At 38.2% G+C, this 144,179-nt stretch overlaps 1 long non-coding RNA gene across 4 annotated transcripts; it reads left to right on the top strand.

Annotated features, from left to right (window-relative positions):
• The first annotated feature begins 78,530 nt into the window (after window positions 1-78,530).
• LOC141623763 (uncharacterized) lies at window positions 78,531-79,746 on the top strand. 4 transcript variants are annotated; one of them, XR_012533621.1, is made up of 2 exons: window positions 78,531-78,959; window positions 79,554-79,746. It is a non-coding gene; the product is annotated as an uncharacterized LOC141623763 (long non-coding RNA). The 4 variants fall into 4 exon arrangements; XR_012533622.1 differs by having other exon boundaries at window positions 79,542-79,746; XR_012533620.1 differs by having other exon boundaries at window positions 79,190-79,746.
• Window positions 79,747-144,179: the final 64,433 nt, after the last annotated feature.

Below are 144,179 nucleotides of genomic sequence, written 5' to 3'. Positions count from 1 at the left end.
TCTTTTTCAAGTCATTCATGTAGTAGTTCGCCCTGAAAAGGGCAAAACCATCATGAAGAGAATGAAGCATTCGGTCAATGACAATACTCTCACTGATTTTGCAATTAAGTGCCTCCAATTTCTCGACATTGTCAATCATGTTAAGAATGTGTGGGCTAACCGGTTGGCCCTTTGGAGTTTCGCATCAAAGAAGCGACAGGTATGCTCATAAGTAACGATTCTCGGTGCTTAATTGTTTGCATTTTGGCCAGGGATTGGCGGGATGAACGGGAGCGTCGGAGGATTGATCATGAGCATGCGTTGCATTTGCATTTAATATTGTTCTTGTATCCATTTATTTTGGTTGTTTGGCTATTCCTACTCAACCTCGTGGTTGACAGTGTGTTCGTGAACACCTGTGGTGAACCTGAATGGGGAGCAGATTTGACAGGTACTAAAGATTAGTTGACTTGGGAGCTTATGGGAATGCGTGAGGACTTGGCCAATCTACCTAGAAGTCTAGGCCACATAGAATATTTAATCACTTTATTTATTTCCGCTGTGAGTTGTATTGTATTTTATACTATGTTTTTGTTGGTTAAGTTGTAATAAACATGTATTCACTAAAGTTTTAATTTAAAGTACTTTGGTTTGTTGTACTTTGTTATTCACTACCTCGGGAAACCGAGATGGTAACAGTCCTATTTATTTGGAAATGTCTTGCTAAAGGCTCCCGAATAAATGGGGGTGTTACAAAGTGGTATCAGATCAAAACGATCCTCCGGCCTAACCAATGAATAATAATGAACTTAGGTTGTGTCTAAATAAAATGAACCCCGGGTAGGAACTTTTAGGAGCCCCTTTTAGTGCGGTTAAGGAGACGTCCTTAATTCGTACCAAGGCCCTCTCAATTTTGAACCGGGAACCCTGAGAGAATACTTGAGGTGTGGGGTTTATTTAAAATGAATATTGCTTGTTTTGTGTTGAAAGTTCTTGTTGCCTTGTTTACATGTTGTTTTCATTGATGATTGCGGTTACGGGGGCGTAACCTTGTTTTACGGAGGTGGGATGTGATATGATTTCTTTTAAGAATTATTATAAGCATGTTTATATGAGGAAGTATGTTGGCATGTATGTGGAAGGTGTGAATATGATTAAACATGTAAAGTATTAGTTATTGTGTGGAATTGTGAAGAATGTGATTTTGGTTGAGTTCACAAGATTTTTACCCTTGATGGTTTTGGCTGCCGTTTACTGTCGGTTTAAAATTCATATACGAGATTTTTATGTGTGATACCCTTGTGAGTTAGATTTCATATTCCACTTGTCTCATATTCAAATAATATAGGGTTTAGGAGTAATAAATATTTTAGTGGACAGTGGTCGAAATATTCCTGTACAGTGATGTATCCGCGCCAAGTTATTGTAAAATTTGCCATTTAAAAACTACTTATTGATTAGGCATGATTCCAACTCCACTGTTTAAAATATTCGTATATGTTTCTAAATTGATAAGCCACATTACAAGGAAATATTTTGAGAATTAAAGTAATTTTTACAAGTTGACCTAAGTTTCCGACAAGTTGCTGTAAAATTTCTGTTTCGACCAAGTAGTTTGTAAAATGCATTATAAATTGATCTTATGAGTTTTTGACTTGATTCTTTTTCTCTTGCTTTAATAACTCTCTGTATTTTCTATAAACTATAAGTTCTCAAGAAGTAATTATGTTCTTATTTATTAATGATTTTTAGAATTTATAACATGTTTTCTTAGCCTTGAAAAATGTAAGTTTTTGTTTTTTGTCTTTTGCACATTGACAATTTGATGTTGTAAATTTTGTGAATTAGAATAACATGTCTTGTGATATGCGGAATGTGTTGCCCTAAGCCTATATATGTTTACATTAATTGCATCCATGTTTAAATTAGACCTCGTTAGTAAGAAATAAACGCGCACGTAATAAAAAGATAATTCAAAGATTGTTGTTAATCATTTATTCATCAATTGATGTTGTGTTAAAAATAGTAGATGTCTTATGTCACAATGTGTATTACATGTCTTGCGAGGTTACGATAAATGGGTTATTGTTTCTGTTGTTTGATATTCCGAACTTCGAGGACGAAGTTTATTTTTTTAGGGGGAAGGAATGTGATACTACAAATGTTTTGAGTTATTATTGTGACATCTTGTGATAAGATTGATGTAGTTAATAATGATAAAGGGATAGTTGTGTATACAGAAGTTGGATTGTGTGGATGTTTATAGATGTTGTTATAGTAGTTATGGGCGAACTTTGGGACGAAGTTCATTTTAAGGGGGGTAGACTGTAATACCCCATATTTTGATAATAATTTATGAGAATAATTTATGTAATTTAAATAATTAATTAATGACATTTTAATAATAGTTGCAAATAAGACATTAATTAAATAATAAAATAAGTATGCAATTCGGGAAATTGACTTAGCTGGCAATAAGACCTTGGGCCGTGTGCTATGGTTGTATGGACATATTTTATTGGCCTAGTATGACTAGTGGTCGGAAATTTTATCGGGATTTAATAATAATAAAAATAATTACAATAATACTAATAATAATCGTATTTGTATAATAGAAATAATATGGTAATTATATAGTTTCCTAATTGCTTCCTTATAGCTATGACCTACCTATATAAATAAACTTTATTGATCATAAAACACAAATAATTCACATAAGAGAAAAGAGAAGTAACAACTAGCTAGGAGATCGTCACAAGGTAATTTTCTAATCGTCTCATAACATACTTACCTTTGCTTTGTTATAACTCGTAAACTAGACTGCTGTTTGACGAACTAAGACCGTCACCATGACCATGGATCACCAGTGTCTGACCAGGACCCGTCGTTGGTCGTCGTTGACCGTTGACCGTCAAATCGAATAACAAAAGGGGGGTGTCGGGTCATTATTAGGGTTAGGGTTAGGGTTTGTTTTGCATTATTTGACCCACTTAGCATGACCTATCTGACCTAGGGTTATGGGTGATGGTTTATGGGTGTTAGTAGGTCCTAATTATGATGGTAGGGTGGCGTGTGGTGGTCAAAGGTGGCGAATTTGACCGGTTTTAATTGGTTATGCGAAACAGGGGTACTTTAGGGGATTTCGACCCGAATTGGGATCCGTCAGGGTCGTGTCGTGGTCTGGGGTTGGTAGGGTTAGAACCTATTGGTCGTGTAGACTGTCGTGGGGATGGTTTAGTGGTCGTAGGTGGTGGTTTGTAGTGGTGGCAGGTCGAAAACGCGAAACAGGGGAGGACATGGGTGTTGCTGTGACCATGTTTAGACGGCTGCCTTGGCCGGTATGGTGGCGATGAAGAGAAGAGAGACCCACCACTGGAACCAACGTGAGTCATAGGTGATAGTGGTGGTGGCCATAGGTGGTTTCGTGCGCTATGGTGGTCGTGGTTATGGGTAGTTGTGGACTGGTCGTGTAATGTGTGTTTGGGTTTGTTGTTGTTGTTGTTGTTGTTGTTGTTGTTGTTGTTGTTGTTGTTGTTGTTGTTGTTGTTGTAGGTCGTGGGTGTTAGGGCGTGGTGGTGACGCTAGTATGGTGGTTGGGTTGTTGGCAGAGGGGTCTCACGGTGGGGCAGGTGGCAGATGTGGTTGTGTCAGGTTTGGGTGTGTTACACGGTATGTTTGGGGTGTATGTGTGGGTGTTTGTGACGGGTTTTACACGGGTTAAAGGATGGTTGTTTGTGGGTTTTACATGGGGGGTAAATTGAGTTGTTGTGACGGGTTTGATTTGGGTTATTCGGGTTTACAATTTAATTGGGTTATAACTGAATCGGGTTTTAAGCATCATGAACCTTTAATAATTATGATAAGTAATTAATTTGAAGAATGAATATAATTTATAAATTGTAATGGAAGTAATGAATAATAATTGATAGAAGAAATATAATATTTTGATTAGGTGACGATTGTGAAGAAATTATAATCGGGTCGGATTGCTTTAATTATTGGATCGCTTTGAGCCGCTTAAATTGGATATTGCTTGCCAGGTAGGATAGCTACTCAATCACTTTAGTGTTTACTTGAATGATATTATCTAATTTTATTGGTTGAATTATTTGGAATTGTGATGGATGATATATGATTGCTGGTTGGTTGTATTGAGATATATTGTTTAATGACTACCTCAGCTTGTGATTGGGATGATTTGATTATTGACTACCTCAGCCCGTGACTAAGATGATTATATTGATTATTGGATTCCTCAGCTTCGTGTCTGAGATTGTAAGAAATTGTGTTGCTCAATTGTTTGCATTTTCATATCATGAGCACTTGCATTGGATACCTCAGAACAGGTTCTGCAGGACTTTTTTCTGGGATGATGAGACTACCACAACTTCGGTTGGGATGATGAGACTACCCCGACCAGGGATTGGCGGGATGAACGGGAGCGTCGGAGGATTGATCATGAGCATGCATTGCATTTGCATTTAATATTGTTCTTGTATCCATTTATTGTTGTTGTTTGGCTATTCCTACTAAAGTTCGTGGTTGACAATGTATTCATGAACACCTGTGGTGAACCTTAATGGGGAGCAGATTTGCCAGGTACTAAAGATTAGCTGACTTGGGAGCTTATGGGAATGTGTGAGGACTTGGCCAATCTACCTAGAAGTCTAGACCACATAGAATATTTAATCACTTTATTTATTTCAGCTGCGAGTTGTATTGTATTTTATACTAAGTTTTAGTTGGTTAAGTTGTAATAAACATGTATTCACTAAAGTTTTAATTTAAAGTACTTTGGTTTGTTGTACTTTGTTATTCACTACCTCGGGAAACCGAGATGGTAACAGTCATATTTATTTGGGAATGTCTTGCTAAAGGCTCCCGAATAAATGGGGGTGTTACAGGATCCTTGGGACATGCCTTGTTGAGGTCAGTGAAGTCCACGCACACTCTCGATTTTCCATTCTTCTTAGGTACCACTACTACGTTTGACAGCCACTCTTGGTATTTCACCTCTCTTATTTTGTTTGCTGCCAGCAGGCTGTCTACCTCCTGGTTGATCACCTTATTTCTCTCAGCTGCGAACTTCCTTCGTCTCTGCTGGATGGGTTTGCATTTTGGGTCCACACTAATTTTATGTGTTATGATGGACGGATCTATCCCTATCATGTCGTCATGTGACCATGCAAAGCAGTCCATATTAGCCTGCAAAAATTCGATTAGGTGTTGTCTGAGGTCTCCTGTGCACCCGACTCCAATTAGCACTGTCCTCTCAGGGTGCAGCATGTCCAGGTTGATCTTATCTAGCTCCTCACCTGGAGGCTCAATGTATTCGTCCTGGACATGCTGCTTCTGTAAGTGCTATGCTGGGGGGCTTGCAGTGCACTTTAGTGCTTTTTTATAGCAACCTCTAACTTCCTCCTGGTCTCCTCGTATTGTTTCTACTCCCCATGGTGTGGGAAATTTTATGCACTGATGGTATGTTGAGGGAACTACCTTCATCAGGTGCAGCCACGGTCTTCCTAAAATGAAGTTGTAGGTAGAGGGTCCATTTATGACTAAGTACCTAACCTGCTTGTTGACCCCTCCCACGTAGCTTAGGATTACTATCTCACCCAACGAGCTGGCTATTTCCCCCACTGAACCCTACCAGCGGAATAGTCTTCTTCTGCTAATCCTTCTCGCTGAATCCCATGTTTTCTATGGTCTTCAACATGATCAGGTTGACCAAGCTACCGGTGTCTATAGGACCTTTCTGACTGTGCATTTGGCCATTGACAGGGTTATGATGAGTGCGTCGTGGTGCTCCTGCTCGTCACGCACATCTCCTTCATCAAAAGCAACCGCAGGAAGATCACTTTGAGAAATTCTGCAAGAGGTCTTTGGCCTATCTCCTTTGGTCTCAGTAGCGCGCCTTTTGGCTGCTGAATATGTTAACCCACTTATGTCTGAGCCTCCTGTTATCACGTTTATTATTTTGGTGCATTTGGGTGGAGTTGCAGGTTTTATGGAACCCACCTTATCCTGCTGTTTTCCCCCACGTGTTAATAGGTGGCTCAGATCTCCCTGTTCAATCAGGCGTCTGATCTCCCTGCGTAATGTGTAGCAGTCTTCTGTGTTATGCCCGATGTCACGATGGAACTCGCACTTCCTCTTGCTGTCCTTTCGCCACGCTTGTTCTTCTACTGGTGGTCTGGGCCATCTTACCCGGTCTCCCATCTCTCTGAGTGCTTTTAGGATTCCTCCGATGCCAGTTGTGATTCCATACTCTGCCAGTGTGGGGAGTTGCTGATTCTCCTCTCCGTTGACGACCCTGTTAAATCCCCTCCCATATGGCCTGTATCTCTCATCCTTTTTTCCAGTCGACTGCTTCCTGCTTGATTTCTCCATGGTTGATGTGCTTGATACGCTAGGCGTACTTGGTATGCTGGCTCTGGCTAGGGTGTCCTCTTCCAACCTGATTGCAGCTGCTGCTTTTTCTTATACTGCCTCGAAACTATGACAAGGATGCATAGTTAGCTGCTTGTATAGGTCAGATTCATGATGTAGGCCTCTTCTGAAGGCTTCTACTACTGTTGACATGTCACACTCGCGTACTGCCACCTTCTTATTATTGAACGTGCTGTTGTACTCTTCAATGGTTTTGCCAGCTCCCTAGACGATTATGTACAAGTCTCCTGCATGCTTCTGCGGCTTCCGACTGCTTGCAAATTGCTGTGCGAATGCGTTTACCAGGTCGGCAAACATGGATATCGACTTGTTAGGCAAGCCTACGAACCAAGGGAGTGCTGGCCCCGTCAACGTGGATCCAAACCCTTTACACATACAGGCTTCTTTTACTTGTCCTACTGCCGTCACTGTCATCATTTTCTGCTTGTACTGGCTCATATGGTCAAAGGGATCTGTAGTGCCATATAAGAGAGGCATGTTTGGATTTGTGAATCCTTTTGGCATGGCAATAACGGATATGGAATCCACGAACAGTGAGTCAGCATAATTGTCGGGTGCCGCCTTTTCAAGTGGAGGTGGCAATCCTGGGACCCTGCTCAGCATCTCTCTCAACTCCAGGTACTGGTGGTTGGTTAGACTCCCGGAGTCTTGGTTTTGTTTCTCTACTAACTGCTGACTTGGGGTATTTCTTCTTGGCCTGATCTCTTGAAGGTCCCGGTGTGGCCTGGAGGCTAATGGTGTTGAGGTTATGAGCGTTCCTTGATGCCAGCTCACCTGCGGGCTACCTGCAGATCCTGCACCAGGTGTCTGGTCAGTTACCACGAAATAATCAACTGGGAGGTTACCTGGTTCTGCTTCCACGCGGCTGGCTGGCTGCCAGCTGTCTGGTGTGAGATATCCTAACCCTTGTAGGGTTATTCTTTTTCCTGTTGATACTGCTGTCAGATCTAGTCTCGTTACCAGCTTAGCTGGTATTGGTCGAAGCTGGCTCCTGCTGCCCGATGCCCCTGTGTGAGATCTACTACTGGGGCCTGACCGCTATTCCCCGTGCTGGCTGGAGTGCTGGTCTGCTGCTTCAATAAGTCTATTTGTGCCCAGAGTTCCCTGTCCCTCCTCTTTGCTTCGGCTTCTGCCTTCCTCTTGTTTTCTCGCATATCTTCCATTACTTTCTGGAGATTTTCCATGCCACTAAGCAGGGTTTGCGTCGGACTAGGTGGTGGAGTGAGTCCTGAAGTTACTGTGCTCTTGTCCGATCTGGGTTGAGCTATGGCAGCAGGGGATTTGGGAGGTAAAGAGGTTTTTGCCACGGGTGTGGTTCTTGAGGTGTGCCCAGGAGTCTGAGTTGGTGTCGTCGATGCCGGATTCTGAATAGGGTTTGGTGGTATCGACGGCTGAACGCTCCCTGACACGGCTGTTGATGTTTGTTTGTCCATTACACGATTAAGTAATCAACGATTGACGACCACAAGGCCCCACGGTAGGCGCCAAACTGTTTATGTAATTTTTACCGTATTTAGGTTTTATTAGGTCAATGTGGTCTTACTCGTTGCGTGTTGGTTCGATGTTTATGTCAATGTTAAATAAGGAAATAAAGAACATAATTAAAGGTGACACGTAAGATTTGGTGACGCGGAAAACCCAATGTGGGAACAACCGCAGGAGGGACGGTACCCTACCAAGTATTGCACTAGCTTATTAATGAGGGATCGAGTACAATGGAGACGGTATGTTAATCTAGCTAGCACAATGTATTTCGTGTATGTGTGAGATCTTGAATGTCCTTTGTTGATTGCTTCTTCTTCTATTTATAGGGTAAGAACCCTAGATATGCCCTACTCCCTTTATGGAAAGAAATATTACATCCATAACAAGTCTTTCCATATCCAGCCGTCTCCCTCCATTCTCCCTGATCTCCCTGAGTTCTCCCTAGAATCTCCCTGAAGTCTTTCCAAAACGCGGAACTCTTCCATTAATGGACTTCTTCACCTTTACAGGTCTCCTGGCCCAACTCCTTAGGCGGATCCTACTTCGCATCTGGGCTCCTCTTGCTTATTCTTCCTCCAAGGCCCAATTTTTCAATAGGAATTAAGTGGACTTGCCCAATTTGGCCAATATGCAGATTTTGGCCCAAACAGTTGGCTTGGCCATAAGATAAGAATTGATATTGTTTAATGGATGAAATAAGGATTTGATGTTCAATTATTTTGATCATGAGCATAAATGTAATGGTGAATTGATATTGATTATGTGGTTGGATGTTTTGTGATAGTAGTATCATGTCTAGTGATATGCAGTTATGTGAATCCCGAAACCATGTTATTTACAATATTATGAAATGATTAAACTTGTGATAAGAATGCTTTAGAGTAGATGCTAGTCGGGTGTGATGTATGATGACCAAGTTGTGTTGATACATGTATAGGAGGGTGTTAATAAGGGCTTATGACCTAGTAAAAAAAAAAAAAAGAGGAACCTAGAGCTTGTCCTTTTTATTTTGGTGAAATGTGAGTATGTATATTTAAATATCAAAAAATGAACTTCCCCAATTACAGCTGACTTAAAAAGCAAAGAAGACAACATAAAAACAAGGCTACATCAAACTCATAATCAAAAGAAACCCAAACAATTCCTGATCTCCAGCTCCGTCATATCCTTCCTAATCACACACTTGCTTCGAATTTGCGTCTGAATCATCGTCTTCAACCCAGCAGCAATTTTTTCCGACCTCGTCACGCTAAGCTCAATTCGAGCTCGATTTCTTTGTGCCCATACCAGGTATCTGTAAGCTGTGATAATCATTGCTAATATTTTCCATTTCATATTGTTTCGATTAGCACTCAGTAGATCATTAATGGTAGGAATCGGACGACCAATCCAATCTTCCACGCATTTCTGAACTTTACAGCTGAATTAACATTCATTGAAAATATGGTCAATAGTTTCAGAGTGTGACTCACAAAGGATGCATCTGTCATCTAGACAGAAACCATAGGCATGCAGTTTCACTTTAGTATTGATACCTTCCTGCATGATTAGCCATGTAATGAATGAGTGTTTAGGAACATTCCATTCATTCCAAGCTATTGTCGCCCAATTTTGTCTAGGACAAGGTCCCATCAACCATTCATATCCATTACTGATTGTATACCCTTTCGGATGAGGAGTCCAACAATTGTCAGTGAACCCAAGTTTCAGCTTCTCCTTCACCTTGCAAATACTCTTCCAAGTCCAAGAAGAGTCATTTTAAGGTGTGTAGTCATGCCAGTCGCCCCCTTTAAGATATATACTGTCAACCCATTTGATCCAAAGTCTATCAGACTTCGTATAAATCCAATTAACCAATTTCCCAACAGAACCAATATTCCAGATACCTGCTCTCTTACTTCCTAGTCCTCCTGCAGCTTTAGCCAAAGTGACTCTGTCCCAGCCCACCAAAGGGACTCTATGATACTCAGCACTACTATCCCACAGGAAGTTCCTGCATATGGCCTCAACCCTCTTAATGACAGCCTTTGGAATGACAAACATGGCAGCCCAGTAGTTATACAAAGTATTAAGCACATAGTTGATAAGGATAACCCTACCATCATAAGAGAGCTTTTTTGCCCCATGACTTCTAATTCTTGTCACCATTTTTTCTACAAGGCTACTACATTCTTTTTTAGAAATGTTTCCAGGCTGAATGGGGACTCCCAGATATCTAAATGGCATTTGTCCTTCCTGAAAACCTGTGAATGAAAGAATATCATGTTTAAGTTCCTCCTTCATGCCATTAAAGAAAATTTCTGACTTGGTATTGTTCATTTGTAGGCCTGAGGCATTAGAGAATGAGATGAAGGCTTTCATTAAGAGCAGAATTGAGGGAGCATCCCCTTTGCAGAACATCAACAAATCATCAGCAAACATGAGGTGAGTGAGCTTAATAGCTTTGCATAATGGATGATAGTGAAAAGGCCATCTAGTAGTAGCAAAGGCAATAAGCCTTGTCAAGTAATCCATACATATAATAAAAATAAGAGGAGACACTGGATCTCCCTGTCTGAGCCCTCTCTTACCCTGGAAGTACCCAAAATTATTGCCATTTAAAACCAATGTATAGGAAGTGGTTGTTATGCATGTCATAAGGAGTTCAACAAATTTGATAGGAAACCTCAAAACAATCAATAATTGTTCCACAAAGTCCCATTCTACAGTATCATAAGCCTTCTGCAAGTCAATCTTAAATAAACATCTAGGAGAAACACCCTTTCTAGAATATTGGTGCACAATGTCCTGACAGATCAGCACATTCTCAATTATAGATCTCCCTTGTACAAAAGCACCTTGACTTTCATGAATAATCTCAGGTAAGACTAGTGCTAGTCTATTGCACAGAAGTTTTGAGATAATCTTGTAAAGCACATTACAACAAGCAATAGGTCTGAATTGCTTAACTGATTTTGGTCTCTCACATTTTGGGATCAGACTTATATTAGTGGCATTCAACTGAGTCAACAACTGACCAGTAGAAAAGAACTCCTGCACAGCCTTAACAACATCATTCCCAATCAAATCCCAAGTCCCTATAAAAACCACTTGTGTAACCATCTAGGCCCGGAGCTTTATCAATAGGAATAGAAAATACAACCTGTTTTACCTCCTCAAAAAGCACAGGCTTATTTAGGATAGCAATGTGCTCGTATGTGCAGTAATTGCCAAACCCCAGTACAGCATGTCTCACATTATCAGTATCTCTTCTACTGCCTAAGAGGTCAGTATAATACTCCAGGAAAGCAGACTGTATGCTAAGAGTTGTGTTGCATTCTTTCCCATGTGCATCTTCAATTTGAATAATAGTATTTCTCATACATCTTTTTCTGATAATGCCATGAAAATAGGCTGTGTTAGCATCTCCCTCCTCTAGACACTTAGACTTAGCTTTTTGCTGGAGAAAACTATCTCTAGCTTGAGTCAGTTCTCTGAGTTTCCCCATAGCTTCCCTCTCTTGAGTAATAGCAGCTTGGTTCATAGAGTCATCAATAAGTTGGGCTTGTATAGCATCCAACACCTGCTGTGCTTCTCCAGTTTGGATTTCAATATTAGAGTAGCATTCTTTATTAAGCTCCTTTAAGACAGCCTTTAATCCTTTGAGCTTCTTGACAATACAGAACATTCTGGTACCATTAATTGGCCTATCCCATACTTCCTTAACCCTAGAAAGAAAATCTGCTGCATGTCCCCACATATTGAAGTACTTGAAGCTTCTATTGCTTATGACAGCTAGATTCTTGTTTGACACAACACAAGGGTTATGATCAAACAACCCTTCAGGGTGAAAATGTCCAATCATTTCTGGATAAACATTCAACCATGCACCGTTAACTAAGAACCTATCCAGCCTACTGTACTTCCTGTGCTCAGCATCCTGCTTATTTGTCCAAGTAAAGAAGGCACCAGTGGCCTGAATATCAATCATCCCACAAGTAGTCACACAATCCAGAAAATCATCCATGTCTGCATCCCTAGTCTGCCCTCCTAGCCTCTCATCAGGATTTAGAACAGTATTAAAATCCCCAGCTAGAGCCCATGGGCCATTGCATGTCTGGGCAAAACCTTTCAAACATCTCCACAATTCTAGTTTGTCTTTGCCATCATTAAATGCATAAATCAGAGTATAGAAGAAGCTCTTCCATGTTACTATAACAGTAATTTTTGCATGAATAAACTGAGGGTTGTAGCTCTGAATTTGCACATCAAACAATTTGGGTTGCCACAACATCCACACCCTACCACCTTTATGAGTATGGCTATTGGTGGTCACACACCAGCCATCAAACAGATTGAGGGTTAAATTATTCACATTTCCACCACTTATTTTAGTCTCAAGCAAACCAAATAAACCTATTCTTTGATTATTCATAAAATTTTTAACTACTTTCTGTTTATTTACACTATTGAAACCTCTTACATTCCAAAAGCCAATGTTATTCATGGGAAACAGATTGGATAGGAGGGTCACCAGTTTGTATTGCACTACTCTGTTGCTTTTCAATTTCATCCAAGTCAATTGTTTCCTCAATATCACTCTCATCCCGCTCCTTAATTGGCTTATGTGTAGGACCAAGTGTAATGGAACTTGGCAATACAGGAAACTCAGTCACAGACAATGTTGATTGGACTTTGGGAACTGGTCTCCATTCTTTCCTAACAACAGGTTTGGTAATTTTCTTAGGCTGAGACTTCCTACAATCTTTAGTGTCATGTCCCAGACCTTTGCATTTCAAACATATACTAGGTTTCCAATCATACTCTACCTTAACCTGCACCAGACAGCCATTCTCATCTTTAAACTGGACACTAGTGGGGAATTTGTGCCCTACTTGTAGTTTTACCATCACTCGAGCAAAACCCAACCTGGTTTTGGCCTCAGTTGCTTGATCAGACCTAACATAAGGATCCACCAAGGCAGCTATTTTGGACAGACACTTACCCCAAAACTTTAAAGGTACTCCATAAAGTTTTATCCACGCTGGTACCACTTTTACCTCCTCTTTAAGGAGATCCACATTACTTTGCCAAGCTTTAACCACTAAGGGTTTATTGTCAAACATGTGGTATCCAGCCTTAAGGACTTCTTCTTTACTTTGCAAGGTGTTAAATCTAACAAGAAAAATTCCATTGGGAAGGAAGGAAATTTTATCAATTCCATATTTATTCCATATTCGATAAATAAATCCCTCCAACACCTCCCATGGTGGGTTTGCCCCCAGTACAAAACACACCACAGCCTGATTCCAATAGTCTACTTCCTCCTGTACATCCTCTGCAGAAAACTGTAGGATATCTATATTTGCATTATTGTTATTGACAGAAGAAGAGTCCACCAAAACTGATGCTGTCTCAATTACATTTTGATTAACATTCTGTGTTTTTGCAACAAATTTCTTACCACGCTGTGTGACCCATTGGATATTCTCAGCCGGCTCCTCTTCATCCTCAAAGGAAAGCCCTGAAATGCCATTGACCTCATGCATAGGTTTTGTACGCAGCACATCCTCCTCAGATGGTCCCTTCGATCCTCCACCATTATGGCTGATACTAGCCTTCTTTTTAGAACTAGTACGATTAGCAGATTGTTTTTTCTTAGATTTTGTAGCAGAATTACGAGCCATAATGAAGAGAAATTTTGCCCTAGTGATGGGGATTGATCGTCTTTTTTTTCTCTTGTAAATCGCCTATCATTAGGGTTTTTTCACAATGTTAATGTAAGGAAATTGTTTACCTAGAGCTTGTCCTTATTTTGTCATATTTTACCCCTATTTGATCTAGTTGCCGTTTGATCACGGTTTATCGTCTAAGTTTGAAATTTTTATGAGTGAAAACACAGTGAGTTAGCTTTCCAATGTCGTTGGTCTGATGTTTAAAAGTTTTACGGTTTGGGGGAAATAAATATTTTAGTGGACTGTGGTCAGAATGTTCCTGTACAGTTATGTTTTCGATAAACGATTTTGTAAAATTTCTCATTTAATTTGTATTTATGATTTTTGCCTAATTACAACTCCATTGTTTAAAAGATTCATATATGTTTTCAAATTAATAAGCCATCTTGCAAGATAGTATTTTGACATTTAATAGTGATTTTTACAAATTGACTCAAGTTTTTGACAAATTGCTGATCGGATTCTGTTTGGACCAACTGAATTGTAAAAATCTTTATAAAATGGTTATTCGAGATTTGGACTTGATTCTTTTTCTCATATTTCAAAAACTCCCTATATGTTCTGGAAAGTATAAAAACTCTAAAGATTAATGTATAGGTTGTTTAATGGTGATTTTTGAAAGTTACAGCTTGACTTTGATTTCTGAAAACGCGAGTTTTACCAAAAGTTCAAAATAATTGCTTTGTCAATTCTTAAACTATGATAGTTGAGATGTGGGAGTACGATAGGGAAACCAAAGGAGAGGTAAGATAGAATACAGCTGACTACACCTTGTTTTGATTGTAGGGTTAATTTTATACGCGTAACTCGAAGTTGGTATATGTGGGGTTGTGAAGTGAGCTATGTTTTATGTCAAAATAAGTAATTGTTGTTCTATAATAGTGCTAATAGAGGCTTGTGATGAATTTTGTTATAATCATTAAACTTTGTTATCATTATTTGATTGGTATTTATACAGTGTAGTACCTTTGTTATGGTCATGGTTCCGAGGACGTAACCTTAATTTTAAGGAGGGTAGGATTGTAAAATCTCGGTGGTTGTGGCGTTTTGAAAGTTTATGATGTTATATTATGGTGTTGGTGTTCTCAATCTTAATGTTTTTGTTTGACTTATCTGTTTTAGTTGTTGTCCTTACTTGAGCAATGTAATGCATTGTATAAGTGAGTAGAGCTTTAATTGTGTTATTAAACTTCGGGACGAAGTTTATTTTTAGGAGGGTAGAATGTGACACTTCATGTTTTAAGTTTATTTTGTGATAGATTTTGATAAGTACGATATGGTTTGATAATGATTAAGTGAGTTAATTGTGTTGCAATGATAATGAGGTGAAATGGCATTCAGATGTGTTGATGGTTTCATGAGGCTTTTGTAGCATTTTTGGGTGAACTTCGGGACGAAGTTCATTTTAAGGGGGGAAGATTGTAATACCCGTAATTTGATAAGTATTTATAAGAATAAATTATGTAATTCAAATAATTAATTAAAAGGCATTTATACTAATAATTGCAAATAAGACGATAATTAATAATAAAATAATGAATGAGTCGCAAAAGGGAGTTGGGCCGTGTTCTGGACCGTGTGTAGTAGCTCATGCAACATATGATAATAATAGTATAATAATAATAATAATAATAATAATAATAATAATAATAATAATAATAATAATAATAATAATAATAATAATAATAATAATAATAATAATAATAATAATAATAATAATAATAATAATAATAATAATAATAATAATAATAATAATAATAATAATAATAATAATAATAATAATAATAATAATAATAATAATAATAATAATAATAATAATAATAATAATAATAATAATAATAATAATAATAATAATAATAATAATAATAATGATGATGATAATAATAATAATAATAATAATAATAATAATAATAATAATAATAATAATAATAATAATAATAATAATAATAATAATAATAATAATAATAATAATAATAATAATAATAATAATAATAATAATAATAATAATAATAATAATAATAATAATAATAATAATAATAATAATAATAATAATAATAATAATAATAATAATAATAATAATAATAATAATAATAATAATAATAATAATAATAATAATAATAATAGGAATTAGGAAATTTCCTAGTACCTTCCTTATACCTACCTTCTACTAGTATAAATACAAGACTAGCCCTATTCATAAATCACTTTACACTTTTACAAATATCACACATAAGTTAGAGAGGGAGAGGGAGAGGGAGAATAGGAAGTAAGAAAAAAGGGAAAAGAGATATTGGCAATCAATTTGAGGATTTTGCATCTACTTTTATTGGATTCAATCTTTTATTTCGTAAGTTCATCTTTAATCTTTCAAAGTTTTAATCTTTAATCCTTATAAGCATGTTTTAAGTTTTAGTTCATCACCTAATCGTGTCTAGATTAAATATAATCATCTTTAGTTAAAGTTGTGACGATTTTGTTATTTTTACAGCAATTTTGTAAATCTGTAAGTTGTCTTAAACGAATTATCAGACCGTCTTAAATTCGTTATATTCGAAAAAGTAAAGAATATACTTACATTATTTTCAAGCCTAGTTGATGTCTGTAAAATTTCGTAGCAATTGGTCGTTTAGATTTTCCAGAATAAATTCGTTATGAACATGTCGACTGAGAATCTGCGAATGCACTAGTAGTCTAAAGTTTATTTCGTAAACCTAATTTATAAATTGAAATTGAGTTGGGTCTTTTTCAACAATAACTTTGAAGAGTTTAGATGATTCTAGGAAAAGGAATTCCTCAAAAATCATATGTTAAACTTGTTTTATGAATCAATACTTTTTATGTGATGGAATTCGTCAGTATTTATAAATCTTTGAAGAAAACCTTGATAAGTCTGGAATTTGAGAAACGTCTATTTTACAAGAACTGTAGATATGTGTCTTAAGGTTCCAACCCCACTGGTCTTGCATCGATTGGATTTTTATTGAATTAATTATGAATTTTATAGTGAGACTGAATTGTGCTCTAAAACGGTAGAGTTAGAGATTTAGTTTTGAAGTTGGCAAAAGGATTAGGACGTGATGGGTATAGGGTAAGTGCATGATTAGTTGGTTGGTTATGTAGTAATTGTACATAATTATGCTATGTAGGTTATGGATTTGTAAAGGATCGATTTGATTGTTTGTGTGACTCGTGTGACTCGAGGATTTGCTTGCCAGGTAGGATAACGATTCTACTAGACTTATTATTTGTGTATCTTGTCATTTAATTGGATGTTGTGGATTGAATTGTTTGGATTATTGGACTATTGCATGTCTTGCATATTGTGATTAAAAGCGGTTGTAATTTTTATTCCTGAGATAGTGTGGTAGTTAGCCATTGTTGTTGCTATAATTGGTTTGATAATGGGTTGGATATCAGATTTTGCATGGCAGACATCATGGTAAGAGCCTTCGGGTGATGTGATATAAACTTACTGGCTGAGGTAGACATCATGGTAAGAGCCTTCGGGTGATGTATTATAAACTTACTGGCAGACACTGTTTAATACCTTCGTGGTGGTGTAAGGCCCCAGGCTGGTTTTGTAGACCTGTCTCTAGTGTGTCTACTCAACTGGAGGTTGAGGGCTGAATTGTGAATTAACGGGAGGTTGAGGGCTGAATTATGAAAACAGTTGGTTTGGCATTTGTGTTTAAATCTTTATACTATTTATATTATCTGTCTTGAGATTGTTATCCTACTCAACTTCGTGGTTGATAGTGTATTCGTGAACACCTGTGATGAACCATAAATGGGGAGGAGATTTGACAGGTACTTGATGTTGGAGCTTGTGTCCTCCACAAATTAGTGTGATAACATTTGTAAATCTCTTACAGGTTCACAAGGGTATACTTCGTATTTTAATCAGTTGATTAACGATTAACTAAATAACGGTTGGCTTGCTAAAAAGTTTGACGTTATTATCATACAGATGGCGGTGATCAACTGGTCCCTAAAGGTCACACCTATAGGATGTGTTTGAGAGATGTGGTTATAGAAATATAATCACATTGATGCCTTATATGACTAAACAGTTAGTCAATGTATTGATGAGACAATTATTTAATGAAGATTAAATAATATTAGTTGAGACGAATTAACTGTCAATTCGTAAATTGAATATAATAAGTTATATTTAATTAAATGTATGTAATGTTAGCTTGGACGAATTAATATGTTAATTCGTAATTAAATGTAATCGGTTATATTTAATATCAACAAGATGAATGTGTCATAGTGGTAATAGTGAGGGTACTCAAACCAAGAGGTCATGGGTTCGATCCTCACTAGATGACAATTTATATTTAACACATTTATACATTTTTGCCATAACCGAAAATAAGGAAATTATACTCCTTATTATTTCGGTATGTGGGCCGAAAATAAGAAGAAAAAAAAACCTATTCCTCTTCTCTTGTTTTCACGGTTTAAGAGGGAGAGTTAGGTTAATTTTCTAACCTAATTTTTCATCTCACTCTTGCCTCTCATCAAAAACACAAAAAAACGAAAAACCCTAATTTAATTTACTGAAATTTGGGGATCGATTCTAGCATAATCAAAGGGCATTTCTCATATCGTCGTGGGTGCAACTGATAGGCGAATATCAACTTTGATATTGTTCTTATGCCGTTTTTGCTAGGACCGAAGGTTATTTCTTAATCCTTTACAATTTTGTTTATGCAATTTTATTTTATAACTAGTTTCATCATGTTATAATTCGTTATAGTCCCTAAAATTAAAGGGATGCATACAGATAAATCCCACAAGTGGTATCAGAGCCAAGGCCACGAATTTTAATTTTTATGATTTTCATAAAATTGTTTGTAAACAACATAAAGGTTTCGAACAAAAAAATTAGGGTTTCGATATAAAAAAAAAATTTTTTTTTTGCCGATTTGTTTTTTTTTTTTTCTGCCGAGTTTATGCCTTTGTTGTTGATGATTATTTCCATTTTGATTTTTCATATTGTTGTTTAATCAGTTAACATAAACATATAATAAAATGGTAGTTTTTGATTTAATGAAGATTAAGTTAAAATTCAAATGGAATCGTCATGTTGATGATATAAAAATTGTTTTTGATATATAGTTTTTGGCATATAAGATTAATCATATTTTATTAATTCATATGCTAATCATGTTCTAATAGCAACTATAAACGATTTTCTTCATCGAATTTATGTTTTAGGGCATTTTTGCCGCAAAAGAGACATAAAAGAGGCATTAGGGTTCTTGTTTTAATTTGAGCCGTGAAATTTTTTTTTTTTCTTCATTCACGTCTCGGTTCATTCACGATTCACAAAAAAAAAAAAAAAATTTGTTGTTTTTTTTCGGTTTTTACAGAAAAACCGTGAGGAAGAAAAAAAACGGGTTGTTTTTGTTTCTTTTCAGTTTTACCGAGAAAAAATAAAAAAAAAAAAAAAAAAATTTCTGTTTTTTTTTTGTTGTTTTTGCCGATACAATTAAAAAAAAGGGGGTTTTTAATTTTTGTTTTGTTTAGGCAAATTAATTATTGTGAAGCGGTTCATAATTAATAGATACCTAATTATTTTAAAGCAATTGAAAATATTGATGGATTAAATTCATATTACAAGTTTAATATGAATTAAGATTAAAATTAATGTGATTAATTGAGGAATTATCACTTAATTTGTTAATTTAAATAGGTGGTTTGGATAAATTAATCAACATAATTAAAGAATTGTGTCATGTATGTTTAATTTATTTTTAGTTGATGCATTTTATTTTTGTTGAACGAATCGTTGAATGAATTTATTTACGTATTTTTTTTGCAATCGGTTGTAATTTGTAATACTTAGTGTGGCCTTAGTCAAATTATGTTTTCGTAATGAAGGAAACATAATTTTTTATGTAATTATGATATCTCGAATCTCCTTTATTTTTCCTTTAGTTTTGGGTTTTGAAATTAGAATGTAATAAATAGGTTTATTATGTAAATTTATTTACTGTAATTTTCGAAGAAAACTAAAGATGGAGATTGGAGCTCACTCCCGCTACATGGATCAAGATGGAACATCGAGACAAGCTTCTCGGGTCCAAGGATGGATTCCAAACTTGTATTTAATGTTCATTTTGATAGGATAGGCCACACTAGGACTTTATTATTGCTTTTACGTTTTTCATTCCTATTGCTTTACATTCACATGATAGCTTATGCATCATATTCCGCCTAAAACCAAACCACCTACTACTAAAATGCATGAAAATTGACACATATAGGTTGTATGTTAGTTTTCATAGACATACAGATGTCACATGTTTATTAAACCATCATCTTAGTTTAATCATTCACGCATGCTAGATATTAGTTCTCTTAAAATGAGTTAAAATAAAGTTGATGGGATCTTCCTCTAAAACGGAAATTGAGATTAGTCTTTATAAGGGCAAACAACTATGAATCCCTTCTCCGTCGGTAGGCATAATATGACCCCTTCTACGTTGGGTAAGTAGTTTGTATTGACTTAGTTTATCTCAACATTATAGTCCGAAAGAGTTTCTCGTGATTATGATGGACTAAAGATAGAATTTACAGAAATTTATCGACCAAGAATTCTAATAGTAGAATTAGCCCAAAGGTTGGCTTATCAATTTACAGATAATTGAGTCTTGAGATCATTTATATAATTCTTGAGGAAGGTCAATTGTATAAATGTTTTCAGTCTTCGCGTTATGACATTAGATCATTAGACTTAAATTAAAATCGATGCACATGCTTATTATTTATTCTTCTTTTCGCAGTGTAGAACACGTTTATTTTACTGTTACAACAAAATGTTTGGAAATAACGCAATCCAAATGCCTAGTGCCACACTTGGACGCGAGTCCTGGCTGAAAATATTCATGGACCAAATGAATCAGTTCACACGTCTGAAAAACGACGGGTCCAACTTTGCGGATTGGGAGGCAGCACTACGGAATGCTGCCATTGCTGACGGTAAGCTCAGGTACTTAACTGAGCCAATACCGGTAAACCCAGGCCCCAATGCAGGAGTCAACGAGTCACTCGCTTATAATGACTTCGTTATGGAAGCGGGTGCGATAAAGAACGTACTCATCTTTGCAATGGAAACCAATTTGCAGAGACGCTTCATTGCCCAAGGTGCGAACAAGATTTTCACCACGCTCACTAACGAGTTCTCAAAAGCACCGAGAATCGTTACATATGAGCATACCTGTCGCTTCTTTGATGCGAAACTCCAGAAGGGCCAACCGGTTAGCCCACACATTCTTCACATGATTGAGAATGTCGAGAAGCTGGAGGCTCTTGATTGCAAAATCAGTGAGAGCATTGTCATTGACTGAATGCTCCATTCTCTTCATGATGGTTTTGCCCTTTTCAGGGTGAACTACTACATGAATGACTTGAAAAAGAGTACTCATGAGCTACACTCCCTTCTCGTATGCACTCGAGAAGGATATGAAATTGAGTGGGAGCATGAAGCAGGATGTTCTCACGATTTCCAACAATGGTAAAGGTAAGGGCAAGGCTTATGGCGACCTAGCTGTAGGTAAGCCAAAGTTTAAAAAGCCAAGAAACGGTAAGAGTGGGCCCGGTGAGACTAGTGGCTCACAGTGCAAGGCAAAGAGCAAGGGCGGTGACATTGAGTGCCACCATTGTCACAAGACTGGACATTGGAGGAGGAACTGTCCCGTCTACCGTGAGGACATCAAAGCAGCCGCGTCGTTCTGTTGGTATGTCATCTTATATTCATATGATTGAGATTAACCATGCAAGTTTCGAAACTTGGGTACTTGATATTGGTTGTGGTTCTCATCTGTGTAATCATTTGTAGGGCCTAAAGAACATCATACCTCTCGAAAAAGGTGATGTGGACCTGCGAGTCGGGAATGGAGCACGAGTTGCTGCTGTCTCGAAGGGAACATATGTAATCCAACTCCCTAGTGGTTTTGAGTTATTTTTAAATAACTATTACTATGTACCCAGTTTGTCTAAGAACATTATTTCTGTTTTCGTACTTGCTAAAGACGGTTTTGCATTTTCAATAAAGGATAATAGCTGTATTTTCTCTTTCAATGAAATGATTTATGACAAAGCAGTTTCCATGAATGGAATTTACATCTTAGATCAAACCACGGAAGTATTACACATGAATAATAAGAAATTAAAGGTTGGTGACAAAGATCAAACCTATCTATGGCATTGTCGAATGGGACACATAAATGAGAAACGCGTAATGAAACTCGTCGATAATGGAACTATTCCCGCATTCGATTTTTCTACATATGGCACGTGTGAATCATGTCTCATTGGAAAAATGACTCGAATTTCCTTCAAAGGTGTTGGAATACGTGCTAGTGACCTATTAGGACTCATACATACTGATGTTTGTGGACCTATGTCAATTACCGCTAGAGATGGCTATAGATATTTTATCACTTTCACGGACGATTTGAGTAGATACGGATATGTCTACTTAATGAAGCATAAAAGTGAGTCCTTTGAGAAATTCAAGGAAAACCAGAACAGGGTTGAGAACCAACTAGGTAGAAAGGTTAAAGCACTCCGTTCAGATCGGGGTGGCGAATATCTTTCAAATGAGTTTGATCAACACCTTAAAGACTGTGGAATCATTCTACAGTTAACTCCACCTGGAACACCTCAATTAAATGGTGTGTCCGAACAGAGAAATCGAACCTTACTTGATATGGTTCGATCCATGATGAGTCACACGGTAGTGCCTGATTCATTATGGGGTTTTGTTCTTTTGTCAGCTGCGCTTATACTTAACCGAAGTCCGACTAAAGCAGTCGACAAGACTGCATATGAAATGTGGAAGGGAACGGTCCCTAACTTGTCCTTTATTCGGGTTTGGGGCTGCGAGGCTTATGTCAAGTGGAGACACGAGGATAAGCTCGGCCCGCGATCGGTCAAGACATACTTTATAGGTTATCCAAAAGAAAAATTTGGTCCTTACTTCTATTCGCCTACCGAACATCGAGTTTTTGTTGCGGCAAGTGCGACGTTATTAGAGAAAGAATTTCTCGAGAACAAGACGAGTAATATTACCTTCGAGCTGTCGGAGATTCCAGAACTAACAACCGAGGAACGGATGGAGGAAGTTGTTCCTCCAACTGATGACACAGTTCATATTCCTGAGGAACCTAGGAGGTCGGGTAGAGTCTCTAATCCTCCGGACAGATACATTGGTATGGTCGAGGAGAATGACGTTTTACTCCTTCAGAGTAATGAACCCGCTACCTATAAAGGTGCTATGGCCTGTTCCGACTCAAAGCTATGGCTCGAAGCCATGCAATCCGAGATGGACTCCATGTATGAGAATGACCTACGGAGGACTAAGGATAGGGTATTGACTTATGGAGGCGATACTAAGCTATGCGCAATCGGTTACGCAGATGCTAGCTTCCAAACAGATCGAGATGATTCAAAATCTCAGTCCGGGTTCGTCTTCACTCTTAATGGTGCTGCGGTCAGCTGGAAGAGTTCCAAACAGAGTGTCGTAGCAGATTCTACTACTGAATCCGAGTACTATGCCGCTTCGGAAGCAGCTAAGGAAGCGATATGGATGCGTCAATTCTTCCAAGGACTTACGATAGTTCCTAGTTCGAATGACCCGATCACCATCTATTGTGACAATAGAGGTGCCATCTTCCAGGCTAAGGAGCCTAAGTCTAGCAACAAATCTAGACATGTGCATCGGAAAGCTCACCTGATCCATGATTACGTGGAGCAAGAAGAGATAGTGATTGACAAGATTGCGACGGATGATAACATCGCGGACCCTCTCACTAAACCGTTGAATTTTGATAAGCATAAAGGGCACGTTATTTCCATGGGAATTAAACGTGTTACTGAGTTGTAGTAGTTGATTATGAATTTGATACATTATCTTTTTCATATACTATTTATAACTTCATCGTTTTATTATAATATTTTGTTTTTCATGTGGATTGTACTGGCAACTCTGAACACCACAAAGTGAACTGAATTACATTCTATTTTGTTTGGTCTGTAATCGCCTCCAAGAGCTGATAACTCTGGCTATTATATTGTGCAGTCGATTGATGGTGGGTTCAACGAGCCATAACTCAAACGGTTGACTGATCGTTCACAAATACGAGATTATAACGATACCTCGTAGGACAAATTTTTTTTTTGTGACAACGTAATGGAGTCCTAAATGTTTAAAAACATTCGGTGCCAGGTCATGGATAGGACATCCATTGTGTTCCTAGACTCGATTCTTTTGACTATCGACTGTCTCTTGAGATTAAGGCAGTTTTTGGGTGACTTTGGTTTCTTTCTCATGGTCTGCCGTAACTGGAGGCTAAGTAGATTTTTTCTTGGTCATTTCATACTGCCCTTACATCGGCAGGATTCGAGTTGAGGAAAATATCCAACCCTTATCAGGTATAGTTATTTCTCAGGGCCACTCGAGGAGTTGTAACTGAAATGCATGGCCATGCTCGAATGATGATTCGTTTATCAGTTAAGTTACTCTCTAGTCGGGGAAACCACTCTTGATGATGATCGCTTGTAAAATACGACCTTTGCGAATACGGATTTTGCAAATTGTTTTACATTGAGTGGGAGAAATTTTAGGATATGAGAATCGGTTATCGCACATACACTTGTGAGGACAAGTGGGAGTTTGTTGGAGCTTGTGTCCTCCACAAATTAGTGTGATAACATTTGTAAATCTCTTACATGTTCACAAGGGTATACTTCGTATTTTAATCAGTTGATTAACGATTACCTAATAACGGTTGGCTTGCTAGAAAGTTTGACGTTATTATCATACAGATGGTGGTGATCAACTGGTCCCTAAAGGTCACACCGATAGGATGTGTTTGAGAGATGTGGTTATAGAAATATAATCACATTGATGCCTTATATGACTAAACAGTTAGTCAATATGTTGATAAGACAATTATTTAATGAAGATTAAATAATATTAGTTGAGACGAATTAACTGTCTATTCGTAAATTGAATATAATAAGTTATATTTAATTAAATGTATGTAATGTTAGCTTGGACGAATTAATATGTTAATTCGTAATTAAATGTAATCGGTTATATTTAATATCAACAAGATGAATGTGTCATAGTGGTAATAGTGAGGGTACTCAAACCAAGAGGTCATGGGTTCGATCCTCACTAGATGACAATTTATATTTAACACATTTATACATTTTTGCCATAACCGAAAATAAGGAAATTATACTCCTTATTATTTCGGTATGTGGGCTGAAAATAAGAAGAAAAAAAAACCTATTCCTCTTCTCTTGTTTCCACGGTTTAAGAGGGAGAGTTAGGTTAATTTTCTAACCTAAGTTTTCATCTCACTCTTGCCTCTCATCAAAAACACAAAAAAACGAAAAACCCTAATTTAATTTACTGAAATTTGGGGATCGATTCTAGCATAATCAAAGGGCATTTCTCATATCGTCTTGGGTGCAACTGATAGGCGAATATCAACTTTGATATTGTTCTTAGGCCGTTTTTGCTAGGACCGAAGGATATATTTCTTAATCCTTTACAATTTTGTTTATGCAATTTTATTTTATGACTAGTTTCATCATGTTATAATTCGTTATAGTCCTTAAAATTAAAGGGATGCATACAGATAAATCCCACACTTGAGTTAGCTGACTTGGGAGCTTAAGGGGATGCGTGAGGACTCGACCAATCTACCTAGAAGTCTAGACCATTTAGTTTTATTAATCACTTTAATTATTTCTGCTGCGAGTTGTATTTTATTTTATATTAAGTTTTAGTTTGGTTAAGTTGCAATAAACATGAAATCGCTAAATTTTAGCTAAAGTATTTTGGTTTCTTTTACTTTATTATTCAGTGCCTCGAGAAACCAAGATGTTAACGCTCTCATTTATCTAGGAAGGCCTAGTTAGGCTCTTGGATAAATGGGGGTGTTACAGCTGATTTGCGTGTGATTTATATAATAGTCTTTTAAAGCACCAGACGACAAACAATGCGCCTTTTACGTTTGTCAGCCCATGTGGAAGGTTATCAACAGAAAACTTTCTACGATTCCGATACTGGTTAGTGTGATTTAAAAACTATTTCAGACGTAAATTGAGTTTAATTCTTTATACTTCCATGTATTAGATCTATTTTAATTATGTATATTTTGAATTGTAGTTTCCACTAATACTCCACAAAGCTCCAAAATATTTGCCAGAGGACATCAACCTGATGAGAAATATGTGGGCCAGTTATGTTATTTCATTAGCGGAGTCTCAATAGTTTGCTCATTCTTTATATACGTGTGTGTGTATATATAGAGCCATTGTGTATTGGCTTCTTTTGTTTTTTTGCGAAAGTTGTGTTTTGGCTTTTGATCATCCTGTTTGTACTGTTTTGAAACTGGGTTTAATTGATCATGGGGTATAATATTTTGATGCTGGATTGAATTTTTGCGATTAGCACAATTTCTTTGAATGCTATTTTCAAAGAAAACGAAATTTTCAGCAATTGTAAAATAGCATTCCAAAGAAATACTACAAACGTTCTTTGAAAAAATAGCATTTCAAAGAACTTAGAACAAGCTAAAATCATTTTTTTTAAAAACTGTGGACAAGGCCCTCGGGAACTGCGTCCGCGGGATCCACACTAGGCATAATCGACTCGAGGTTCTTTCGAATCGAATTAAGACAAATTAGAGTCGCCACCAAGTTTTTTGGGAACTTGGAACCGTTCAAGTCAACTTTACACCTTTCATCGAAAAGCATAAAGCCAATCGACTACGAGTGATTAAAGATAAAGACTTGTACCCTATATCACTCGATTTGAATGACTCTCGTAATCCAATGGTATTTAGACGGATCCACAAACCATAGATCTTGAGTAAGGGGTGAGGGTACGTGTTGGGAAGCCCATAAGGACACCCAACCCCGCCCGTCAATAACGGCCTCTACTAAGTCAAGTGTCGGATTTCAAACAAGGTCATAGCTACGTACGATGTATGATATGCAAACGTTGTTTTAACCCTATCATGTGACAACAATTTCTATGTCGTTTTAGATGCAACTAAACTAACTTTGTCAAAGTTGTAATTTAGCATGTGGGTTGATTGATCTAGCAACATTCAAACGAAAGCAAACAAGGCTTGATGGGGAATGGGGGAGCCGTTGGGATCTACCTATTACAAACCAGGCATTTCATGCCGACGCAACAACAAATTAAAGATACAACTCGATCTAAATACAAAGCTATACACACGACGCAATACATGGCCGTTTGGCCTAGAAAACCGTGCACAAGGGGGGTGACTCACGGCCTACATGACACACGGCCTTGGGTCACTCCTCGTAATGCGTGCTTTCACTTAATCCCATCGAATTAGACATAGGGCTACGCACCAAAGCATGCATTAGCATAAACCGGGCCATGTTGCTTTAAACAACATGCGGTTTACTACGCTCCTACAAGCATTGGGGAACAACCGTCTAACCAAATAAGACTAAATTGACCCGTAAAAAAGAAAACTAACTCGAAAGATTACAACTCGATAAATAAACTATAAATTATAAGCTACAAAACAACAAAGAACAAATGATAAACAAGGAAAGAGAAACGAAATAAGAAAGACAAAACACACGGCCAACTCACGGCCCAAACCAACGGCCACCCTCACGGCCAAGACAAGGCCAACCTAGTTCCTAAGTTAGGTTCATTAGTTAGATCGAATGATTGCAAAACGGATTAGAAAACGAGTTAGAAAACAAGTTATAAAACAAACTGATCGATTGAGAAGAAACGCGCAAGTGTGTTATTCTACACGGCCTAAGGGTCCAATTAGGTTACGATATCATAAGATTAATGCTTACTCGTCGAGTGTTAATAGGAAGGTGCTAATCACGCACTCCTATGCTAGCGAGAAATCAAGTGATGAGAAAGATGCGTTCAATTATTTACAGAATTGTTAGTTGATTTTTAAAGCTATGTCAATGTACCCTAATGTGTCTAATTAGGTTATTAAATTAATTTAATGTCATCTAAATACGTCATAGGTTAACAATCAGAGGTTAAACTAACATACAACGGGTCCTAGGGTATGTCGAATTGGCCGAAACAACAAGGGGGTCAAAAGCGAAGAGCGAAGTTAGAAACTCGTTTTATTTATGCCCTACCTTGAACACGAGGATATGTAAATGAGACGGGGGTGTACGACCGACTGATGTAGCGGTTTCTTTCCCATCTCAAGTCAACGCGGGTGTTCATGGTGGTACTTTAACTCATACTCGGACTAACTAGTTTCATAGTTAATTTAAAACAATCGATAAACAAACGAAAAAAACAAACAAAAACAAGACAATAAAAAACGAGCATAAAACAAACGAAACAAAAGGGAGAAGAGGAGGATTTGATGCACCCTCAACCTACATGTATCGTTGACACCGTCTTGGGTCGTAATCGATGGTAGATTTTATCTCGAGAGGCCGTCGTCGACGAAGAATAAAGCAAACACGCGTTTTGGAAACTTTCTGGACAGCGATTTTCAAACGATGATATCTCCCTCGTTTCACGACGAAAATTCGATTTAAAAGATGTTTTGAAAACTAGAAAGAGAGGAGAACAGGGATCTTAAAGCAACCCCTGCTCGTTTTGGGTTATTGGGCACGAAAAACGAGCACAAACAGAACTGGACAGACAAGAATAAACCGCGAAAACAGAGTGTTATTTCACTCTGTTTTTCGAGGGATTTCGTGCACTCTCAAGGGCAATTTGGCTCGTAAATCTTTATCTAATGTGTAGATGGATGTTATGTGGTTAATTAGGAACAAGAAACTCGAGTTTTTATGAAGGTTTGATGGAGGAACGAAAGGGTTTTCGAAGAGGACACACAAACAGTTCAGTTTGTGTGTCGGTTTTGTTTAGGGTTTTTGAAGAATGTTTAGGGTTTGTTTCTGAGGTTTAAAGCTTGTGGGTGATGGTTGGATATATGGAGAACTTTGAGGAATGAATGTATGGTGAAGGGGTGGTATTTATAAGGAGTTAAAATAGGTTAAAAGAGAGGGAGGGGCAATCGGGCTTCATCCCGTATGGCTGCTGTCCAGCCGTTTTTGTGAGGGTTTGAGGGGGGTTTTCTTGGTGATTAAGCTAGGATAATATGGGTAGGATACTAGGGTATGGGTTAGGGTTAATGGATACGGGTCTTGGTAGTGTTTGGAGCGGGTTTGGGCTCGGGAATGAGCTGCCAAAACAGGGGGCTGCTCGTTTGTTGCGGGCTGTTTGGGACGATTTGGGGATGGAAATTGGGCCGTGGATAGGGGTTCGAACAAGGGTGGATGGGTAGAGGCTTGGGTTGGTTAATGTACTCGAGATTCGTGCCAATTCGTAAAGGAAACGGGCTCAAAAACCGAGCTAAAATCGAGCTCAAAAACAAGTGTTCAAAACGAGTTCTTTTCGATTTTCAAATCGATTTTTCAAATCAATTAACCCATTAAAATAAATGACTTTTCAAATCAAATATACTCATAAAATGATTTTTCAAATCAATTATTTATTTTATTTTCAATAAAATAAACTTGGGAAAATAAATTCAAAATAAAATAAAATAAATTGAATTTACCTAAAAAACCATAATTTAAATATCATTTAAATTAACAAAATGAACTCACTAAAAAACATTAATTTAAATATCATTTAAAATAATAAAAATGAATTCACTTAAAAAAACATTAATTTAAATATCATTTAAATTAATAGAATACTTCATCGACGACGCCCATTCTACCTCGTAAACGAGCTCCAAATAATGACAATGACAACTAAAGAATACATGTGTCCTATCATCATCGGGTGTTTGTCGGGTTCTCTATAAATTCCAATATCGACGGATACGGGTATCTACAGAGCCCCCACTTTGACCGAGGCTTGACAAGGCGAAAGTCAAAGTATACCCCAGTCCCTTTCGACCGAGGATTCTTCGGTCGTTTATAGTCCATTGGACTTGCGTATATAAGCTCTTGACCATAAGAAGAGACCGTACAAAACTTCGTTGGGGATTGACTCTTGCTTCGTTGTGTCAAATTATCGTTGGTCGTCGACCCATAAAATTGCATATATGGTGGATTGAGCCTTATCCTTAGGCGCCTACGTATCCGTTTCGACGGAATCAAACCCGCGTCGTAGTTCGGAATCGCCGACACATGCCCAAAGTTTATCATCTGCTGGCGTTTGTCCAAAATTCGTCATCTCTGCGACATTTGCCCAAAATTTATCATCTGCTGGCACTTGTCCGAATGGGACGGGACTTTCCAAGGAGGTTGCCGCCGCTTTCATCATTTGCTTTCAGCTGCGGAGTTCTTCCATTTCATACTCTTGTATCGAATTGAATTCTTGGTGGATGTCATCCTTTACATCTTGATAATGGTCTCTGGAGCCGACGGCTTCAGAGCCCCCAGTTTGCAATGGCTCTAAAGTCGAAGACTTTAGAGCCCCCAGTTGAAGCATATCCTGCTAAAATTGGAACACAAAAACGTACTAGCAATAATCATCACCTAAGCACATTAAAATTGGATTATTTGAAAGATCAATCATCGACCTTTGAAAATTTTGAATTATTGGGCCATCGACCCGAATTTTGAATTTGGCATCACTTGGAATGTTGTGTCATCAACCCGAAATTTGAGTTTGAAAGACTGGGTCATCGACCCGAAATTTGAACATGTTGAAAATTTTGAGTAATTGGGCTATCGACCCAAAAGATTGAATTTGAAACGACTCATAAAAAGTTTTTGAAATTTTGAATTTTGAAAGATTGGATCATCGACCCTTGATGGGTGAGCATGAAATGCGACTCAGACATTCTATATGACTCGTGAACAACGTGGGCGTAGCCCGCTACCGCAAAACAAAAAGGAAAATAAAACCGTAAGTGTGCACGGGCTTTAATTCAAATATGGACTTGTCGAGGGTAGAAATGTAAATCGGCCGTTCTGGCGCTCCCCAAAATGCGATAGATGTGCGAAAACCCGATGCATCGTGCCAAAGACGGTGTGGATCAAGGCGGGCCTAAGAGGCGCGCGACCCAAGGCCCACACGGCTCGGAAAACGGTACCCTAGGGGTGTCCTCCTAGGTGTTTCCTTCCCTTATACTTTCTATATATAAGGAAGAGTCAGATTGCCAAATTTATTCTCGCTTTCTTCCAAACTCGGTGCAAATAACATAAATCATTATGAATAATCTAGCGAGTGCTATGCGAGCGTGGGAGACGGACTTCATCAAGGCGCAGGGAGACAAGAATTAAAGACCGCTCAACCGGCGCAATTACTTCCCTTACGCCGGATCCCCCTTCAACTGCGTTGTTGGAACACCGCCTTAGCTATTGGGATCCTCCGAACCATGTCTTTGCTTTTCCCGAGGGGAGATCCGCCTCTACCCGAAGACTTTTCTCGCCCGGGAGGATGGGATGCCGAGGCCATACCGGCTATACCTAAATTTCATTCAGGGTGGCGTGGAACATATCTAGACTGCCTTGGCCTTTCCAGGACGGAGTCTGAGGGGATAGTTACTGGTGACGAAGTCAACCTTTTTGCTATCCATCGGAAATTTTGTATCTTGCGAAACAAGATTTTTCTCGCAACAGATTGCGCGCAGGGGCCTTTGGATTGATCATGCTTCACCTCTATGTCTTCGAAGGTAGAATGAACAAGACAACTTGTGTAGGACAAGCGAAGCTTTTGTCCATTGTGTCTCGGATGGAGACGGACATAACCCTTCCCGGATTATTCTTCTTTGAAACTCTCCGGGGTTTAGATGCTAAGAAAATGAACCCTGGTACTGATTGGTCGGGATGCTCCCGTCTATTGCAGGTAACAAAATCTATTCTCCTGATTTCGCATCCTTGATTAATTTTCCTTTATCACAATTCTTGCCACGTTTTTGTTGCATTACTCGCCACGATTTTGTCATGATTTTGCTTTGCATTCGCCACAATTTTGTCAGTATTCTCCACGATTTTGTCTGTATTCGCCACGATTCCCGCCACAATTCCGTTTTTTTTTTCCTTCTTTTTTTTTTTTTTTTCTTTCGTTTTTTTTGTCACGTTTTTTCCTTTTTTTTTTTTTCTTTTTCGTCTTTTTTTTTCGTCTTTTTCTTCTCTTTTTTTTTCGTCTTTTTCATGTTTTCTTTTTTTCTCTTTTTTTCAGGTGTGGCTTTGCGAGAGATTTTGGCTCTTTGCCCCGCCGCGTGAGCCCAGCTCGTATCTCGCTCGTATGCTGACTATGCGTGCCAAGCGATATGAAGACGAGCATCAAAATGACCTTGCCTATTGGCGAAAAACAAATGACGAAGGGAAGGTCGCCCTCTTTCTTTGGTTCATGCCTTGGCTTCGCCTCAAATCCTTTACTATCCTTCCGGAAGATGACAAGACCGTACGCTTGCAACTCACGGGTTTAGAGAGGTCTATTCACATTTACCCCGACCGCGTCCCCGCGTCGGATGGGCCGCAGACAAATAATTCCCAAGTGTGAGGGTGTTCTCGGGACGAGCAAGAGAGCCAATTCCTCTATATGTGACGATTGGCTCAAGAGGTGGCACCAAAGGCGTCTTTGGTACGTATCTGCGCGCCCTCAGACTACCTGGGTATCCCCGTCTTATACTAAGTGGCTTAAAGAGAAGACCGAATCAGGTAAGGACTTGTGTCGGAAGGATGAGCTTGTCGACATCAAATATTATGACAAAAGCGAGCGATCGCGACTTCTTTGTTAACGATCTTTCGTCCGCATCCGGACTGAAACTAAAACCGAGGAGACTCCTAAGACCGACTCACAAAGCGGCGACAGAGTGTGAAACGGTTGGGTTCAAAGGCACCCTCGGGCTCGGCCCTTAGAAGGGAGGCTGGGTCCTCGCTTGAGTGTAAAAGATAGGCTGGGCCCTCGGGAGGAAATGATGATCCCTCCTAAGAAGCGCTAGACGAACAACACAACTACCCCTCCCGCACAGAGCCTCGGTCACGTGACCCAAAAGGCAAAGGGAAAAAGAAGATGTAGGAGCCTTCGACTCCAAATATATTATTTGATACTACTACTTATTATTTGTTGCTAGTTGTTTTCTTTTTTCTTTTTTTTTTTTTTTTTGAAGGATGTAACGGGCATCGCCCGATCTTTAATAAGACTTTCTATCTATTAAAAATTCCAGTTTCTGCATAAAATTTCATTTTATTCAAAGAAGGGTCGGTTGTACTCTTTTAAAGAGCTGCCTACGTATCTGTTATCAACAGAATCAAACCGAGCTCGTAGTTCCACAAAACAAATGCGCTACAATCATCGATTTATAACGCACAAAAAGCAGCGAAGCAAAAGTGCCGCGGCCTAGACTCGCTCACGAGCACTGCAATTCAAAATTTTTATTTTACGACATTGAGAATGAGTTCTACGGATAGTATTTCTTCAGTTGATCCAAATTCGTCGGATTCGCAAAGTCATTTCCATCTAGATCTGTCAGTCTGACTGCGCCTCCCGATAATATCTTCTTTACCAGGTAAGGACCGGCCCAGTTCGGCTTGAATTTTCCCTCGGGTCAATTGGTAGTAAAGCGCGGACGGACTTTAGGACTAAATCCCCATCCTTTATCCCTCGAGGTTTCACCTTTTTGTTAAATGCCCTTTGTATCCTTTTCTGATAGAGTTGAACATGATGTAGTGCATTTAACCGTCGCTCGTCGAGCATGACCAAGGAATCGTACTGGCTTGTAGCCGCCGCCTTCAGGGACCTGACTTTCTAACAAGATCCTTAAAGAAGGTACCTCTAATTCGATAGGCTGAACTGCGTCCATCCCATATGTTAAATAGAACGGAGTTGCTCCGATGGCCGTGCGAATAGACGTTCAGTATCCCCACAAAGGCAACGGTATCTTTTCCGCCACTCGCGATAATTGTCGGTCATCTTTCTAAGAATCACAGTGATTGTCTTGTTAGCGGCTTCTCTTTTGCACCATTTGTTTGAGGTCGATACGGTGACGACTTGTGGTGTTTGATTTTATACTTTTCAAGTATTACGGCGCCACTGAAGTGAGTGCCATGATCGCTAATGAGCTCATGCGGCACCCCATATCTGCAAATGATTTCATTCTGAATGAACTTTGCTACCTGCTTTGCTTGTAGAACCTTGTACGATTTCACTTCTACCCACTTCGTGAAGTAATCGATGGCGACTAACATGAAGCAATGCCCACCTGTTCCAGATGGGTTGACCTTTCCAATAATGTCGATTCCCCATGTTGAGAAAGGCCATGGTGATGTCAAAGTATATAACAGTGAAGGCGGCACGTGCTGTATGTTTGCGAAGATTTGGCAATTATGGCAGTGTTTGACATATTGGCGACAATCTGTCTCCATCGTGGTCCAATAATACCCTAATCTCATGATTTTACGAACCAGCATATGGGCATTCATGTGTGGGCCACACTCTCCGTCATGGACTTCTTCCATGACTCTTTTCGCAGTTGGTGAGTCTATGCATCGCAGAAGGATATTTTGCGCAGTCTTCTTGTACAATTGTCCGTCATTGGTTCTAACGAACTGAGCGGCTAGCATTCGAATAGCGCGCTTTCCGCGGTTATCCATGTCGGGTGGATACTCTCCTGATTCTTTAAATTTCAGAATAGCGTGATACCAAGGTTCGCCTCGCTTTCTTCTCGTGTCTCCGATTGCATTAACATAAGCGGGTGATGATCTTCGTTCGACACATATCGGCATAGTATCCATATGATCAGGTATGTTGATCGGAGCACTAGCTTTGATAGTGCATCGAAAACCGGTTTTCGTCTCTAGGGAGGTGCACGTATTTGACCTCGGTGAACAACTTTTCTAGTTCTTCGATTTTTGCTTGGTACGGAGCCAAGCTATCACTTCGGGTTTTCCACGTCCCGGCCACTTGATTGATCACTAGTGACGAGTCCCCATGTACTACAAGCTTTTTGATGCCTAACTCGAGAGCACTGTGCAAACCGAGTAGGCATGCTTCATATTCAGCCGCGTTATTAGTGACGTTAAAGTCCAACTTGATCGAAATAGGAACATGTTCACCTTCCGGTGAAATGAGTAGAACTCCTATCCCGTATCCCCTATAGTTCGATGCTCCATCGAAATAGAGGTCCCACGTATCATGGTCTATGTGAACGATATCTTCGTCGGAAAACGACCATGTATCCACAACCTCGCTTTCTTCTATCGGATTATCCGCCGAAGTCCGCAACCGCCCTTCCCTTTATCACTTTCAGCGGTACATATTTCAGGTCGAACTCGGAAAGCACTAGAGTCCATCTTGACACCCTGCCGTTCGAACCTGGTTTTTCAAACAAGTATTTGATTGGGTCCATCTTCGAGTGGATGCGGACACTATGACTGAGCATGTAGTGCCGTAACTTCTTTGTCGCCCACACTAAAGCCAAACATGTCTTATCGAGCCGAGTATACTTGATTTCATACTCCAAGAACTTTTTACTAATGTAGTAAATTGCTCTTTCCTCTTTATCGACTATCTCATGCGCCAAAGATTGCCCCCATTGCGATCCGAATCGTAAGATACAACAAAAGTGGTAACCCAACCGTTGGTGGGCTAAGCACGGGAGGGGAAGATAGTATTTCTTTGATCTTATCGAACGCACTTGACAAAGTGATCATCCCATACGACGTGTTCCCCGACCTTCAATTTCTTGAAAATTGGCTCGCATATCATCGTTAGCCTTGCCACGAACTGACTTATATATTGGATTCTTCCCAGGAAACCTCGAATTTCCTTCTCGGTTTTCGGGTGAGGCATTTCCATTATGGCCTTTATTTTCGATGGGTCCACCTCGATGCCACGGTGGCTGACGATGTGGCCCAACAATTTGCCGGATGTGACTCCGAATGCGCATTTTTGTGGATTCAACCTCATGTTATACTTGCGCAATCGTGCGAAGAATTTGCGTAGTGTACCAAGGTGGCGATCACGCTCCTTTGACTTGACAATCATGTCGTCGACATAAACCTCGACCTCCTTGTGCATCAAATCATGTAACAATGTTGTCGCGGTCCTCCGATATGTGGCCCTGCGTTTATCAACCCAAAAGGCATTACCGTGTAGCAATAGGTTCCCCATTGCGTTCTGAACGCAGTCTTATGCATATCTTCTTTCGCCATCTTGATCTGATTATAACCGGCGTATCCATCCATAAAGGATAGTAATGCGTGTTTTGCCGTGTTGTCAACCAGGATGTCGATGTGAGGTAATGGAAAATCGTCCTTCGGACTTGCCTTGTTTAAATCCCTAAGTCCACACAAACCCGAACTTTACCATCTTTCTTAGGCACTCGGAACGACGTTAGCCACCCAAATCGAGTATTCTGACACCTTGATGAACCCAGCTTTGAGTTGCTTGTCGATTTCTTCTTTGACTTTCAGAGACCAATCTGTATGCATTTTGCGTAGTTTCTGCTTGATCGGCTTATATTCCGGCTTGATTGGGATCCTGTGCTCCGCAATTTCCCTATCAATGCCTGGCATGTCTTTGTAGGACCATGCGAAAACATCTTTGAACTCATGCAACAAATCAATGAACCCCTGTTTTTTCGGTGGGACTTAAAGTAGTTCCTATTTAAGCTCCCCGTGGTTCTAAGGTTGTACCTACATTGATAGTTTCGGTATCTTCGATGATCGAAGTTTTCTGTTCGTACTCTTCCAACCCTTTTATCAATCAGAGAGGTGGTTCCATTTCTTCTTCTTCTTCTTCTTCGACCAATGTTCATCCTCGACCTCGCCTCAATGTCATTATTAAAACAATCATTTTCAAAGTTTGAATTGCAATGTAAGTAAGACAAGTCGTAAGCAAACCGGTTCATATTATTATTGATTTGAAATTGCGCGAAATGCGCTAACATTTGAGCCAACCGGTCGAGCTCGGTGATAGGGGTATTCGGGACAGCCCCTAATACCACCATTAGGAAAAGGTGCATAGGAAGGGAAAGCTAGGGGGGGGGTATTTTCAACACCGACTCCTTAGACTCAATCTTAGGACCTAACTCGACTCTCGGACTCGGACTCCGACTCGGACTCAATCGGTAACATCATCCGGTTTGAACATCTCTCCTTCTCCCGTTGTCAACTTGAAAAGAAGTCCTTTGTTGTCAGCCCACTTGATTGTTTTCCGCCATCCCGTGTTGGTCCTAAGAGGATCCACATCGGTGATGAGGGTAGATGGGTCAAACCGCCGCTTCTCGGGATCATGCTTACCAAATCTTCGTTTGGTATTGGTGATTTCTTCTCTTCACCGAAAAGGAGACCCATAGCTTTCTCGTCATTTATTGGATCCGGTTTGGTTTCTACTGGCATCACGGTCAGAATGTCTTCAGGGATGTAGTAGCAATCTTGGAATACTTCGATTCCTGGGACCATAAGGTTCTTCTTTGGGTCAAAGATAGGTTCGGGGAAGTCCATGCAAGGGAGTTCTTCCCCAGCTTTCACGAAGTGACCATTGAGAGTTAGGTGATACGGTCCCATTTTAATATCTCGATCTTCGATCGTTCTTCCCCTCTTTTCCCGTAGATCTTTCTCAGTGGGCTCATATCCAAGCCCGAAGGTTACTCCTTTGGCTACGGGTGGTTTCAACTTGAAAGCCTCCTCCTTTCTAGGATATAAAGAGAAACCGAAGTACTTCCCAGTTCTGAGAATCACCTCGCAGACATGACTTCCCGTATATAGATCCATATTTTTTGCTTTGGAGTTCAGCTCGATTATGTTGACAATCTCGAAACCACATGCGTCATTGGCAGTTTCGACCCTTACTTCAGAAGTAATGTCTCCTCCTGCCACAGTAATTGGCGTGGCGTCAATGGTGACGGTTTTGCCATTGAGTGGGACCTTGATTTTTCGATGCAGCGTTGATGTTACGGCCCTTGCAGCATGGATCCAGGGCCTTCCCAACAATAAGTTGAAGGATGAGCAAATGTCAATTACTTGGCAATTTATTTTCTTTTCCACTTGCCCAGTCTGTACTACTAGATCGACAAGTCCACTTACTCGACGCACAGTGCCATCGAATGCCCGGACTGTCTGTGTAGTGGGGATGAAGTCATTCTTCTCCAAGCCCAGAATATGCGCCGTTTTCAGAGGGAGTACGTTGACGGCCGATCCGTCGTCAACCAAGGTCATAGGGATGTGCTTGTTGAGACATACGGTAGCAATATAGAGGGCCAGGTTATGTCGAGGCCCGAACGGTGGCAAATCTTCGTCGGAGAATGTCACAGCGTTGGTAATCTGAGGCCGATTCTGGGCGATGTGAGTGACCATGTCCGCAGGAGTAGTGTTCGACGACACGGTCATGTTCATCAAAGCTTGTAACAAAGCTTGACGATGTTCGAAAGAGCTCAGGATAAGTTGCCAGATAGATACGTCGGCCTTAGTCTTTTGGAGTTGCTTGATGAGGGAAGCCTCGGAGGTCGGCCCTTCACCAAGAACTTCGACCACTACTGGCTCTTTGAGAGGCGTCTTGTTCGGGGTATCTTTAGCTTTCTCCACACGATACGGGCGTCCGGATCTAGTCAAATGGTTTGACTCTAGGGCGTCTTGCCTCACTTTTAAGATTTCTTCTTGGGTGTGAGGAATTGTCGCACCTTTGACGAGGTAAACATCATCCTCGTCATCGGCCCAAACGTCATTGATTTCATTGCCGCTTCGGAGTATGTAGGGAGTACAATCTACAACAAAATCCCCGAATGTAATCTCGTTTCTCGAGCTTGGTAGGAATTCGGAGCAATCTACGAATATTCTTCCGACGAAAACCCCTTTTAGACGACATGGGCGAATCAAGTGAGAGTAATCGACACTATCTTCGGTAGAGACAAAGTTAGTGTGGTCGCCAAACGGATTGGTGACGTTGTTGGGCTTTATGGCCGGGATTGGGAGCGTTCCGTTCTCAATCATATCTTGAATTTCGTGCTTTAGTCTAAAGCACCTTTCGCATCGTGTCCCTTCCCTTGATGAAAGGCACGAGGCGTTCGGTTTATACCATTTGCCTTGTTGTTCAACAGGTGGATCCGGAGTTGGACCAATGGGCTTCAACTTTCCTTGGGCCATGAGCCTTTGGAGAGCATAGGCGTAAGTGCACCCGATATCGGTGAATACCCTCGGAGCTTGGCGCGGAGGCCTTTTTGACTGTCCATCTAAGAGATTGACAGTTTCAACAAAGTGGGCCGCTGCGGGCGCTTTTGCTTTAGACGACGAAGCCCCTTGGTATCCCTTTGGCTTTTCAGCTTCAGCTATTCGGACATCGTCCTCTACCTTTATCCCGATCCTTATCAATTCTTTGAAAGAACCAAAATTTTGGTATTTCAGAGCATTACGGTAAACAGGTCGTAAATTCTTCACGAACTTATCTACCATTTCAACTTCATCAGGCTTCTTAGCTAACTTCACGCTTTCAAATACGCCATCTTGCGAGGAATTCAGTAAAGCCCTCTTTCTCCTTTTGCGTCATCACCTCCAAAGTTCTTATGTTGGTTTGAATCTCAACATTGTCAGCATAGTGCTTACAGAACTCCACCGTAATATCTTCGAAAGTGGGGAAGTTCTTAAGGTCAAGATTGTAGAACCACGCCTTCGGGTGTTCTCCCAGAGATTGGGCAAAAATTTCAGAGAGCATATCAGCAGGTACTCCCTTCAGTGCTAAGTACCCTTTATAGGCCTTAACATGGTGGACTGGATCTTCGGTGCCTTTGAACTTTGGGATGTCAGTGAGTACCATGTTCGTGGGCAGCTTATCCTGAACCGGGGCATAGGCCCTAGCATTCTCATAGTGAATGTTCTTCCCCTGGGAGAGCTTTAAACGGTCCTCAATGAACTTGAACCGTTTCTCCAGATCAGTCAGAGGTGGGGTAGATGAAGCGGAGTCTTCACCTAGCTTGGACTCGATCGCATCCATTCGGGTCATCATGAGGTTCACGGCCTCAGTAAGCTTGTTAACAGCATCTTCCATTGCTTGACGTCGGGTTTTTGGCGGCCTTTCTACAAGAAAACCCCGTACTGAGTCAATATTTAAAGTAAGAGCCCCTGCACACTTAAGGACACGACCCCAACTTGACTCGAACAAAGACTCGACTTGAGATTGACAAACAAGGGTTCGACTCACGGTTTGATTTAGGCATCGGTTCATTTTAGACTCGACAAAACGACATGACTCAAACTGTCATAACTCGATTCTAAATTGGACTTGGTGTGACTAAACCCGTGATTGGGCTAACATAGCCCATAGGTTCATGTGAAACGTCCTAAAGGGCCTAGCTTGGACGTTTTTTGTGGACTATCCTAGACCAAAAGGTCGACCAACATGACTCAAAGCCCAAGAGGTGAGCTTGGGTGACCCAACAAGGTCGTGTTCTAGACTCTTGGAATGAAAAAACGTCTAGCCTAACACGGCCAGGACCCGGACACGACTCGACGCATTTCATGCTTGGTTGAGGTTCGAGAAACATTTTGGATCGGATTTGGAAAAAACGAAGGATTGATTTGAAAATGAGATTTGAAATGGGCAAGATGCCGCTATAAAAGCTCATTTTGGCCGAAAATTCTAGTCCTATTTGGGCAGCATTCCGCGTTTTGAAAATCATGCTATTTGAAAGTAGTTTGTTCAAAAGTTCGGTTTTGAAAGGGACGTGGGAATTTTCGAAAAAGACTTGGGAAAACAAATTGCACATTGTCATTCTCATGTTATAAGGATGTATGCTCCTAGACATCTCTAAGTCTCGGCAAGTCTTCTACGAGAAGGTCTATGCCCTCCATCCTTTTGCGGTCTTATAGAGCAAGGTGTCTTAAGGTAAAGTACCTAGAAGATCGTCCCCACCATCAAGAACCACGCGAGGCGAAGTGGAAGCGAGCAATGTGCAGCTTCTGGCATAGTGGGACGTCGCCCCCACGCATCACGAAGAAACGCTGGGACGGCCCGGCAAGTCCTTAAGGGTTTATGCATGAATCGTAGCACTATGAGTAATGTTTTACTTTCCAACACTTTCTTTTCAAGTTTCACCTCGGAGGAAAAGACCCTAGAAACACAAAGTGTAACTAGTCCTCTTTTCCCCAAAGAGTCGCCAAATCGTGGACAAGGCCCTCGGGATCTGCGTCCGCGGGATCCACACTAGGCATAATCGACTCGAGGTTCTTTCGAATCGAATTAAGACAAATTAGAGTCGCCACCAAGTTTTTGGGAACTTGGAACCGTTCAAGTCAACTTTACACCTTTCATCGAAAAGCATAAAGCCAATCGACTACGAGTGATTAAAGATAAAGACTTGTACCCTATATCACTCGATTTGAATGACTCTCGTAATCCAATGGTATTTAGACGGATCCACAAACCATAGATCTTGAGTAAGGGGTGAGGGTACGTGTTGGGAAGCCCATAAGGACACCCAACCCCGCCCGTCAATAACGGCCTCTACTAAGTCAAGTGTCGGATTTCAAACAAGGTCATAGCTACGTACAATGTATGATATGCAAACGTTGTTTTAACCCTATCATGTGACAACAATTTCTATGTCGTTTTAGATGCAACTAAACTAACTTTGTCAAAGTTGTAATTTAGCATGTGGGTTGATTGATCTAGCAACATTCAAACGAAAGCAAACAAGGCTTGATGGGGAATGGGGGAGCCGTTGGGATCTACCTATTACAAACCAGGCATTTCATGCCGACGCAACAACAAATTAAAGATACAACTCGATCTAAATACAAAGCTATACACACGACGCAATACATGGCCGTTTGGCCTAGAAAACCGTGCACAAGGGGGGGGGGTGACTCACGGCCTACATGATACACGGCCTTGGGTCACTCCTCGTAATGCGTGCTTTCACTTAATCCCATCGAATTAGACATAGGGCTACGCACCAAAGCATGCATTAGCATAAACCGGGCCATGTTGCTTTAAACAACATGCGGTTTACTACGCTCCTACAAGCATTGGGGAACAACCGTCTAACCAAATAAGACTAAATTGACCCGTAAAAAAGAAAACTAACTCGAAAGATTACAACTCGATAAATAAACTATAAATTATAAGCTACAAAACAACAAAGAACAAATGATAAACAAGGAAAGAGAAACGAAATAAGAAAGACAAAACACACGGCCAACTCACGGCCCAAACCAACGGCCACCCTCACGGCCAAGACAAGGCCAACCTAGTTCCTAAGTTAGGTTCATTAGTTAGATCGAATGATTGCAAAACGGATTAGAAAACGAGTTAGAAAACAAGTTATAAAACAAACTGATCGATTGAGAAGAAACGCGCAAGTGTGTTATTCTACACGGCCTAAGGGTCCAATTAGGTCAGATATCATAAGATTAATGCTTACTCGTCGAGTGTTAATAGGAAGGTGCTAATCACGCACTCCTATGCTAGCGAGAAATCAAGTGATGAGAAAGATGCGTTCAATTATTTACAGAATTGTTAGTTGATTTTTAAAGCTATGTCAATGTACCCTAATGTGTCTAATTAGGTTATTAAATTAATTTAATGTCATCTAAATACGTCATAGGTTAACAATCAGAGGTTAAACTAACATACAACGGGTCCTAGGGTATGTCGAATTGGCCGAAACAACAAGGGGGTCAAAAGCGAAGAGCGAAGTTAGAAACTCGTTTTATTTATGCCCTACCTTGAACACGAGGATATGTAAATGAGACGGGGGTGTACGACCGACTGATGTAGCGGTTTCTTTCCCATCTCAAGTCAACGCGGGTGTTCATGGTGGTACTTTAACTCATACTCGGACTAACTAGTTTCATAGTTAATTTAAAACAATCGATAAACAAACGAAAAAAACAAACAAAAACAAGACAATAAAAAACGAGCATAAAACAAACGAAACAAAAGGGAGAAGAGGAGGATTTGATGCACCCTCAACCTACATGTATCGTTGACACCGTCTTGGGTCGTAATCGATGGTAGATTTTATCTCGAGAGGCCGTCGTCGACGAAGAATAAAGCAAACACGCGTTTTGGAAACTTTCTGGACAGCGATTTTCAAACGATGATATCTCCCTCGTTTCACGACGAAAATTCGATTTAAAAGATGTTTTGAAAACTAGAAAGAGAGGAGAACAGGGATCTTAAAGCAACCCCTGCTCGTTTTGGGTTATTGGGCACGAAAAACGAGCACAAACAGAACTGGACAGACAAGAATAAACCGCGAAAACAGAGTGTTATTTCACTGCTTTTTTCGAGGGATTTCGTGCACTCTCAAGGGCAATTTGGCTCGTAAATCTTTGTCTAATGTGTAGATGGATGTTATGTGGTTAATTAGGAACAAGAAACTCGAGTTTTTATGAAGGTTTGATGGAGGAACGAAAGGGTTTTCGAAGAGGACACACAAACAGTTCAGTTTGTGTGTCGGTTTTGTTTAGGGTTTTTGAAGAATGTTTAGGGTTTGTTTCTGAGATTTAAAGCTTGTGGGTGATGGTTGGATATATGGAGAACTTTGAGGAATGAATGTATGGTGAAGGGGTGGTATTTATAAGGAGTTAAAATAGGTTAAAAGAGAGGGAGAGGCAATCGGGCTTCATCCCGTATGGCTGCTGTCCAGCCGTTTTTGTGAGGGTTTGAGGGGGGTTTTCTTGGTGATTAAGCTAGGATAATATGGGTAGGATACTAGGGTATGGGTTAGGGTTAATGGGTACGGGTCTTGGTAGTGTTTGGAGCGGGTTTGGGCTCGGGAATGAGCCGCCAAAACAGGGGGGGTGCTCGTTTGTTGCATGGGTGTTTGGGACGATTTGGGGATGGAAATTGGGCCGTGGATAGGGGTTCGAACAAGGGTGGATGGGTAGAGGCTTGGGTTGGTTAATGTACTCGAGATTCGTGCCAATTCGTAAAGGAAACGGGCTCAAAAACCGAGCTAAAATCGAGCTCAAAAACAAGTGTTCAAAACGAGTTCTTTTCGATTTTCAAATCGATTTTTCAAATCAATTAACCCATTAAAATAAATGACTTTTCAAATCAAATATACTCATAAAATGATTTTTCAAATCAATTATTTATTTTATTTTCAATAAAATAAACTTGGGAAAATAAATTCAAAATAAAATAAAATAAATTGAATTTACCTAAAAAACCATAATTTAAATATCATTTAAATTAACAAAATGAACTCACTAAAAAACATTAATTTAAATATCATTTAAAATAATAAAAATGAATTCACTTAAAAAAACATTAATTTAAATATCATTTAAATTAATAGAATACTTCATCGACGACGCCCATTCTACCTCGTAAACGAGCTCCAAATAATGACAATGACAACTAAAGAATACATGTGTCCTATCATCATCGGGTGTTTGTCGGGTTCTCTATAAATTCCAATATCGACGGATATGGGTATCTACAAAAACAAATTAATTAAAAATGATAACAGTTAAAAAGAACTCGTTGCAAACAATTATTTGACAACGGTTTTATTTAGATAAATAACCGTTGACATCCTTTCCCTCCCATTAAAACCGCCAAAAATATAAGATAACGAACGATAACCGTTGCCGAGTTTAAAACTTTACAATGGTTTATTTAAGAAGAACCGTACGCTAACCGTTGCAGAGTTTAAAACTTTACAATGGTTTATTTAAGAAGAACCGTTGTCAAAGTTTAATCAATAAAAATAGATAACGGTTAAATACCGTTGTGAATTAATAAATATAACAACGGTTTAGCACGCAATAAAACCGTCGTTAAATTTTTGACATTTAATTAAATAAGATAACGAAATGAACCGTTATCATATATAATATTTAACAATGGTTTTGGAATCAATAAACCGTTATCAATAGTAAACTAGGACAACGGGTTTGAAACCGTTATTAATATTTAATAATGGTTTCTTAAAAGTATACCCTTTGCCATAAACATATTTAAGAACAGTTTTATAACGGTTCTGGAGTTTTGATAATGGTATTATAGATCCATTATTGATGTTATATAACGGTCGCGTGTTTGTATACACTCGTGGTATATATTTAACAACAGTCGTTGTAATAACGGTTCCGTGTTTCTATTTAATAACGGTAATTGCATTATCTGACCATTATTGAAGGTCTTATTTGGCGTAGTGTAGCCTCGTTCCTATGCTTTCTAGCATGCATTAGGGTCGTTTCTTATTTTAAGCTTCGTATTTTGCATATTCTATGAGGTTTTGTGCCCTTGGTAGGGGAGGAGCGCTAGCCTTGCGTGTATGGAGCAAAACGGAGCTAAATTGATCGCATCTAACAACCAAGCAACAAGGAGGAGACCGATACGAAAGGCCTAAGTTATTGATAGAACAAATAAATGGGCAATGATGAAGGACCCCGACGACTCCTCAATGGTCCCCACAGATTAGGAGGCAGCCAAATGAAGAAGAAGCAAAACTGCCCCTCAGGACAGGCGACTCACAAGCAGGATGGGCGTCCCACTGAGAAGGATGGGCGTCCCTAAAGCAGGACGTGCGTTTTTCAATGCTGGATGGGCGTCCATCAAGAGGAGATCGTGCGTCCCATAGTAGGAATTGCAAGGCGTTTGACTTCATTTAAGGGGCTTAATCGTCATTTAAGCCCTTAGTTAACCTAATACTTGTACTTAGTATAAATACTCCTTTCTTTTACCAAGTGGTTATCAAGTTATTTTAGATTAAACAAGTTATTTAGTAGATTAAATATCAATTAGCTTAATTACACTTTAATCCTTCTTTATTTATTGTTCAAGAATTCTTAGATCTAGTTGGGTAATTGAAGATTATTTGAGTTTATTGGAGAATTGACAACTCTTTCTCATCAATCAAGTTTTCTTTTATTATTCTTTTCTTTCTATTTGATCATCCTAAAGTAGGTGCAATTTCTTTATTCTTTACTTAATCCTTGTTTATTGCTTTACTCTACCGTCATGTTTATGCTTGCTAAGATGATGACACCATTGTTAACATGTTTACCATAATAATGAGTGAGTAGTTTCCTAACTAGGATTAGTGGGAGATTAGGGGAGTTAATCATGGGGTAGATCTTTACTTAATAAGTTCATATGAATTCTTGCTTGTTGTAGTCTCAACTTATGCACATGATATGCTTGGTTGACAACCTAGCATGATTCTCTTATCCTTTCAACAAAACTTGTAAAACATAAACCAACTCAAGGCTTGTTTGACCATGCATATAGTCGAATAGGGAGGACTAAGTCGATGTAGGTGTTGTAAAGTCTTAATCGACTCGGCCTTGAGACCTAAAACTCTCTAGGAATTGTAAGATATAAACTAACTCGATTCCATTACAGCAATAAATTGATTGCATCTATGAAACGTATTTATGTGATCTTATCATGATTCCCCTATGACCCCATGACACCCTAGTGTTTTAATCAATTGTTTACAAACTCTATTTGCTTACTTTGCTTTGCTTTCATTTATTTACTTTGCATTTATTAAGTAGCTTAGATTTCAAATCTCAACATCAGCCCAAATTGTGACGCTAAATACATAGCTATTTACAACCGATAAGTCAATACAATACCCGTCCTTTGGAATCCGACCTTTACTTACCGCTCTACTCCAAGTAGTTTGTTAAGAATGTAAATATTGTTTGATTGGGAGTATAGACGACACACACTCGACCGAATAAATCGTTTTATAAATCGTATTTGAAAACCTCACTTTTTACGATGATTTTATACGCGATTTTAAAAGATTTTATTTTAAATTAAATTAAAAAGTTTTTTCGACGTATAAACTTTTTAATGATTTAATTTTTAATAATTTTGTCTCGTGTTTATTGTCAAATGTCTTAAATCAATTTTGAAGCTTTAATTTAATTATCATTTTAACAGAATATTTAGCTCGGTTTTTATTTCAAGTTTTAAACTCGCTTTCAAGCTCGTTTTCTACTCGATTTGGGCTCGATTTTTGATGCAATTTCGACCCAATATATACTCCACCCAACCCGTGTACGAACCCCCGTAAGCCTAACCAAATGCCTCACTCAACCCAGCAAAACAGCCCACGAGTCAACCCCTTATTCCCTTACCCGAGTCCAACAAAACAATCCCCAAACCCGTTCGAAACAACCCATAAATCAGACCAAACCATGACCCGTCACCCATGCTCACCATAGCCTCACACCCATGTGCCTCAACCCATGTCCAAACCTTCAAGGCAGCCTATACAAACACGACAACCAGCCAGCCCAACACCTCCTTCGTCCCCTGTTTTCAGGAGCCCAAAACACACTCCAAACTCGTTTAAACCTGCACCTATTCATACCACAAACCATACCCAACATCCATACCATATTCCCTTGCATTAAACCTCAATTAAAACCCCGCAAAAACCCGAAATCTCTCTAAAAATAATCGACTAACCTTTTAGTCTATAAATCAAGGGACTAAATAAATTGTATCTCATACAATTAATTAGTTATCAATTGGGGTTCGTTCTTATAGGTGTTACAGAAAGGAGTCAGTTGAATACTGCCGTCTCACGATAATAACGTCAAACTCTTATCAGCCAACCGTTATCGATTTACGTTAATCAACTGACGAGGATCAAATAATTAAATGTCCTGATGATATTCCTTTAATGAGATTTATTATGTAAACGCACTATTGTGGAGGACTCTAACTCCAACAATCTCCCACTTGTCTGACACAAGGTGTGCGTTAACAATTCTCTTGTCAGTTTTAATCTCCCACTCAATGCAAGGTGTCTTTTAGGTCGCACTTGCACATGAACATATCACGAGTGGTTTTCTCGATCCGGAGTGTGACTAGCTGACCGGAAAAATCTCCCACAGATTACTTCCGAGCGTGGCCACGCATTTGTAGTCATAACTCTTCGAGTGGCCTTGAGATATAGTTACTTAACGTGGGTAGACAATTCTTGTATTCCCTATCTATCTTTGCCCAATACAGATCATCATGACTGAGAAGATGTCCTTTGGCCTCCTTTCACGGCACGACCTAGGACAAAAACCAATGTCACTCAGAAACTGCATTGTCTTGGTTAATAGTCTACAGTCAAAAGAATCGACTCATAGGAACATCTTATAGATCCCTGCCACGACCAGGCGTCTATAATAGAACTTAGGGACTCTCTAAATGGTTACTGTCCGGCAAGGTGTCACACACTCTGCCTATGTAATCGACTAGTCATCACATATAACCTCATGGTGTTGAACTACCATCAATCAATTTACAATCTAATCACTCCGAGACGTCACCTCATTAAGTGACTAGGGAAAAAATACAATGTTCATCTTATTCACTTGAATAGTGTTCAACATTGTCTCCACAACTTATTCAGATAAACAAGGTATTAAAAATTTAGTCACACTAAATAAAAGATTCATAAAAGAATGAATGCAAAAACAAAGAATGTGATTATCATATATATAATAAGAGATATACTATCCAATTATTACATATCCATAATCTAAAGAAAATCTGGTATTCGTCTCAATCCCATTGCGACGACATGACCCTCATGCTTAGCCTTTGATAAAGGCTTGGTTAAAGGATTAGCAATATTATCATCTGTCCCAACCTTACAAATGTGAATTTCCTTCATTTCTACATAATCTCTAATTACATGGTATTTCCTTTCAATGTGTCTGGATTTGTTACTAGACTTCGGCTCTTTGGCTTGAAAAATAGCTCCACTGTTATCACAATATAGAGTGATCGGATCTTTGGCGGAATGGACTACTCCTAGTCCCTCTATGAATTGCCTAATCCAAACAGCTTCCTTTGCAGCTTCCCTCTATGAATTGCCTGATAAATAGGCAACCTACTCTACAATTTCTGAGTTTTAGAGCCTTATAACTGGTGACATTCATGACCGGTTCATATAGGAATTGAGAGTAGTACTCCTTGCATAGCATGGTCAATATTTTTGCACTTTTATGACATTCGATTTCTTGTCAAACGCATACATTCGGGTTTGTGGTCGCTGTCACATGCAGGGAGGTGCTTATAATTTTTCCCCTTTTCTTATATTTTTCACCCATATAGCTCCACTTAAGCCAAATCTTGCCTTTTTTACCCATTAGCTACATCCAAAACTCAGCCTGCCTAGTCAAGCTAGTTTAGTTTGCCTTTTGTGGTATATTTTTCCGTCTGCAGTTTGGCCGTGTGTACTTTGATTGGAGTTGGTGAAGGTTGAAGGAAAGGAGAATGAGAATGAAAAAAAAAAAAAAAAGAAAAAAAAACACGTGAAAATGAAAAAATGAGACGTGGAACAAAACAAAAACAAAAAATTTTTGAAAAAAAAAAGAAATGAAAAATGAATTACACGTGAAATAGGAAAAAGAAGAAAAAATGTTGATTCACGTGACAACCAGAGGCATGAACATCAAAGAAAGCTTAGCTGGTTTGAATATTGAGTCCGTCTGTGCCTATTTCTATCTTGTGACGGTCTCACTCCTCCATTTTATTCATATCTTTTTGAGGAGATAGTGTTTTGGGTAGTGAGATGTGTGCCAATGAAGGGCACTTGTACTTTATCTTCTAGTCAGATGAGATTCGGATGGTCTTATATGGCCTTGTTTAGGAACTAGCTTGACGCTTTACCTTCACGTTTCCATAATTTGTTTTGCCTTTTCTCACCTGAACCTCACTTTCCCGTATCTTTTGTAAGCCCTCAGCTGTGACGGACATTGTTGGTTGGAATGTATGTGCAGTACTTGAATCGTCTATCATTTTAGTTGCATGCATGTTATGTAGGTCGCAGTCTAGGTGAGTGACTGTTTTCTCCTTCTCTCTTATACATATACTCTCACCCTTTGCTTCATGAGAGAAGAGTGACCACGTGAGAGTCCGATTTTGTTGGTCTTGCAGGGTTGATAGGTCAGCATTATTTATGGACATCTTACAATTCGTTTGCGTATTGACCATTGTAGCTGTAACTGTTGATTTTAGTTTGCATTAAACTGGTTTAAGTAAACAAGTTAAGCTAGCTCTGAGTTATCATTTCCGTTCCATTAGTTGCATTTTAGTTTACTCGAGGACGAGTAAAGGTTTGGTTTGGGGAGATTTGATACGTGCATTTTATATAGTCTTTTTAGCCTATTTTATGCGCGTATTTCTATGCTTTTATCGTGGTTTTATGCTACGAAATGCCCCGAATATGCTACTTTGGTTTGTTTTGTCCTAATTGCAGGAATGAACCGGAAAGTAGTGAAATCAAGCCTTTTACCGTCCTTTTAGCATGCATTTGGAGGAAGAGTGAATTTGGAGCGGGAATGTAGCTATTTTGAGATGCGCAAAGAAGAAAGATAGCTAGGCGAGCAAAGGAAGAACTTCAAATTGCTAGTGCCTACTTTTAAGAGCCATATCTCGAGTTCTACAACTGATATTCAGGTGATTCCAATTGGAGATGAAAGTTTGTCCTCTTAGCTTTCCAACGCCACCGAAATCGCCCTATTTTCCCAAGTAACGAAGAAATGGCAGCCGTTTGAAGTTCAGTGCGCGAAGCAGGAATTAGGCGCTGAGAAGTGCTCGATCGAGAACTATTTCTATTCGATCGAGAGCCCATTTGCTCGATCGAGAGCTACTTCTCCTCGATCGAGTGATTAAAGGGAAAGAAGTATTCGATCAAGAGGAATTGTCCTCGATCGAGGGGACTGCTAAGGAATATCACTCGATCGAGAGACTACATGATCGATCGAGCAACAATTTTTGACGGGTTTGGGCTTTAATTAGCCGCGTGATATTTTATTTCGCAAAACTCTTTTGCTTTGCTATTTAAGCATGCTTTACTAGGTTAATTAGGATCATCTTTCATATTATCAAACACTCTACTGTAAACTTTAGAACGTTGCTTTATTCCTCTTCACTGTTACTTTATTTCGGGATTATTTTCACTCGGATTTTGTGTTCTTTACGCCGGATTCGCCTGGATTGTAATTCCTTTCTCTTTCTTTAATCCTTTAATCCTTTTTATTGCTTTAATTCCTTCTTCCCTATATTAGTTATCGTAATTATTTTAATTCAATTCTCTTTAGTCTTTTATAATGTTGAATTTCAATTATCTATTTCTTGTTATTGTTAATTCGTTGGTTATGAGTAGCTAATTCCCCTCTGCTAAGACTATAGGGGATCCATAATTATGAAGGGAGAGTAATCGATTTATTGGGTTAATGCTGGTATTGTCTTTGTTGGTTAAATGCTGCAGATAATTGTATCTGTCTGATTGAGTCGACGCAATTAGACATTTATTTCTTAGTGATCCTTGACCTGGACCGAAAGGTTGGAAAAGGCGAGACTAGTAGCGAACAATAGAGCATTGCAGTGAGGGCGAAAGTTAAGCTGTTTACACTTTAGGGTGAATTAAGGACCGAAAGGTGACATTCGTTACCCCCTAGACCGTATTTGCATTGACCTGAGACCTAGATTACTTGACCGGATGATTATGGTGAACCGTTTGTCTTAGCTGTTTCTCTCTATCTGTTTAATCCCTTTCTCTTATTCTCTTTTCCTCATCCTCTTAGTTTAGAAAATCACATTTAAACCCCCATTTTTGTGACATCTCGACAGACTGAGTTAAACAGATAATTAGCAAAATAGCCTCCCTGTGGAGATCGACCCTACTTGCTGCTAGCTTCTGTTAGTTGTTTTTAGGTTTATTTTTGGTACGAAACGACAGTATCAAACTACCATCAATCAATTTACAATCTAGTCACTCCGAGACGTCACCTCATTAAGTGACTAGGGAAAAAATACAATGTTCATCTTATTCACTAGAATAGTGTTCAACATTGTCTCCACAACTTATTCAGATAAACAAGGTATTAAAAATTTAGTCACACTAAATAAAAGATTCATAAAAGAATGAATGCAAAAACAAAGAATGTGATTATCATATATATAATAAGAGATATACTATCCAATTATTACATATCCATAATCTAAAGAAAATCTGGTATTCGTCTCAATCCCATTGCGAGGACATGACCCTCATGCTTAGCCTTTGATAAAGGCTTGGTTAAAGGATTAGCAATATTATCATCTGTCCCAACCTTACAAATGTGAATTTCCTTCATTTCCACATAATCTCTAATTACATGGTATTTCCTTTCAATGTGTCTGGATTTGTTACTAGACTTCGGCTCTTTGGCTTGAAAAATAGCTCCAATGTTATCACAATATAGAGTGATCGGATCTTTGGCGGAATGGACTACTCCTAGTCCCTCTATGAATTGCCTAATCCAAACAGCTTCCTTTGCAGCCTCAGACGCTGCAAGGTACTCAGCCTCTGTTGTAGAATCCGGGTAACGCTTTGCTTGAAGCTCTTCCAGCACACAGCTCCTCTATTTAGAATAAACACATAGCTGGATTGGGATTTCATATTATCCCGATCGGTTTGGAAACATGCGTCCATGTAACCTCTTACACGCAACACAGTTTCTCCTCCAAACACTAAGAACGAATCCTTAGTCCTTCTAAAGTACTTAAGTATGTTCTTCCAGTGACTCTCACCAGGCTTGGCTTGATAACGACTTGTCATGCTCAAGGCATACGCAACGTCGGGATGAGTACAAATCATAGCATACATGATAGACCCAACAACGGAAGTATAAGGGACGGTCTTCATGTGTTCAATCTCCTTAGGGGCGGAGGGAGACTATGACTTGCTCAAAGTAATCCCTTGGCCCATAGGTAGAAATCCTCTCTTGGAGTCTTTCATATTTAACCGGTCAAGAACTTTGTCAATATAAGCTTCTTGACTCAATGCTAGTATCCTCTTGGACCTATCCCAATAGATCCGGATACCCAAGATTCATTATGCCTCTCCCAAGTCCTTTATCTGGAAGTGTTTCCCTAGCCACTCCTTAACGGAAGTGAGCGATGGAACATCATTCCCGATTAGCAATATGTCATCCACATATAGGAGAAGGAATGTAACCTTACTCCCACTAAACTTCATGTATAAACACGGTTCTTCAACACTTCTTGTGAAACCGTATTGTTTAATAACATGATCAAAGCGATGATTCCAACTCCGAGATGCTTGCTTAAGACCATAGATGGACTTCTTGAGCTTACACACCTTCTTAGGGTTAGATTTATCCACAAAACCTTTATGTTGTATCATGTACACTTCCTCTTCTAGAATCCCATTCAAGAAGGCGGTTTTGATATCCAATGGCCAAATCTCATAATCATGAAATGCGGCAACCACTAAGATTATCCTAATGGACCGAAGCATAGTGACTGGAGCGAAGTTTTCATCATAGTGTAAACCATGAACTTGGGTGAAACATTTTGCCACCAATCTAGCTTTGTAAACATCTATATGTTTATCCATGTCGAGCTTAATTTTATATATCCATTTACACTGAAGGGGTCGCACTCCCTCAGGTAAAGCCACCAAGTCCCATACTTGGTTCTCGTACATGGAATCCATTTCAAACCGCATAGCTTCTAGCTATTGCAAGGAGTCGGGACTAGACATGGCCGTTGGAGTTAGTGTCCTCCACAATAGTGTGTTTACATAATAAATCTCATTAAAGTAATATCATCAGGACATTTAATTATTTTATCCTCATCAGTTGATTAACGTAAATTGATAACGGTTGGCTGACTAGAGTTTGACGTTATTGTCGTGAGACGATGGTGATCAACTGACCCCTTTCGGTCACACCTATAGGAACGAACCCCAATTGATAACTAATTAATTGTATGAGATACAATTTATTTAGTCCCTTGATTTATAGACTAAAAGTTTAGTCAATTATTTTTAGAGATATTTCGAGTTGCGAACTCGAGGCACAGCAGTTATTATTTAATTATGCGATAATTGAATAATAAATTTTGGGAGACGTGTTTTAGTTAATTAATTGTTAATTCACTAAAACTGTACTAATTGATTAATGTAGTTAATATTAGTACGTAAATAATATGTGTAGTGGTACACGTATATTTACGGAGTGTTTTGGATGAAATTAATCGGGTAGCATTTAAACATAAAACGATGTTTAAATAAAATTTACACGTATTTGTGCGACAAATATAAGAACCAAAATGGACCCGTAAATGGGACATTAGACCGTGTAAATGGAGTGTAGTGGATGATTATAAACATAATCATTTTACTTTGCTTGTTTTTTTTCCATAAGTCATCTTATGATCATTTGCATGTGATATATGATTGGACAAAATTTGAAACAAGGTTACTCCCACACTCTACCCTCTCCCACCGGTTTTCCTCCTCCATTTAGACCAATTTTTGTTCAGTTTTTTTACATAAGCTAGCTTACTTGTGTTTTGCATGTGAAAAAAAATTGTCCATCTCTCTAAAATAATAATACATCACTTACTAAGCTTGTTAGTAATAAAACAAAATAATTACTAAGATTGTTAGTAATATTCACATATTATCAAGGGTTAAATTTTACTAGTATCTAGTTAATACTTGTAAAATTATTTGGGTGTTGTTCTTGGGTGCTACTTGAAGGAGACTTTCTTTTTGAAGGTTTTTCTAGGAGGATCATCCATCTTTATTTAGCTCAAGAACAAACTAGATAGGTGATCTAGTTTGTGCCCATTTTACCATAAATATCAATGTAAGGAAATTGTTTTTCCTTAACCTTTATTTTTTATGCTTTTATATTTGCATGCATGTTACATAGATCACTAAATTAACATATTATGAGATAATTTGGTATTAATTAGAGAGTCTAATTTAGATCTATGATCTTTCAGAACGGTTGGTTGTGGCATGTGACGTGACACGGTTAAGCTGTGTGCGCTGGTCGTGATTTGAGCTTTTAGCGTAACGTATTATTGTTGTTGTTAGTTATCCTACTCAACCTCATGGTTGACAGTGTATTCGTGAAGACCTGTGATGAACCATAATGGGGAGAAGATTTGACAGGTACTAAAGATTGGCTGACTTGGGAGCTTATGGGAATGCGTGAGGATTTGGCCAGTCTACCTAGAATTCTAGACCACATAGATTATTCAATCAGTTTATTTATCTTCGTTGCGAGTTGTATTTAATTTTATATTAAGTCTAGTTTGGATAATTTGTAATTACATGTAATTACTAAAGTTTTATTTAAAGTAGTTTGGTTTGTCGAACTTTGTTATATACTACCTCGGGAAACCGAGATGGTAACAGTCATATTTATCTAGGAATGTCTAGCTAAAGGCTCTTAGATAAATGGGGGTATTACACAAGTATTAGGGTAACTAAGGGCTTAAATGACGATTAAGTCCCTAAGAAGAAGATTAACGCCTTACAAGTCCTTAAGGAGCCTCACGACCTCCCTTCAATAGACGCTCATACTGTATAGGGAGCCGCCCGGCCTGAGTGTGATATGCCCGGTCTAGCTTCGAGACGCCCGGGTTGTTCTTGGGGCGCCCGGTCTGAGCCTCGGGCCACTCGGGCTTCTCCTGGGACGCCCGGATCATAGATTAGTATAGTTTCCTCTTGTTTGTCTGCCTCAAGATCCGTGGGGATCATTGAGGGGTTGTGGGGTCTTGATCAATGCCCATTCTACTTGTTATATCTACTTAGGCCTTTAGTATTGGTCTCCTCTTTGTTGCTTAGTCGTTAGATGCTATCCATTTACCTCCAAATTGCTCCATAAATGCAAGATTAGAATTCCTCTCCTACCAAGGACACAAAACCTCAAAGAATATGCAAAGTGGGAAGCTAAAGATAAGAAATGACACTAATAAATGCAAGAAAGCATAGTAACGAGGCTAGTTCGGGGACTAAAAGTGTGAAAATATGAGTCACATCAAATATCCCCAAACCAAACCTTTGCTCGTCCCAGTAAAGAGGTGACAAAAACTATGTCCCTTGTTGATACTACTAGCCGATGTGAGACAATTAGCGGGTCTCACTTTGCTCCTTCAACTCACAACAAGACACCTATAAGGTAAGATGCCTTCTTGCAAGGCAAGGTGGAGCTTGCCAAAATGGTGATGCATCCTAACATATAAGCACACAAGATTAAGTAAGGAATGCATCTACAAAAAGAATATCCACTTTCCTTATCTAAGTAGAGGAAATCATCTAAAGGGGAAGAAATCTAAGGGTCTACATTCCATTGTAGATATTATTTCTCCAAGTTAGTAAGTCTAAAAGAATACCACCAAATCACCGCCAAGTTGTGTCAAACTAGGTTACTTTCGTTCACAATCGCTAAATGCTTTCGTCAAGACTAGACTCCCTATGGTGTTAGAAATACTGTAGGATCGTGGAATTCCCCCTCTTGCCTAGACAAGAAGAAGGGTCGTCCTCTCTCCACCATGCAACAAAAATGAGATCAATGGATAAAAGGGATCAATATGCTTTGAGTTTCACAATGGTAGTTTTCTTTTGATTTGTTTTTGCAACCAATTTCTTGTGGCATTTGTCTTTTGAGAACATTTCTTGCCATTTTTTATGTTTGGCATTTTGATATTTGTCCATTCTTTTCGATTTTCACTACTACAAAAATGGAAAAATAGGACGGTAAAAAACTGTCCTTAAATCTTAAACAAACCGTCCTTAATTCACCCGTCCTCTTTGCCTAAGAAGACGGTTGGCGTAAAGTCAAACCGTCCTCTTTTGCATTTAATAAGAGGACGGCTATGGCCCTGAACCGTCTTCTTTGCAAAAATTAAGAGGATAGTTCATGTCATAAACCGTCCTGATTTGTATATATGGCGCGCCTTATTTTTGCTCGATCTTCACCACGCTTTGTTAAGAAACCATCAGCTTTACATTTTTTTGGATACCTTTTGCGCGAATTTATGAATACAATAACCAACACAGTTTTGGTAAAAATTCGTGCTCTTTCAGCACTAAATTTTTGAAATAAAAATCGTTTCATTCATGTCATACACGATAATAGGCGTATAGCTCAAAAATCCTGTTACATCTCAGAAAATTCAAAAAATTTTACATTTATAATCTAAATCGAACCAAACAAAATGGAATAAGTTTCAACCCGCAATGGATAACTGATTGTTTAACTCAAGCAACACAATGAGTTCTTCCATCCACACACCACAACTTAAACTCTCTAGCTAACATCCAAATGGTGCTAAATACTTTTAAACATTATCTTCAAATAGTATCGCCTTAAACCGCATTCTCAGACTTGTGCGTGAGACCTTGCCAAGTCAAATATCGATCAACTTTCTCCGATGGACGTCCCTTTGCAACAAACTCGGCTTTCTAAAAAGAGGCATTTTACTTAACTTAGGCATTTAACTTTAAAAAGGACTTCAGTGCACTCAAATATCCTCTGGAAGTAACAGTTAATATCACGTTGCTAGTAAAAACACAAAGTATTTAATATTTAGAGTAAATAATTTCATAAATTGCTCTATTACATAAAAGATGGTAGAGGCTGCCAAATGAACTTAAGCAGAAGTTCCATGTGATACAAGCAACACAAAATCATGAATATATTCTACAGAGTACTTTATAAAAGCATGTCAATGCATAGCTCATCCACAAGTTCATGCATTCACAAGAGAATACATGGCGTATATAACAATGGAACTGATACCACTATACCAACTCACCAAAAATGAAACTCAGGGAATGCAAAAGATACAGAGCCTCATATCTTTAGTGCAGTACTTATTTCTAATCTAAGGGACATATAAAGAAAGTCAGATTCACAATGTATAAGACAAAAACTCAGGGGTTACGTAAAATACAAAACTGGGATATAGATCAGACATTAAATATACCTTGTTGTTTACATTCTTGGTTCTTATGCGTAATGAAAAGTGCAAGTATTCAAAGATATGTTGCATTAGCAACTAAAAACATTACTTCGGTTAGGTTTTCTCAATTCTGTTGTTTGCTTGGGTGAATGCCGAAACCTCACTCCTTCCCAAGCCGTAACTATTTTTCCTTTGAAACATGGAATGCCAGTTTTACCCGATTTCCATTTTTCATCCCTTGACCTTCCTTATTCTTCAATTTGCAGCCTCTCAATATCTTACGCCTTAAATAACCGTCTCATAACATATAAACTTCAACCGGAACCAAATTTATAATCTTATTAAAAGACTTTAAAATTACCTTAAATGCATTTCACTCATCTTGAGTTATCGGCTGCCATAAGCTTGGTTTTGTCCACTGGAAAACCCCCGCCTCCTCATTATATAAACCACTCATGGACTCAGGGGCGCATGTATGGTTTGAGTAAAGGGATGGCACACTAAAAAAATTAGAAAGCACATAACACAAATCAGTACACAAATGTTTCAGCTCAATGCACAACAACAAATTCCGAAATTTAAGCAATAGCTACGAAACTTACAGCATCAGACATTGACCTCCATTTTTCTCCAGTGGCTTTCCCAACCTATAAACAAATGACCGAAAAAAGATGTACACATTTTACAAATAATAGATCACAATAAAATCATGTGTAAATTCAAGAATGAAACGGGACTTACGGCAGCAAAAAGTTTGTTATTGGAGTGTTTTTGTTGATACTGAACTCGGAAACCCTCCATAATATAGGCAAAACAACAATCATTAGAATCATATCAAGGAACCTAAGCACACGACACTCAACAGTTAACCAGTAAGGGGAATAGTGGACCAACAAAGCGAAGATACATGAAAACAAAGAAGGCACTAGGTGGCCTCTTGAACTTGTTAGGGTTCTCGGCCGACATCCTTACCTTAGCTGTACCTTTTTTCACAGCAAGCCTGAACAAAAATTCTGAAATCAATTGTCAGAATAATATAACTGTCACTTTAATATTAAGAGGTCAAGGTATAATGAATAAGTACTCAAAAGCAATCAATATCAGGTTTCAATTCGCCCCCATTTTTTAAATCATTAGTGTCAATTAAATATACATAAATGATAGCTAAATCGAGAGGCAGAATCGTGCAAGAATTGTAGAGCACCTCATATCTAAACCTCAGTAGAATGATCAAAAGACTAAACATATGACTGAATTACAAATAAAAGATGCTCAAAAACAATTAAACATAAAATAACGAAAATCATAAATTCGGGTACCATCTTGGCATCTTCATACCCATCATGCTCCTCAGCATATAACTCTAGCTTTGCCCCTTCGTCCTTGATTTTTTTCGAAACGGGTGGAGTATTTTGCAGTCTATTTAACAGTATATAAAACTAAATCAATAAAATACAAACATACTCAGTACCTAAATAATTCAACAACCCGGCTAGAGAAAGGCTGAAATATGATAACAGAAATAACATCACCATTTCCAAATTAAACGAAACGAGAAAAACAGAATGGCCAACTGAACAATTACCAATGGCAAGTGAACAAATGAACAATCAACGATTAATTTTCAAACAAATGATATAATTTCCCTAAATTGGCCACACCCAAGTACTTGCAAATCGAATGTAACACAAATTACACCATAATTACACTAACAACTTATAAAGTTTGTACCATAAAACAAATTACTCAAAATTTTAAATAATAACTATATAAATATATAAGAAAAAGTAGACGACTAAACGTTGTACCGATAAGTGAGAGGCGACATGCCATAGAAGGAGATGTGATGCGGCGACAACCAACGACGGGTATAACTAGCGGCCACAAGTGCGTGGTGGTGAAAGAAAATGTTTGGTTGGTAGTTGGTGGTTGGCGGTTCACATTAGGGTTAGGATTAGGGTTAGGATGGTTGAGTAAGACAACAAAGCACGAATGGATGGAAGGTGGCGGATGGAATGGAACAATCCCGTGGTGGTTGATGGTGATGGGTTAGGGGGTGGTGGTTGGCGTTTGGGTGAGGCACGTAGTATGTTAGGGATGTTGAATATGAAATTTGATTAAAGCCGTAAACATTTGGACGTGATGTATATGTGTGTCAGTTTTTTAGGAACAGGGCGGGTGATGTTGGAACCGTCTTCTTTACTTAACATAAGAGACCGGTTGTGTATTTGAACCGTCCTCTTTTTTAAACCAAGACGGTTGCTTTGACCAACCTTCCTTATTATTTATTAAACAAGGACGGTTCATTTTAAAAAACGTGATAAGTATATGACAATCAATGGCGCCAAAATTCTATGGATAGTAGAAGACGGTTCCGTGTCCAACCGTTCTCAAAAGGGCGTCCTCTTTGCCTAATTTTGTAGTAGTGTGTAACACCCTCATTTATTTAGGAGCCTTTAGCAAGACATTCCCAATAAATAGGACTGTTACCATCTCGGTTGTCCGAGATAAATGATACAAATTAAAACAAACCAAAGAACTTTAATAACTTAAACTGGTTTTATTACAACATGATTAAACCCAACTGAAACAATAATCATTACAAACTCGCAGCGGAAATAAAATGAATAGACTTAATTAAATTGTGATGAACTAATTAAGTCAGCTAGACGCCTAGGCCACGGTCAAGTCCTCACGCAATCCCATGCTCCCAAGTCAGCTAACTCAAGTACCTGTCAAATCTGCTCCCCATTATGGTTCATCACAGGTGTTCACGAATACACAGTCAACCACGAGGTTGAGTAGGGATAAACAGAACATTAAGAACACATTCAATAAACTCAAACCGTCTAGAAGCATTAGAATCACAGACTGTTATTTAACGGTATTACCTCACGGACCGATTAACGGCAATCACGGACCAACTTAATGGCAATCACGGACCAACTTAATGGCATATACGGACCAACTTAATGGCATACTCGGACCAACTTAATGACAATTATTCTTAATTTATTCACGGAGACCAAAGGCCAATACTGCTTATCTCTTTCCCACATCAACAACAATAACAATACTAATCACAACAGCATACAATAATAACCATGCGAGTCCCCAATTTCCAATAACACCATTATCAATTAAACACAAGATTGAGTAAGGGATCCCTACCTTTTAGACAAATCCCAAACAGACGAGCCAAATTAATAACAATCTTCTCCAAATTTGTTGCCTACAGCACAATTCATATAATTCACAACAATTACAATGGTTTCCAATTATAAACTAGTATAATTTGTCCTAACTCTACTCTAAATACGAACATTACATATCTACTTATTATTATGTTATTATAAAGTAGACTATTATATATATACCTACGTACCACTACTACTACTACATTATTATATTCCTACACTTTATCTTACTATTGTACATACATACTACCATATTAACAATGGCTACTGACTACAGCACAAACAACTGCATACAACGCAGCCGGCTTCCAATCTAGCTCCACTCACCCGACTGCGCACCAACCAACTCACCTTAACGGCGATTAGACAGCCCCAAGACGACTACTATTACGCTACCCGTCATCAATGGACTAAAACTTGCGACAAGTTTTGAAAACTGACTCGCATAATGACTCACTCACTCCGACACTTAAGCTGAGGCCGGAACAATCACGAACACGATATCCTACCTACTACTGTTTGCCCCTTAATACAACTCTAAAACGACAGACTAACATACAACAATTTCATCCCCATCCATACTCTAGTAAGCAATCCCGACAAACCCCGTACCCAGCACTAAACACAACACTTAAAAATCAATCAAATTAAACACAACACTTAAACGCCCTTATGCTACCCATCAGATTAAGACATGATTTATACTATCGATTTTGACATTAACCGATTTAATAAGTTATGTAACCTACAACGTTTAATAGGTAAGCGTAGCAGCGGAGTACCTTGGTTGAGAGCGAAGAAGGAAAGACGATGTAAAAGAAGATGAAGACGGTGGATACACAAGTGGTGGGTGGTGCACAAGACAACGGCGTGCGATCTCTTTAGGTGTTGTCCTTTTGTTTTCTTTTCTTTTACCGTGAATAGGAATATGGGGAAGGGAGATGGGGTTTAAATAGTGTAGCAGGGTTTGACTATTTTTATTAGTATTAATATTAGTTATTATAATATTAAGTATATCTTATTTTTTTTACGTAGTGTAGTAATATTATAATTTCCGTAATATCGTTATCGTCTCCTGTTTTATCACTATATCAACTAAATATTAACTTATTATTACACCATACGATTTCCACCAACTAATTCTATTAATAATGTTTATCTAAATAATTATTTGTTTTATGTTAAAAATACGGGATATTACAGTCTTTCCCCCTTAAAATGAACTTCGTCCCGAAATTCACCCATAACTACTAACACAACATTTATAAACATCCGCACAACTGAGCCTCATTCCAACTGATGATCATTGCAATATAATTAACTTAATCATTAACAAACCATATCATACTTATCAAATCGTATCACAAAACTAATTTAAAACTTGAAAATGTATCACAAAATAAACTTAAAACAGGAGGTGTCACATTCTACCCCCCTAAAAATAAACTTCGTCCCGAAGTTTCGGAACTACTATTACATTATTAAACTACTGACAACTTAAATACACATATAAATTATAAGACTCTAATCCACTCAATAAACAAGTTACCCTTCTTCCCATTCCCTTGTACTGTACTAGCTGTACCAAAAGTCTTTTCACCATTACTCTGGTCACCTCCATTGCCTTGCCTGTTGTTATAGCTTCTCTGATTACTCCACTGTCCCGGATTCCTATTACTTCCAATACTTGATATTGGGGTTTGATATAACCCTTGGTTACTCCCTCCATCACCACTCCTCTGCGTGCCTCTACACTCATACGCTTGATGACCTCTTTTCCCACATCCAAAACATGTCACTAAGTACTCCTCACAACTCCTGCCCGGGTGATTATTGCCACACTTGGTACAATGATACACTCGCTGACTCACACTCTGACCCTGAGTATCGTTGGATCGCCCTCCCCCACTAAGGTTATTTCCCCCAGCTGAATAATGTTTAGGTTGAGTATTGATTTGCTTCTTATTATTCCCCTGCTCCTCGCCAACAGTTTTACTCTTTCTTTTCTCTCCTTTCCCTTTCTTTTCCTCCTTTAACATATCCGCAATCCTCTCGGCATGCCCAGCTCGCTGATAAACATCATCCATGGTACTTGGTTGACTAGCTGCAAGCCTCTTCTTAATAGTTGTTGTTAATCCTTTCTCAAACCTGAGTGCCAACATCTCATCACTAAAATTCAAATCAGCTACATATTCTGACAATTCCATAAACCTGTTATAATAAGTCTCTCTCATCTCCTCACCATATATTGAAAGAATCAAATTCAGCTCTCATCTTACTCCTAATATGTTCTGGTACGAATACAGCTCTCATATTCTCCTTGAAATCCTTCCAAGTGATAAAAGGTTCATCACTTTCCCTCCAAGCTTCCCTTAAGACCTCCTTACTACGATTCCACCACAAACCCGCTTTTCCCCTCAAATAGTAAGCAGCTTGATCTACTTGCAACTCCGCAGGACATCCTAGCAACTCAAAGAGGTTGTCAAACTCCCTATGCCAATCCCCAAGTAAAGATGGTTCACCTAATCCGTCATATTTCGTCGGGTTATGCCTTGCAATATTAGCACTCATCTTTGCTGGATCCTGAACTGACCCTTTAGCCTTCAGAGCCGCAGTCAAAGCCTCATTCATAGATATCAAACGGTCAATCTCCTCTTGGGACATGGTAGAGGGTGTAGGTGTAGATCTCTTTGGAGGCATGGTTCTATAAAAGTAAAACAAGACAACATAAGTTTCTACCCGAGGAAAGATAGCTTAACATTTTTAAATATTCTATACTTACAAAAATAAGGTGTAGTTAATTCTATCCTTTCTTACCGTTTCTTAGGTCCTTCTATCATCACTCTCACCTCCCAATTATCATAGGTTAATAATCGATAAAACATTTATATTAAACTTTTGGTAAAACTTGCGTTTTCGGAAATCAAAGTCAAGCTGTAACTTTCAAAAATCGCCATTAAATAACCGTTACATTCTACATTGAGTTTTTATACTTTCAAGAAAATATAAAGAGTTTTCAAAACATGAGAAAAAGTATTAAGTCCAAATCTCGAATAATCATTTTATAAAGATTTTTACAATTCAGTGGGTCGAAACAGAAACCGATCAGCAATTTGTACAAAACTTGGGTCAATTTGTAAAAATCACCATTAATTGTACAAAACTTATCTTGCAATGTGCCTCGCCAATTTGAAAACATATTTGAGTCTTTTAATCAGTGGAGTTGGAATTAAGCAAAAATATTAAGTATGTATTAAATGAGAAATTTTACAAAATTATTTGTCGAAAATGTAACTGTACAGGAACATTCTGACCACTGTCCACTAAATTATTTATTTCTCCCAAATCATATAACTTTTAAACATGAGACCAACGGAATTGGTAAGCTAACTCACTGGGTTATCACTAATAAAAATTTCAACCTTGTATGATAAACGGAGGTCAAATGGCAACTAAATCAAAGAGGGATAAAATCCGACGGAATAAAGTTCAGCCCTAGGTTTCTTTTTACTAGGTCACAAGTCCTCATTAACACCCTCCTACTCCTATATCAACACAACTTGGTCAATAAACTTTCACACACAACTATTATCTATTCTAAAGCATTCATATCACAAATTAAATCATTCAATAATATTGTAAATAGCATGGTTTCGGGCTTCACATAACCGCATATTGCTAGACATGATACTATTATAATCATCTAATCAAATAAGCAATACAAATTTGACAATTACATTCATGCTCATGCTCATGATCAAAACAATTCAACATCAAGTCCTTATTTTATCCATCCCACTCTCCTTAAAATCAAGGTTACGTCCCGTAACCTCGGTCATCAACAAAAACAATACACATCCAAGGCAACAATGACTCCTAAGAAAATAAATAACATTCATTTTAAATTTACCTCACTCTTCAATATCTCTCAAGGTAACCGGTTCAAAACTGGAAGGGCCGGGGTTCGGAGTGAGGGTACCTTCTCATCCTAAGCCAAAAGGACTCTTAACAGTTTCTACCCGGGGTTCATTTTATTAGACACATCCTAAATTCATTATTTAGGAGTTATGCCTGAGGATCGTTTTCCTCTGATACCACTTTGTAACACCCTCATTTATTTAGGAGCCTTTAGCAAGACATTCCCAATAAATAGGACTGTTACCATCTCGGTTGTCCGAGGTAAATGATACAAATTAAAACAAACCAAAGAACTTTAATAACTTAAACTGGTTTTATTACAACATGATTAAACCCAACTGAAACAATAATCATTACAAACTCGCAGCAGAAATAAAATGAATAGACTTAATTAAATTGTGATGAACTAATTAAGTCAGCTAGACGCCTAGGCGATGGTCAAGTCCTCACGCAATCCCATGCTCCCAAGTCAGCTAACTCAAGTACCTGTCAAATCTGCTCCCCATTATGGTTCATCACAGGTGTTCACGAATACACAGTCAACCACGAGGTTGAGTAGGGATAAACAGAACATTAAGAACACATTCAATAAACTTAAACCCTCTAGAAGCATTAGAATCACAGACCGTTATTTAACGGTATTACCTCACGGACCGATTAACGGCAATCACGGACCAACTTAATGGCAATCATGGACCAACTTAATGGCATATACGGACCAACTTAATGGCATACTCGGACCAACTTAATGGCAATTATTCTTAATTTATTCACGGAGACCAAAGGCCAATACTGCTTATCTCTTTCCCACATCAACAACAATAACAATACTAATCACAACAGCATACAATAATAACCATGCGAGTCCCCAATTTCCAATAACACCATTATCAATTAAACACAAGATTGACTAAGGGATCCCTACCTTTTAGACAAATCCCAAACAGACGAGCCAAATTAATAACAATCTTCTCCAAATTTGTTGCCTACAACACAATTCATATAATTCACAACAATTACAATGGTTTCCAATTATAAACTAGTATAATTTGTCCTAACTCTACTCTAAATACGAACATTACATATCTACTTATTATTATGTTATTATAAAGTAGACTATTATATATATACCTACGTACCACTACTACTACATTATTATATTCCCACACTTTATCTTACTATTGTACATACATACTACCATATTAACAATGGCTACTGACTACAGCACAAACAACTGCATACAACGCAGCCCGCTTCCAATCTAGCTCCACTCACCCGACTGCGCACCAACCAACTCACCTTAACGACGATTAGACAGCCCCAAGACGACTACTATTACGCTACCCGTCATCAATGGACTAAAACTTGCGACAAGTTTTGAAAACTGACTCCCACAATGATTCACTCACTCCGACACTTAAGCTGAGGCCGGAACAATCACGAACACGATATCCTACCTACTACTGTTTGCTCCTTAATACAACTCTAAAACGACAGACTAACATACAACAATTGCATCCCCATCCATACTCTAGTAAGCAATCCCGACAAACCCCGTACCCAGCATTAAACACGAAACTTAGAAATCAATCAAATTAAACACAACACTTAAACGCCCTTATGCTACCCATCAGACTAAGACATGATTTATACTATCGATTTTGACATTAAACGATTTAATAAGTTATGTAACCTACAACGTTTAATAGGTAAGCGTAGCAGCGGAGTACCTTGGTTGAGAGCGACGAAGGAAAGACGATGTAAAAGAAGATGAAGACGGTGGATACACAAGTGGTGGTGCACAAGACAACGGCGTGCGATCTCTTTAGGTCTTGTCCTTTTGTTTTCTTTTCTTGTACCGTGAATAGAAATATGGGGAAGTGAGATGGGGTTTAAATAGTGTAGCAGGGTTTGACTATTTTTTATTAGTATTAATATTAGTTATTATAATATTAAGTATATCTTATTTTTTTTACGTAGTGTAGTAATATTATAATTTCCGTAATATCGTTATCGTCTCCTGTTTTATCACTATATCAACTAAATATTAACTTATTATTACACCATACGATTTCCACCAACTAATTCTATTAATAATGTTTATCTAAATAATTATTTGTTTTATGTTAAAAATACGGGATATTACATAGTGTTTGCATTCCTTTTGAATATTTTCAAAGTAACCCCATTTTGTAACAAGGTTACTTTTATTGAAGCATAAGAGTCTATTTCTGCTCCACTTTTCATTGATGCAATTTTTTTAAATTTTTTTACTTTCACTTTAGTACGTGAACTCAAATTAGAGATGTTTGTGCCCATTCCCTTTTTGTGGGCAAAACATGATGATACAAATGAAAGAACGGTTGCATGGCTTCAACGGTCACCTTGGAATAAACGGTAGCCAAGGACTTATCACACCACAAGGTACTCTTGACTAGGCCTTAGTCCATGGGTCAAAAGATACTAGTATGACACATCCTAGGGTGTCTTGAGGGTATTCTAGCAAACAAACTCTCAAGGAGAAAAAAATATCTACAAAGGCCTATATACACTTGCCAAGCTTCCCAACTAGACATTTCCACAAAATTTTTCCTAATATGAAACTACATGCCATGATGCAACTATCATACATACAACCTAATGCATATGCTTCTATCACTACTATGCCACATAATCTAAATGCAACTCCTAACAACGCATTGGTTTGTACCGCATCAAACAAAAAGAAGCCACATTGTCATTAACATATAAGAGAAAAAAGGAGATTTGGAAAGATCATACCATACGGTCTTCATATTCCCCATGCCTCGAATGTGGCGTAGTCGGTCCCAAGTGATAGAAAAGAACATGTTTTTGGATTTTTGAAAATTTTTCAACTTTTTATCATTTTTTGAAATAAGTGTTAATAAGTGTTAGAATTCCCCATCCCCACACTTAGAATGGACATTGTCCCCAATGGACAAAATAATAGGTAATTATGCAAATTAAGGGAATGATATGATGCATGGTTCTAAACTAAATACATAATACATGTGAAATATTTACATGTGGTAAGTATATACAAGTGATGCAAACTAGACTAAACTATATGATTCATGCTTTCTATTGTTCGGAGAGCTAATTTAGATTAACTCGCATTCCTTATGAGTGAACTTCCCCAAACCGGTCAAAACACTATCACTAGTACAAAAAAGAGGGAAGTTCATTCACAAGGCATGAAATGCAATGCATGAATGAAATTTGTCATTTTAGATTCTTTGTACTAGGAGCAAAAAGATAGACACCTCAATGTTGCCGACGTATGAGTCCTTTGAATGGTGCTAAGACTCAAAAACGCATAACTACCAAAGAGCCCAAAATGACTCTAAAGATACTCTAAACTAAATGTTATATAAGCTATATAAGTCATGTTATCAATGTAATCAAGAGATAAAAACAACGAAGCAAAAGGAGGGATAGGAGACTCACAATGGAATAGGTCGAGATGATAGTATAAGCCATCAACCCCGCATTTATGTCGTCCTCCTTCATGCTTTGTTCAACCATCAGTCCTCATTCATATCATTATCACTCACCTCCATGGAGCCGGAGGATTCACCATCATCTTCTTCTTCATTTGAACTTGAACTTTGCTCATCATCATCATCATCATCATCAGGGGTAGACCCACTACCTTCCCCATCCTCATCAACAACCTCCTCAATCTCCCTAGTTTCCCGGGCATCTCCTTCTTCATCTATATAAGCTTGAGGAAAGAACACTTTCTTATCCGCCCAATCCGGCAAAGAACTCGAGGAATCAAGGAGTCCTTGCCTTGCAAGGTGGTAAAGGGGCGGATATTGGGTGTAATAAGCGTTAACCCGATCATTATAAGCCTCCTTATGGATATGTTTCAAGAATTGCACCATGTAGTCATTACCCGTCACAACACTAGGCTCACTTGTTGTGAACTATGTGTAGACAAATGGGTAAGGAGGTACAACTAGGGAGGAGGTTTCTTTTCTTGGAACTTGTTGTTGCTTTGATGATACTTTTGGAATTTGTTGAGACGGGGAGAAGGTAGTTATTCCGGTGAACGGAAATGCGGCAAATCTTACTTGGCAAGAAAGTTGAGTCGGCATCCTTGATGATCCATTCATAACCTTGGGCAGAATTCTCATGTTTTACCTAATTAAATTTGGGAATCAATGATTGTATATCAAGGAGATTGCTTGCTTTAACCGGTTTGTATGTCTTATCTTTGTTGAATTGTGGGTTAAAGGGCTTTGCCAACTTAGTAATCAGGCCTCCATTCACGATAAAGGCCGCGCCATCCTTCCAATTTTAAATGTCCATCCATATTTTAATCAACAAGTGAAGAATATTGTAGTCTTTGTCGGACTTACCATTGACATTCATGAAGGATTCAAGGTAGGCAAGATCTAGCTCGGTCAAGTGATTAGCTTCTTTTCGGGCTATCAAGGTGTTAGCCACAAACTTATGCCAATACCTAATGCCCGGATGTTGAATGTATAAGGCATGGCATTCTTTGAAAGTGGTTAATTCACGACTGGCAATGGCTTTCCAAAGGGGCTCGGCATTAAACCTTAGAGGCTTTTTGGAGAAGCTTCGATGGTCTTTAAGCCTAAAAACCTCACCTAGATCATCCTTGTACATTGTCCTACTCTTGTTTTCAAGGCGAAACTCGACATATTTCCTATCCTCAATGTTATATTCCCTCAAAGAGCTTATGAATTCCAAGGTTAAGGAGGGGTATGTTAACTCATTCATTTCAAAAAGCGTAGATAACCTCATGGACACGAAAAATGCCTTAGTTTGTTCAAGCACACCCAATTTATCCAAGGTATCATGGCACACAAATTTAGTAGCAATAATCTTTTTCTTGGCTAGAGATTCTAATGCATTTCTATGCTTATCGGAAATAAAAGTTACCTCTAGAATTTTTTTCAATTGCTGAACTTCCGGGATAATGGTAGTAACCTCTCCAATAGCACCAGTGGTCTCCCTAGCTCGCTCCCTTTATTGTTGAGCCACTACTAAAGTTTTTGATGCAAGAGCTTTTTGCTTTTTGGATAAATTTGGGACTTTGGGTGCCTTAGTATTGCCTTTGGTCCTTGCCATGATGATTCTCCCTTCAAGTTGATATCAACAAACCTAGATTATGCTTGAATGCTCCTTTCTCCTTCCAATTTCAATCAAATGCTCAATCAATTTGGGGTTTTCGGATTTCACCTTAACCCTAGAATTTTTGATTGAATTTGTGGAGATTTTGATGCTTGAATGGTCTTTTTGTTGATAAATGAGTGATTAGTTTGGATTATTAGCAAGTTTGCAATTGATTGTGGTGAATTTGGTTAAGAAACTTGTGTTTTTGTATGAGAGGATTGATGTTTGTAGTGAGGGAAAATGTGTGTTTGTGTTTGAAGGAAATGAAAAATGAAGAATGAAGAGTAGAAAATCCCATGTTATGGTATAAGAGCAGGTCGGGACGGGCGTCTCAAACTGGAGACGGGCGGATTTTTATGGAGACGGGCAGATTTTCAGACAGAGCAAAAACTGTACTCTGGAGACAGGCCTCTTGAGCTCAGGTCGGGCGGGTTTCTGCTTGAGACGCTCGTCTCGGGATGAGGATGGGAATATTCGTTCCCAGCACACAATTTTGATTTTTGCCTTGCTCCAATCCTCACGAGCTCATGTTTGCTCATGGGGATTTCTTTCCCGTGCCATTTTCTGCTTCAATTCTTATGGGTTGCACTACAAAGGCTTGGTTTGCCTAGGCAATTGCTTCCCCACACTTGATCATTACACATTCAACAAACATTAAAATCCCTTCCTCACTTGCTCTCTTGTTACATAAGTTAAACCACAAAGCATATAAAATGCATTGCAGCAAATTGAATAATGTACAAGTTAAATGAAATGCAAGTTAAGAGGTTAGAATATTTACAAGTGGTGGTTTAGGGAGGACTCCACCAAACTCTCCTCTCTTGAGAGGTGTCAAGGGGGTAAAGCAAGGACATTGTTGATGTTGCTCAACGCCTTGAAGAAGTAATCAAATGCTTGTTCATTGTCATGATAGAGGTCTTGCATGGACCTTGGCATATTGTTGTCTTCATGCATGCAGTAGTCCAAGTCAAAGAAGTGACAAGGGTCTACATAGCCTTAGTCTAGAGTCATAGCATTAACAATGTAAGGGTTAACAAGTCCTTAAAACTCGTCATCCCATAGACCACATACTTCCCTTGCTTCTTTCCTTATGTTGGGTGGATCATGAGTTGACAAGAGCAACTCTCCTTCCTTGTTAACATGGCCAATGAGGCCTCTATCTATACTTGTCATGGGTGAGCTATGCAAGCTCTCATTCTTATTGTGGAATATTCCATGCTCTACGAATAGAGACATTACAACATCATCAATATCTTTCTTCCAATTGGGCGGTGTGACTTTTCCCTTTTCTTTGGGATTTCCATCTTTTCCTTCTTCTTTGAATGGAGATTCCACCTTCTTCTTGTCACCTTCCCGGGTATAGTGATGAACCATAAAGCATGGCTCAAGCAAGTTGGGAGCTCTCATAGTCTTATCAAGATTTAAGGTGATTGTTTCATCACCAACTTCAAGTGTGAGCATCTCGTGATTTACATCAATCACCGCTCCGGCGGTGTGTAGGAATGGTTTTCCAAGAATGATTGGAATGTTGGAATCTTCCTCCATGTCAACAATAACAAAGTCCACCGGTATGAAAAACTTTCCAACTCTTACGTCCAGATATTCCCATACTCCTAGTGGTTTCTTTGTTGTCCGGTCCGCCATTTGTAAGGTCATGTTAGTGCACTTGAGCTCTCCCACTCCTAGTCTTTCACATACCGAATATGGCATGACACTCACACTTGCACCTAGATCACATAGTGCCTTGTTGATTATGGTGTCACAAATGGTACATGGAATGGAGAAGCTTCTCGGATCCTTGAGGTTAGGTGGGGAATTCCCTTGAAGAATTGCACTACTTATCTTTGTGAAGGCAATGGTTTCCAACTTCCTTATGGACTTCTTCATGGCAGGGATATCTTTCATGTATTTTGGATAGGCCGGAACATGGTTGATTAGCTCCGTGAATGGTATAGAAACCTCTAAGTTCTTCACAATCTCCATGAATTTTCCAAGTTGCTCATCAAGCTTGGGCTTAGCTTGGCGACTTGGGAATGGGAATATAATCACAATAAGCTCTTTTTCAACTTCTTTGGCCTTCTCCTCACTTCTCTTCTTTGATGAGTCATTGGTAGTTGGCTCTACCACTCTAGGATTTCCCTCAATGGTTCAATCACGTCACTTTGCTTGACATTTTCTTCAACAATATTTTATTCAATTGGCATCTTAGGTCCTTCATATCTTGCACCACTCCTCAAGTGGATGACATTTAAAGTCTCATGTCTTGTAGGAGGATTACCTTGAGGAGGTAATTGTCCTTTTTGTCTTTGGGAACTAGAAGAGGCCAATTGGGATAATTGAGTCTCCAACATCTTGGTGTGAGCAAGGGTATTGTTGATGGTAGTGTCTTTGGCTTGGCTATCTCTTTGCATTTGAGCAAAGAAATCTAGTTGGCTCTTTTGCATTTGGAGGATCGTATTTTGAACATCAAAAGCTTGGTCATTGGGTTGGTTGAAGTATGGTCTTTGAGTAGAATTTCTCATTGGATGTGGGGTGTATGTGGTTTAAGGGTTTTGGACATTTTGCCTTTTGTATGAGAAGTTTGGGTGGAATTTGGTGTTTTCATTGTCATAGTTGGAATAAGGGGTGTCATTCTTGTATGCTTAGAAAGCATTCACTTGCTCACTTGTGCCCCTACACTCATGTTGATCATGTCCCAAAGTTCCACAATTCTCACACACTACATTTGAAATAGAAGATGTTTCCACCATGGCATTGACATGTTGTTTGGGTGATTGAGAAGCTTCATTGAGCTTGGCCATGGCTTTCTCAAATTTCAAGTTTATTGTGTCAATATAGGCACTTAGTTGGGCAATCAAATCGGCACTCAATTATGTGACGGAGTCAACTTCATGTCCCTCTCCCCTAGTAGCTTTTCTTGGCCTACTATATTGAGAGTTGTGAACCGCCATCTCTTCTATCTTTGGCCAAGTTTTGTTGTCATCTACCTCGGTGAATCTTCCATTAGAACCCATGTTGAGCACATTCCTTGAGTCATCATAAAACCCATTCCAAAATTGTTGAACAAGAAACCATTCGCTTAGTCCATGATGAGGACAAGAACGACATGTATCTTTGAATCTCTCCCAAGCCTCATGATGGTGAGCGAGTCGTTGTTCAATCAATCAAACACATTTATATTCTCAACAAACAACTGATTAAAGACACTAGTTGTGTTCTAAATTATAACAAGGAAATGTAAACAATTGAAGAACAAGGCAAGTAAATAGAAATGGAAAGGTAAACAATTGATTAAAGATACTAGGATGTCATGGGATCATAAGGGAATCATGGTGAAATAGCATAAATGAGTCAAGTATATGCAAGCAATTATCATTGTTAGAATTAATTTAGTGTATATCTTACGATTTCTAGGTGGAAACTTAGGTGTCGGAGCCGAGTCGGTCAAGACTTTACAACACCTACAAGTCGACATGGTTTTCCCTATTCATGGTGATATAATAAAGATGAGTCCTAGGAAGGTTTGAGTTCCAGAGCCGAGTCGGTCAAGACTGTACAACACCTACAATCAACTTAATTCTTCCTAATCAACTATATGCATGGTCTAACAAGCCTTGAGTTGATTTATGTCTTACAAGTCTTGTTGAAAGGATAAGAGAAGTATGCTAGGTTGTCAATCAAGCATTTCATCAAATATGACATGTGTATAAGTTGGAAAACAATAAGCAAGCATTCATATGAACTCATTAAGCATAAATATTTCCCATGATTAACTCCCCTAATCCCCCACTAATCCCTAGTTAGGAAACTACTCACTCATTATCATTGAAAATATGTTAACAATGGTGTCAATCATCTTAACAAGTATAAACATGAAGAAAGAGTGAAACAATAAACAAGTAAAGAGTAAAGGAATTATACCAACATAGGATGATCAAATAGAAAGCAAAGAATAATAGAAGAAAACTTGATTGATTGATGAAGAGTTGTCAATTCTCCAATAATAACCCAATAGTCTTCAATTACCCAATAATAAATCTTGAACAATAATTAAGGAAAGATTAAAGTGCAATTTTGTGGAATGATTGAGATAATCTATTCTAATCTACTCCTAATCTAATCTAAGAAAGCTTAACCTAAACTAAGTAAGCTTTGTCTACACTAAGAGGACTTATCCTTTTGATTATTACAAATAAAGTATATATAGTAGTACAAATATTAGGTTAACTAAGGGCTTAAATGACGATTAGACCCTTTGAAAGAGGATTAGAGTCTTGCAAGTCCTAGGAGGAACCCCACGTCTTGCCCTTGTTTAGGCGCTTAGAATGCAGGTAGAGACGCTCGTCCTATGCTCGGGACGCTCGGGTTGATCACTCAGACGCCCGATCTGAGCTTGGGACGCTCGGATCGTAGGTCAGCATGGTTTGCTCTTCTTTGACTGCCTCAAGATCCGTGGGGATTGTTCAGGGGTCGTGGGGGTCTTCATCATTGCCCCTTTTCTTTGCTTTATTTGACTTGGGCCTTTAGTATTGGTCTCCTCTTCGATGCTTGGTCGTTGGATATTATCAATTTAGCTCCGTTTGGGCAGGGTTAGTGCTCCTCTTCTACAAAGGACACCAAACCTCATAGAATATGCATAATAGGAAGCTAAAGACAAGAAACGACCCTAATACATACTAAAAAGCAAAGGAACTAGGCTAGTTGGGGGATTAAATGTGCTTTAATAGGAGTCACATCACCTAATATAGAGACTCTTCATCTCTTTGCTTGAACCCGGTGATTTGGGCTCTCAACATGTTAGTCTTCTCCGGAGGATAGAACTTCTTGTAGAAGGAAAGTGGTAACTTCTTCCATGAATCAATTCCAAGAGTAGCCTTGTCTAGGCTCTTTAACCATTGTTTTGCGGCTCAGATCAAGGAAAATAGAAACAATACCCATCGAATTTGGTCTTGAGTTACCCCCGTTTGGGAGATTGCATCACCATAGTCACAAAAAGTCTCCATGTGTAGATGAGGATCTTCACTAGGCATCCCTCCAAATTGACTTATCTCAACAAATTGTATGAATGCAGATTTGGCAATGAAGTTACCGGTCAAGTGGGGTGGTGTTGGAGTACCAATTTGTAGGTTCTCCTCGGTTGGTACAGAATGAGATGAAAATCTAGGCATTGTGGGTTGATTTTATGGTTGGTTTTGAATTGGGTTCTCCTCTTCTTCTCTTGCAAAAGGTTTGGTAAACTCAACACTATCCGATTGGACAACACCAATGTCCACATGTTCTCCAATACCCAAATTTGTTGAAGTCCCTATAACGGTTCTCTAATGTTGGTCAAGGTTCTTTCAATCTCGGGATCAATAGGCAAAAGACCGCCTTGTGATCTCCTAGACATGCAAAAAACAAACAACTAGAAAACAATTAAAACTACCTTGAGGAATTTGCCTTTCCCAAGGCTAAGAAAGACATAACTAAAAACAACAAATGATAACAATTCAATTGAACACCGTCCCCGGCAACGACGCCATTTTTGATTCGGTGTAAGCTTTGTCCTCTAAGCTAACCAATCAAAACAATATTTATAATCTCAACTAACTACTCTTAGTAGAGTGAAAAGTAAAGGTCATATCCCAAGGGACGGGTATTGTATTGATTTATCGGTTGTAAAGAGTTATGTCTTAGGGTGTCACAATTTGGGTTGAGATTGAGGTTTGCAAACTAAACTACTTAACAATGAAATGTAAAGAAAAGAAAGTAAAACAAAGCAAGTAAACAATTAAGGGTTGTAAACAATTGATTAAGGCACTAGGGTGTCATGGGTTTATAGGGGAATCATGGTGAAGATCATACAAACAAGTTTACATAGTTTCAAGCAAATTATTGTTGTAGTGGAATCGAGTTAGTTTATGTCTTACAATTCCTAGGAAGATTTGGGTCCCGGAGCCGAGTCGGTCAAGACTTTACAACACCTATAAGTCGACTTAGTTTCTTCCTATTTAACTATATGCATGGTCTAACATGTCTTGAGTAAGTTTATATCTTACAAGTATTGTTGAATGGATAAGAGATTCATGCTAGGTTGTCAATCAAGCAATTCATCAAGCATAACATGTGCATAAGTTGAAACTACAACACGGAAGCAATCTTATTAAAACATATTAAATTAAATATTGGTCGACCCTAATGATTAATTACCCTAATCCCCCATTAACCCTAACTAGAAGACTACTCACTCATGGTCATGGTAAACATGCTAATAAGGGCGTCAGTCATACTAGCAAGTTTAAACATGGTGAATGAGTAAAGCAATAAACAATAATTAAGCAAAAGGTAAAAGAGATTATACCAACTTTAGGATGATCCAATTAATAAGCAAAGAATAATAGAAGAAAATTTGATGAATGATGAAGAGTTGTAAAGTCTTCAATAAACCCCAAATAGTCTTCAGATTACCCTACTAAATCTAAGAATACTTGAGTGATTAAAGAGAGATTAAGATTTGATTAATATTGAATTGTGTAGTTATAACTTGATTAATACTAATAAGATCTACTAAACTAGATTAGGAATTGGTAAATTAACTTGATGATTAATCTCCTAATACAATGGGGTATTTATAGTAAGTGTAAGTATTAGGGTAACTAAGGGCTTAAATGACGATTAAGTCCCTAAGAAGAAGATTAAGGCCTTGTAAGTCCTTAAGAAGCCTCACGACCTCCCTTCAATAGACGCTCATACTGCATAGGGAGCCGCCCAGCCTAAGTGTGAGACGCTCGCCCTGAGCTTCGAGACGCACGGGTTGTTCTTAGGGCGCCCGGTGTGAGCCTCGGGCTACTCCTGGGATGCCTGGATCATAGATCAGCATAGTTTCCTTTTCTTTGACTGCCTCAAGATCAGTGGGGATCATTGAGAGGTCGTGGGGGTCTTTATCATTGCCCATTCTACTTATTCTATCTACTTAGGCCTTTAGTATTGGTCTTCTCCTTGTTGCTTGGTCGTTAGATGTGATCCATTTAGCTCCAAATTTCTCCATAAATGCAAGGTTAGCAACTCCTACCAAGGACACAAAACCTCAAAGAATATGCAAAGTGGGAAGAAAAAGATAAGAAACGACCCTAATACATGCAAGAAAGCATAGGAACGAGGCTAGTTCGGGGACTAAAAGTATGCCAATATGAGTCACATCACCGAGTATGAGTTAGAATACCATTCTGAATACCCACGTTGACTTGAGTTGGGATTTAGATTCGCAAGATTGGCCGAGAACATCCCTTATCATTTACATATCCTCGTATTCGGAATCGAACAGAATTAAATGAGTAATCGATTTGCGAAGCAATCCTTTCACTTTGTTCAACCCACCTTATTCGACTCTATCACTCAACATTAACATATTTTTCAATGTATAATTTGCAAACGATTCACTAAAATATGATGACTTAGTTTAATCCCTTAATTCATTAGACAATTAGGATTTATATAATATAATTTCTAAATTAAATCTATTAACCCTCTTGTAATTAAATCAATCCATCTGTCTTCTATTTATTTTTCTCGCTAGTATGGAGTTGAATGCCTAATATCAATCCATTAACGCTCATTGACTAGTTAGAATTTCATTCAACCTAGTTCGTAATTATTTAGTTCGATTTGTATTTAATTAACCATTAATTTGTATTTCTTACTTCTAACTTTGTAAAAATTGATTTTATTATTTTTTATGGTTCAAAATCTGTAGATTGGTTCTTAGTAGTTGTAGATTTACAGTCGATCGTTGGGCTAACTTTTTACCTAGATATGAAAACGATATCTAACGATGGAGTTTGCAACTACCTATGAATTGGTTGCTAGTTACTAAGTTATATATTTTCGTTATGTAGTCCCAATTTGGTTCAATTTGGCATCATAAATCCTCTGTCTATGATCATTTAGTCTTCGCTTACTTCCTAATTTCTTTCCTCAAGCCACTACTTCGGCCCAATGGCCAAACTCCATCCCAATACCTTTCCGAAATTAGATTGACAAGAATAAAGCATTACTTGTTTGATAAATGGCACAATAGAGGACCGTGTTCATTAAAAGCTCTCTTCCACCTTGTCCAATATTATAAACATGGTGTGTGATAACATCCAGATTATTATTTTGTATTTTGTTTAGAAGTTCTGAAAACGAATTAACTTCGAAGAATCGCCACAAGCTAACATCGGAATAACAACAGAATAACACCGATGTACAACATAATAATAGCAGAATAACATCGGAATAATGACACAATAGCACCAGAATAACACCAGAGTAACATACAATAACACAAGAATAACACCAGAGTAATAATACAAGAATATCACACAATAACACCAGAATAACATCGGGGTAACAACACAATAACACCAGAATAACACACGAGTAACAAGTTGTAATACCAGCTAATTTGAAGACAATGAATGGGAAAGTTATGGGTCTGTAACGGGATGATTAAAGCTGAAATGGGGCAGTTAAGTGTCTTAAACGAACCTTTTACCTTAACAGGGCGGTTCAGTGTCTTAAACAGACCAGTCAATCTTTTTGTAAAAAATATTACTCCCTCTGTACCACCCCGAAGGAAACGTAGGGAAAAATGAAAATGGAGTACTTAAGAAAAACTTGAAAAAGTAAGGCTAAGGAGGGAAAAAATATGCGGGGCATGTAATTGTGGGTTGGTAGGTAGGGTATGTATTGGCATTTTGTGTAAATATAAAATAAGTATAAGATAACTTAGTAGTGTTGTGGTCCAAATAAGGAATATTACTTTTGGTGTGATACGTCCGTTTATAGTAAGTGTTACCATTGGTGTGGTACGGAGGGAGTATATGTTAGACAAACTTACCTAATTTCTTCCTATTATTTATTTAATATTCAAATACTCTAGAACCTTCCCTTATCTCTATATATACCCAACTACATCCTACCACTTATCACTTTACAAATACTCAAAACCTTATAACTAGAGATATAGAGGGAGATTTGTGAGATAACTCTGTGAGACGACTTTTCTTTTGCCTAGATCTAAATTTTTTAAGTCACTTGACCTTGACTTAATTCATTTGTTTATGTTTGTTGTTGTTGACCGTTGACCACCCACGTCATTAACCTTGACCGCCGGTGTGGACCATCGTGGGGCTGTCGTGGTTGGCCTTCATTATTGGTGGCGGTTGTGGGTGAATCTTGGGTAGGTTTGCATCTTAATTTAAAGACTAATTGGTAATCGAATATAATTGTTGTTGTATTTAGGTGAAGGATTCCAAGAGAAACGATTCTAGGTTGCTTCCTTGCTTACTAATTGAAGGATTTAGCTAAAAGGTAGGAAACTACTCAACTAATGGTTTTAATTCGAAATTCATGTTGTTTAACCTGTTTATTGAATTGGATGAAATATAAAGGAGACTATGTGGTTTGTGCATCTCATGAGAAAGTTGACAATTTTAATTATGTTATTTTACTGCTGGTTATTCTTCTAGTTATTATTACTGTTTTATCTTGTGTTATATCATGGAAATATTAAAGGGCGTATGGGTGATATGAATTAGTAGGCCAGACACGGGGTGTTGAAGATCTGTGCCCCTGGTGTTCACTGAGATGCTAAACACGGTGATGTTAGGGGTTTGGCCATGGACCTAAAGGCCCAGGCACGGTGATGCGTGACATGATAACGGCGTATGGGGCGAGCGGTGTTGGACGTGTGCCATGGTGGTGTTGAGTGTATTTTTTTGTACTATTGTTTACGCATTGCAGGTTTAATTATTATTCTATCTCGTTGTTTAGTTTTCTACTCAACCATTGGTTAACGTGTGCTTGTGTCATGTCAAAAAAAAATTGATGCCTACTTTAATTGGTGGCGTCCTATTATAAACCATTTAATATTTTCGGTTTAATGGAGAGCAGATTAAATAACAGGTTAGATTTTAAGGTGCCTTGCTGGATGCTTGTGGGATTGGGACGAGTGGATACGTGAGCTTGAAGTCTAGTGATCACATAAACTCAGAATGACACTTTTATTTTTGCTTCCGTTATCGTTTGTAACTTTAACACTTCTTAGTTATTATCGTTTGGAACTTGTATAATAAAATCAATGTGGTTAATCATTTAATTATTTATCTTAAAGTACTTAGTTTGTTTACCGTTGTTATTCACTACCTCGATCATCCGAGATGGTAACCATCTCTTTTATCTGAGAATGTCGGGCTAAGGCTCTTGGATAAATGAGAGTATTACACACGTGATAAAAAAATAACATAATGAGAAATTTACAGGAACCGTGAGAACATAAGAGAGAGAGAGAGAGAGAGAGAGAGGAGATCACATAAGTCCACCTATATATTTTGAGTCCATAAGTCCTTTAATGAGCCCCTTGGATGGTGAAAATGGATGGCTAAGATGAACACCTAAAAAAGGTATTTAAAGGCCTAATTTAACACACTTTCTCCTCCCTCACTAATTCACCCATAATTAATACAACGTTTATGACACTTTTACGAGTGTAACTTTAGTCCAAAATAGTGTATTTTTTTCACGAGTGTAACTTAAGTGTTTTACGAGTCAAACTTTAATCCAAAATAGTACACCTTTATACTAAAAATTGATTTTGGCGGATTTTTTTTTACTTTTGTAGTTTTAAGGCAAGTTTACGACATCTCGGTTTTTTTAGGGTGTAACTTCAATATTTTACGAGTGTAATTTTAATCCTAAAATGTCTAACTTTAAGCTAAAAAGTGATTTTGACGGATATTTTTTTGACTTTTTATAATTTTAGAACAAGTTTACGACATTTCAATATTTTTTAGAGTACAACTATAGTGTTTTACGAGTGTAACTTTAATACTAAATAATGTAACTTTAAACTAAAAAGTGATTTTGACGGATATTTTTTTGACTTTTTGTAATTTTAAGACAAGTTTACGCTATTTCAGTATTTTCTAGAATGCAACTTTAGTGTTTTACAAGTTTAACTTCAATACTAAATAGTGTAACTTCACAAATTCTTATTTCAAACCGCACAATCCGTCAAATCAACTTTTTGTAATTTTATGACAAGTTAACAATACTTCAATATTTTTTAGAGTGCAACTTTAGTGTTTTACGAGTTTAACATTAATAGTAAATATTGTAACTTCACAAATTCTTTTTTCAAACTTCACAATCTGTCTGAAATAATAAGACGGGTCAAACCCACCGGTATTACCTCAAACAGATCAGGCAAAAAATTCAAATGGGTGGACAAAGCATCAATTAGCCGTCAAATGATATGATGTGCTAATATTATAATAGTCTAACTGATGGGTGGACAAAGCATTAAACACTCCTAGAACAAACCCTACATCAACCTCTTACTTCTTCCTCTACAATTGCGCTTCCTCTATCACATACACTCAATTCTTCATTTTCATCCGATTGTTCATTTTCATTTAACACTTAATTCTTCATTTTCATCAAATTGTTCTTCACGTCCCATTTTCTTGTTCTTCTTCAAATATGACGATCTTCGTCTTCATAAAACCATCTTAGTTTCCTACTCCAATAATTTTTTTTATCACAAAAAAAAATTAAAAGTCACACAATGGCAACTGATAATCTGGGGTGGATTACAACCGTAGAGAAGAAACTTGATGACATTGTTCAAGCGGAATCTCTTGTTTGAGTCAATAGTGATGATGAGATCCATGTGTGTAGCGTTAATATTCATATAAACTTTCAATGAACTCGTAACATTGTTTGACGAGTTATACAAAAACATTGTCAATAAAACAATCAACTTTGAATGAACTCGTAGTATTCTCAATAATATATGCATGAAAGGAGTTTTAATGTATGAATTTGTTTTGTTAGATTTATGTGTGTTGATTATGAACCTACTTTAAACTCAAGCTGGACATGGAGGAAAATCTGTGGTGTCAAGGATTAGCTCAAACATGGGTATGTCAATAACCATTGGTGTGACAACAATGAAGTGTACTCTGTTGCAGCAAGGTACAAATGGTTGCAGGGGCCTCAAACCAAAGTGTTTTGGTTTCCTCTGGTTTGGAACAGGTTTAATGTAACACCCCCATTTATTTAAGGGCCTGAACTAGGACTCCTCAGATAAATGACGGTGTTACCATCTCGGAAACCCGAGGCAGTAGATAACAAAGGAAAGAAACACAGTACTTTATTAAAATGCTTATAGTGAGATTACAACTGGAATTAAAAACAAAGCCTCCAAAAATATGACCAAAAGATGAAGTCTGATAAAACTACTAATAAGACTAAGGTGGGCTAGGCACTAAGTCCGTCATCCAAGCTCTCTTCCCGCCAGCTCCCTATCGGTCTCTCAAATACCCGTCAATCTGCTCCCCAATAATTGGATCATCACAAAGCGCATACGAATACACAGGTCACCCGCGAAGCCGAGTAGGGAAAACAATTAAACAACAAAATATAATATGCATGATCCTCCGTCACCTCCATCTCCATCTCAACTCGTATCTCATATCTCATTTCTCATATCTCATAACCCGACAACCCACCATACCGATCCCCTAGACTATATATATCGACCGTAGCCGATCCGCTACCCGCACCGAGGACACCAGGGCAAGTCCCGCAAACCCGCCTGGGCCTTATCACAATTCACATCGTATCTCAACATCGTCACCCCTACACCATCCTCCAACTCCAATGCATATGAAATGCTCAACAATAATAATGCAACACAATATGTATATTAATGAATGAAATCATGCCAACAACGAATGTTGTGATAACAAACTCAACACGATCAATGCAAATAATCACCTTCTCGTATATGATTCATAACGTAAATCAACAACCACGAATCAAGTCAACACAATTCAACAACGATAATAGGTCAAGTGTATTTCCCTACCTCAAAGCGCCAAAGAATTCCAATTAAGCGCTTTAAGCAGATCCGTAAAGTAAAGCAATGGATTTGATTATCGATCCTTCACGAATTCGTCACCTAGAACAATTATAATATTTATAATTACTAACTACTAAATATAGAAATCTCCCAAAATAGAAACTTTCCCGATATAGTAACTTTCCATTTTAACCATCCACTCAAAGTCCATCTCTAATTATTTAAACGACTCGGGATTAAATTAAATAAATTATTTAATGTCTCGAATAATTTATTTAAAAGACTCCTGAATTAATTAATTAATTTAGAATACGACCCAATACGAAATATAACGATTAAATTATGAAAAACCCGTTTCAAAACCCAAAACAGCCCGTCATCAACACTACCCCCTTCACACGCACCCACTCTCCTCACACGCCACCTATACCACCGCGACAACCACCAGTCGTGGTCCCCACTTCAACCCCACCACCAACAACCACCACCAGCCTGGTCGACTGCCGCCGGCGAGTCGAACCAGTAATCGCAACCGCGTGGTTCATCGTGCATCATCACCAAACCCCTCTGTTTCTCTCCTTTCCTCCACCGCAACCAACACCATATCCCCGCCTAACTACCACCGTGTCGCTCGCCGTCACCCCACGATCCCGGACACCGTGGCACCACCACTTCGACCTCCCCCGAGTCCACGGTGGTGCCACCCCAAACCTAGCCACTCTAAACTCCCCGAAAACCGCATCTCAAAACCCGTTCGCACCCCCGTCGCCGCCACCTCTCACCGCCACTAGCACCACCTAAAACCACCCTAACAACCACCACGTTATTCGTCTCCCACCAGACTACTCCTATCCCCCATCAACCACCACCATAAACGCATCTAATAGACACAAAACCACAACCAACAACTCGACAAAAAGATGAAAAACAGAGGAGGAGCTTACCTTTCCGCCACCACAACAGCCACCACGGCCACCCACTGTCGTTGATAAACACCCTAATGCCTTCCTTCTTTGTGCCGTCAACCACCCACCGCCACTCTCCTCTCTCTCTATGCTCTATGGGATTCGTGATGATTGGTGTAGATGAAGGAGGGAGGCGGTTTGAGGGAGATGGAAAGGAGGGAGGCTGTTTAGGGTAGGTTACTATTAGGGTTAGGGTTATTAGGGTTTAGGGTTAAGTGGGCTGGACGTGTATTGGGCCAGCTCAAATGGGTCAATGTTTAATTGTTTAGCTCACCTTTCGAATTCCTTATAAACCCGTCTTAATTAACTTAGCTCGATAACTTAACATAATTCTCGACTAACAATTAACCCGACATAATTAATATTATAAAATGTATAATAATTAAGATATAATAATATCCGTTTAATTGATTATATTATATAAAATACGGGGTATTACAGTCTTCCCCCCTTAAAATGAACTTCGTCCCGAAGTTCGCTCCCATACTCAAACCTCAAAAGGGTATTGTATATCGTACCTACGGACATCACGTATTTCTAACACGGTTAACACACACTTTTGACACATCAATTAAACATAACAAATACAGAATGTTACATTCTGCCCTCCTAAAAAATAAACTTCGTCCCGAAGTTTAACTCGTCTTTACTTAACCCAATTAACTACGACTAATGATTACCTGAGAACACAAATGTATAACAACTATATAATCATCTGAGAACACTGTCATCTTCCATCTAATTTCCGATCTCAAACTCAAGTAACTCAATAACCATGGTCGCACTGGACCGTAAACATAACTCCCGTAATCATCACTCGGCTCATAGGCCAACTCATAACTCAATACCAGTAGTTTAATCACACTCTCCTTTTCACATCAACCAACTAACCGAAGTAGGAACAAAACATATAGGACTCATTTGTATAGGTACCCCACATCTAACATCAACTTGGTCAACTATAACCTTCATACAAGTGCAAATTAAGCATCAAGATTTTACAATCCTACCCAACTAAAAACATGGTTACGTCCTCGTAACCTTCATTATTATGACAAAAGTTCTCAAATTGCTGCTAATCAACTGAAAGAGGATAAAAGATTCCTAACTCACGCTCAAGTTAGCTAATCCTTACCAAGGACAATCAATATTCAAACTCTCTAAAGGAAGCTACCGTTACCAGTAAAATCATTAGTAATTATTCATTTCACCAATCATTGTAATCTCATACCTTAGAAATGTAGGGGATCACTCAACATAAGAAAAGAATTAGGGTCAAAACTTAATAAATCGATTTATGAAAATTTATAACCTAATAGGTCCAGTCTGGCTTTCCTTTACATACTTGTACAAATTTAGGTCAAGACACAGAATCGCCAAATAAAATGAAGACAACCAGTTTCAGATTTATCATCTTAGAAATATTTTTAATCCTCATATCAAAGGGTTTTGGGATTTATTCACGAATGACGAATGCACTTTGATTGGCAAATTTTACAAACTTATTGGTCGAGTCAAACAAGCGAGTAAACAGTGATATTGGAAAGTTAACATGCAAGACTATCATACATCAAATTTCGTTCTTGGTTTTAAATATATTTTGACCGCACCCAACATCATGACATAAAAGATTAAATGTATTTAATTACACCTATTTTACAATTATCCCTTGCATATCATGCTAATATCAACATACCGTGTTAACACATAACTCATTTAAATCACCACATTACATTTCCCATTTGGACATTCGTAATTAACCACACCCACCAATTCGCTATATGAACAAACAACATGACTAAACTATCCCGCTACTTATGACTCCGTTCTAGTTTCATTCCTCCAGACTAGCAATTATCATGGACCCATACAACCAGACACTGGCTGGAAAACTCATTCCGAATTTATACTCACACGACAAAATTTTAACTTCATTTTCAAAACTTTTACTTTCATACTGGACGGTGAATAATTTTCTTAACATAATCTTATAACAGGGTCGTCATGGAATCCACTTTCAGCTTACTACGAAACCCAAAATCAGATAAACTTAATTCAATTACTTTAACAAAACAAGCTTAGGTGTCGACTCACATATTGTAATTTACCGGTTCATCTTATTCAATTCAGTCCTATCTTTATTAATGAACGACTATTACTTCAACATCAGGATTTCAGTTGCACTTCTTTACTCAATTATGTTCACGGCTCAATTAAACGTAACTATAACGACTATCATTTAAACAATGCATATCATGTGAATCCTAAAAAGGGTTATCCCATTATAATTGCCAATCTCATTATCATAAACAATCTTTATTAAAATATAATTGATAATAACGACTCGAGAATATAGATATGTCAAATGTCGTGCTACAATAGCAAAATTATTTTAGCATTTTATGACAATATAATAACGAACATATTCAATAAGGAATAATGACACTGTTTACTATCATGTTATAGGTTTTAGGTTCAACTGAAATAATTTAATGTAATGAAATCAATAGGTATAACTATAGGTACACAGACTCACATAAAAGACCTTAGATCTCAGATGACATCCTCCACGTGTGAAGATTTAGACACAATCATTACTACCACCCATTTGTAAACTTTTAGACATAACTATTATAATTTTCATGCGAGTATATTAGAACAATCAAATTACTTTTAATACCATCAATTTTTTTTTTTACCAAGTTATGACAATATAGTTTTATATTTATATATATCCGACCACTATGCAAATATGATGAACACACCAAAGATATTCCAACATGCCAAACGTATATAAAATATGCAAACAACTGGACTCATATAAAATATTTCATCATTGATTAAGAATCAATTTAAGCTATTCAATTTTTCTCATACTATCATGCCAACAATGTTATCAACTAAACTTTAATTTTATCACTGGTTAAGATACATAGCTACTGAACATGCGTGCTACTGTCGTTATATAAAACATTATAAATTCACATTACTAAGGCTCATGAATTATTCAAACAACTATCTGTAAACTCAACCTAGAACACACATTTTACAAGTCATGATTCACGTTGTAACTTTCAGAGACCACGAATAAATAACCGTTCGATTAAAACTTGATTCATATTACTTTTATAAAACATGGTGAGTTCAAAACACATGGAAAAAGAATTAGGTTTAAAGCACAAGAATTCCATTTTTAAAGAATTTTACAACTCAGTTGGTCCAGACAAACATGTGACAACAATTGGTCCAAAACTTGGGTCAGTTTGCAAAATTTACCGTCTAATATAGAGACATCAAGAATTTTCGTGGCTTATTAATTTGAAAACATATGCGACTCTTTTGATCGATGGAGTTGGAATTATGTAAAAATTATGAATACAATTTAAATGAGGATTTTATAAAATCATTGGTCAAACATCACTGCACGGGAACTTCCTAACCACAGTTCACTAAAGTATTTATTACTCCTAATCCGTATATCATATAAGCATGAAACCAACGTCAAATGAACACTAACTCACGAGGCTATCTCTCATAAATTTTTCATCGATGGGTAACAAACAGAAAAGAAATGGCAGTAAGGTCAATTAAAGAGTAACCTCAACCAAAACAAGTTTCATCACTAAGTCATTCATTTTCTATGTCCCAATTCTTACAACTATACTATCGATACTAATCCATCCTAACTTAAATCTCACAATGTACAATTCGTAACATCTTCCCCATAAAATCCCTTCGTATCTTGATCTACTCCGTATATCTAAATCACGATTGTTATGGCTATAAACATGCAATTCAATAGTGTTTCTAATTACTATCACGATACTATACTAGCATGGCTTTGGGATCACATAACCGCATATTACTTAGTCATAGTAGTGCTATCAACACATCATTCATTCAAATTACTTACCGTAGCGTTGTCCTGCAATAATCAATGTATCAATCAATTAACACTTAGGCAATGATATATGAATTTCATGCTCAACCTCAGCAACTCTTCTACCCTTTCTCTCATATACACTCAGGGTTTCCGGGTCAAACTGAGAGGGCCGCTGGTTCGGTGTGAGGGGGCCCCTAACTCATACCTTACCTTAGTGTGCTCCTAACCGTTCTATCCCGGGGTTCATTTTATTTAGACTCTTCCTATGTTCATTGGGTTCATTGGTTTAGGCCTGAGGATCGTTCGCTCTGATACCACTTTGTAACACCCCCATTTATTTAAGGGCCTGAACTAGGACTCCTCAGATAAATGACGGTGTTACCATCTCGGAAACCCGAGGCAGTAGATAACAAAGGAAAGAAACACAGTACTTTATTAAAATGCTTATAGTGAGATTACAACTGGAATTAAAAACAAAGCCTCCAAAAATATGACCAAAAGATGAAGTCTGATAAAACTACTAATAAGACTAAGGTGGGCTAGGCACTAAGTCCGTCATCCAAGCTCTCTTCCCGCCAGCTCCTATCGGTCTCGAAATACCTGTCAATCGCTCCCAATAATTGGATCATCACAGGCGTACACGAATACACAGGGTCAGCCGCGAAGCTGAGTAGGGAAAACAATTAAACAACAAAATATAATATGCATGATCCTCCGTCACCTCCATCTCCATCTCAACTCGTATCTCATATCTCATTTCTCATATCTCATAACCCGGACAACCCAGCCATACCGATCCCCGGTAGACTATATATATCGACCGTAGCCGATCCGCTCACCTCACTGAGGACACCAGGGCAAGTCTGCAGAACCCGCCCCGGGCCTTATCACAATTCACATCGTATCTCAACATCGTCACCCCTACACCATCCTCCAACTCCAATGCATATGAAATGCTCAACAGTAATAATGCAACACAATATGTATATTAATGAATGAAATCATGCCAGCTAACGAATGTTGTGATAACAAACTCAACACGATCAATGCAGTCAATCACCTTCTCGTATATGATTCATAACGTAAATCAACAACCACGAATCAAGTCAACACAATTCAGCAACAACGATAATAGGTCAAGTGTATTTCCCTACCTCAAAGCGCCAGCAATTCCAATTAAGCAGTTTAAGCAGTCCAGAAAGTAAAGCAATGGATTTGATTATCGATCCTTCACGAATTCGTCACCTAGAACAATTATAATATTTATAATTACTAACTACTAAATATAGAAATCTCCCAAAATAGAAACTTTCCCGATATAGTAACTTTCCATTTTAACCAGTCCCGACTCAAAGTCCATCTCTAATTATTTAAACGACTCGGGGATTAAATTAAATAAATTATTTAATGTCTCGGGAATAATTTATTTAAAAGACTCGGGAATTAATTAATTAATTTAGAATACGACCCAATACGAAATATAACGATTAAATTATGAAAAACCCGTTTCAAAACCCAAAACAGCCCGTCATCAACACTACCCCCTTCACACGCACCCACTCTCCTCACACGCCACCTATACCACCGCGACAACCACCAGTCGTGGTCCCCACTTCAACCCCACCACCAACAACCACCACCAGCTTGGTCGACTGCCGCCGGCGAGTCGAACTGGGTCGGTAAATCGCGTGGTTCACCGTGCATCATCACCAAACCCCTCTGTTTCTCTCCTTTCCTCCACCGCAACCAACACCATATCCCTGCCCAACTACCACCGTGCTGCTCGCCGTCAGCCCACGATCCCAGACACCGTGGCACCACCACTTCGACCTCCCCCGAGTCCACGGTGGTGCCACCCCAAACCTAGCCACTCTAAACTCCCCTGAAAACCGCATCTGAAACCCGTTGCTGCACCCCCTGTCGCTGCCACCTCTCACCGCCACTAGCATCACCTAAAACCACCCTAACAACCACCACGTTATTCGTCTCCCACCAGACTACTCCGATCCCCCATCAACCACAACCATAAACGCATCTAATAGACACAAAACCACAACCAACAACTCGACAAAAAGATGAAAAACAGAGGAGGAGCTTACCTTTCCGCCACCACAACAGCCACCACGGCCACCCACTGTCGTTGATAAACACCCTAATGCCTTCCTTGCTGTGCCGTCAACCACCCACTGCCACTCTCTCTCTCTCTCTCTATACGGATTCGTGATGATTGGTGTAGATGAAGGAGGGAGGCGGGTTGAGGGAGATGGAAAGGAGGGAGGCTGTTTAGGGTAGGTTACTATTAGGGTTAGGGTTATTAGGGTTTAGGGTTAAGTGGGCTGGACGTGTATTGGGCCAGCTCAAATGGGTCAATGTTTAATTGTTTAGCTCACCTTTCGAATTCCTTATAAACCCGTCTTAATTAACTTAGCTCGATAACTTAACATAATTCTCGACTAACAATTAACCCGACATAATTAATATTATAAAATGTATAATAATTAAGATATCATAATATCCGTTTAATTGATTATATTATATAAAATACGGGGTATTACATTTAATGTCTCTAAGCATTCATTTATAGCATGGTTAGCTGCGAAAGAGAGGTTGCTAGAAGGATAGACTTCTGTCCTTTGGTGTTCTGAATAATGAGAAATATGAGTTATGCTCCTCTTACAATGATGATCACAAGCATCTGTTCTATCAGTGTGCATTTAGTCTTAGGTGTTGGGATATTCTATAGCAATGGCTTCACATTTAACTACCTTAGCAAAATATTTTGGAATGGTGTATTAAGTGAAGATGCAAGTCGTTGCTGAAAAAACATATAGTATTTGCAGCTGTGGCTGCTGTACTGTATCAGATTTAGAACACCCGGAATATTTGTAGAATTTATCAGCTGGTGAAGTCCCTTGTTCTGGTGATGAAGGATGTGCAGCAAGCTATCCAATCGTGTCTTCTGAATAGGAAATGGCCAACTAAATATCAGTCGTTTCTTGTATTTTGAGGGTGTTAGATCAGAGTAGCTGAGTGCTTTTCGTGAATATGTAAATGTAACTCAGGAAAATGATGGTATCTTGTATTGGTGGTTGTGCGTATTATTATTATATACAGTCACATTTTACCAATAAAAATGAATTATGTGAGTTTTATGAGTACTTCATAAAAAGTTAATTCGAAGTTTTCCAAACATGTTGCCACTTATGGGTTTTTTTTGTACATCTAATCTTAGAACTACGTGTGTTTTATGAGGAATTGATAAACAATTAATTCGTATTTTTCTAAACATGTTGCCACTTATGGGTTTTTTGTGTGCAGCTAATCTTTGCATAATATTTTTTATTGACACTTTTTTTAATATAATCATTGCATTTAATGTGATGACGATATTATTCTATGATGTTTGGAGCATTAATATTGTTTTTCCATTTAATTGTTGTATTTAATCCATGTTTTGAAACATATGTCACCATTTCTGGCTCACATGTCTGGTTATCCCATCATGTTATCCCATCATGTTGTGATTTTCGACACCACGTACCGAACAAATAGGTACAATCTCATTTGTGGTGCATTTGTTGGAATAAACAATCATAGGTCGAACGTTATGTTGGGGTTTGCTTTCTTGTCCAATGAGAAACAAGAATTTTGTGAGTCGTTGTTCAATGTCTTCAATAAGTCTATGGGCCCGAACACCGTACCAGTCACTATTTTCACGATCGAGACCTAGCAATGAAGAATGCAATTCAGGAGGTACCTTTCTGAGTTTAAATGGCAACATATTAACATCATTGCTTACATTTTTGTGATAATATGCATATAGGTACTTCTTGGCTACATATTTGCCAGTAATACATATTTGTTATTATCTAGTTATTGTGGGCAATTAAGGACTAAAAAAATATAATGTTTTTGCAGTTCACTTTGTGGTGTTCAAAATTTGTCGTACAAATCCACATGAAAAACAAAATATATATATATAAAATATCAAAACGATGATGTTGTATAGAGTACAAAAGCGAATGAATCTAATCCATAAAAGAGTACTACAACTTAGGAACACGTTTAATTCCCATGGAATTAACGTGCCCTTCATGCTTATCTTGTCGTAATGCTTTAGTGAGAGGATCTGCTATGTTGTCATCTGTAGCAATCTTTTCTATCACTACTGTCTTTTGCTCCACGTAATCCCGGATTAGATGAGCTTTCCGTTGTACATGTCTAGACTTGTTGCTAGACTTTGGCTCCTTAGCTTGGAAGATGGCACCACTATTGTCGCAATAGATGGTGATCGGGTCATTCGAACTAGGCACTACAGATAGCCCATGTAAGAATTGACGCATCCATATCGCTTCCTTTGTAGCTTCGTACGCGGCATAGTACTCGGACTCGATCGTAGAATCTGCTTGTAATTTGTTTCGAACTCTTCCAGTGATCATCGCGCCATTAAGAGTAAAAACGAATCCTGACCGAGATTTCGAGTCATCACGATCCGTTTGGAAGCTAGCATCTGCAGAATCGGTTGCGCATGCACTTTTGTTCGCCTCCATAAGTCAATGCCCAATCTTTAGTCCTCCGTAGGTACTTAAGAATGTTCTTGACAGCCAACCAATGTGATTCACCCGGATCTTTGTTGGAATCGACTTGTCATACTCAATGCATATGCCACGTCGGGACGTGTGCATATCATGGCATACATGATAGATCCTATTGCCGAGGCATAAGGTATCCGTGCCATGCGCTCTTTCTCTTCCTGTCTCGGTGCCCGAGATTTGCTCAAATGCACCCCGGAGACATAGGAAGGAACCCCTTCTTGGAGTTAGTCATCTTTGAATCTCTCTAGGACTTTGTCTATGTAAGACTCCTGATTGAGAGATAGCATCCGTCGTGATCTATCTCGATAGATACGGATGCCTAGAATTCTTTGTGCCTCTCCCAGATCTTTCATCTGGAAATGGTTTTTCAACCATACTTTCACCGAAGTTAAGAGAGGTATGTCATTCCCAATCAGGAGTATGTCGTCAACATACAATATTAGGAAGACAATCTTGCTCCCACTCGACTTGATATATAAACATGGTTCCTCGACCGATCGAGTGAATCCATTTTCTTTTATCACTTGGTCGAAGCGATGATTCCAACTCCTTGATGCTTGCTTAAGTCCATAAATGGAACGCTTAAGCTTGCACACTTTCTTAGGATGTCTTTGGATCGATAAAACCTTCGGGTTGTACCATGTACAACTCTTCCTCCAAAAAGCCGTTTAAGAAGGCGGTTTTCACGTCCATTTGCCAAATTTCATAGTCATGAAAAGCGGCAATCGCTAAGATAATCCGGATGGAACGCAACATGACTACGGGTGCAAAAATCTCATCGTAGTGCAAACCTGGCACTTGGGTGAAACCTTTAGCAACTAGTCGTGCTTTGTAGATATCTTGTTGACCTTCCACTGAATGCTTTATCTTGTAAAGCCATTTGCATTGAAGGGGACGAACCTTAGCGAGTAAGTCAACAAGATCCCATACGTTGTTCTCATACATAGAGTCCATCTCGGATTGCATGGCCTCAAGCCATAGCTTTGAGTCAGAACTAGTCATGGCACCTTTATAGGTTGCGGGTTCACTACTCGTCAAGAGTAGAACGTCATCTATATCATGTTCCTCGACCATGCCAATGTATCATGCGGAGGAATAGAGACTCTTCCCGACCTCCTAGGTTCCTCGGGGATATTTACCGCAAATAGGGATTGAAGGAATAGGTTCCTCCAATGGTTGCTCGGTGTTTGGTTCTGGAATCTCCGACAGGTCGAAGGTTCTATCACTCTTTGCATTCTCGAGAAATTCCTTCTCTAAGAATGTCGCACTAGCCGCAACAAAAACACGCTGTTCGGTTGGCGAATAGAAGTAATGACCACGTGATCCTTTAGGATAACCTATAAAGTATGTCTTGACCGATCGCGGGCCGAGCTTATCTTCCGGTCTCCACTTGACATAAGCCTCGCAGCCCCAAACCCGTATAAAGGACAAGTTAGGGACCGTTCCCTTCCATAGTTCATATGGAGTTTTGTCAACAGATTTTAGACGGACTTCGGTTAAGTATTAGAGCGGTGACAAAGAGCATAACCCCATAATGAATCCGGTAAAACCGTGTGACTCATCATGGATCGAACCATATCAAGTAGTGTTCGATTTCTCCGTTCGGACACACCATTCAAATGAGGTGTTCCAGGTGGAGTTAACGTAGGGCGATCCCACGTCTTTAAGGTGTTGATCAAACTCGTGAGAAAGATACTCGCCACCACGATCTGAACGTAGTGTTTTTATCTTTCTACCAAGTAGGTTCTGTACCCTATTTTGGTATTCTTTGAATTTCTCAAAGGATTCACTTTTGTGCTTCATTAAGTAGACATAACCATATCTACTTAAATCATCCGTGAAAGTGATGAAATACCTATAGCCTTCTCGTGCGGTGATTGACATAGGTCCACATACATCCGTGTGTATGAGCCCTAATAGGTCGGCAGCGCGCATTCCAACACCTTTGAAGGAAATACGAGTCATCTTACCAATGAGACATGATTCACACGTGCCAAATGATTGAAAATCAAAGGCAGAGATAGCTCCATTTTTAATGAGTCGTTTTACGCGTTCTCATTAATGTGTCCCATGCGGCAGTGCCATAGATATGTTTGATCTTTATCACCTACCTTTAACTTTTTATTCATTACGTGTAATATTTCGGTCGTCTGATCTAAAACATAAATTCCGTTCAAGGAGACTGCCTTGCCATAAATCATATTGTGTAAAGAGAAAATGCAAGCATTATTTTCTATTACAAATGAAAAACCAAGTTTGTCAAGTGCGAAACCGAAATAATGTTTTTCGAAAGACTAGGAACATAATAGCAATCATATAATGATAACTCAAATCCGCTAGGAAGCTGGATCACATATGTCCCCTTTGAGATGGCAGCCACTCTTGCTCCATTCCCAACACGCAGGTCAACCTCACCCTTTACGAGAGGCTCGAGATTTCGGAGGCCCTGCACATGATTACACAGATGAGAACCACAACAAGTATCTAGTACCCAAGTTCCGTAACTTGCATGGTTAATCTCAATCATATGAATAAAAGTAGAAGGAGAAGACATACCAACAGGTTTAACGCGACCCGCTTTTATGTCCTCATGATAAACAGGACATGTCCGCCTCCAATGCCCAGATCTTGTGGCGGTGATGGCATTCCATGTTTTCGGTTTTGCTCTTTGTCGCGCCTGATGAGTTGCTCGACTCACCAGGCCCACTCTTACCTGGACCCGACTTCTTAAACTTCGGTTTACCTCTCGCTAGGTTTGCACGAGCTTTGCCCTTACCTTTCCCTTTGTTTGACACAACGAGAACATCTGTTTCATGCTCCCACCGAGCTTCATGTCCTTCTCGGTGCATACGAGAAGGGAGTGCAGTTCATGGGGAGTTTTCTTCAAATCATTCATATAGTAATTCGCTCTAAATTGCGAATAACCATCGTGGAGTGAATGAAGAATACGGTCGATAACAATATTCTCGCCGATGTTACGATTAAAGGTCTCCAGTTTCTCGACATTCTCAATCATGCGAGAATGTGTGGGCTAACCTAGGTTGGCCCTTACGAGTCTCGCATCAAAGAAGCGAGTGGTATGCTCATAGGTCACGATTCTCGGTGCTTTCGAGAATTCCTTAGTGAGCGTGGTGAAAATCTTGTTTGCACCATGGGCTATGAAGCGTTTCCGCAAATTGGATTCCATTGCAAAAATGAGTACGTTTTTAATCGCACCCGCTTCCATACGAAATCATTAAACTTGGTGATTTCAAATGGCTCTAGCCGTGGGACCTGGGTTTGCCGGGAGTGGCTCTAATAGATATTTGAGCTTCCCGTCGGCGGCGGCATTCCGTAATGCCGCCTCCCGGTCCGCGAAGTTGGATCCATCATTCTTCGATCGAGTAGACGATTCATCCGATTCATGAAGATCCGAAGCCAGGACTCACGGTCCAATATGGCACTTGGCATTGGGTTATCATTTGAACCAGCCATTTGTTGTTTAGCGATTTAAAATCGTGATCTACACACCGAAAAGAAAGAAAAACAAAACGAAATAAGCAACTCATCGAGGTGATTTAAGTCTATTTTAAAATTCATTTTAAAACATGTAGACTCTCGCACTTGCATAATTGATCTCCCTCAAGAAAGATACAAGTGATCCCAAGACTCAATTTCTGTAAATTGATAAGCCAACTGTTTAGCTAATTCTTTCGGAAGAACTCTTGGTCGATAGATTTACTAAAATCCTATCTATTAGTCCACCATAGTCACAGGATCGTACGAGTGACCATAGTGTTGAGATAAAATAAGTCAATCGGTTCCAATTTACCCGACGTAGAAGGGGTCATAGTATGCCTACCGACGAAGAAGGGAGTCCTTGGAGTTTGACCTATAAAGACCGTTCTCAATTTTGGTTTATACGAGGAAGATCCCATCAACTTAATTATGATTCATTTTAAGTGAACGAAAAACTAGCGTCTGCGTGAATGAATCAATTTAGGTGATGGCTTAGCATGATCGTGTGACATACGAATGTCAATGAAAACTAACTCGTGACCTCTATATGTGTCAGTTTTCATGCAATAATTAGGTGGTTTGGTTTTAGGCGGAAAATGATGCAAGCTATCGTTACAATAAAATAAATAAATGAATGCGATACGTAAATAAAAATTCCTAGTGTGGCCTATCCTAGTAAAAAGAACAAAATACAACTTTGGAATCCACCGTTGGACCCGAAAAGCTTGTCTTGATGTTCCATCTTCATCCAAGTAGCGGGAGTGAGCATCCGGTCTCCATCTTTAGTCTTCTCAAGAATTACAATTTAAAATTTACAAATATAAACCTATTTACATTCTAAATAAAAACTGTAATTAAAAGAAATAAAAATGGAGATACGAGATCTCAAAATACAACCAAGACCGTGTTCCATCATTACGGTAACACGTTCTACTAAGGCCACACTAAGTTACAACCGTTTGCAAAATAATTAAATACGTAATTAAAAAGCATTCAAAACATTCAAAATATATATAATAAAACGATAAATATAATGCATCAACTAAATTAAATTAATTCGTGACATAATTCCGTAATTATGTTTAATTTATCCAAACCACCAAAGATAATTAAAATTATGTGACAAAACCGCTTCATCAACTTAATTTTAATTCGATATAATCCGTTACTTTAAAATTTTAAAGTAACTTTAATTTACGTGGGTGAACCGTTTCACTAACAAGCGAGAGCATAAAAACGTTTTATGCATAAAAAGGGGCCGGAAAAAAAAAAACAGAAATTTTTTTTTTTTTTTTTTCTTTTTTTCTTTTTTCTCCTGTACTGTTGACGTGAACAGTACCAGGGGCAAAAAAAATTTTTTTTTTAAAACGGCAGAAATGCCGAGAGGCTCTAAAGGCCAAAAAAAAAATTTCACACGGCTCAATATGTGAGCAAAGAAAGATCAAAACAAAACGGTTTGATTAAAACACAATTGCAATTTACTCTAATCCGGATTAAAATAAAAATACAATTGACATGTTCTTCACATTTTGTTGTAATTATCGATTAAAACAACAAATCGCTAAGAACAACACGAAAACAAGAGATCAAACGATCTAACAAAATTTTGTGGCACGCAAATCAATGCAATAAAAACAGAAAACAGGCCGTGTACAGAAAAGGCCACACGGTTTTCATAAAAAAAAACAGATTTGCCGAAATAAAAATTGCCACACGAAATTTTATGCAATGATTTTAACCGATCTTTAACATATAGCGATGAATATCGATTACATAGACAATATGCAAAGATCAAAATTAAAACAAGACAATCAACACCGTGTAAACTAGACACGGTTTCCAACAATCACAAAAAAAAACGCAGCAAATTTTTTTTAAAAAAAAATGCCGAGACCAAAAATTAGGCAGCCGAGACCATTTTTTGAACAAAATTCATCGTTTCAACAATCGTTTGATGAAAAACACATATAAAAATTTACGTGGCCTCGCTCTGATACCACTTGTAGGGTTAGATCCGTATAAAACCCATTCTTTATAGGATTATAACGTAAAATTTATATGTAGTTTATAGTCATAAAACAAAAACATGATGAAGACGATAAAGATGTAGAAATAACCTTCGGTCCTAGTGCAAAAGGCAATGAGAGATTAAAGCAAATCTCCTCCTAAACGATGCACCCAAGATAGTCCGAGTAATGCCCTTGTGCTAGATCAATTCCTCTAATTGCCTTTGCAATATTGAGAGGATAGTTTTTGTGAGTTGTGTTGGATGTGAGATCCGGAATTCAGGAGGCACAATTCCCAAAAACCCTAATTCTTTTTGTCAAAATGAATATTAGGTTACAAAGAGGAGGGACTCCCTCTTTGTATCATTCGGCCAAACCGAGTGAGTAAGAGAGAAATGGGCTTCCATTTCCTCTTCACTTAAACTCGTGGTCCGGTCCAAAACTTGCTAAGTGTATACGACGCGGTTTAATTATAAACTGTTATCGGTTATCGGAAATTAAGGCATCAACTAATAATACGGGTTAGTTGAATTATTAATACATGTCCGACAAAACAATATTGTATAATTATATTCAATATACATTTAATTTAAATATAAAACGCTTATATTTAATTTTACGTATTAACTGGTTAATTCGCCTTTAGCTCATGATATTTAATCCGTATTAAATATAATATCTCAACATCACATTTAGACTAATTATTAGTCAAATAACTCAAACTAACTGGTTAGTCAAATTTGGCATCTATATGACTGTATTTTCATACCGTCACATCACTCAAGACGTATCCTATAGGTGTGACTTTTAGGGACCAGTTGATCACCGCCATCTGTATGACAATAACGTCAAACTTATCTAGCAAGCCAACCGTTATTGATAAACGTGGATCAACTGATTATGATACAAAGTATACCCTTTGATCCTTTTAGAGATTTATAAGTCCTTGCACTAACTGTTAAGGACACCAACCCCAACAAGCTCCCACTTGTCCGTACAAGTGTATGTGCAATGACGTTATCCGCACTAACTGGAGGACACTACCTCCAACAGTTATAAGGTAACATTATTAGCCTTTTTTGGCTACATATTTGCCATTAATACATATGTCATCACATTTGTACTAATTGTAACCATATTAACCAATAAAATACCAAAGTGAAGTTTGAATTTAAATGGCAACATATTAGCAATTTAGCATCATTGCTTATATTTTGGAGATAATATACCTGTCTATGGGTACTTTTTTACATTACTATCTCATTATTTCCTGCTTGCAGATTTACAAATCATCAAGACATAGGTTATGCCACAGGCACATCCAAAAGAATGTGATCTCTCACTTTTGGTCTTTAAAACACGATCGTATATTTCAGAATGCATTCAACAAATGTTTGAATGGTTGCTATAGTGAGATCGAATTTGAAACAACCTAGATCAAAATGATATATGATTATGGCCTTCAAAATAATTTGTGGTTTAAAAGATTGTATGGATTAAAAGAAAAATGGTCAACCGCATTAAACAAAGAATACTTCTCTGCAAGTATATTATCTTCCCAAAAGACTGAGAGTACCAACCATGCTATGGGGTTTCAGGCGACCAAAACAACTTCTCTGACTGAATTCTATCATATTTATGAAGGGACGGTTAAGCGGTGGAGAGGTGACGAGGAGCGTAAAGAATTAACTTGTATTAGGTAGACCCCTACTTCCATGTATTCTCTAGTCGACTTATTACAACACGCCTCTCAGGTGTACACAATTGATTTTTTTTTGCTTATTTGAGAACGAGTTTGTCGTGGCTATGGGTACAAGGGCCGTAATACTTTCAACTGAAAATTCTAATCTAGTTTATGGTGTTGATCCACCCGGTGTATCCGGAAGTACTCATCATGTGACTTTTGATTATGTAACCATCTTGGTTGAGTGCTCTTGTCGGAAATTTCAGGAAATGGGTATGCTTTGCTTCCACATATTCCGCGTGTTCTATATGCATTCCATTAAAGAAATCCATACCAGGTACATCTTAAGGAGATGGACTAAATTTGCCAAAAGGGAAGTGTGGAGTCGTATTCTTACTCATTGATGTGACTCATATTTGCGCACATTTAGTCCCCTAATTGAGCCTATTTTGCATACTATTATAACATTCCATAGCCATTTTATCCGTCGAATGCTTTCTATTTTACTTTCCTAGTGCATTTTATATGTTTTGTAGGAAAGAAGATAATAAGGCGGAAATTCCCATCTTTCATGCATATTTGGAAGCTTATTGATGATATTAGATGGACTAGTATGAAGAGGAGGCAAGAACTAAAGACTAATCTTACAAGAATAAGAAGTAAACGAAGAGGAAGATTCTGATGCAGAATCCGAGCGTCCAAGCCTTGAAGACGCTCGGATTCCCTTGCAACAATCCGAGCGGATTTTCCCAAAGACGCTCGTCCACCGCTGCAACAATCCGAGCGGATTCCCCTCCCGGAGGAGCGGATCGTGGCGTCTTCAGCTGAGATGCTCATCTCTCCGAAAGACTAGCATTTCCCTGTTTAGAACTCACAAATGTTAATTACTAGTTTAGCCTTAGTTAACCTAATGAAGCTCTACTATATATACCCCATTTGTAAATAATCAAAGCATGAAGTTTTTAGATTAAATCAAATTTCCGCATTAGAAATTCTTCTTAGATTTCATTAGGAGTAGATTAGAATAGATTACTCTTTAATCTTTCCACAAATTACACATTAATCTTTCCTTAATTATTGTTCAAGTTTGTTACTTTTGGGTAATTGAAGATTATTGGGTTATTATTGGAGGATTGACAACCCTTCATCAATCAATCAAGTTCTCTTCTTTTATTATTTGCTTTATTATTTGGATCATCTCAAGTTTGGTATAATTCCTTTACCCTTTTTACTCTTTATTGTTTATTTCCTCATTCTCTTATCATGTTTACACTTGTGATGATTGACACCATTAATGACATGTTTACCATGATAATAAGTGAGTAGTCTCTTTAGCTAGGATTAGTGGGTAATTAGGGGAAACAAACATGGGGAATGATTCATGCTTAATCCAATATGTTTTCATAATTAGTTTGCTTGCTTGTTGTGATGTCTACTTTATGCACATGTTATGTTTGATGAAATGCTAAGCCTATGAATCCTTGCATTTACAACCATCTCTTATCTACTTAACTTGACTTGTAAGATATAAACCAACTCGAGGCTTGTTAGACCATGCATAGAAGTTGAATAGGAGGAAAGTAAGTCGACTTGTAGATGTTGTACAATCTAATCGATTCGGCTCCGGGACCCAACTCTCCCTATGAACCGTAAGACATAAACCAACTCGGTTCCTCCATAACATTAATTGCTTGCAACTTCGTAAACATGTTTGTATGATCAACTCCCATGATTTCCTTATGACCCCATGACATCCTAGTGCTTGTAGTCATTTGTTTACATTTCTTAGTTCATTGTTTGCTTTACTTTATTGCTTGCATTAGTCTAGGACACGACTACAAACCCAAACAAATTGTGACACGAGCATAAATTGAGATAGATAGACTTAGAACCCAAAGCACACCGTCCCATGGATCGACCTCGACTTACCACTAACTATTTGTTTGTTGAGAATTATCAATGTGTTTTTATTGGGTGTACAACGACATGCTCATGTCACTCATGATATACGTAGAGTCATTGCCAATGGAGCTTTAAACTGGCGGTGATCTATGATGTCAAGGATCTACAATCGTATTGCAAATTGCCAAAATAAGCCTGATGCAAGAGCAATTGTTGACAAGCTCTACACAACAGCCAATGATGAGGTTTAAAAACTGTTTTAAGATAAAATCATGACCGATGAACCTCGGCCAGATCCTGCTCTAAATGCTACGGTCGTACTTGGCCCCATAAAATCAGTTACCAAGGATAGGAGTAAACATAAACAAAGTAATGTTGGAAAAACGAAAAGGTCCAAAAAAGGACATGACAATGCGGCTTCCAATGCGGAGTTGTACACTCCAATTCCACGACTTTTATAAGTCGCCTAAATATGTTCTGACCATATTTTGGACATTTATGTAATATTTTGGGCTTACAACCTTTTGGGTGCAAATCTCTGAACTATTCTAACCATCTAATATTTATGTGATCACATATGGTCTTATTGTAACCCAGTTATGAAATATCGTTCCTTTTTAGAAGGTGGTAACATTATATGATAATGTGGCAACATCGTTTCCAGAACTTAGTTGAAATATTTTAAAAATATGTACTTGGTGTTTATGAGTCCAATTTACACCAAAATAAATCTTCAATTTATGTAACCCCATTTTGATGTTTTTGTAACCATATTTACTTATATCTCACTTATTATATAATTTATGTCATTCTAAGGTTTTTTGGGAACAACTTCTTTTACATTTCACTTCTTGTTTAGATTACAAAATGACAAAATGACAACTTGACAAACACTACTACAGATACAGCCTATAACAACGGGTAAAAACCGTTGTAAAATAAAAAAGCGGACGTTGTTAAAGCGGCCGTTGTAGAAGGTATTTACAACGGTTTGCTTATTTAGTGGAACCGTTGTCTAAATTATTCACAACGGTTAAAAGCCGTTGTTATTGGATGTTTTCCGTTGTGGAAAGTGTCTCAAAATTTTGGAGGGAATTATATAACAACGGTTGTCGTATGTATAACCGTTGTTGTAACTTTCCCTCCAAAATTATGAAGTCTTTTGACAACGGGTTTATGTTACATACCCGTTGTTGAAATTGTTAGTAACAACGGTTCTTTGTTTAATACCCGTTGTTGTAATTTTACCTCCAAAATTGTGAATACTTTTAACAACGGTTCTTCGATTAAAACCTGTTGTTGAATATTATCTTGCGGGTATTTGTGAATGTCATTCACAACGGTGTTATTTTTATTAACCGTTGTTAAAGGTATTCACAACGGGTTTTTTTAGTAACCGTTTTTATTACAAACGCCTAATGTTTTGAAAAAATAAATTGGTTTCATGCCATTCAAAAACCTGCGTATATGTCAGCAGCAGACCATATACCAAAGACCAAAGATAAATCACAAATGGGTTCATCGAACTCAATAGATTCAATTCAACCACAACAAAGAATGATCATATATATATATACTTACAAGGAGTTGAATTTACATGAACTAATCATTCCCTAACTTCAACAAAAAATTTACTAATAAGTTGATCTAAACTCTGAGTATCATGCATTTCTAATATATTCTAAGACGTAGTTGCCCCACATGTCTCTTACCTCGTCTATATCTATATTTGAGTCTTTGCTCAACTGCTTCGACGGGTTGATTGCATACTGCGGAAAAAACAAAGAGAAGACATTATGGTATATATAGCAGCAAGCAAGACAACATATCAACATCATGGCATATATAGCAGCAAGCAAGACAACATTAGCTCTAATTTAAAAAAAGTAATAAACACATTATTAAATTACTAACCTTTGGAGGAATAATGATATATCTTCGCCTAATAATCTCCAACATGAACCGACAAGCGTAGTATCCACATTGTATGCTATCTGGCTAGCGAGGGGCCTATTATTACATAAAAACAAACAGACGAGAGAAGGCTTACATCAGAATCTTGAACTTTAGGTATTGTATTAGTATTAAACACAGATTTTGCACTTAATGTTATTGTATTTGAGCACGTACCCGTTATCGTAATAAAATCGGGGCCAACATCGAGAATCTTTCGTGGGTTGATCCTGCTCGTTTGCTCTTTTCTTCTCAAATGCCCTTTTTTTTAAAAATAAAAAGGAGGCATAAACTCATTTTTTTAGGGGCAAAAATGAGCTTTTTTCTATAAATAAAAATTGAAACTTAATGTTATTATAAATAAATCAGTATTATAAACTTACATATTAATCAAGCGCTTAAAAGTCTCGCTTGGTTGGTGATGTAAAGAGTCCAACCGAAAACTTTTTTCTTTGTCGGCATGATGGTCAAGCTAGCACCCAATGAGTCCTACATCAAGAGACATCATCATTATTAACAAGTACATATATTAGTTATGAAAATGCAATTGTAGGGGAAACGTAATATTAATTTGTTTATTACCCTTTTTCATTATAAGCGCCAAAAATCACTTCTTGGTTGTCGTCAATTCTTGAGCAATATAATCTACCCGTTGTTCGAACGAGAAATCCGGAATAAATAAAGATAAAACATAGGGGCACAGAATCCGTAATGATCGGATGGAATATTCTTCTCAGGGATCACTCTCAATTGCAATATCCTACATTATTACGGTATTAATTCCGGTATTTAAAACACTATCTACCTAGTAGTCGAATATTAGACTATGAAATTATTTATTAAGAAACTTACTTCATCCAAACAAATATGTGTGCTATATCAACGGTCTAGTCCAGCCCATACGGCTAGCGGATCCCATGATATAAGCGCTTGGCGCTCAAATTTCCCTAGAATATCCTCCTCGAGCGGAATAATTATCGCTTGCTCGGAGGCTATGCGATGGCCAACCTCCTCATACAGTCTCATCATCGTCCCCGTTCTTACTTTTTGCATGTAATCCTTCCCTTTATATTTTGTGGAGTTTATACTCCTAACTTTCACTACGGAAAGAATGAGTCTTTGATGTGGTGCTACTACCACCATCCTACACATGTAGTATAGATAATTAAAATAATAAAAAATCCAAAGGTAACATATCCTAGTTGGAGTAATAAAAATAAAAGCGTACTTAATTAAATACCTCGTCAACCTCGCTCTTTCAATGATGAGGTAGTAGTAGCGAGTAAGACCGGGGACTTAGGCTTATCGGTCTTTTTTGTCCCCTACACAAAATTACCATGCTTTTTATAAATACAGACAAAATATAAATAAAGGGGCGGGGTTAATTTTTAAAAAATGGAGAAGTTAATTAAATACATACCTCATCAAGTTGTTGTGAAGTCGAGGTCGTTGGCATGTCTGTGGACTTAGGCTTATCCGCCAAAGCCGCCTTTTTTGTTCCCTACAAAAAAAAATAACATATAAATTTAACATATAAAAACATTCAACAATTAAAAATGTAACACATATATATATATAAAGGTATTTCTTCTAACCCCAACTCGCTTTCCATTGCTCAAAGTGAGAGCGGCGGAGATATCTTCGCCAAGTAGATGTGAGTATCGGGCCATTGGATGAAACTTCCAAGCGCATCTCCCGAAATGGTAATGTCGTCACGAATCGGGACAGCGGTGGAAATTTTTCATGGCCTGGATTGACCGTAGTTATCTCTACTATTCTATGATTCGGCAAAAGTTTTTCGCCAAGAACTACGGTTTCACGGCTGCTGAGATTTGTTTTCTACGAGACCCCGGCCAACACGCACAGGTGGCTTTTCGATTCTGTTAGGGTCGCAAGAATAACGGCCTCTTGTTTACGGCCCAAGAATATACACATACATATACATTATTATATCTTTGCAAAACGCTTCAAGATTCAAAAGATTTTGCAAAAACGCTTTCTGTCTCGGGCCGATTTTTGCACAAACTTCATCATTCATATAAATTTAACTAATTAAACACTTCATGCATACCTTATCAAAACAGGAACTGACTTGAAGGGGATGTATCTTTTTTTCCATCACCGTCTTCTCATCAAGTTGCATCTCCTTTTCAGACCCATTATTTACCTAATAAAATTAACCAATTCAATGGCACCATGTCGAAGTTGGCGGAACACACCCCCGATCTTACCCAAAAAAAAACAAAAGAAAAATAAGGAAGTATATTAGGTACCTGATCGGCTTTAGTTGTTACAACTTCAGAAGCATTATTAGGTACCCGATCTTTCTGAATCTCGTTGACCGATACTTCCTTCTCATGTATTGCCAAGGTAGTAGCGGCCTCTTCACCAATCTGTTGTACCTTATTATTACCCCCTTTAGAAATGACATCCTCCATCATCTTCACTTCTTCTTCGAAAGCTTACCTCCAAAGATTCAGCTTTAGTAGTACGGATGCCATTAATCAAGTCGCTTGCCAAGAATGTAATGTGTCAGCAATTTTTATCCCAACAATAACATGTGAATTGAACTTAAATGAAAATAATAGAATAAATGTTACCATGTCGGCGTTCTCGGACTTAGTCTTCCTTTTCTTCTTTATCTCGGGCGCTTTTCCCATAATATTTCGTTACTCCAACCTGTAACGGACGCCCCTCAAACGACCTGGATGTTCGGGTCGGCCGATCGCTCTAGCAAGAACGTCATTACGACCACCGGGAGTGAATTTCCCTTCTTCTACCTCTTTCAATACGTTATCCTATAATATATTAAATAAACTTCAAATTATATTTGTGACTAAAATAATAAAGTTAGTAATGAACTCGTCTTAATAAAATAATGCTTACTATGTTGGCCAAAACTTCCTCATCGTATTTGTCATGCGACGACCAGGATCCTTTAGGCGTGTGCCCATGTTTATAAGTTACATGCCGATCCACCTCTTTCACTCCCTTTGTCACCTACACATTAACATGGTAACATTTATACACGTAAATGTGTATCAATGCAAGTCCAAGTGTGATTAAAAAAATAAAGTCTCACAGGGCAATAATGCATGCTACTTACGAGGTCCTCTTCTATCTTTCTCAGAATCCGCCTCGAGAACCATAGAATTTCCCCTTCTTGCATGAAATGTTAGCACGATTTCTTTTGCTAACGGCCTTCAAATAATTATATAAAAGCGCAAGTAGATGAGATAATAAAAAGATTATATAAAGGACTCATTAATTAAAAAAATGATAGGTAAATCGTTAAAAGGCGAGGATATTTAACCCGAAACTTCTCGGTAGTTCTCATCTTTTGAAAAGATCCCATTCTTCCCCGCTTGATGGTGGGACACTTGTTTTCCGGTGGGCTCTTACGCATCTCCCCGTTGCCTTGTCCACATACAACCAATCCCTAGCAACGCCACACTTCCACCGCTGTGGACATCACCGCCTTATGCATTAAATACTCATCATGACTTTCATCGGGTATAATAAAGCCTTCCTTTATACGAGCCAAGTATAACTCCGCCAATTTTGGATTCAAACTTTTAACATCCTCTAAATGGATAGGCACAAACTGTCTTGTGCAAGCACCAATCCAATCGGAGAAAAGACCCGCATTTGGACCAAAGAGGGAAACCCTTCTCACTCCATGTTATTTCGAACTACTGCTTAGCGGCGGCTATAGTCCGCAAGGACTTTCTTGCACTTCGTAGCACCCCTCTCACCAGGCTTATTATCACCAGGCTCATTATTCTTTTGACTTCTTTTACGTTTTTCACCCATGATAATCCTAAAAACCAAATATGAATGATATAGTGGATATGAACAACTTAACAACGTACATGCTGAGTATTATCTAAAACCCTAAACCCTAATAGGAATGAAAATTTAAAACAACAGATTGAGCTTCTAAAATCCTAAACCCCGATAAGAGGAGTAAAGTAGATGATGCGGGATGATAAAGATAACAAAGAAGACGAAAAACAAACAAATGCATGAAAAAAGAAACAAGATGATCGTCTTAAAACCCTAATGACGAAACACAAAATTAAAGTGAACATACCTGATGATGATGATGATAAAGAGAACGAGCGGGATGATAAGGGAAGGCAACGGAATCGGGCTTCAAAATCGGGCGGCGGCGGCGAGAATGTAAAAAGCGAGGAAGAGAGAAGGATTAACACAGGATACCAACGGTTGGAGTAATAATGTTGTGTGTGTTTGTGTATGGCATGCTGGATGGGTTTCTATATTAGTTTTTTATTAAGACAAACTATTAACAACGGGTCCTCAAAACAAAACCGTTGTTATATGTTAATAACAACCGGTCAATAAAAGTCAACCGTTGTCAAAACTTTATTACAACGGTTAAAATATACCCGTTGTAATATAGTTTCACCAAATTTGCGCCAAAATGAAATATGTCAAAAAAATAATTGACAACGGGTAGAGGTACTACACCCGTTGTTGAAAGTATTAACAACGGGTAATTTAAATATAACCGTTGTTATTGTTGAACCTCTTTTTTTTAAAAAATTATCAGTAATTCCATTACGGTCCAAACTGTAACAATACATTATTCAAAGAATTTCAACACCAAAGATCCACATCTAATAATAAGATCAAGAAAATAAGACAACTTACACCAAAGATGCATGCATGCATACTGTATGTGTCCTGATGAACTATCTCAGGATCGGGGACGTTTCTTGGATGTCATAGTTTCTTCGTTAACCCAAATACCTTCACCATGGTCATCACGCATATAGATGCTTTCAGTGTCCTCATGATCAGTGTCAACATCGTCGAAATAAGATACAGTGGTAGACTGATCCATTCCCTCAAAAACGACATCCTGATCATCATCATCATTATCGGATGGACTACTCCTTCTTTTCCTTATAGACAGACACAACGTACCACTTCTTATCCATAGGATCGGTGACATAGAACACTTGTTTAGCTTGGGATGCCATTATGAAAGGATCATCCTTATTATTGCCAACCTTACCCAGATTGACCAACGTAAATCCCATCTTATCCTTTCGGACACAATGGATGTTGTTATCAACCCAGTTACATCGAAACAAAGGCATTGTGAAATCAATGTAATCTAGTACCAATATTTCTTGAATAACACCATAATAAAGGCATTTTCCCCAAATAGGCTTTTTATCTTTTGAAGTAGCAAAGTGCATTGCCTCAAATTCAGAACTCACACCACTATTTTGCATTGTGCTCACCTCATCTTGCTCGCGGGTGTAAAAAGTATATCCATTAATGGCAAAACTGTTGTAAAAGGTGACCCTGGCATTTGGACCTAAACCAAGACGTAGAAACCTAGGAGAGATGTCATCACCAGTTTGATCAAGATACCGTAAGACAATATTCCTAAACCACTCTTGAAACGTCTTCGTATGCTCGTTCGCAATCCACTTCTCGGTCTTGTTTTGGTGATCGTATTTGAGCTCATCTTTGTGTTGTTGAATATAAGGTTGCACCTCATCTTCGTTGTTTAGCACATACATGTGTGCTAAATGCAACATTTCACGTGTCACAATTTTTTCAACCCGGCCCCTAATACCTTTTCCGGTCATCCAATCACTATGACGATTCTTAGGAACGCCAATCAACTCCTCAGGGGAGAGATGAGCGTAACAATATGAAAGAGCTTCGTCTAAAATAGCGCGTTCAGCAATACAACCTTCCTGACGATACCGATTAGATGTATAGTCCTTGTAGACTTTCATCAATCTTTCGAAAGGATATTGGTATCTCAAGTACACGGGCCCAAGGTACAAAATCTCCCTAACCAAGTGAATGGTCGGATGAATCATGATAGTGAAGAAAGAGGGTGGAAAATACATTTCCAACCGACAAAGAGAGGTTACAACGAGGTCCTGCAATGAATCCGCGTCATCGGGATCGATGACTTTCTCGCATATGGACCGGAAGAAGAGACAGAATCTAGTTATAGCATATCTTACCTTTTCAGGTAAAATGGAACGAATAGCCACCGGTAGTAATTGTTGCATCAAAGTGTGACAATCATGTGACTTTAACCCGGTGAGTTTTAGGTCTTGCATCGACACTAGGCTTTTGATGTTCGACGAATAACCATGTGGCACTTTAATTCCATTCAAGCATGCACAAAACTCTTTTCTCTCATTCCGTGAAAGGGTAAAGGCTGCTGGCGGTAAAAATGTACGATTACCTCTCTTCCGTGGTGCCAACTCTAGCCTAATACCCATCATTTTCATATCTTCCCTAGCTGCGGCGTTATCCTTTGTTTTACCAGAACATTCGAAAGGGTATTGATAATATTATCACGGACATTTTTCTCAATGCGCATGAAATCGAGGCAATGCCGACCTCCAGTCGGGCCAATATGGAAGTTTATCAAAAAATATGGATCTTTTCTTATACCCACGAGTAGACAATTTAGAGCCGCTCTTCTTCCCATAATCTATCTCAATATGCTTTACTTTCCGATAAACTTCATGCCCACTCAAAATTCTAGGAGGTTGACGAAGTTCTTGTCTTCCATTGAATGCTTTCCGCATCTTGCGATAACAATGGTCATGATACAAGAACCTCCTATTTCCCATATACACATACTTACGAGAAGACTTCAAGTATTCGGACTCGATATCCTCCCCACACAATGGACAAGCCTCTTTCCCATGAACTGTGTGCCCGAAAAGGTCGCCATAAGCCGGATAGTCGGTTATTGTACACAATAACATCGCTCTCAAATTGAAAGTTTCGTTCTTATATGCATCAAATACTTCTATCCCACTATCCCACAACAATCGCAAATCATCTAGAAGAGGTTCCAAATATACATCTATATCATTTCCAGGTTGTTTAGGGCCGAAAATTAACAACGACAACATCAAATACTTTCTTTTCATGCACACATATGGAGGTAAGTTATAAATAGCCAACACTACTGGCCAAGTACTATGTTGGCTACTCATGTTTCCGTGTGGGTTCATTCCATCAGTGGACAGCGCTAGACGTAAGTTTCTAGGTTCATTGCCGAACTCGGGATACTTAGCGTCGAACGATTTCCATTGCTTACCATCTGCCGGGTGTCTTAGCTTTCCATCATTTATTCTTCCTGTTTCATGCCAAGTTAACATTTTTGCATCATCGGGATTCGCATAAATCCTTATGACTCTTGGTATCAATGGAAAATACCACAACACCTTAGCCGAGATCCCTTCCTTATCCTTATAACGCCACTCCAAACATTTAGGGCAATTGGTTAAGTTTTGATATAATTTCCGATACAATATGCAATCATTTGGACATGCATGTATTTTCTCATATTTCATACCCACTCCTCTTATTAGTTTTTTCGCCTCATATGTCTTAACAAGTAGAACATTACCATCAGGAAGCAACTCCTTTATTAAGGCTAAAAAACTAGTGAAACACGTGTCACTCACCCCATTTGCCCCCTTGATATTAGACAACTTCACCACAAATTGACATTTTTGTGAACTTACAACCAGGATAAAGAGGTGCTTCAGACTCACACAACTTCTCATACATGTTGTTAAGGTCATCCCAATTACTAGTGTCATCACCTACATCTTCAAAAGCAATGGACTCATCATCATTCTCTTCATTATCTATAGACCCAACATTCAACTTCTCTACTTCCAACTCTTCCAACTCAAAAACTCGGCAAACTCGGGATCATCGCTTAGCCTTTCGTGTACCTCAACATCATCTTCTTCCGAGTTATTCTCTTCCTCTAATGATTCCCCATGAAAAATCCAAAGTGTATAGGATCGACTAAATCTCCACTTTTCTAGGTGTATTTTAACGTCCGGAAAAGCCATATAGCTAATATTACCACATCTTTCACAAGGACATGCAATACTAGAAGAACCATTCAAATTGTTCGAAACGAATTCATAAAATTCAGCTAAACCATCCTTGTAGGTGCGGTCACTCATATTTGCATCAATCATCCAAGTTCGAGTCATTATTCTACATTCGTAATAATAGGCAACTAATTCAGAAAATACAATAATAGGCAAACAAATAAACGAAATTCAGGAAAGCAATTAAGCTAAATTATCAACAAATTAGATAATAACCCAAAAAATCCTATATCTAGTTATAATAAGCGTTGCTAAGAAACATATATATACCTGATTGATAAACACGCGCGATGAGGGAGAGAAGACGTGACAACAATGACGGAGATGAAGACAGAGAGACGATCGGGGAGGAATGGAGGATGATATAGTAGCGAGATTAGCTTGTGTTTGTGTTTGTAGCGTATAGCAGAATAAAGCAATATGTTGTTCTTAAGATTTTCATAATATTAATAACAACGGTTATTGAGATTACAACCGTTGTTAAAAAGTATTAAAAACGGGTTCTAATATAACCGTTGTGATTACTTTTCACTAATTTGGCGCCAAACCATTAACAACGGTTAAAATTTAACCGTTGTTATTAGTTTTTTCATTAACAACGGTTGTTTAAGTATGACCCGTTGTTAAAACAAATAACAACGGCTAACAACACATAACCGTTGTAATTAAGTTTGGTAAAATTCGCGGAATAAATTCTACAACGTGTTTTGATGATTTTCGTGAATAAGCGTTGTTAAAGGGCCGTTGTGGTTGCCTGTATTTGTAGTAGTGAAATAGTCTCATATAAGTTCTTAATGGACACATATTACACCAACATGATATCTTTATTTATGTGGTCTCATTTAAACTATTTGTAACCATATTACCATTTATCCAACTTATTATATAATTGGCAACATTATATGCGTCTGTGTGAACATTATAATTAACTACTTGTTGAGATTATAATTTCACAAATTCAAAATAGTCTCATATATGTTCTTAATGGTCACATATTACACCAACATGAAGCTTCCATTTATGTACTCTAATTTTAACTATATGTAACCAAATCAGCATTTGTGGACACATTTTTGTCATTCATAAAACTACTTGTTCCTATTAGCTACTTGTAAGGCAACATTATTAGTCTTTTATGGCGTCATATTTGCCATGAATACAAATGTCATTACATTTGTACAAATTCTAACCATATTAACAAAGAAATTACCGAACCAAATTTGGTAACACTGGAAGTTTATATGGCAACATCTTCTACATTACCAGCTGAACAACAACCAAACTTACTTAAGAAAAATCAGAACATAAGAAGAACAAACTATTGTATGTTACAGCCTTGTTCAATGACATGACAATAAAATGAAGCATCATTCTTGTAAATAACAACAAAATAAACATGTTTCAAACATGGTTCAAAATATTATCACTTTGTTTTGATTGGTGATAACAACTACCTATAACCAAACATCATCCCCGACTAATAACATTGTAAGCGATATTAACCAAATTTTGTCATCACCAACTAACTTCCCTTACACCATGCCACCATATTTCTTTGCTGCTCGGCTGTAGCCCCGCATGTACCTTGCAGCCACAGGGTTGCCATACTCAAGTATGGGATGTTCCACGGCCTCAACTATTGCTGCCCTTAGCTTGCCTTAGCAACCAGGTGGTTACCAGTCTTGGGTATGGGGTTTTCCACTGCCTCATCCCTTGCCTCCCCCTCTAGAAAAACTATGTCATCCAACCCTATATCACATGATGGAGGTTCCATAAGACTAGCTGGCAAGGCTTTATCCACCAGTCGGCCTATATTATGAAAATCATCAAGGAAGCATTTATTGTTCTCCAAAGCTTGGGTCCATCAAAACAGAGAATGTTGTTGGGTCGGCTGCTTCCCATCTTCTGCCTCCTCCGCTTGAAGCACCTCATCAGCAATGACTTCGACAGAGAAAAAAGCTTCCAACTCCTTTTTCATGTCATTATGAGCCCTAAAACTAGTTCCACGTTGCGTTTTGAGGTCATCTATTTAAGTTTACGCACCTGAAATAATAGAAAAAAGGGAAAATTAAAGTGTGAATCAGGAAAAAAAATGGATACATATAGACACAGAGTAAATCTTAATCTACTTACATCTGGGTACTTTTGCTGAAGTTCCTCATCATTGAGCAGTCTAGCGGGGAGAGAGAGGGATATGGTCCTTGGCTCATTCTCCTATAATGTATTTGGGTCCTCCATAGGCAGGCGGTACAACACTTTAGGCTAATTCCGTGAAATTGGGTAGAACTAATGTGACTCATATTTGAGCACATTTAGTCCCCGAATTAACCTCATTCCCATACTTTCTAGCATATATTAGGGTCATTTATTATCTTTAGTTTCCCATTTTGTATATTCTTTGAGGTTTTGTATCCTTGGTAGGAGAGGATCGCTAACCTTGTATTTATGGAGCTAAATTGTAACACCCCCATTTATTTAAGGGCCTGAACTAGGACTTCTCAGATAAAGAAGGGTGTTGCCATCTCGGAAACCCGAGGCAGTAGATAACAAAGGGAAAGATAAACAGTACTTTAAATTAAAAGTTTATAAATGTTTACAACGGAAATGAAACATGTCTCAAACTGGAAATAAAGTCTGAATACTAAACAGAAATAAAAGTGGGCTAGCTCTAAGTCAGGTGATCCATGCTCTCCCCCTGCCAGCTCCCACTGTCTCAACAACCTGTCAATCTGCTCCCCAATAAATGGATCATCACAGGCATACACGAATACACAGGGTCAACCGCGAGGTTGAGTAGGTAATACGACATAATAAAGAATGCAATGCTATGATCCTCCATTCAACTCCGTCACACACATCCCCGGAACGCCCAGCCATACCGATCCCCGGTAGACTATATATCGACCGTAGCCGATCTGCCAGCTCGCAGCTGAGGACACCAGGGCAAGTCCTGCAGAACCCGCCTGGGCCTTAATCACAATAATCTCATCTCCTCCAACTCCAACTCCGATGCAAATGCAATGTATGAAATGTATGAAACAATAATGCTCAACAAGAGAATTAAGATAATCAGATATGTCATATAATCACCGAACATGCCAACTCTTTATAATCGTAAGAACTCAATCAGTGTATTCCCCTACCTCGATCGCAGATCAAATAGTCGGTGCTCAGTAATATTCCACAACAAATTCGCCCTCTGAAAGATAAATAAATGATAAACAATTACTTAAACTATTCCCGTTCCCAAATAGAAAGTTACTAAAATAGAAACTTCTTAAAATGGAAAGTTTCCTTAAATGGAAACTTCCCCGATTTAACAGCTCTTCCATTTTAACCAACCCGACTCAAAACCCGACTCTAATTATTTTAAATATCTCGGGAATTAAAATAACTAACTAACTACGATACATAAACAATAAAGAAAACGATATTTAAACAATGAAGAAAACGAATCAACCCGACTAAACAACACGCCCCAACTCACGACTTCCAACCCAAACCCCGACTACCAGGCGCCACCTCCCCACCGTGATGCCGCCGGTCGGACACCGGTCGACACTGGTCCCTACCACCACCCACACCGGGTTCGACTCCGCCGATGAGTCGAACCAAGGCCACAAAAACCCCCCGGTTCACTCCACCGTCCGTGGTTGCCACCACAAACCCCCTACACAACTCCTCAGCCACCACCGTTGACAACAGCACCCTATCCTACCACCACCATTCTGCTCGCCGTCACACCACGCACACAGACACCGTGGCGCCGCCGTTTCGACCTCCCCCGAGTCCACGGTGGCGCCACCCCAACCTAGTCGTCTAAAACCTGCCTGAAACCCGTAACCAAACCCGTTTTGCCCCCCTTAATCGATACAGCCTGCCTCTGCCACCCTAACCGCCTGCAACCACCCCAACAACCACCACGTCACTCGTCACACACCACACTACTCATATACCCCGTCAAAAACGACCAGTAATGCCTCCCTAAGACACGCAACCACCAACAAAACTGACAGAAATGCGAAAACAGAGGAGGAGGGTTGTGCTCTTACCTTTTTCTGCCACCACTACAACCACCAGAGTCGCCTATGAACGTCGACAATCGCCCTAGCTCTTCCTCGTCAGTGCCAACAACCACCCTCTCTCTCTCTCTCGAATTGCGTGAAAAAGGTGATGGAGTGTTGTTCGATGTAGGCGGGTGAAGGGAGACGGGTAGGGTTTATAAGCTAGGTTAGAATTAGGTTAAACTCAAAATGGGTTTGTGGGTTAATTGGGTTAGCACGGTTAAAACATGGGTAAACGTAATTGGGTAAAAGGGTTAGCTAATAACACTTAAATTGTAACTTCGTTCACTTAAACCCGTCTCAACAAGCATCAACTCGATGTAATAACTTAGCGAAATAAATCGATTAAATACTTAACCCGTCTTAATTCATAATATAAAATACGGAGTATTACAATCTTCCCCCCTTAAAATGAACTTCGTCCCGAAGTTCGTTCAACTATTAAACCTCCGAGCGTCAATGTGGGTACCAAAACAGATTTTCTAAAGTCGATAACTCATGGATGATAACTCATGGATTTAGGTCAGAAACAAAATGTTACATTCTACCCTCCTAAAAAGAAAGTTACGTCCCGGAACTCACCTCATGCAAACAGGTGTGGATAGCTTTCCCTCATGGAAACCTCAGTCTCCCATGTAGCTTCCTCAACATTGTGGTTAGTCCACAAGACTTTCACCAGGGCTGTCTCTCCATTCCTGGTTTTCCTCACCTTCTAGTCCAAAATCTCCTTAGGTGTCTCCAGATAGGACAACTGCTCATCCACCTCGATCACCTCAGGACTCAACACATGTGATGGATCGCTCAGGTACCTTCGCAACTGGGAAACATGAAAGACATTGTGAACTCTGGCTAACGCTGGTGGCAAAGCTAACCGGTATGCCACCTCTCCGACTCTGTCCAAAATCTCATAAGGTCCGATGAATTTCTGACTCAGCTTTCCTCGCCTTCCAAACCTCATAACTCCCTTCATCGGCAACACTTTGAGTAGTACCTTCTCTCCCACCTCGAAAGAAATGTCACTTCTCCTAGTGTCGATAGCTCTTACCCGTCTGTCCGAGAAGCTCTCATCTTTTGCCGATAATCTGCACTGCTCAACCATCTCCCGAATCATCTCTCGGCCCCAAAACGACAAATACGATCGATCATCCCAACATACAGGACTCCTGCATTTCCTACCATAAAGTGCCTCAAATGGTGCCATCCCAATGCTAGCGTGATAACTATTGTTGTAAGAAAACTCGATCAACCCAGTCTGTCCTCCCAAGATCCGCCAAACTCTAGAACACAAGCTCGCAACATATCCTCGAGGGTCTGAATAATCCTCTCTGTCTGACCGTCAGTAGCAGGATGAAAAGCGGTGCTCATCTTCAGTTGAGTACCCATCAATGACTACAATTCCTGCCAGAACTTGGATAGGAACCTGGAATCTCTGTCGGAAACGATATCTTTAGGCACGCCATGCAACTTTACCACGTACTGAACATAAGCCTTAGCCAACTCAGCCTTACTCCAAGTATCTTTCATGGGAATAAAGTGAGCTGACTTGGTCAACCTGTCGACGATCACGCAAATCATTTTGTTACCTCTTTGAGTCCGAAGCAACCCGACGATGAAGTCCATGGAAATACTCTCCCACTTCCACTCTGGCAGATCTACCGGCTGAACTTTCCCCTGTGGTCTCTTGTGCTCACCCTTCACCCTTTGGCATGTCAAACATCGAGACACGAACTCAGCGACTTCCTTCTTCATATTAGGCCACCAAAACGTCTTTTTGAGGTCCATGTATAACTTATCCCCTCCAGGGTGTACAGAATAAGGAGTAGCATGTGCTTCAGTGAGAATTTTCTTCTTCAGTTCCTCGTTAGCTGGCACACACCACCTCTGTCCAAACCTCAAGCTCCCATCTGAATGGATACTGAATTTAGAGTAAGGTTCTGCACCTGCCTGCTATACCTCATTGCGCCATTTCTGGATTCTAGCATCCTCTTTCTGTAGCTCTCGAATCTCCTCGTATAACTCCGGCTCAACTGTCATATCCCCAACGGTCTCACCTCGTCGGATCATGTAAATCCCCATCTTCCTTAGCTCACCAAACATCCTCACCCTGGATCTGGCACTGATCAGAGCATGGATAGACTTCCGACTCAAAGCATCGGCCACGACATTCGCCTTCCCTTCATGATCCACCTCCTCTGTCTCATGTTCAGCTCCTTCTGAGTATAGATATACTTCAAACTCTTATGATCAGAAAATACCTTAAAAGTCGCGCCATAGAGATAATGTCGCCACAACTTGAGAGCAAACACCACAGCTCCCAACTCTAGATCATGGGTAGGGTAATTCTCCTCATAAGTCTTCAATTGTCGAGAAGCGTACGCGATTACCTTCCCGTTCTGCATCAACACACACCCCAACCCTTTCTTGGAAGCATCAGTAACCAAACCCGTTTTGCCCCCCTTAATCGATACAGCCTGCCTCTGCCACCCTAACCGCCTGAAACCACCCCAACAACCACCATGTCACTCGTCACACACCACACTACTCATATACCCCGTCAACAACCACCAGTAACGCCTCCCTAAGACACGCAACCACCAACAAAACTGACAGAAATGCGAAAACAGAGGAGGAGGGTTGTGCTCTTACCTTTTTCTGCCACCACTACAACCACCAGAGTCGCCTATGAACGTCGACAATCACCCCTAGCTCTTCCCTGCTGTGCCGTCAACAACCACCCTCTCTCTCTCTCTCTCTCTCTCTCTCTCTCTCTCTCGAATTGCGTGAAAAAGGTGATGGAGTGTTGTTCGATGTAGGCGGGTGAAGGGAGACGGGTAGGGTTTATAAGCTAGGTTAGAATTAGGTTAAACTCAAAATGGGTTTGTGGGTTAATTGGGTTAGCACGGTTAAAACATGGGTAAACGTAATTGGGTAAAAGGGTTAGCTAATAACACTTAAATCGTAACTTCGTTCACTTAAACTCGTCTCAACAAGCATCAACTCGATGTAATAACTTAGCGAAATAAATCGATTAAATACTTAACCCGTCTTAATTCATAATATAAAATACGGAGTATTACATAAATGGATTGCATCTAATGACCAAGTATCGAAGAGGAGCCGACACTAGAGGCCTAAGCAAATAAATAAAGTGAAATGGGCAATGATGAAAAGATCCTTGCATCCCCAACACGATCCCCGCGGATTGTTAAGGAGCCAAACAAGAGAAGAATTTTGTCCAACAATCCGAGCGGCTTGAGCTCAGGACGAGCAAATCAGAGCAACGATCCGAGCGTCCCAGAGCCGGATCCGAGCGGACCAGAGAACGATCCGAGCGTCCCGTATGGTAGCCCGAGCGGATCTTCTTATAGGACCAGCCGTGCATCAGGTGAGGACGAGCGGATCCTGGTGGGAGTTACAAGCACGATCCGCGCATGTCCCTCGGGAGTTGCAATTCCTCAAGCTTCTCTTAGGGTTTAATAGTCATTTAAGCCCTTAGTAACCCTAATCCTTGTACTTAATTTTAGTATAAATACCCCATTGTATACCTAGATGAGAATCAATCCTTAATCATCTCTTAATCAACTCTTAATATCATCTTAATTTAGTCTTAATTTATTTATAATACACTTCTTAATATTAATTATATCATAATCTTTCCTTAATTTTTCAAATTGTTCTTAGTTTTATTTGGGTAATTAGAAGATTATTTGGGTTTATTGGAGGATTTACAACCTTCTATTAATCATCAAGTACTACTATTATTCTTTGCTTTATTATCTTGGATCATCTCAATAGGTATAATCCCTTTTTACCCTTGTTTAATTATTGTTAAATCACATCATTTATTCATCATGTTTTGCTTTCTTAGTATGATTGACAACCTTATTAGCATGCTAAACTTGATTATGGGTGAGTAATATTTTAGCTAGGGTTAATGAGGAATTAGGGAAAACAAACATGGGAATTGATCTATGCTTAATCTAATATGTTTTCATAATTAATTTACTTGCTTGTTGTGATTTCAACCTATGCACATGTTATGTTTGATGAAATGCGAGCCTATGAATCCTTGAATTTTTTACCCATCTCTTATCATTTCAATGAGGCTTGTAAGACATAAATAATATCGAGCCTCATTAGACCATGCATAGAGTTGAATAAGAGGAGATTAAGTCGACTTGTAGGTGTTGTATAGTCTAGACGACTCGGCTCCGGGACCTAAATCTTCTTAGGGATTGTAAGATATACACTAACTCGATCCCATCACAACAATAAGTGCTTGCTTCTAATTGAGAACATGTTTGTATGATCTATTTCCATGAATCCCCTATGAACCCATGACACCCTAGTGCTTTTAACCAATTGTTTACAAACCCCTTTATTTCCTTTACATTGTTTTCATTAATTTACATTCATCTTGTTGATTAGCTTAGATTACATCTCATCTCAACCCAATTTGTGACACCCTAATTCATAGCTACTTGCAATTGAAAATCATGTTAGGTTCATATACCTATTATTAGACATCTCTAATGGTGAACTAATTAACATATTAATATGTGTTCTAAAGATCTAGTGCATGCATAACTAAATAAGAGATAAAATAAGAAAACAATGGTTCTTACATTGTTGTTTTCGGATTTTTGGGCACAAGGAAGGTCTCATACCTTCACTTGTTCTTGAGCTTAAATGTCAATGGAAAACCCTCCAACCTTGGTCTCAAATGTAGAAACCCTCCTCAAGAGATGCACCCAAGATTAGCCCTTATCACTACTAAATAATATTTGCTAGATATTTATTTAGTAGTCTACCTTAAAAATGACTACTAATACTCATATATTACATTAATAATATTAGTAGTATTTTTGAACAATTTAGATTAAAACTTCTCAAGTTTTAGAGAAAGAAAACTAAGTATGAGAGATGGATTTTGCGTGTATGATATTTTAGAGATGGTAGAGTAAAAAAATTGAGAAAAACAATTATTCTCTTTTCACTTGATGTACCGTCCAAATGCTCATTTGTAGAGCATTTTGGTCTTCTCCAAATATCACATGCACATGCTTTAGTGTAGGTAATAGGATAGCTAGAAATAAGTGTGTCATAAGATGTTGGAGCATCTTTCCAACAACAAAATGACAAAATCAAAAACACAAGCATCTTCACACTTTGGACGGTGCACTTGAGCATATATGGGTCCATTTTTATCTTATTATATTTGTCCCACAAATGCTTAATAGTCTTATGTTTAAATATCTTACATAATTAAATATTAATTTGATCATACAACAATTATGTGACAAATTAATAAACATATATTCACTCAACTTATTGAGTAATATTTTGCCATTATATCAACGTATAATGGGTCCCATAATAGCTAGTTAGTTAAATTTACAACCTCTTGTAAATGTAAATAACTACTTACCTCTACCTTGAAATATTTATAAATCCTCAACATAATCGAGTGAGGCCCGCTAATTGTAGGATGCCTTTATTTAATTTATCCTAATAATATAACCGATGTGAGACAATTAGCGGGTCTCACTCCGCCCCTTCAACTCACAACAAGACATCTATGAGATAGGATGCCTTCTTGCAAGGTAAGGTGGGGCTTGCCAAAATGGCGACACATCCAAGCATTAAGCACACAAAAGCAAGTAATGGATGCATCTACAAAAATAAATAGTCACTTTCCTCATCTAAGTGGCGGAAATTATCTAAAAGGGAAGAAATCTAAGGGTACACATTCCATCATAGATACGGTCCTTTCCTTGATTGTTCCCGGTCCTAAAAATTCTAAAAAGAACTTGGATGTCTATTTACAACCTCTTATTGAAGAGTTGAAAGACTTGTGGGAGGTTGGTATACCCGCTTTCGATGTGTCGAAGAAACAAAACTTTCAGCTCAAAGCCGCTCTTTTATGGACCATCAATGACTTTCCAGCTTACTGCATGCTTTCTGGTTGGGCAACCGCCAGTAAACTTGCTTGTCCATATTGTATGGAAGAATCAAAGGCCTTTTGGCTTCCTCACGGAGGTAATATGTGTTGGTTTGACTGTCACCGACATTTCTTATCCACTAACCACATATTCCGTTATAATAAAACATCATTTCTCAAGAATAAGTTTCAAAAAAATGATGAACCCCCTCCAATAGTCTCCGGATTTGAAATTTGGGAGAATATTCATGATTATCCAACTTACGGTACAGATGTTGAATTTAAGGAGTTGAAAACAGGATGGTTTAAGAGAAGTATATTTTGGGAATTACCGTATTGGAAGCATTTGTTGTTAAGGCATAATTTGGATGTCATGCATATTAAAAAGAACTTCTTTGAGTTGTTGATTCACACAGTGATGGATAATAAGAAGAAAACCGCCGACAATCACAACTCAAGGAAAGACTTGCCCAAATTATGAAAAAGATCACATTTACATATAAAAAAGAATGGTCAAAAGCCAAAAACTCCATTTGCTCTTGTAAGGCTCAAAAGAAAGTGTTGTGCGAGTGGATTTGTAATTTGAGGTTTCCAGATGGATATGCATCAGGCTTGAGTAGGAGTGTTGATCTAAACGATCTCACTCTTCATGGGATAAAGAGTCACGATTGTCACGCATTCATGGAAAGATTATTACCAGTTGCCTTGAAACACTTATTGCCGAAAGATGTGTGGAATGCAATAACTGAAATAAGTCTATTCTTCCGTGATTTGTGTGCCCCGACCCTCAAACTCGAAAACATAGAAAATATAGAGCACAACATTGCCGAGATCCTTTGCAAGCTTGAAAGAGTGTTTCCGCCATCATTTTTCAATTCTATGGAACACTTACCTATACATTTGACTTATGAAGCAAGAGTAGGAGGCCCAGTGCAATATAGGTGGATGTACCTTTTTGAGAGGTAAATGAAAGTATCTCTTAGTTAAATTACTTATTCAAACTAATCTATATATCTTGTATATGCTACTAACACTAAAAGTGTATGTAGGCTTCTAAATCACCTAAAACAAAAATTTGGTAATAAAGCAAGAATAGAAGGGTCTATTTGCAATGCTTTTTTAGTGGAAGAAATATCAAATTTATGCTCCCAATATTTTGAAGAGCATATAGACACAAAGGCTAAAGATTTGGATTTTGGAACCACAGAGCAAACTGATTCTACTTTACCCGAGCTATTCCAAAAACATGGAGGTAAATCATTCACAAAAGGAAAAATAAGAGACTTGGATGGAGAGGAATATGAGCGTGCCCATCTTTATTCCTTATCAAACTGTGAATGATTATAAAAATATGATAGGTACGTAAGTATAATAACATAATTAGTTTTATGAAATTATCTAACTTTAATAATATTTATAGCAGTAAAAACTTTGAAATTTTAGGTTATTCGAAGCTTTCATCCATGAGCAACATCCACAAGTTACTAACAACGATGAGGTTCGGAGTTCATATGAGAAGCTTTATCGAATATGGTTTAAAGAACATGTAAGTTTCATAGGTAAACATTAGAGAAATATATACAAACCTTAAGTACAAAATATATTTACTTATCTAACTTTGAAATTAGGTATTTCAAGAGAATATCAAAGATGATTTGTTGGTTGCCTTAGCAATCGGTCCTTCTAAAGAAGTACAAACTTGGCAGAGATATTCTATCAATGGCTTTAATTTTCACACATTGAAGTATGGGAAAAATAAAGCTAGTATGAATTACGGTGTTTGCGTAAACGGTATTGATGGAGATGACTATTATGGTACCTTAGAAGAGATCATTGAGTTAAGGTATTTTGGCGAACAAACGGTTTACAACGCCATCTTGTTCAAATGTTGTTGGATGGATAATTCTTCAAACGACACAATTGTTCATGACACCAATAAACTTGTAGAAGTTAATCATGAGAGGAAGTACGGAAAATATGATCCTTTTGTACTTGCACATCAAGTTAATCAAGTTTATTATGCTCCTTATCCAAACACAAGGAAAGATAGAGATCAATGGTGGGCGGTGTTCAAAAGTAAGGCAAGATCAGAAATGGATGCACCGGTTGACAATACTATGGTATTACAAGAAGAGGTGACGACACCTCTAAATTTGTCTTCCATTATCGAAGATGATCTGTTATAAGTTTTGGATGAAGGTGGCGATGAGGAAGAAGATGAAGAAGAGGTGGAGTTTCATAGATTACAAAGAAGAAAGAATGACATGTACGACAAAGATGAAGATGATTTTATAAATGATGATGATGATGATGATGATGATGATGATGATGAGGAGGAGGAGGAGGAGGAGGAGGAGGAGGAGGAGGAGGAGGAGGAAGAAGAGGAGGAGAAGGAAGAGGAAGAAGAAGGCTAGTTCTTGTTTGTTTTATAATTTATCTATGTATTAAGACTTACATTTGTAAATCATGAGAATTAGTTCATTACATTTTCTATTAAGATTTGTTCATTAAATTTCCTATTAAGACTAGTTCTTGTTTGTTATATAATTTATCTATGTATTAAGACTTATATTTTTCAATCATGAGTATTAGTTCATTACATTTGCTATTAAAATTTGTTCATTACATTTTTAAATCATGACATTTATCTATATTGCTAATGTTTTCAAGTGTGCATTTAATTTGTTTAAGATATCAGGCCGAGGACGGGGACAGGGACGGGGACGGGGACGAGGACGAGGTGTGGTATTTAGGAACCAGTAGGAGGAGGAAGAGGATAGATCTGGAGACGTCCCCGAAATGGTCATGGATCAGAATCCGGAGTAAACCGCATCTACGGCATCAAAAAGTGATGTTATTGAAATAGAACCGGGAAAGCTATGGTACAATTTGTTATCTATATTATATTTTTTTAAGTAAATGCAATTTAAACACGAGTTTAATCAATTTTGCATTAATATTGATATAGGTTTGACGACACCCAGGTGACTCGGAGAGTTACCCGCTCTTTCAAAAACAACAACGATTTCCCTTACTTCAACTAGAAGGAAACTCCACAATCCAAAAAAGATGCATGGTTCAATGGCTTTAGGGTATTTATATTCTCTCTTACTTTGTTTTACAACTTAAATTTTTTAATTTCATTTCATGATCTCCTAGTTAGTTATTCCGTGTTAAATAATACGAGTCCACTGTGGGTCAATATCCGTATACTACCCCTTTAATTGTAGGACTATAACGTAAAATTTACATGTGAATATTGTCATAAAACATAAAAACGATAAGGAACAAGAAATCAACCTCGGGTCCTTGATGAACGGCGTAAAGAACAGAAATCAAACCAGATTCCCTCCTAATTGTTGCACCCAAGACCTTGTCCGAGATATGCCCTTGTGCTAGAACAGTGTTCTCCGATTGCCTTGCAATATTGGGAGAACTGATGTGAGTTTTTCACTGGATGAGAGATCCGAATTTCGAGAGGCACTGTTCTCGAAACCCTAATTTCTTTTGTGAAAGAATGATTAGGTTACAAAGAGGAGAGACTCCCTCTTTGTATGGCTCGGCCGTGAGCTCTCAATGAGGAGAGTGGGCTTTCCACTTTCTCTCATCTCTAACTCATGGTACGACCCGAAATCCTAAATGCATATGACACGGTCGATCATAAATCGTTATCGGTTATCGAAAATTAAGGCATCAGCTAATAATACGGGTTAGTCAATTATTAATACGTGTCCGACAAAACAAAGATTGTATAATTACATTCAATATACATTTAATTAAATATAAATCGCTTATATTTAATTTTACGAATTAATTGGTTAATTCGCCTTAGCCCATGATATTTAATCCATATTAAATATAATATCTCAACATCACATATTTGACTAATTACTAGTCAAATAACTTGACTAACCGGTTAGTCAATTTTGGCATCTACATGACAAGATTTCCATACCGTCACGTCTCCCGAACGTATCCTATAGGTGTGACTTTTAGGGACCAGTTGATCACCGCCATCCGTATGACAATAACGTCAAACTTATCTAGCAAGCCAACCGTTATTGATAAACGTGGATCAACCGATAATAATACCAAAAGTATGCCCTTTGATCCTTTTAGAGGTTTATAAGTCCTTGCACTAACCGTTAAGGACACTAACCCCAACAAGCTCCCACTTGTCCGTACAAGTGTATGTGCAATGACGTTATCCGCACTAACCGGAGGACACAGTTCCAACAAACTCCCACTTGTCCGAACAAGTGTATGTGCGATAACCGATTCTCATATTCATTTAAAATTTCTCCCACTCAATGTAAAACAATTTGCGGATCCGGATCCGCAAAGGTCGTATTTTACAACCGATCTGTATCTAGAGTGGTTTCCCCGACTAGAGAGTAACTTAACCGATAAAACGAATCCGTATCCGAGCATGGCCATGCATTTCGATTCTGACTCCTCGAGTGGCCCTGAGAAATATCGAGTACCCGATAAAGGCTGAATATTTCCTTCAACTCGAACTCCTTCCGATCTAAGCACAAAGATGAAATGACCCAGAAAAAAATCTACTTGGCCCCCTGTTACGGATGACCGTGAGAAAGAAACCAAAGTCACCCAAAATCCGCCTTAGTCTCAAGAGACAGTCGATAGTCAAAAGAATCGACTCTTAGGATCACCATGGAGGTCCTATCCACGACCGGCAAATAATGTTATAAAACATTTAGGACTCCACGTCGATGTCACAATTGTGTCCTACGAAATATCCGTATAAATCGCCTCTGTGATTGGTCAGTCAACCTGTTGACTTATGGCTCGTTGAACCCACCATCAACCAACGTCACAAAATAATTGCCAGAGTTATCAGCTCATGTGGGCAATTAAGGACTGAAGAATATAATGTTTGTTCAGTTCACTTTGTGGTGTTCAAAATTTGTCGTACAAATCCACATGAAAAAACAAAATATATATAAAATATCAAAACGATGATGTCGTATAGAGTACAAGAGAGTATGAATCTGATCCATAAAAGAGTACTACAACTTAGGAACACGTTTAATTCCCATGGAATTAACGTGCCCTTCATGCTTATCTTGTCGTAATGCTTTAGTGAGAGGATCTCTATGTTATCATCTCAGTAGCAATCTTTTCTATCACTACTGTCTTTTGCTCCACGTAATCCCTGATTAGATGAGCTTTCCGTTGTACATGTCTAGACTTGTTGCTAGACTTTGGCTCCTTAGCTTGGAAGATGGCACCATTATTGTCGCAATAGATGGTGATCGGGTCATTCGAACTAGGCACTACAGAGAGCCCATGTAAGAATTGACGCATCCATATCGCTTCCTTTGTAGCTTCGTACGCGGCATAGTACTCGGACTCGGTCGTAGAATCTGAATCAGAATAGCTTTGTTTCGAACTCTTCCACTGATCAGCGCCATTAAGAGTAAAAACGAATCCAGACCGAGATTTCGAGTCATCTCGATCCGTTTGGAAGCTAGCATCTCACAAATCGGTTGCGCATAGCTTTTGATCGCCTCCATAAGTCAATGCCCAATCTTTAGTCCTCCGGAGGTACTTAAGAATGTTCTTGACAACTAACCAAAGTGTGCTTCACCTGGATGCTTTGTTGGAATCGACTTGTCATACTCAATGCATATGCCACGTCCGGACGTGTGCATATCATGGCATACATGATTGATCCTATAGCCGAAGCATAAGGAATCCGTGTCATGCGCTCTTTCTCTTCCTGTCTCTCGGTGCCCGAGACTTGCTCAAATGCACCCCTGGAGCCATAGGAAGGAACCCCTTCTTGGAGTTAGTCATGCTGAATCTCTCTAGGACTTTGTCTATGTAAGACTCCCGATCGAGAGATAACATCCGACGTGATCTATCTCGATAGATACGGATGCCCGCAATTCTTTGCGCCTCTCCCGGATCTTTCATCCGGAAATGGTTTTTCAACCATACTTTCACCGAAGTTAAGAGAGGTATGTCATTCCCAATCAGGAGTATGTCGTCAACATACAATATTAGGAAGACAATCTTGCTCCCACTCGACTTGATATATAGGCATGGTTCTTCGACAGATCGAGTAAATCCATTTTCTTTTATCACTTGGTCGAAGCGATGATTCCAACTCCTTGATGCTTGCTTAAGTCCATAAATGGAACGCTTAAGTTTGCATACTTTCTTAGGATGTACTGGATCGATGAAACCTTCGGGTTGTACCATGTACAACTCTTCCTCCAAAAAGCCGTTTAAGAAGGCGGTTTTCACGTCCATTTGCCAAATTTCATAATCATGAAAAGCGGCAATCGCTAAGATAATCCGAATGGAACGCAACATGACTACGGGTGCAAAAATCTCATCGTAGTGCAAACCTGGCACTTGGGTGAAACCTTTAGCAACTAGTCGTGCTTTGTAGATATCTTCTTTGACCTTCCACAGAATGCTTTATCTTGTAAAGCCATTTGCATTGAAGGGGACGAACCTTAGCTGGTAAGTCAACAAGATCCCACACGTTGTTCTCATACATGGAGTCCATCTCGGATTTCATGGCCTCAAGCCATAGTTTCGAGTCGGGAATCGGTCACGGCACCTTTATAGGTTGCGGGTTCACTACTCGTTAAGAGTAGAACGTCATCTATGTCATGTTCCTCGACCATACCAATGTATCTGTCCGGAGGAATAGAGACTCTTCCCGACCTCCTAGGTTCCTCAGGAATATTTACCGCAGCCGGGATTGAAGGAATAGGTTCCTCCAATGGTTGCTCGGTGTTTGGTTCGGAATCTCCGACAGTCGAAGGTTCTATCACTCTTTGCATTCTCGAGAAATTCCTTCTCTAAGAATGTCGCACTAGCCGCAACAAAAACACGTTGTTCGGTTGGCGAATAGAAGTAATGACCACGTGATCCTTTAGGATAACCTATAAAGTATGTCTTGACCGATCGCGGGCCGAGCTTATCTTCAGGTCTCCACTTGACATAAGCCTCGCAGCCCCAAACCCGTATAAAGGACAAGTTAGGGACCGTTCCCTTCCATAGTTCATATGGAGTCTTGTCAACAGCTTTAGACGGACTTCGGTTAAGTATTAGAGCGGCTGACAAAAGAGCATAACCCCATAATGAATCAGGTAAAACCGTGTGACTCATCATGGATCGAACCATATCAAGTAGTGTTCGATTTCTCCGTTCGGACACACCATTCAGCTGGGGTGTTCCAGGTGGAGTTAACTGTAGGGCGATCCCACAGTCTTTAAGGTGTTGATCAAACTCGTGAGAAAGATACTCGCCACCACGATCTGAACGTAGTGTATTTATCTTTCTACCAAGTAGGTTCTGTACCCTATTTTGGTATTCTTTGAATTTCTCAAAGGATTCACTTTTGTGCTTCATTAAGTAGACATAGCCATATCTACTTAAATCATCCGTGAAAGTGATGAAATACCTATAGCCTTCTCGTGCGGTGATTGACATAGGGCCACATACATCCGTGTGTATGAGTCCTAATAGGTCGCAGCCAGCGCATTCCAACACCTTTGAAGGAAATACGAGTCATCTTACCGATGAGACATGATTCACACGTGCCAAATGATTGAAAATCAAAGGCCGAGATAGCTCCATGTTTGATGAGCTGTTTTACGCGTTTCTCATTAATGTGTCCCATACGGCAGTGCCATAGATACGTTTGATCTTTGTCACCAACCTTTAACTTTTTATTCATTACGTGTAATATTTCCGTGGTCTGATCTAAAACATAAATTCCGTTCATGGAGACTGCCTTGCCGTAAATCATATCGTGTAATGAGAAAATGCAAGAATTATTTTCTATTACAAATGAAAAACCAAGTTTATCAAGTGCGAAACCGAAATAATGTTTTTCAAAGACTAGAACATAATAACAGATCATATAATGACAACTCAAATCCGCTAGGAAGCTGGATCACATATGTCCCCTTGGAGATGGCAACTACTCTTGCTCCATTCCCGACACGCAGTCCACCTCACCCTTTACGAGGGGTTCGATGTTTCGGAGCCCCCGCACATGATTACACAGATGAGAACCACAACCAGGATCAAGTACCCAAGTTCCGTAACTTGCGTGGTTAATCTCAATCATATGAATAAAAGTAGAAGAAGAGGAAGACATTCCAACAAAGTTTAACACGACCGCCTTTAAGTCCTCATGATAAACAGGACATGTGCGTCTCCAATGCCCAGTCTTGTGGCAATGATGGCATTCCATGTTTTCATTCTTGCTCTTTGTCGCGCCCGATGAGGTGCTCGACTCACCAGGCCCACTCTTACCTGAACCCGACTTCTTGAACTTCGCCTTACCTACTCGCTAGGTTTGCCCGAGCTTTGCCCTTACCCTTCCCTTTATTCGACACAACGAGAACATCCTGTTTCATGCTCCCACTGGACTTCATGTCCTTCTCGGTCTGTACGAGAAGGGAGTGCAGTTCATGGGGAGTTTTCTTCAAATCATTCATATAGTAATTCGCTCTAAATTGCGAATAACCATCGTGGAGTGAGTGAAGTATGCGGTCGATAACAATGTTCTCGCTGATGTTACGCGCTTAAAGGTCTCCAGTTTCTCGACATTCTCAATCATGCTGAGAATGTGTGGGCTAACCGGTTGGCCCTTCTGGAGTCTCGCATCAAAGAAGCGAGTGGTATGCTCATAGGTCACGATTCTCGGTGCTTTCGAGAATTCCTTGGTGAGCGTGGTGAAAATCTTGTTTGCACCATGGGCTATGAAGCGTTTCCGCAAATTGGGTTCCATTGCAAAAATGAGTACGTTTTTAATCGCACCCGCTTCCATACGTAAATCATTAAACTTGGTGACTTCAAAGCAGCTCTAGCCGTGGGACCCGGGGTTTGCCGGGATGGGCTTCAAGAGATATTTGAGCTTCCCGTCAGCAGCGGCAGCATTCCGTAATGCCGCCTCCCGGTCCGCGAAGTTGGATCCATCATTCTTCGATCGAGTAGATCGATTCATCCGATTCATGAAGATCCTAAGCCGTGGACTCACGGTCCAATGTGGCACTTGGCATTGGGTTATCACTTGAACCAGCCATTTGTTGTTTAGCGATTTAAAATCGAGATCTACACTGAAAAAGAAAGAAAACAAAACGAAATAAGCAACTCATCGAGGTGATTTAAGTCTATTTTAAAATTCATTTTAAACATGTAGACTCTTGCACTTGCATAATTGATCTCCCTCAAGAATGATACAAGTGATCCCAAGACTCAATTTCTGTAAATTGATAAGCCAACTGTTTAGCTAATTCTTCCGGAAGAACTCTTGGTCGATAGATTTCCGTAAATCCTATCTTTAGTCCACCATAATCACAGGATCGTACGAGTGACCAAGTGTTGAGATAAAATAGGTCAATCGGTTCCAACTTACCCGACGTAGAAGGGGTCATAGTATGCCTACCGACGAAGAAGGGAGTCATTGGAGTTTGACCTATAAAGACCGTTCTCAATTTTGGTTTATACGAGGAAGATCCCATCAACAAAATTATAATTCATTTTAAGTGAACGAATAACTAGCGTTTGTCGTGAATGAATTTATTTGGATGATGGCTTAAAAACGTGTGACATACGAATGTCAATGAAAACTAACTCGTGACCTCTATATGTGTCAGTTTTCATGCAATTATTAGGTGGTTTGGTTTTTAGGCGGAATATGATGCAAATTATCGTTGCGAAAAATAAATAAAAGAATGCAATACGTAAATAAATTCCTAGTGTGGCCTATCCTAATAAAAAGAACAAAATACAACTTTGGAATCCACCGTTGGACCCAAGAAGCTTGTCTTGTTGTTCCATCTTGATCCATGTAGCAGGAGTGGGCATCTGGTCTCCGTCTTTGGTCTTCTCAAAAATTACAATTAAAATTACAAAATATAAACCTAATTACATTCTAATAAAAACTGTAATTACAAGTGAAAAATCCAAAACGGAGATACGAGATCTCAAAATACAACCAAGACCGTGTTCCATCATTACGGTAACACGTTCTACTAAGGCCACACTAAGTTACAACCGTTTGCAAAATAAATAAATAAATACGTAATAAAAGGCATTCAAAGCATTCATAATTAACGATAAATAAAAATGCATCAACTAAAAACAAATTCATTCGTGACATAATTCCGTAATTATGTTAAAATTATCCAAACCACCTTTTAATGATTAAAATTCATGTGATAAAACCGCTTCTATCATTTAATTTTAATCCATTACAACTGTTACTTTAAAAACGCTTTAAAATAACTTAATGGTACGTGTGTGAACCGTTTCACAATCATAGCGAGTGTACTATATCCGTATAAAGTACATATTGAAGCCAAAAGAAAATTTAAATCAAAAGAAACAAATTTTCAAAGTCATTAAAACGAAACCCTTCGATCCAGGGACATAAGTGCTCGATCGAGGGACAAAAGGGCTCGATCGATCAACGCAAGTCGATCGAGAGGTATGCTAACCAGGAGGTGCTCGATCGACAACACCGGTGGTCGATCGAGTACCTATATCAAGAAATCTGCTCGATCGAGTACGAGGACAACTCGATCGAAGCAGGGGTTTTGGAAGGGGTCGATCGAGTACAACAGGGGACTCGATCGAGCAAAAAGTTTTTGAAAGCGGGTCGATCGAGTACAACAGGGGACTCGATCGAGCAAAACCAAGATAGAACGGCACTCGATCGAGTAGACATACGCTCGATCGAATGCTTATATGGCTGAAACTTCAAAACCCTCGTGAAAACAGTTTGTTGAGACAAAATCAATTGCAATTTTGATCGAAAACGCATCAAAACAAATTTAACAATTGACAAAAACTTGACATGTTGCTATAATCTCCGTATAAAATAACAACATGTAAAAACAACATGAAAATTGAAACAAAACAGCCGTGTAAAACATGAAACGGCATGGATTTCGAGACAAAACAACAACTAGAGCAACCGTGTAAACAGGACACGGTTCCCAATGCAACCAAAAACGCAGCAACAAAAAAAAAAAAATTCTCACGAGTAAAAAAATAAGGTCTGCCGAGTAAAAAAAAAAATGAGCCGTGACATTTTTTAAACCATAATTCATCGTTTCAACAATCGTTTGATGAAAAACACATATAAAATTTTACGTGGCCTCGCTCTGATACCACTTGTGGGTCAATATCCGTATACTACCCCTTTAATTGTAGGACTATAACGTAAAATTTACATGTGAATATTGTCATAAAACATAAAAACGATAAGGAACAAGAAATCAACCTCGGGTCCTTGATGAACGGCGTAAAGAAATGTAAATCAAACCAGATTCCCTCCTAATTGTTGCACCCAAGACCTTGTCCGAGATATGCCCTTGTGCTAGAACAGTGTTCTCCGATTGCCTTGCAATATTGGGAGAACTGATGTGAGTTTTTCACTGGATGAGAGATCCGAATTTCGAGAGGCACTGTTCTCGAAACCCTAATTTCTTTTGTGAAAGAATGATTAGGTTACAAAGAGGAGAGACTCCCTCTTTGTATGGCTCGGCCGTGAGCTCTCAATGAGGAGAGTGGGCTTTCCACTTTCTCTCATCTCTAACTCATGGTACGACCCGAAATCCTAAATGCATATGACACGGTCGATCATAAATGTTATCGGTTATCGAAAATTAAGGCATCAGCTAATAATACGGGTTAGCTGAATTATTAATACGTGTCCGACAAAACAGTATTGTATAATTACATTCAATATACATTTAATTAAATATAAATCGCTTATATTTAATTTTACGAATTAACTGGTTAATTCGCCTTAGCCCATGATATTTAATCCATATTAAATATAATATCTCAACATCACATATTTGACTAATTACTAGTCAAATAACTTGGACTAACTGGTTAGTCAATTTTGGCATCTACATGACAAGATTTCCATACTTGTCACGTCTCCCGAACGTATCCTATAGGTGTGACTTTTAGGGACCAGTTGATCACCGCCATCTGTATGACAATAACGTCAAACTTATCTAGCAAGCCAACCGTTATTGATAAACGTGGATCAACTGATAATAATACCAAAGTATGCCCTTTGATCCTTTTAGAGGTTTATAAGTCCTTGCACTAACTGTTAAGGACACTAACCCCAACATCCACTGTAACAGCTATTTATATATTTGGTGATGATTTCTATTGTAATTCAATTATACATATATAAGGTGGTTGGTAACGGATCCATCTAATCATCCGGTGAACTGACACATTCTCCTTGACCTGAGTTGGTGTAGCTTAACCCGGGTACAATTCCTTAAATTATGCATTCTAATTTCAGTGATGTAACCGGAGTTCTGTGTTGCTTTCTCTGTGAGCAACAGTGTTCCTCCCTCTGCAATGTCTGCAATCCTTATTTACTATAGTAGAATTAACAGTTGCATCATCGCAGGATTGGTTTGGTCAAATTCTCGTTTAAGACAGTCACGTGACGAGATTAAAATGAGACTGATTCATATGATGTGCCGGTTATTTCATCAAAAATGAGACTAATTCATATATTACAGCTTAAATATTTTACAGCTTAAATTTTTTACAGCTTAAATTTTTTTTACAGCTTAAATTTCCCTTATTTTACAGCATAAATTTTTTTATTTGTTAGAGTTTGTGCAAGTGGGATTCAAGGTATGATGAAGAATGTAGGAAGAGGTACGACGAGACGGCTCAGAACAGTCTAAAAGGTGCGGTAAATGAAGCTGGTAGGTCTAAAACTAACCCGGGTTGGATGCAACCTCATGTTCACAAAGCGTTCCTTGAGAAGCAGAAAGATGAGGGATTTGTTAAGAGATCGGAGCAAGCTTCGATAAATAAGAGAGGCGGAGAAGATGGCCCTACTACACACCATTATGGGTCAATCAAAGCGGTAAAACATGTGGCAAAGATGGTAAATAACTTACGCTTTTTACTTGTTCATTAGTTAGTCGGTAATTTGAAGAATTTGCAGACTTTGGGAATCTATCCGAATATGTTTGTGGGAAGTTTATCGACTATGTGTACACTGGAAGAGAATACAAGTTTGGAGGGAGGGAGGATAAAGTTGAACTATATTTATTGTTGCTATTTGAAGATGAAATCAAACACTAATTGTCTTGCTTAATGTTTCTCATAAAAGTGGTTATTTGTAAAAGGTAAAGTTTTGACTGCTCAAATATTAATTGGGAAATTTCAGATTGTTTTGCTGTCAGCATGTCTGCTTAAAATTAAGTTGATGTCCATGGTCTTATTTCTAGTTATGTTTGTGATTTTGTGTATGATAAAATGAAGCAGAGAAAAGTGCTGATATTGTTTTGCAAATTGCATTATATTTTCTGTTCCTAAATCTCCACCTCCTTTGACGTATTATTTTCCATAATTTAAAATTGTGATTCAATTATGAACAAATGACCCGTGATAAATGGTATTGCAAATATTGTTAATAGCCCACTTAATCATTTTGTAATAGTTCAATGTTGGTGCGAGTTTCACTGAGATGAGACATCTTAGTTATAGCTTTTTCAAGCTTTATTGATTATGAACATCATTGGTGCTTTCTTTGTTTATGAACTCAAATGAGTTTTCTGGTCTGTGCAGAATGTGCTTCTTTGTCTAATGTACCCCATGATAAATCGTATTGTAAATATTGTGGGAAGTTTGTCGAATATGTGTACCGGCCAATTTGTGTATAGAAAAGAGATTAATAGGGGGTCACCCTTACAGCCTTACTGCTTATTTGTATGTTGAGTTGAACTGCATTCTTTTTGTTTATTTTTCATTACCAATGCAGCGTTAAAAATGATTCTTTCTTTGGGCTTACCAGTTAGTGTCTTGTTATATAGGTATCTCCCTTGAAAATGATTCTTTGTTTTGGTATTTCAAAAGGCGAAGGATATGGAGGGAAATATCCCTAATGCAGTCGAGCTATTTCTTGATACTCATAGGAAGATGATCGATGGCAAGGAAGTATGGAGCCATCCGAAAGAAAAAAAAAATGTAAGCATCACTATTTTAAGATACTTCAATTTTATTCAAATATTAGCTATGTTATTATTTTAACTTGTTCTTTTATGGGATAATGTAGGAAGATTATTTAACAAGGGTACGTGACCTTGAAAGTAGAGGAGAACCGGTAAATCCTAATGCCATTTGGTTTGATTTGAATAACGGATTCGTAAAGGGTGAAGTTTTTGGTTTGGGAACGGCCGCCCCAATGTATTACACTCAAACCCTATCTACTTCTAGAAGAGGTAAGTCTTCCGCCTCCCAAACCTATCTTTCCGGTGTTCTAACTCAAGCAATGGAGGCACGTGAAAGAGATGTTGGAGTAGTGTCCTACAGAATAAGTGCGTTTACATATTAAATCTCGTAAAAGAAATATCAAAGATATATTTATTTATTTGTCAGCTGGTCACCGTTAATCGGTAATGATTGGCTCACTAGAGTTTGACATTACTGTCGTGTGACGGCGGTGATCAGCTGATCCCTTTAGGTCACACCTATAGGATGACGCCCAAATAGAATAAATTAATTGTTTTTGTATGAGATACGAGATAATTAATTCCATGTATTATTTGACTTTTTTAGTCACGTAAATGTACTATTTGATGACGGGTTACGAACTCGGGACAAGGAGATTTATTATTTAATTATGTGATATTTAAATAATAAATGATTAGAATTTATTAATTAATTGTTAATTAATTAATTTTATACGATATGTGTATATGTTTTGAGGTAGAATCAATTAGCTATTAAATTTTACAAGAGGTTGTAAAATTAGCTAAATGGCTTAATATTGACACATTGTATGTTGGTAAAGTGATCTTATGATTACTTAATAGTTAAGTAGTCATTGGTAGTTAATTTATATTATTTAAGTGTTAAATAATTAAATTAATATTTAATTATGTAAGATAATTAAATATAAGACTTATAAGCATTTGTGGGGCAAATGTCGAAAACCGAAATGGACCAAAAGTAGTCCATATGTTTCGTTTTTTTTTAGGGCACACATGTGTCCATTTAGGTGGTTTTTCCACTAAGATTTGTCTTCCACATTTTCCTATAAATACACCACTATTTACCTCATTCTTAAGTTGGACAAATTAGAAGTAAAAATTGGTCTTTTTGTGAGCTAAAAACCGGTTGCCTTCACCCTCCATTAGAGACCATTTTTCTTTCTAATTTTGTTCATCTTCATCATCAAAATCACATATATTTATGAAATAATAATATTATTTATTACATCAAAAATACAATAAACAAGGTTTACTCCTACATATACCTAGTTAGTATTATAGTAGTATTTTGGGTTGATTCTTGGGTGTATACTTAGGAGACCATCTTTTTGGTGGTTTGTTGTCTTGGAGGATCATCTATTTTCATAGTTCAAGAACAACATCAAGGAAGGAGTCCTTGAGTTGTGCCCAAAACTTGCCTTATTCAATGTAAGGAACTTTTGTCTTAAGATGGTTTAATACCATCTTTTTATACTTTTATTTGCACGCATGTAGATTTAGACCATTTTAAATTAATTTGTAATTTTAATATCATAAAATGGATATTAATATGGTCTAAATAACTAACAAGTGGTATCAGAGCATTGTTAAATACATGCATGTTGTCTTAAGACGATTTTAGTAATTTATGAGATAAATTAGTAAAATTGATATTATGTCATTAAAATTAGTTTTTTATCATATAATATGGTCTTGCATGTGTATAATCTGGTCTTAGAATGATATGGGACGAAGAATTTGATTTTGTTAATTTATTTGCTTTTTATGACTTTTAATGGCATAAAATTGAGTTAAAATGCATTAAAATTAATTAAGAATTAATTAAATTTGGTTGCATGTTAATTTTATGCATGTTTATTTAGAAATAACCACATTCATGTTCTATTTATGAGAAAAATAGGAATTTTAAGTTAATGTGATTAATTTATATAGTTTATTGATTTTTATTCGATAAAAATTGGTAAATAATGGTTATTTTGTAAATAAATATTGATTTAATTTTTGGACTCGAAATTTTTGAATTTTTAGCTCCTTGAAATTGTTCCAAAATGTATAAAATTTGATTTTAAAGTTATTTCAATTTTTATGGATTGATTTAGAATTAAATCGTAAAAATTGTCCGTTTACAGATTAAATTGTGAAATCGTTTTAAATAAATTTCGAAACCAAAATTTTCACTTGCATGGAATTTTTGGTGTAAGAGCAGAATGTTCATGGCTTTGAAATTAATTTTCCATAAATTTTAATTAAATGTAATTTTTATATGATAATTGTGAATTATGATATCATTTTTGTCATAATTGTGTTTTAATTCCCATATAAATTCAAGATAATTGTTGAGAATAATTATTTTGATATTAGACGATATTAGTATGATGCGTAAGTCTTAAAATTGTTTTAAGAATTAATTATGAATTTTTATTGGTAAAAATTCCGTCATTACAAGCTCATCAAATGATCGTTCTTGGTAAGTTAGACGATTTGGCATGTCATTTTCCATAATGCATTTTTTATTATTCATTTGGATGAATGTTTTTTAGTATTAGAATTATGTAATTTTTCCTAATATCGCCATAGGTAGAAGTTGGTATTTCCCGTAATGTAAGGGAATATCGACTTGTTTTGTAATTAATTGCGATTTTGTATCGCCTAATTTGTAATTAATTAATAGTTTTATTTTAATTTTATTACAAAATGTAATATAGGATATTGCTATGTAATTTAATTATTAGTAATTAGATGAAGCATCTAAAGACGGAGTTTTCATGAAGACGATGTTTTCGGAAAGGCGTTCCGAAATCCTAAAGAAGGAGGCCATTTTAGGAAGACTCAAGGGACCAAGGAGTTAGTTTCCGAAGTGTAATAATTTTAGTTAATTAGATTAACTAGGTGGCTATATTAGGACTTGTTTGTTTTAATTCTTATATGCATTCATGCCAAATCGTCACTACATGTTTTATTTTTGTTGTTATCGATTTAATTGTCTAGCATTCACCAATTTCGTTCACTTAAAAGTGATAGACAATTAAATTGATAAGATCTCTCACAGTTGTTAAAAATTGAGATTAAGCCTTACCAAATAATAACACCTATGAATTCCTTCTTCATTAGAGGTAGGTTCGGATAACCGAGGTACACTCTTTTTACGTTGGGTAAGTAGGTTAATAAAAGTTATTACGCGTGAAAATTGGTTGGACTCAACATAATAATTATGGTTTGAATCGGTCCACCATGCCCATAATTATTTCTGGGGCTAAAAGATAGATTTTAAGAAAATCCGTCGACCAAGAGTTCTAGTAGTAGAATCAGTCAAAGTTGTTGACTCACCAAATTTATATAAATATGGGTTGAATCGGTCCACCGTGCCCTTGTTTATATAAAATTGGATCTTGGAATCAATTATATAATTCAGTTGGAGATCATTATATAAATGGGAACTTGTTAAATATTTCACAAGTTAAAAATTTTTTTAGACGATAAATGTTAATCTTTCCTTTCATTTCCTTTGTAGTAATCACGATGACTTCTACTAGTGAAACCGTCACTATAGCTAGAGATTCATGGCTATGTTCTTTTATGGACAAATATGTTTTAAAAGCCGACGGCAGTAATTTTAAAGATTGGGAAGAACAACTTCGATTAGCTGCCGCAGGTGATGGCAAATTACGATACCTTGTCGATCCCTCCCCCCTACGCCTAGTACTAGGGCCACTGCCGATGTAAGGGAGGCTTTTTCAAATTATCAAAAGGAATCCGCTGCCATTAAAAATGTTTTGATTTTTTCAATGGATCCTGCTTTACAAAGGCAATGTGTCAAGTTTCGTGATGCACATAAAGTATTCTCGAGGCTTTCAACTATGTTTTCTCAAGCCCCGAGAATAATTCAATATGACACCGCAGTTCCTTTCTTTGAGGCTAACCTCAAGGATGGTCAACCTGTAAGTTCACACGTACTTAAAATGATTGTGTACGTGGAAACTTTAGAGGGGTTGGGATGTAAAATCCCCGATGAACTTGTGGTGGACCGAGTGCTCCACTCTCTCTCGCACGTCAAAGGATTTACTCAATTTAGGGTAAATTATAATATGATGAACATGACAAAGAGTTTACATGAGCTCCATTCTCTTCTTGTGCAAGAAGAAAAGGACATGGGATTGAGTGGGAGTACGAGGAAAGATGTGCTTGCGATAAATGTGAAGGGGGGAAGAAGTAGTTTAAGAGGAATGCAGGTAAGAAGCCCATACAAGTGGGGGGCAAAGGTAAGGATATTGTGAATATCTCTACCAAGCCCAAACCTAAGAAGGGAAATCCTCTTAAAGGTACTTGTAATTATTGTAATAACAAGGGACATTGGAGGCGTAATTGTACTAAGTACCTGGATGACATTAAAGCTGGCGTTGTGAAGCCAACATGTAATTTCTCAACCGAATCTTTTATGATAGACATAAATTATGCTTCAAATACAACTTGGGTATTAGATAATGGTTGTGGTTCTCATTTGTGTAATCATTTGCAGGGCCTAAAAAGCATAAGAAAGCTAAACAAGAGTGATGTCGATCTCCGAATGGGAAACGGGTCTAAGGTAGTTGTCGTCTCAGTAGGAACTTATGTACTTAGTTTAGCTTCAGGAATGCAGTTGCATCATAATAATTGTTATTTTGTACCAACGCTATCTAGAAATATAATATCCGTATCTTTGTTAGACACAGAAGGGTTTTCTTTTGTAATTAAAGACAAGTTTTGTACTTTTTCCCTTAATGGGTTTGTATATAGCCAAGCTATTTCGATCAATGAAATTTATATTCTAGACACTTGCAATGATGTTTATCATGTAGATAATAAAAGACTCAAAACTGGTGATACCGATCTATCTTATTTATGGCATTATCGATTAGGACATATCAACGAGAAACGCATTAAAAGACTAGTGTCGACTGGTGTAATTAAACCTTTTGATTTCGAATCATTTGGTACATGCAAATCTTGTCTACTTGGCAAGATGACTCGTTCACCTTTTCAAGTAAAAGGATCTCGAGCTAGTGAGTTATTGGGTTTAATACATATCGATGTATGTGGTCCAATCACAGTCACTGCTAGAGGTAATTATAACTATTTCATTACTTTTACCGATGACATGAGTAGATATGGGTATATCTACTTAATGAGGTATAAAAGTGAAGCTTTTGATAAGTTCAAAGAGTTTCAGAATGAAGTAGAAAACCAATTAAATAAGAAGATTAAAACATTACGATCAGATCGTGGTGGGGAATATTTAAGCAATGACTTTAAAGATCACCTTAAAAACTGCGGTATTGTATCTCAGTTAACTCCTCCTGGTACACCACAATTAAATGGTGTGGCTGAAAGGAGGAATCGAACTTTATTAGATATAGTCCGATCAATGATGAGTCAAACAAAGTTACCTAAGTCATTTTGGGGTTTTGCCATTTTATCTGCTGTACGATCACTTAATAAAAGTCCCACTAAAGCAACTAACAAAACTCCATACGAGATATGGAAAGGGAAGGTCCCGAATTTGCGATACATGAAAGTATGGGGTTGTGATGCTTATGTCAAGAGAAATTATGACGATAAGCTTGCACCTCGTTCTGAAAAATGTATTTTTGTAGGCTACCCTAAGGAAACTTGTGGATATTACTTCTACAATAGTAACGAGAATAAAGTGTTTGTTGCTCGTGAAGCTGTCTTTCTAGAAAAGGAGTTTATTTCTAGAAGACAGAGTGGGAGAAAATTTGAATTTGACGAAGTTCAAGAGCCACAAACTAATGTGACAGCGCAGGAAGATATTCCTTCTACGTCTGAATGGGTTATTGTTCCTTCTGAACCTAAGAGGTCAGAGAGGGTTAGTCGCCAGCCTGATAGATACCTCGGTGTTATCGAGGAAGATGGTGACTATGAGGTTTTAATTTTGGAAAGTGATGAACCCAAGACCTACAAAGCAGCTATTACGAGTTCTGACTCTAAACTATGGCTCGAGGCTATGCAATCCGAAATGGATTCCAGGTACGATAATAAGGTATGGGACCTGGTTGACATACCTAAAGATGTTCGACCTCTTCAGTGTAAGTGGATATTCAAGATTAAAATCGACATGGATGGACATAAGGATATCTATAAAGCTAGATTGGTGGCAAAAGGTTTCACTCAGGTTCATGGTTTACACTATGATGAAACTTTTGCACCAGTTGCTATGCTTAGATCTATTCGGATAATGTTAGCGATTGCTGCATTTCATGATTATGAGATATGGCAAATGGATGTCAAAACCGCTTTCCTGAACGGGTTTCTGGAAAGGAAGTGTTCATGACACAACCTGAGGGTTTTGTGGATCCTAAAAATCCTAACACAGTATGCAAACTTAAGAGATCCATTTATGGTCTTATGAAAGCGTCAAGGAGTTGGAATCATCGTTTTGATCATGTTATTAAACAGAATGGTTTTTCTCGAAGTGTTGAGGAACCATGTTTATACATGAGGTTTAGTGGGGGTAAAGTTGTTTTCTTACTTCTTTATGTGGCCGACATATTACTCATTGGGAATGATGTAGATATGCTTGCTTCTGTCAAGAAGTGGTTAGGAAATCACTTCCAAATGAATGATTTGGGAGAAGCTCAGCGCATCTTAGGTATCCGGATCTATAGGGATTGATCCAAAAGGATATTAACATTGAGTCAAGAAGCAAATATCGATAAGATTCTTGACCGATTCAATATGAAAAACTCCAAGAGAGGTTTTCTACCTATAGGCAGTGGGATTACTTTGAGTAAGTCACAGTGTCCTACGGAACCTAACGATATTGAACGCATGAAATCGATTCCCTATGCTTCCGTTGTTGGATCGATCATGTATGCTATGATGTGTTCTCGTCCTGACGTCTCGTATGCTTTGAGTATGACGAGTCGTTTTCAGAAAACTCCAGGTGAGAGTCACTGGATAGCTGTCAAGAATACTCTGAAGTACTTGAGAAGGACTAAAGACTCATTCTTAGTGTTTGGAGGAGAATTTGAATTACTTATAAGAGGTTATACGGATGCCAGTTTCCAAACCGATAGGGATGATTTGAAATCCCAGGCTGGTTTTGTCTTTTTGTTGAACGGAGGGGCGGTTTGTTGGAGAAGTTTCAAGGAGTCTCGTGATCTGCGATTCTACAACGGAAGCCGAGTACATTGCGACCTCTCGAAGGCCGCAAAGGAAGCTGTTTGGATTAGGCAATTTTTAGAGGGTCTGAAGGTAGTTCCAACCGCCGAGGATCCTATCACTTTGTATTGTGATAACAGTGGGGCTATTTTTCAAGCAAAAGAGCCCAAGTCTAGTAACAAGTCTAGACATGTACTTAGGAAATTTCATGTAATTAGAGATTTAATCGAAAGGAAAGAAATTACAGTTTGTAAGGTTGGGACAGCTGACAACATCGCTGATCCTTTAACCAAGCCTTTGTCTCAAGCTAAACATGATAGTCATGTAGTTTCGATGGAATTGAGACGAATGCCAGAACTGTTGTAATTATATAATATGTAATAATCAAAATATTGTATTTATTATTCCATATATGATAATTGTATTTATCGTTATATTCAGTTTAATGTCTGAATTTATATACTTTATTTTCTCCCAATAGGTTGTAAAGACAATGTCGAACCCTATTAAGTGAACTCGATTAACATTGTATTTTGTCCCAAGTTACTTAATGAGGTGACGTCTCGGAGTGACTAGATTGTAAGGCGATAGATGACAGGTTCGACTGTCATATGGTCATAGTGATGTCTGGTCGATTACATAGGCAGATTGTGAGACAATTTGTCGGACAGTGACCGTTTATAGAGTCCTTTTGTTGCTAGGTCGTGGCGAGGATTTCTATTTATTCCTTCGAGTCAATTCTTTAGACTAGTGACTATTTGTCTGAGTTGGTACTGTTTTCCGGTGGCTTTGGTTTTTGTTTTAGGTCGCACCGTAAAAGGAGGCCGATGAGCATTTACTGGGTCATTGTGATCTGTATCGAATGAAGAAAATAGGTCAACGGGATTGTCCTTTTAAGTCATATTTATCTCAAGGCCACTCGAGGAGAGATGACTGTGAATGCGTGGCCACTCTCGGATGAGATCTATAGTAAATTATCCGGTCAGACAGTCATTCTCCTGATCGAGGAAACCACTTTATGATATGATCACGTGCAAGAACGACCTAAGAGACATCTTGCATTGAGTGGGAGATATTATTGGACAAGAGAATTGGTAACGTACACTTGTGTCGGACAAGTGGGAGATTGTTGGAGTAGTGTCCTCCACAATAAGTGCGTTTACATATTAAATCTCGTAAAAGGAATATCAGGGATTTATTTATTTATTTGTCAGCTGGTCATCATTAATCGGTAATGATTGGCTGACTAGAGTTTGACATTACTGTCATGTGACGGCGGTGATCAGCTGATCCCTTTAGGTCACACCTATATGATGACGCCCAAATAGAATAAATTAATTGTTTATATGAGATACGAGATAATTAATTCCTTGTATTATTTGACTTTTAATTAGCCACGTAAATGTATTATTTGATGACGGGTTATGAACTCGGGACAAGGAGATTTATTATTTAATTATGTGATATTTAAATCATAAATGATTAGAATTTATTAATTAATTGTTAATTAATTAATTTTATACGATATGTGTATATGTTTTGAGGTAGAATCAATTAGCTATTAAATTTCACAAGAGGTTGTAAAATTAGCTAAATGGGTTAATATTGACACATTGTATGTTGATAAAGTGGTCTTATGATTACTTAATAGTTAAGTAGTCATTGGTAGTTAATTTATATTATTTAAGTGTTAAATAATTAAATTAATATTTAATTATGTAAGATAATTAAATATAAGACTTATAAGCATTTGTGGGGAAAATGTCAAAAACCAAAATGGACCAAAAGTACTCCATATGTTTCAGTTTTTTTTAGGGCATACATGTGTCCATTTAGGTGGTTTTTCCACTAAGATTTGTCTCCCACATTTTCCTATAAATACACAACTATTTACCTCATTCTTAAGTTGGACAAATTAGAAGTAAAAATTGGTCCTTTTGTGAGCTAAAAACCGGCTGCCTTCACCCTCCATTAGAGACCATTTTTCCGTCTAATTTTGTTCATCTTTATCATCAAAATCACATATATTTATCAAATATTAATATTAT

This window comes from Silene latifolia, chromosome X (assembly GCF_048544455.1).
Source record: "Silene latifolia isolate original U9 population chromosome X, ASM4854445v1, whole genome shotgun sequence".
NCBI classification, from domain to species: Eukaryota; Viridiplantae; Streptophyta; class Magnoliopsida; order Caryophyllales; family Caryophyllaceae; genus Silene; species Silene latifolia.
The sequence above is the reverse complement of the archived record's forward strand: the minus strand, read 5'-3'. Positions and strand labels throughout refer to the sequence as shown.